This window comes from Oryx dammah, unplaced genomic scaffold (assembly GCF_014754425.2).
Source record: "Oryx dammah isolate SB20612 unplaced genomic scaffold, SCBI_Odam_1.1 HiC_scaffold_29, whole genome shotgun sequence".
Taxonomy (NCBI): domain Eukaryota; kingdom Metazoa; phylum Chordata; class Mammalia; order Artiodactyla; family Bovidae; genus Oryx; species Oryx dammah.
In genome coordinates, this window is record NW_024070213.1 from 115,672,673 (window position 1) to 115,816,851 (window position 144,179).

At 41.4% G+C, this 144,179-nt stretch overlaps 1 protein-coding gene and 1 non-coding gene across 2 annotated transcripts; both read right to left on the reverse strand.

Moving 5' to 3' along the window:
• Positions 1–8,252: 8,252 nt before the first annotated feature.
• On the reverse strand, positions 8,253–108,138 carry LGR5 (leucine rich repeat containing G protein-coupled receptor 5). The gene is made up of 20 exons (XM_040233984.1): positions 107,971–108,138; positions 97,781–97,885; positions 83,029–83,146; positions 80,569–80,698; positions 63,952–64,023; positions 54,091–54,162; positions 37,873–38,088; positions 36,056–36,127; positions 31,975–32,043; positions 30,548–30,619; positions 27,302–27,373; positions 27,085–27,153; positions 26,872–26,943; positions 23,315–23,380; positions 22,065–22,136; positions 16,109–16,180; positions 15,049–15,174; positions 13,863–14,008; positions 12,064–12,147; positions 8,253–10,849 (listed from the first exon to the last, which is right to left on the reverse strand). The coding sequence occupies exons 1-20, from the start codon at positions 108,136–108,138 to the stop codon at positions 9,762–9,764; spliced, it is 2,961 nt and encodes a 986-aa protein (XP_040089918.1). The 3' UTR covers positions 8,253–9,761.
• LOC120858942 lies at positions 54,376–54,481 on the reverse strand. The gene has a single exon (XR_005719972.1). It is a non-coding gene; the product is annotated as a U6 spliceosomal RNA (small nuclear RNA).
• Positions 108,139–144,179: the final 36,041 nt, after the last annotated feature.

Below are 144,179 nucleotides of genomic sequence, written 5' to 3' on the forward strand. Positions count from 1 at the left end.
GTCCAGTGGTTAAGAGTCAGAGGTTTCACTATAGGGAGCATGGGTTCATCCAGGGATCTAAGATCCTACATGCCATGCAGTGTGGCTGAAAAAAAATTTTTTAATTTCTTCCTCATTACAAACATATTCAGAGGAAAACCTCTGAATATTCCAGAGATTGTAGCTGGCAAAATCAACTACACAATCTTTTTCTAATTACTGCAACAAAGCAGCATATCAAGAACTCATTTTTCCATTTGAAAATAAAGTTATGTTAATCAGAAACAATGACATTTAGTATACTTTTGATCAAAGACTCCTCTATATCCCAGAGGGCCAAATCTGCAGTTGTTAAGACAAAAGACTTGGGTAGAAAGTATAAGCGGTTTTTTTTTTTTTTTTTTCCTTTTACTTCTTGTAGACCAGTTTTCTGTCATTGTTTCCAATAAACCTCTCGGTGGTCAGCAAGTTTTGAACAAAATGTCAAGTAAGATGTTTTTTTTTCTACTGTGGAATGAAGATTTAGAATTTGAGGAGAGAGTCAGATAAGTATCAGTTATACATGAACTGCAAATCCCTCCAACAAAAATAAAACCTTTCCTATAGCTTGTATACCTCCATGCCCCTTTACTCTTAATTTTTACATTTAATTGGAAAATGAAATTTGTTGGCAGTACACTGTGGGTGTTTTATTAGCCCTATTTTATAGATGAGCACTCTGAGGAAGTAAGGAAATCTGCTCAAGCCCAGATGACTAGTAAGTGTTAGGGCGGGGATTTGAACACAGACCACCTGGCTTCAGAATCTCAGTGCTTAATCACTGTGCTATATTCGTCTTCAAAGTAACCACTCAGTGCATGTTTACTGAATGATTGAATTAATCTAAATGTGTGCTACACAAATTCTATGTAGATAAATGTAAACAAAGGATGGAGATGTTTAGAGAGTTTAATAGATATTTCTCCTTGTCAATATGTTAGCCAACATTTTCACTCATTTTTCTTTAATTTGAAATAAATTTTTTCCTCCACAACTCCCCTTTTCTTTGCACTCAGGATAGCTACTTTATCTATTGTTTCCTGGTGTCCTTTGCTCTAGGAGTGACAGCTCAATTCCCCCTTAAGACCTAGGTCCCATGGACAGTAAAGTGCAGTCATTCTAAGCTTAAGCCTGCATTAGAGTCACCTGCAAGGTCAGTTAAAACACATTGCTGGGCTAACCCCAGTTTCTGATTCAGTAGATCTGAAAGGAGGTTAACTCAGTAGGTAAAGAATCCGCCTGCAACGTAGGAACACCAGAGACGCGGGTTTGATCCCTGGGATGGGAAGATCCCCTGGAGAAGGAAATGGTAACCTAGTCCAGTATACTTGTTTGAAAATTCCCATGGACAGAAGAGCCTGGCAGGCTACAGTCCAAAGGGTTGCAAAGAGTCGGACATGACTGAGCACACACAAGTTCCTGGGGACCACACTTTGAAAATTACAAAGAAATGTCCCTGAGACCCAGCTTCACTATTCATCAGGCAAGTGGTCAAACCTTTGTTTAATCAAACCTTGTGCTACAGCTTCCTCATCTACAAAACAGAGATGATAACAGGATTGACCTCATAAACTTGTCTCCTAATTAAATCAAGTATTGTACAGAAAAGCATCTAACACTGCCAGGCATGATCAAGCCTCCAGTAAAGATTATTATTATGAGCTGGCTTTTCCAGACACGCAACCACTTAAAGTATCTAACAGCAAAGTAATAGCTATTAGCAGTACAAACATATTCAGTCTTCATACTTTCTTCTCAGCAGTGAGAGCTCCATTACTGTTGCTATTTTGGCTTCTCTGCCCACTCACTCACTTCCCCCAGGGGAGTAAGAGTGATAGACTATGGATGAGTTCGGGAGGGACCTCTGGTCTGCCTGAGTAACCCCTCTTCATCATCTTTTTAAAATTTGGACCTAGGCTATCCACAGAAACTAACAGTTCTACTACTTCACAGGGTAACTGTAGAAAGCCTGGCCTTCATGTAGAAAGACTGTGGTCATCCAGTGTAGCCCTTGTCTGGGAAAGAAAATATAGCTAACTTTGGAAAACTCATTTGCCAAGATATTTAAGCTACATTCTGCCCTATTGAGTTTATTATTAGAAAATGTGACAGATTGATCCTATCTATGTTATTTTTTTCTTGTCACTTCTTTAGAACTCAGGCCAAGAGAAAGGATGTTATTTATTGGAACATTTGAAATCCAATATGAGGTAGAGCCTTCAGCTATGTAGTATTTTGACTTTGGCAGATTACTAAGGTTGACAGAGATTTGTATCCACAGATGAGTGTATGTCTTTACTCACTCTGCACTGGTCTTAATCAAGTCTGGGGCATTTGAAAGCTGAGAAAAGACTGGGTCTTTGGAGAACATGGCATCAGAGATCCTTTTGGAGATCAAATCTCTTTCCCCAAGTGAATCCAGAAAGATACCTCTAGGAGCTGTTGATGCTTCAGGGGAGTAACTTTGTGAAGGTGGGACTAAAATTGCCCAAATACACAGCTGAGAGCCACCTCTAAAGGGACAGCAACCCTTCCAAGTGACCACAGCCCTACTGGTTAAGCCTAGCAGACTAAGTTAAAAGAATACAGCACAGTGAGGTTGCTGCTGCTGCTGCTGCTGAGTCGCTTCAGTCATGTCCAACTCTGTGTGACCCCATAGACTGCAGCCCACTGGGCTTCGCCATCCTTGGGATTCTCCAGGTAAGAACACTGGAGTGGGTTGCCATTTCCTTCTCCAATGCATGAAGGTGAAAAGTGAAAGGGAAGTCACTCAGTCGTCTCCGATTCTTAGCGACCCCATGGATTGCAGCCCACCAGGCTCCTCTGTCCATGGGATTTTCCAGGCAAGAGTACTGGAGTGGGGTGCCATTGCCTTTTCCACACAGTGAGGTTGAGGGGTGTTATATTCCCTTTCTGATTTATCCTTCCATGTGGAAGGAGCTCTTTAGAGTAACAGTCCTGGCAGTGTTGCACTCTATCACTGACTTGTCCTGTAGGGAGGAACATAGTTTATTAGAATGTAGGGGAAGAACTCAGTCTTTTTCTTCCCTCTTTTAGTGCCCTTAAGACATTTACATCTAGTTCTGTTCTTCTGTGCTGTATTTCACAAAAACACACTCCTATGTGTGTGGTGGTCCATGGTGGTTCAATGTTCTCTGTGACTCAGTGGATGAGTTTGCTTAATTCTCTGGTTAAATACTAGGAATCTTACTTGCCTGAGGACGAACGTTCTGTTGTCTTTTATCAGCTTTTCAGTAATAAGGGGATGTTTGACTTCCAGCTGCCTTACTGTTCATCCTGGTTTTTCAACAAATTCGGAATGAAGGCTAGGAAAGGAGATTCTATTTATTGGGCTTTCCCAAACAATAGTTAAACACTTATTGAGCACTTATGAAGTATTAAGCACTTTGCACATTAAAACTCAACTACGTGCTAATAATTTCTCAAAGTAAGTTATGAGATGGATGCCATTATTTTATTCATTTTATAGATGAGCAAATGTCTGTTTAGAGGAACTCAGTGATATGCTTGTGCTGCATTAAAAATACACCCACCCAGAATTAAGTAATATGCCAACCCAGCTGATAAATGGTGGCGGCTGGCACTCAAGCATAGGACAGTGTGACCTAGAATCCGGCCATTCTCTTTGTCCAAATTTCCTATTTGAGAGCAAAAAGGGAGTTAAAAATGTAGTCTCAGATTGTAGGTAAAACAATTATATTGTATATCTCACTCAGCAGTGAAAACCTGAAAGCTTTCCTCTAAGATTAGGAACAAAGACATCTGCATTCCCCACTGTATCATGGCAGTAGAAGTCCTAGCCTGAGCAATTAGACAACAGACAGAAAGAGAAGACATCCAGATTGGAAGGGAAGGAGTCATTACTTGTGGAGGACATGGTTTCATATATAGAAAATTCTAAAGACTTTGCCAAAAAAATCAACCAACCAAACAAAAAAACCTGTTAGAGCTAATAATTGATTTCGGTAAAGTTGCAGAGTACAAAATCAATATTCAAAATCTGTTGCATTTTTATACACTTTACAATGAACTATCACAAAGAAAAACTAATAACAAGCCTACTTACAGTGACATCAAAGATAATAAAATACCTAGAAATAAATTTAACCAGGGAGATGAAAGGCCTGTATACTGAAAACTATGAGACACTGATGAAAGAAATTGAAGAACACACAAATAATGGAAAGATATTCCATGCTTACAAATAGGAAAAATTAATATTGTTAAAATGTACATATTACCATACCATATCAGAGTTTCAATAGCATTTTTCACTGAAATAGAACATAATCCTAAACTTTATAGAAAACCACAAAAGACCCCAAAATAACCAAAGCCATCTTGAGAAAGAAGAACAAAGCTGGAAGTATCACACTCCCTGGTTTCAAACTGTATTACATAGCTATTGTAATCAAAACAGTGTGATGCTAGCATAGAAATAGACACATAGATAAAATGAACAGAGAGCCCAGAAATAAAACCATGCATATATAAACAGCTAAGTTATGATAAAGGAGCCAAGAGTAAACAGAGGGGAAAGAGCCATCTCTTCAGTAAGTTGCGTTGGGACATCCACGTGCAAACGTTGGGCAGAAACCAACACAATACTGTAAAGCAATTATCCTTCGATTAGAAATAAATTTAGAAAAAAGAAACTAATCTTACACTATTATGCAAAAATTAACTCAAAGTGGATTAAACACTTGGATATACGACCTGAAACCGTAAAATTCCTAGAGGAAAACACAGGTGCTGAACTCCTTGACATCAATCTTGGCGATGAGCTTTTGGGCCTGACTCCAAAAGCAAAGGCAATAAAAACAAAAATAAACAGTTGGGATGATAGCTAAGATGCTTCTGGACAGCAAAGGAAATTACCAACAAAATGAAAAGGCAACCTACTGAATGGGAGAAAATATTTGCAAATTACATATCCGCTAAGGTGTTACTATTCAAAATATACTACTAATAGCAAAACAACAACAAACCCCAAGAAATCTGATTTTTTTAAATGGGCAGAGGATCTGAATAGACAGTTTACACAGAAGGCATACAGATGGCCAATAGGCACATAAAAAGTTGCTCAACATCATCAATCATCAGGGAGATACAAAGTAAAACTACAATAAGAAATGACCTCACAACTTAAAAAAAATTATTTATTTATTTGGCTGTGCCAGTTCTTAGTTGTGGCATGTGAGAGCTTTCGTTGTGGCAGGTAAGATCTAGTTACCTGACCAGGGATCAGACTGGGCCCTGCTTTGGGAACTCAGAGTCTAAGCCACTGGACCACCAAGTAAGTCCCTCACCTCATATCTTTACAACAAGCAAGAAATAAGTGTTGGTGAGGATGTGGACAAAAGGGAACCCTTCACCCCACTCCAGTACTCTTGCCTGGAAAATCCCATGGACGGAGGAGCCTGGAAGGCTGCAGTCCATGGGGTCGCTGAGGGTCGGACACGACTGAGCGACTTCACTTTCACTTTTCACTTTCATGCATTGGAGAAGGAAATGGCAACTCACTCCAGTGTTCTTGCCTGGAGAATCCCAGGGACCGAGCCTGGTGGGCTGCTGTCTATGGGGTTGCACAGGGTCGGAGACGACTGAAGTGACTTAGCAGCAGCAGCAGGTGCTGATAATGTATCTACATAGATAAACTGTAAAATAAGATTTCCAAACGCTGAAGAGCAAGAATCGGGCTTGTGTCATCACAAGGAGCCCCCTTTATTTATCTAGGACTTACTCTCTTGTTGGTCAGTGGGCCTCTGAGCTAAATGTGATGAAACAACAACAACAACAATAAGACATTGTATTTTTTCAGATGTTAGAGATTTTCTGGTTCTAAGTGAACAAGGTGTAACTAATTTTATTACCTTTTACTACCTGGCCTTTTCTCCTTTGGCCAAAACAAAAAGATGTTTCCTATTTTTTGTAAGAATGATTTTCTCCAGTAACAGCTGTGAGAAAAAATTATGTGCAATAACAGCCACCTAATATATTTTTATATTAAAATGTCATTCAAAACAGTTTGTAAGAAGTAATATAAGAACAGAGGAATTGAATAAGCTTTATTGACATAAGTGGTTGAACACTAAAGCAAAAGTAACTTCTCTCTAAGATCTTAGCTTAATTCTATTTTTTTAACTGCACTCCACTGCATGTGGTCCCAGACCAGCTATTGACCCCTTATCCCCTGCAGTGGGAAGCGTACAGTCTTAACTGCTGGGTCCCCAGGGAAGCCCCAAGATCTTAGTTAAAATGTGCCTTTCCGAAGAGATTTTCCTTGAGCTCTGCATCTAGAGTAACTTGCCACTCTAGTCATGCTATTTAGCTTCATTCCTTTCATTCATATTCCTATATTTCCTTGTTTATATTTGCTTATTTTCTATCTTTCCTCCACTGAAATACAAACTCTAGACCATGTTTTATTACCTCTGTGCCTAGAACACTGCACATAGTAAGCACATGATACCTGTTGACTGAATAAATCCTTTTTGAAAACATAAAAATGTTAACCATTTACTCTAGGCTAGCCCACCAGTTTGTGTTCTTTTGCTTTTATGGTTATTCAGCCTGTCAACAGTTTATTATATCTTTTCTCCTCACTGTAGTGTTAGTTGATCAGTCATGTCCAACTCTTTTGCAACCCCATGGACTGTAGCCTGCCAGACTCCTCTGTCCATGGAATTCTCCAGGCAACAATCCTGGAGTGGGTTGCCATTTCCTTCTCCAGGGGATCTAACTGACCAAGGGTCCAAACCTGTGTCTCCTGTATTGTATGCAGCTTCTTTACCGTCTGAACCATCAGGGAAGTAGACTTATTTATTTGTGGATGTGATTCCAGTCATTCTGATTTACTGGATTATAGTGGAGAGCATTTTTCAGACACTTAACAGAGCAGTGTTTGGTGTGAGGTGTGTTATAACTAGGTTTTCCTAATAAAGTATTAGAGCTCATGGATATTTGAAGAACTAAATCAGAGTAGGGTTTTTTCCCCTTTTAAAAAACCATACCACTGACTTGTGTTTTCTGAGTGAAAGAGAAAGGGGTGGACTGCCAGGGTGCTTCTAACCCTGGGCCCCCAAAGGCAAGTATGTTGAGAAGATAGACTGTGATCCACTGCTTTAGACTTTTGTATCTGCTGCCTGGACTAGGAGGAGTGAGATTATGTTAAGGCCCTTGTGTCAGTTGCGCTTCCCTGGTGGCTCAGATGGTAAAGAATTTGCATGCAAGACAGGAGACGCTGGTTCTATCCCTGGGTTGGGAAGATCCCCTGGAGAAAGGAATGGCAACCGACCCCAGTCTTCTTGCCTGGAGAATTCCATGGACAGAGGAGCCTGGCAGGCTACAGTCCATAGAGGTGCAAAGAGTTGAACATGACTGAGTGACTAACACTACTACCCTACTTGTCTCAGTTGAAGAGAAATTAAGTGTAGAGTGCAAGGTTGGGTTGAAGCATCCATCACCCATGTCTGACAGATGGGTGGGAAACTCAGTGCCAGGGACGCTGGAGGGGCTCAGCTGATACGGGCTCATTTTCTTTTTTAAAACACTTTCACACATAATTTATTGATATGGACTCATCTTAGCAATACCGCTGAAGCTCCAGCTACTACTTGATGGTTTCATTTTGCAACTTGTACAAGCAGAGCAGGACTTATCATTGCAGCTGGGAGTGTCTGGCACAAGGTGTTTAGAAAAATAATTTCATTTCTTATATTTTGGGGGATAGGAACAAAAGGGGAATAGTGTATTTCTTTGTGCCCTGAGAATCATGTTTTCTTTTGGCTTTGACATGGTCATAAAATGTTTTCTTCAAAGGAAGAATTTATATAAAAGCCATGTTCATGTTGAATGATTTTAGGATTGATTTGTTTTTTATACATTTCTTTCTAATTGTGTTTTTGTTTTTACATTGCAAAAGAAGTAGATTTTGGCTACAAAGTCCAAACTGTCACTGGGGACAATGAAATTCACCAAGTCATTTGTTGTGACAAAATAGCTTATCAGTCATAGTTAAAGCAATCCAGGAGTTTGTAAAGATATTTTGACTTGTTCTTGTGAAAGATTTACTTCTTAAAACAAATCCAGAATACTTAAGATATTCAGATAGCAAATGTACTCTTACATATCAAAAGTCAAAAACATTTAGGAGATCATGTATTTAGAAGTCCATGTATGGACTCAATAAAACACTTGAAAATATTTTGTCTTATAGTCACACATTTTATTACAAATTTATTTTGTATAGAAAAGCAAGTTTGAAATCTATTTACAAGAACTATATACATTTACATATATTATATACAGCTAATGAATGGGCAGAGAAACATAATATATATGAAGAATATGCCACTGTACATGGTTTATTATCTGGTTCTTAGTGTTACTGAATCTTTATTGTAGTAATAAATACAGTTCTATATTTACACATATTATAAAACATCTCATAAATGTATTTTTTTCAATTCCAAGTTAAAACATCTGATCAAAATAAACACGCTTATATAAAAATAAATCTACCTAATAGTCTTTTGGTTTGGATTTATTGAAGCTAATGTAGTATAACAGAAATAATGAATTAATCATTTGACCTTTAGTATTTAATAATTTTGCCTCTCATAATACCTAACACATATTAAACATGGAATAAGCAGAGAAGTCATGTTTTTGACATCAAGTGGGTTGACCCAAAGACAACATAGCTAAAATCAAGCCAAATAAACAGGAGAATATGCTACCAAGTTTCTGGTGAGCCAAAACTGGTTTCAGACACTGTTGCAAAAGCTACTAGAGATACATGTGAGAAGCTATGTCAGTGGATTTAATGTTGTGTCTGCATTTGATTATTACCTTATGATACACATCAGTGTGAATCAAGTGATAAAACCTCCTGTGAAAAATGTGCACTCAACCAAGGTAAAAAAAAAAATCCCAGATTGCTTTCCATCTTTTCTAAATATATCCATTGCCGGCAACGGACCTTTCTTCTCATCTCTGGGCACCAAGGAGTTAAAATGAATTAGAGAAATCAAACCTTGTCTGTACCTGATTGCTTTCATGGTAATTTAAGAATTTAAGTTCATTTTCCTTTCAAAATATTTTTAAGCAATTTTATTCCACTGAGGGTAGAATCATCTAGTGCTGATTCATAAAATCCAGCATCTCTAAAAATGATGTGACCATGAATGAATGAGTAGTACCTCATGTTATCCATTCACGGGGGGACTGGTGACCTGGGAGTATCCTTTCTGGGAAAAGTGAAGCAGTACAAACATCTCCACATGGTCATTAAGATGAAATCCTATTGGTCACAACCATTACTTAGTAACGTAGGTTATTTAAAATTCTTATTCTCCTGATATCTCCAAGCATATTTTAAGGGATTTTCTGGTTTAAAACCTCTTTTGTAAACAAGTGAGTTGAAAAAGAATTCAATTGAAATTATGGAGAATTTTTTGGATATTTCAATCTGCTTTTTAAATATGTATGTATTTTAGGCTTACCAGAAAAGTAGGACTATCTACCATAGCCGAACAAATTATATAAGCAGCATTTATACTCATTTTTCACTCTCTAGTATCAACAATTATCAGCTTTTTGACACAGAGACTTCTTTAAAAAATCGAATTTCAACTCAGTTCTTTTTGGTTCCTGCTCTGATGTACTCAACCTCATATTTTTGGGTTTTCAATTTTTGACAACTTTTTCTCTCATATTAATTAGAGACACGGGACAAATGCCACAGATGAAAGATGACAGCTTTCGGTCATCGGATAAGCTGGTGCTGACCCGGAACCGGAAGGCAGATCGTAGGCTATGCTGGCACTGGTGAAGGTCACCAAGGCTTGGGTTGAGTCACAGGACTGTTTCTCCACATCGTCAGAGTTAATAGACATCAGGCTTGCGTGTTTCGATCTTGTCCAAAAGTGGGTTTGCTTCCCCAGGCTCCCCAGATCCTCCTTAAAATGGGGATTGAAGAGGATGTAGAGAAGGGGATTGAGGCAGGCAGGAAGGGGGACGATCACCAGGAGGATAAACTTAATGACTTCCGGGCTGATGAAGGTGAGGTTCAGTAAAGAGGAGAAGGACAAGAAAGCCACGGGACAGTGCAGGATACAGTTGGTGAAGAGCAGCAGGGCCACGTGTTTCACCATGGAGCAGTCCCGCACGCTCTCCAGGTCTCCCTTTTCCAAGCGACAGTAGAGCCTGGTGTAGGCGACGGTCATCACGAGGAAGCAAAGCGAATTCAGCAAGACGAGGGCCACCATGTAGCCCGTAGCACGCGGCTCCCCGAAGGGCAGCGGCAGGCAGAGCGGGGAGGCGCTGTACTCGCTGCCCCCCAGCAGGGGCACGGCGGCCACGGTCCCCGCCAGCAGCGCGCAGAGCGCTAGGGTCGCTCTCAGGCTGGGGAAGGGAGTTTGCGTTTCGAATTTTGCTGAGCATTTCACCGACCACCCACGCTCCAGGGCTGCCAGGGTGAGCAGGAAAACTGAAGATTCCGAAGCAAAAATGGACAAAAAGCCGACGACCCGGCAGCCGACCGCCTGCTCCCACCAGGCACCGTGTTGCGCAAAGCTGCCGAAAGTGAAGGCGTCCACGCCCGCCAGCACTGCACTGGACACCCCCATGAGCATGTTGACCGCGGCTATTAACCCGATTAACAGTTTTATGGAGGATATGTACACTGCGGCTCTGAACACCGTGGAGGTCACCAAGGCGTTACACGTCAGTGCCAAAACCGCTATGGTCCACACTCCAATTCGGATCAGCCAGCTACCGAACAGGTATTCACAAAGTTTGAAAGGGCCTAGAAGGCCAAAGAAGAGAAAAATGGGTGTCAAATGAGGGTTCACGACTTTTGCCACACTCCCCTTTTGGTTTCTCTTATCGGGACACCAAGAGATACAGGCCAGTAACAGCCCTGGGAATACACTGTTCTCTTGTGACACACTCCACTTTATTAAGTGGAAAAAAAAAAAAAGTGAAAGTGTTAGCGGCTGAGTTGAGTCTGACCCCATGGACTATAGCCGACCAGGCTCCTCTGTCTGGGGAATTCTTCAGGCAAGAATACTGGAGTGGGCCGCCATTCCCTTCCAGGGATCGAAATAGGGTCTCCTGCATTGCAGGCAGATTCTTTGCCTTCTGAGCCACCAGGGAATCCCCTTCATTAAATCACTATTTACTGTAAAGATGAGTATACCAGGTGCCCAGGTTTTCAACCTATACCCAGAGAAATGGAGCCAGAGAGTTTTTACATTACTGGATTCGGGCTCCCCAGATATAGCGGTGTGGGGGCCAGGTAAGAAACCAGATCTCCTGGACTTTTTATTATTAATATATCTTTCCAGAATGTTTGAAAAATGTTCTGTAAATAGGGAAGCAGAATCCTAGGGATACACTCTGTGATTTTAGAAGAGGAAGTGTGAGTCATATGCATTTGATGAGAATGTCATCTTTGGTTTAGACTGACATTTGCTGTTTAGGAGCAAGGAACCATCAAACTGTGGAAAGTAAAATATCACCTCTCCTCTGCTGTCTTCCTCCTCCCCACCACTGGATTATCCTATTTCAGAGAAAGAGACTAACAATGAAGTAATTAACATACATGGATATTTTTACTTATCTCTAAAACTATTATTTGCTTTAACCAGATAGGTTCTCTTTAGAGAGAACCTAAGAAATCACTGTCAAAAATCAGTGATTACATGAAGCAAGACTGTTGCATACCAGTTCAGGCTAAAGAGCTAATATTATCTTAAAAATTACATATACCTCTAACTACATGATTTGTTCTTTAATTTCCATTAATCTGAATCAAAAGTCTCCTATAAAAATCCTATTTATGACTAGAGACCAACTCCAGGGAATGAATATTTGTATTTTAAATGTCTGCATGAGATGGGATATTGATGAGCTGCTAAGATGGCACAGATTTTCCCTTGAGGTGTAGCTGAATGTCACTGACAGCTTCAGTGTTAAGGGTGGGTACTGCTCCTGAGGCTGTTGGGACACCTTTCTCACCTGGGGAAGGTGAGCACCGCACTGGATGAAGGGCTCTCAGGTCTTCCTCAAAGTCCAGTAGGAAATCTTCAAGATCACGCTCATCTGCAGGAATGAGAAATTCTGCAATGATTAGTCTCTCTTTAGAGGGACCAACTCCCAGGGAGGAGAGGCCTGGATTGCCCTGGAGACATGAAGTGTCACAGAGGAAACTGAAGGGCAAACATCCCACTTCTCCTTGGGCTTTCTCTCAAGTCTATGATGTAGTTGCTTTGGGATATTCCACTCAAGCTGCTGTTTGACAACTATCCCAGCGGAATTGGGGATGAGAGATGGTAACCAACCCAGGTTCCTTGTCATAATGTTGGAGCTGTCTCATTCTGTTCTTGTTCCCTGAAGCTCACTACGGCCCCAAATCGCTCTGACCTAAATTAGAGAGAGAGTGTGGGTCTCTCCATTCAGTGGAAGAACCACTTTATCCAGTGTTCTAACGCTTAGATGGCTACAGTGCAGATGTTCTGGACTGTGTTCTCTGAACACAAGAGGGAGAATTAGTAAGTTTCCATCTTTGAGGGGTATTCTGCTAAACAGAGGACAAATCACATAACTGCTCGGTGCTTGGGTTAGCTACCCATGAAACAGGAGGTTTTTTTAATCTAACACGCTTTCCCCAAGACACTGATTTAACTGGTCTGGTGTGGGGTTCGGGCAGGAGTGTTTTTAAAAAACTTTTGTGTGATTCCAACAGACAGCCCAGGATTGGGAATCACAGTCTCTGAAAATAAACTCCATGAAGAACCTCTTCTCTCTTGTTCATTGTGTGCCTCTAGGACCTAGAACAGTGCTTGGCACATTTTAGACATTCTAATTGTTTTGTTTTGTTTTGTTTTTTGAGGGGGAGGAGGGGTTGGTGAATAAATATACTAGAAATTAGGGTGAATGAGGCAGGAAAAGCAAAAATGAAAGCAACAAAGAACAAGAGCAAGACACACGCTAGAAAGCAACAAAGAACAAGAGCAAAAAAGCCAAGGGCTAGAATACCTGCTCCTTAATCGGATACGTGTGCTGGAAGCCAAGTCAACGAAATGTGCAGACAGAACAAAGCATACTTGCTTGGGAATCAACAAATCATTAACACCCAGAGGAAGAAAAGCCAGTCTGTTTGGACTCTGTGCAAACTTGCAAGGTTGGCAAGAAAAGGAAAGCACCCGCTTGTTACCACAGGTGTGGTTTGAGGTGCATTGTTGTCTATTTAAGTCAGGTCTTACTTCAAGGAAAGCCAAGTGCTTTACAGACATTATCTCATTTCACTTTCCTGACAGATAGCCTTGTGGGGGGCAGGAGATGAAAATGTTTTAGGATTAATTGGGTAAGAAGTTGGATTCCTAAGCTCTTCTGCTGAAATATGGAGGCACCTAAAATGGCTATATCCTCCACTCTACTCGGGTTTAAGAATAAAAATACTTATCTTCTGGAGTAAAAAGCTCAGAAGCATGTTTGAAAAAGGTATCCACAGGGGTGAGACCCTCTTAAAAGTTTATGAAAGTACTGAGAATCAGTGTTAATATTTATCCCAGAGGATACTGCATGCTAAAAGGGATCTAAGGATAAGCATGAAGAATTCACTGACACAAAAGATGACATTTCAGACTGAGTCCTAAAGGAGTTTTCTCTTTCTCTGAGACTCTTTAAAAAGTAGGATTGCTTCTCAGCTTGTTGGGGTGATTATATGGAGGTTTGTCTGGAGTTCAGATGATCTGTTTGATGACTTTTCAGGCCCCTTTCTGACACAGTTTTGTCAGTGACATAGCTGATCTTACCTTGAACTTGAAATATTCCAGCATCTTTTTTATGAAGGTCTTCTGCACTGCCGTTGTCACCTTTATTCCACTGATTAGAAATTTTATAGACATTCTCACACACTCCAAATGCACAGCACTGATATGCATAAGGCATTTCTATAACCCTTTGAATGAACAAAACCAAACAAAAACACAAAGAAACAGATTGCTAAATATAGTGCTCTTCTTTCACTTAATACTTCTGCCTGTGGGTTTTAGCCTTAATAAATAATCTAAATTATTAACTATGTGCATAAAGATGTTGGTTACAGTGCTATTCATAATAACAATGGAGTTAGAAATTATTGTCATGAAATGTTGATAGTTACTGAGTTTCAATGGATATATTATTTTTTCTACTTTTGTGCTTGAAACTTTCCATAATAAAAACAAACAAAAAAAAAGGATTGCTGGGGAAATTGTAGCACTGTTAAGTAGTATTTATAGTATCATATAGTGTTAAGTGACCAAAATGTGATATAAGTTTGTATACGTACTGTGGTCTAACAATTAAAAATACATTGGAAACCAAATCTGGAAGGAAATAGCAAAATGTTTTTAGAGGTATTTATAGACTTTTTTCCTTTCTTTTATTTCTAAACTCTGTTTTGGGGTTTTAAAATTATATGAAAAGTACTGTGGTTTAGTATATATATAGAATATACATGTATATTCTATATATATATTATATATATTCCCTCGGTGGCTCAGTGGTAAAGAATATAAAATTTTTCAAGGGACTTCTTTATTGATAATAAGTGTGACAGGTTTTAAAGAGCATTACTTCTTCAAACAAATATTAATTTAATATATTTTATGAGAACATATACATAAGCAAGATGAATTTTAAAATGTCAACAGGAGTACAATTATGTTATAATGTTATTTAATTACATGTTCTAGTTTCTATCTCATGGATCAATGGTTTTCAAACTCTTTCTATGAACTCTATGTTCCAGGAGGCATCTTTGAGAAACAAAGGAAATGTGGTCAGAAGACACATTCTCCTACTCCAAGGTTTGTCCTAACAATGCCCCAGGGGTGGGGGACATGAAGGCCTGAAATGCAATTCAAAAGAGTCCCATAAATTTTGAAAACCACTATAACATGTCTATTATTTCACATGACCACAAATGTATCTTATTAGCTTTAATGACAAACTCACTTGAGTTCTGGAAAGTTTTCAGATGATATCAAGCTCTGTAAAGCATGATTTCCTGTTAATTTTAAGTGAGTTAAACCATGTAACCCAGTTACAGGAATAGATGACAGGCGATTGGACGAGAGGTCCCTGCAAAACATCAAACAACAATTGGCTTTTAGTCTGTGTTAGCATATAACGGTTACATTAAAAAAGTAACCTCAAGATTATTAAACTGCTCCATTAAACTGCTCCAAACTGCTTAACCTCTAAGCAGAGTCCTTACTCTTAATGGTAAAGGAACCATTTTGGTTTTAGCTCCTGACAACTTTTCTATCTGCAATCAGAATTGCAGAAAGAAAAATGTTTTAATCATATCCAAATTGTAATTTCTACATTCAGCTTGATTGTGCCAGATGTGACGTGCTGCATGTCTGACACTTTTGCGATGCTATGGACTGTAGCTCGCCAGCCTCCCCAGACTATGGGATTCTCCAGGCAAGGATACTATACTGGAGTGGCTTGCCATGCCTCAATTTTGCTGGCGGTTGCGGGCGAGGGGGTGCATCTAAAATCCAGTGGAAGGTGCTACATCTAATTTGAAAACGTTGTTTGGGTTTTATTTTCTTCCTCCTCTCTTTAACTTCTGTCTGACCCAATTCCTTCTTTCTCTCTGAGACAGGGGAGTAGAGGAGAGGAAGAAGCAAGGAGTGGAAAGGGAGGATAAAAATGGACAGGAAGATTTTCTGTTAGTCAGTATGGCAAACTGTAAAATGAAAGTCCTTTAGAAATGAACTGATGTCTTATTCCATTCCACCTGATAGCTTGCAAAAATGGAAAATTTCACTTCAATAACCAGAACCAGCTGTCACCCAGATCTTCAATTATAAGGATCAACATGGCTTTGGAGGGGCAGGGAGCAGGATTGCTCCTTTCTGGTTTGATCCAACTCTAGTGTGGAGGACACTGAGGACTCAGCATTCTGTGCCCAGGCTTTTCCAGCAAAACCAACATTCATTTTTAATTAATCAGATAGTGCCCAATTATCAAAAGACATGCCATAAACAAGTCATGAAATACTCACAGCTTTCTTAGAGATGGCAAGGTGGAAAATGCATTAGGGTGAATAATGGCAATCTTGTTCCAAGCTAAATTCCTATTAAAAAAAAAAAAGGCAAGTGAGAAGATTATATAAAAGAAGACCTTGTGAAGTTTTACCATATATATTCATTCTTCTAACAAAATTTAACTTCCATTCAGGACACGGTCAATTAACTTTATCAAATCATCCTTCAGATGCAGGTATGGATAGTATAAAATGATTACAGAGAGAATTTTAAAGCAACCTTGTTTATTAAATCAATCCAGGAAAATCACTCAGGTGGATATTTTAGTTTTTATTCTTTTCTTGATAAAAAGTTGACTTTAACATGGTTGTAAAATTTTATTAAGGCATTTCTAAGATGAGTGGGGGTTGGGGAGTTGGGAGAGACAGGAACTTCTGAAGCTCTTCTGATGGGCAAGTAAATTTTAAGTTATAAAATGTCCCCTGATATGTAATGAAACCCCAAAAGAATCTGTGTATATTGTCCATGCGTGTCAGACCTTAAGAGAAACAGAGATACTTTCAAAAACATTCCCAGTAAAGAGAATAGACATTTAAATTCTTAACTGGGAAATGAAGAAAAAAAAGGGCTAGTATATGTTAGAAGTAAAATTCTTTGATAACAAAGTCTATAATTTATTGAGAAATTCACTGGCCCCTCTTCTCCATACCTATGTGTAACAACATGTAGTTAATTTACAAGAATAAGAACTTCCACATTTTTAAAAAAGAGCAAGGGACTTAAAATTTGTATTTTTAAAATTCATGACTCAAAAGGGGAGCTAAAGTGTAGACATTTGAGGAAACTGAAAATGACCACTGTCAACTTTTCTCTAATGCAAAGTAATTTATTCATGGTGCTGCGCCTCTAAATTACCTAGGATAAATGGTATTCACAGAACATTTACATTCTTGTTTGAAAGTACTCCCAAGCTGGGGGAAACTGGAAAGCTTTTTTTTTTTAATTGGAGGATAATTGGTTTGCAATATTGCATTAGCTTCTGCCATACATCATCATGAATCAACCACAGGTAAGCATATGTTCCTTCCTCTTGAACCCGCCTCCCACCTCCCACCCTACCCCACACCTCTAGGGTGTCACAGAGCCCTGCTTTACACTCCCTACATCATACAGTAAATTCCCACTGGCTACCTATTTTACCTATGGTAATGTATATGTTTCATAATGTATATGTATAATACATAATGTATATGTATATGTTTCAATGTTACTCTTTCAAATTGTCCCCCATCTCCTTCCCCAACTGTGTCCATAAGTCTGTTCTCTATGTCTGCATCTCCACTGCTGCCTTGCAGATAGGTATATCAGACCTGTCTTTTTAGATTCCATATATGTGAATCAATATACAATATTTGCTTTTCTTTCTGACTTACATCATTCTGTATAATAGGCTCAGGTTCATCCACCTCATTCAGTTCAGTCCAGTCACTCAGTTGTGTCTGACTCTTTGCAACCCCATGGACTGCAGCACGCCAGGCCTCCCTGTCCATCACCAACTCTTGGAGCTTGCTCAAACTGATGCCCATTGAGTCGGTGATGCCATCCAACCATCTCATCCTCTGTCATCCCCTTCTCCTCCTGGTTCAACCTCTCCCAGCATCAGGGTCTTTTCCAGTGAGTCGGCTCTTCACATCAGGTGGCCAAAGTAACAGAGCTTCAGCCTCAGCATCAGTCTTTCCAATGAATATTCAGGACTGATCTCCTTTAGGATGGACTGGTTGGATCTCCTTGCAGTCCAAGGGACTCGCAAGAGTCTTCTCCAACACCACAGTTCAAAAGCATCAGTTCTTTGGTGCTCAGCTTTCTTTACAATCCAACTCTCACATCCATACATGACTACTGGAAAAACTATAGCCTTGACTAGATGGACCATTGCTGGCAAAGTAATGTCTCTGCTTTTTAATATGCTGTCTAGGTTGGTCATAGCTTTTCTTCCAAGGAGCGAACATCTTTTAATCTCATGGCTGCAGTCACAATCTGCAGTGATTTTAGAGCCCCCCAAAATAAAGTCTCTTACTGTTTCCATTGTTTCTCTGTCTATTTGCCATGAAGTGATGGGACCAGATGCCATGATCTTAGTTTTTGAATGTTGAGTTTTAAGCCAACTTTTTTACTCTCCTCTTTCATTTTCATCAAGAGGCTCTTTAGTTCTTCTTCGCTTTCTACCATAAGGGTGGTGTCATCTGCATATCTGAGGTTACTGATATTTCTTCTGGCAATCTTGATTCCAGCTTGTGCTTCATCCAGCCCAGCGTTTCTCATGATGTACTCTGCATATAAGTTAAACGAGCAAGGTGACAATATACAGCCTTGACGTACTCCTTTTCCTATTTGGAACCAGTCTGTTCTAACTGTTCTAACCATGTCCAGTTCTAACTGTTGCTTCTTGACCTGCATACAGATTTCTCAGGAGGCAGGTCAGGTGGTCTGGTATTCCCATCTCTTTAAGAATTTTCCACAGTTTGCTGTGATTCACAGTCAATGAAGCAGATGTTTTTTCTGGAACTCTCTTGCTTTTTCGATGATCCAACAGATGTTGGCGATTTGATCTCTGGTTCCTCTGCCTTTTCTAAATCCAGCCTGAACATCTGAAAGTTCATGGTTTATACACTGAAGCCTGCCTTGGAGAATTTTGAGCATTACTTTGCTAGTGTGTGAGATGAGTTCTGTGCTGTAGTTTGAGCACTCTTTGGCATTGCCTTTCTTTGGGATTGGAATGAAAACTGACCTTTTCCAGTCCTGTGGCCAGTGCTGAGCTTTCCAAACTCACTGGCATATTGAGTGCCGCACTTATATGCTCAGAGGACAGTAATTCCATTCCTAGTCATGAACCTGTGCACCCAACAGGTTGCACAGGAGGTTTCCTGTTGGGGACCCTCCCAACAAGCCCAGGGGAGCCAGTTCTCCTCTCTTGCCCTGGTCTCTCAGGGCGCACCTTCAAGGCTCCCCGAAGTTCTCTCTTGGATTCCCAGTGGAAGTCCCTGGAGGAGAGCAGTCGGGGGCTTGCGGTCTGCTCCTCGGCTTTGGAATCTTGGCACCGCTGTGCACTTTCTCAACCACAGCACCCCCTGTCTGTGCCTCAGGGCTTCCTGGGTTTTGCAAACACCCTTCATTCCTCCCTGTCTCTTCAGCCCCTGTCTCCGTCACGCTGCCGGTTTCTACATGCCCGTCCCTTGCCTGCCAATACCTGTGTAGGTGTCCCTCCGTTTGGGCCATCAGGGTGTTTGATTCTGTGAGAACTGACTCTGACTCCTGTGAGAACTCTCACTTATATAACCCTAAAAGCGTATGTGCTGGTTCTAATCATGATGAAGCGACACCAACGTGTGTCTACTGTGTGCCAGGTATGGTCACCAGCTCTTTACACGTAAAATCTCACAACCCTCAACACAACTTGATGAAGTAAGTATTATCATTAGCCCCATTTTACTGGTGCGAAATAAAACACAGAGTATTAAGTGACTTGCTCCAAGTCACAGAGTACTCAGCAGCTGAGATTCAAATCTAAGCAAACTGGCTCCAGAGTCCCCAGTATTTGGCACAGAACCTGTTTGGAATACTTAAACTATTGGGTTGGCCAAAATGTTTGTTCGGGTTTTTCTGTCCGTTCAGTCGCTCAGTCGTGTCTGACTCTGCGAGCCCATGAATCGCAGCACGCCAGGCCTCCTTGTCCATCACCATCTCCCAGAGTTCACTCAGACTCACGTCCATCGAGTCCGTGATGCCATCCAGCCATCTCATCTTCGGTCGTCCCCTTCTCCTCCTGCCCCCAATCCCTCCCAGCATCAGAGTCTTTTCCAATGAGTCAACTCTTCGCATGAGGTGGCCAGAGTACTGGAGTTTCAGCTTTAGTATCATTCCTTCCAAAGAAATCCCAGGGCTGATCTCCTTCAGAATGGACTGGTTGGATCTCCTTACAGTCCAAGGGACTCTCAAGAGTCTTCTCCAGCACCACAGTTCAAACGCATCAATTCTTCAGTGCTCAGCTTTATAGTCCAGCTCTCTCATTCATACATGACTACTGGAAAAACTATAGGTTTGTCTAGACAGACTTTGGTGGCAAAGTAATATTTCTGCTTTTTAACATGCTGTCTAGGTTGGTCATAGCTTTTCTTCCAAGGAGCAAATATCTTTTAATCTCATGGCTGCAGTCACTATCTGCAGTGATTTTGGAGCCACCCAAAAATAAATCTCACTGTTTTCCATTGTTTCCCCACCTATTTGCCATGAAGTGATGGGACTGGATGCCATGATCTTAGTTTTTGAATGTTGAGTTTTAAGCCAACTTTTTCACTGTCCTCTTTCATCAAGAGGCTCTTTAGTTCTTCTTTGCTTTCTGCCATAGGGTGGTTGCAGATGACTCTGCATATCTGAGATTATTGATATTTCTTCTGGCAATCTCGATTTCATCTTGTGCTTCATCCAGCCCAGCATTTCTCATGATGTACTCTGCATATAAATAAGCATGGTGACAGTACACACCCTTGATATACTCTTTTCCCTATTTGGAACCAGTCTGTTGTTCCATGTCCAGTTCTAACTGTTGCTTCTTGACCTACATACAGATTTCTCAGGAGGCATGTATAAGGGTCTGGTAATCCCATCTCTTTAAGAATTTTCCACAGTTTGTTGTGATGCACATAGTCAAAGCCTAGTCAATAAAGCAGAATTTTTTCTAGAACTCTCTCGCTTTTTTGATGATCCAACAGACGTTGGCAATTTGATCTCTGGTTCCTCTGCCTTTTCTAAATCCAGCTTGAACTGGAAGTTCACAGTTCATGTACTGTTGAAGCCTGACTTGCAGAATTTTGAGCATAACTTTGCTAATATGTGAGATGAGTGCAATTGCGCTGTAGCTTGAACATTCTTTGGCATTGCCTTTCTTTGGGATTGGAATGAAAACTGACCTTTTTCAGTCCTGTGGCCACTGCTGAGTTTTCCAAATTTGCTGGCATATTGAGTGCAGCACTTTCACAGCATCACCTTTTAGGATTTGAAAATAGCTGAACTGAAATTCAATCACCTCCACTAGCTTTGTCCATAGTGATGCTTCCTAAGGCCCATTTGACTTCACATTCCAGGATGTCTGGCTCTAGGTAAGTGATCACCTAGATGGTCTCTTAAATGTTAAGGAAAACTTTAGGAAAGAAAAGGTTTATGTCCTGCAGTTTAAACATTACATACTGCCATGATTCATCAAAATGACATTGAAATCCAGTTTCAGGATGGAAAAGTTTAATCTTTTTTTAATTGTCTCACACACATAAAAAATCTATTACTAAGTTTTTTTTTTAAAAAAACTTATAATTAATATGTGGTCTTTTCAATCATAGAATGGAATCTAATATTTACAAATCTTAGTCATCTGAGCAACAGAAGCATTTTCCAGGACAGTTGTGCTCAAAGCCTTGTGTACTTGTTAAAATGCAGATTCCCAGGCCCCACTCCAGAGGGTCTAACTCATGAGGCAGGTGAGAGCCTGGACTCTGAACGTTTTCACAGGTACCGCCAGGTGATTCTTAGGCACTCAGAGAGACTTGCACTGAAAAACTGACCAGGAAAGAAAAACAGGCAGGAAGAACTGTGCGGTCACCCCGTTTTTTCATGCCAAACGATCTTTGCCAGTTCCTGGATGAGAACAGAATCACATTTTGCAGGCTATTTAATATCTTGGCCTCCTTCCTCTTTATCTAAGTCTCATGTCTGCTGACCGGCAAAGAGCGGACTGCAAATTTACTACTTTTGAACTTGTTCCTGGAAATGATCATGAGCAAAATGTTTGCCTTCTTATGGCAGATACACATACAAAGGGCCAACAGTACATGCATACATTGAAAAGGAACTGTTAGAGGAAGGCCCAAAAGAGATAAAAACTGCTCTCTGATGGGGAAAGTACTGGGAGGCGGTACTCACAGAGATCGGAGGCTGAACAACTGCTGGAAAGTGTCAGCTTGAATTGCATAGATTTCATTATGCTGCAGGTCTCTGAAATGACAGGTTCCAAAGATTGACTTCAGAGTCATTGGTTTCAAAGATAAGTCTTCAGAGAAATTTTACAAGTGATTACCTTCCCTCAATCAAGGAACACGCGAACTACGACTGCCAAGTGACCACTGAAAAAAATTTCTTTTTGTTTTAAAAAGAACAGGACAATTTATACACTTAAATAAGTATTGCCTCTCTTTCAAACAAATACTTATTATTCCTTTGGGTGAGCATGCTCAGTTGCTTCAGTCGTGTCTGACTCTGTGAGACTCTATGGACTGCAGCCCACCAGGCTCCTCTGTCTATGGAATTCTCCAGGCAAGAATACTGGAGTGGCTTGCCATGTCCTCATCCAGGGGATCTTGCAGACCCAGGGATCAAACCCGAGTGTCCTGTATTGCAGGTGGATTCTTTACTGCTGAGCCTAGAGCTACATTCCCAGTGGAGCATTGTTCAAACACTTTGAGATGCCTCTCCAGGTTCTGCCTTCTGAGCCTTATATTCTTTGAGGGTCTTCAGGAGTGTCAAATGTTTATCTTCCAAAGATGGCTTTTTCCCCTCCCTTAATTGCCCAAAGGCATTCAGAGAAAAATTAAGTGGCAAAGGATAGGTGGTTAATATTTTTTGATCAAAAACAAAGCATGACTCAAAAAGGCTGATGTCTAATGCAGGAGGCAATTTTAAGAGAGGAATTCTAAAATATTTTGTGCAGAAGTAGCATCAGTAGCTCCTGAAATAAGACAAATATGGAATCTCCTCTGAAGGTGATTATTGTGAAGCAAACATACCAATAAACTCAAGTTCCCCAGTTTTCAAAATTAATGCCGTACATAGGAGTTTCACTTGTGTTCAGGAAAAAAAAAAAAAGGTATTAATGCCACTCATTGAAGGTATAAGTTTAGAAAAAATCCAGGGCTTAAACAAACCCAGTTCATTACTATACCAGGTTAGGGAGAAAAAACTATAATAAGTGCTTTACTTATAGTGTAATGTATGGTAAAATAATATTATCTATGTTTCCCAACTTTACAGCCATCCTATGCAGTCAAGTGTGTAAGAAGGGCAAGCTTCACATGTCTCCCCAGTGAACCACAGGGTAAGCAAACCAATGACCCCTGGAAATGTGAGTTTTGGCTCTTGGTTTTCACTTGGTGACTTAGAAACTCTTACAGACATACATTTTCTGAAGCTTTTTGCAGACTGAAAAACTGGGTAAATCTTCTAGCAGGTTGTAAGAAAGGTCTCTGAAAAATAGAAGGTACAAAAGGGAAAAATCTGTTACATGTTAGTCATCAGGAAATATGCTTTCCTCTCCCTTTCCCTTCACGATGATCCAGCTCCCAAAGGCAGACTCTGAACGTTTCCCCAGCCCTGACATGGAGCAGGTAGTCACAGGCATTATTGGATTAAGCGGTAGATTCAGATGTCAACTAAAATGTAACTGTTATACTTCTTTAATTGATTTAAATAATTTGCTTAATGAATTTATTTATATTTTGTTAGTGATGATCTACAATGTTCTAGCTATTATCTTACAGAAATGAGTACAAATTAAGTTAAATAATTGTGCCTCTGTTTCTAAGAGCTGCTGTATCTCTACAGCTAAGAGAACCACTGTTGGTTCTTTTCTAATCAACAGAAAAAAAAAAAATCCCTTCAACAATTCAAAACCCAGCACTAACTTTGAAATCAATCATTACAAGGGCGGTGGGGGGTGGGGTGGGGAATCTAAGAAAGTCTTCAGCCAAAACTCAACAAATTACAGAATAACAAAAACATCTGGACATATTTATAGTATAATATAGCTAATCTAAAACAAGCCATGGTAATTTGCAGAAAGCTTAAAAAAACAGAAAGCTAGTAGATAAAGTAACAGATAGATATTAAAAAAATCTTGTCTCATGTTTTAAAAGTTATCTGCTAATCAGCTAACTTATTTTCATGCCTGATTCTAAGTCTTAAAACCAGATCACCACTTATCCAACTTAAAAAATCCATACTGTTTTCTGAGAGTATTTTAAATTATTTTATTCTTGTAATTGATTACTTTATCTTATATTTATTGAATACATGGAATTTAAATAGAAGTACAGTTCAACTTACTACACATGAATAATTCAGATAAAGCTGTGTGGAAACACAAATTTGTAGTTTACACTAGAGATTTAAAAGACCAAACCAAACCAGTGAAAAAAATACTCTGCATCTATACACAAATAACACTTGATTAACAATGTCGTGTGTATTTTTGAAAAGTAGTGAATGTGATAAAGTGGACACACATAAAAGCTGATAATAATTTGGTTTGCTCACCTCCACAGACCACAAGGGGACCAAGCCTTCCTGTGTAACTCTCAGTAGAGGTATATGAAACCTTCTTCTACATAAAGACACAGTGTCACCTCCTACCTACCTTCTACCTAATGATTTTCATGGCTAACATTGATCAAGCACTTCTTATATATAGACACCATGTTTACAGCTTGACCTGAATTATTTTGTTTAATCCTAGTGAGGGAAATATTGCGTTGATTCCCATACAAAGCAAAATGACTTGACTGAGAGCACCAGCTAGTCAATGGGGAAAGCCATGCAGAGCCAAGTCATTCCCATGGAAGGGAAGTAACTTGGAGGCAAAATCACTCATGTACAGGGACACTGCCTCATTCAGCAGGTACTCAGTGGATGATCCAGCCATAGGAAGGGAGCACTCAGACCTATACTTCCAGAATATAAAGCAGACTGGAGTAAAGGTCAAGACCTGTGGTTGTGCTCTCAACTTTAATTCTACTTGGTTGATGTGCTGAATGAAGCATTAATGTCTTTTTCAATTCTCTCCTTAAATGAAAAGATATGGGTTGCTATAAAGAACAAATTAATACTATAGACTGACATATTTTGAAAATAGTAAGATAGGGACTTCCTTGGTTGTTCAGTGGTTAAGACTCCACACTAATAAAGGGGGCTTGAGTTCTATCCTTGGCCAGGAAATCCCACATGCCACATGGCCAAAAAAAGAAAAAATGAAAAGAGCAAACAAACAAACGAAAACCAAAATAACCCAAAAAACAAAAAAGAAAATAGCAAGATACTGCCATTCATACAATTGCATTCTTTCAGGCCTTTCATGGTTTCCACTTAAGGAAAGAATAATGTTGTAAAGAAGTGAGAAAGATGACAGTAAGTGCTAACACTTGGGCAGGTTGGGGAATTGCTAACACTTGGGCAGGTTGACTGCACTCCAGGTGCTGGTATAGGTGTTTGACTTGTAGTAACTTACTGAATCCTCACGATGATCCCCTGAAGGAAGCAGACTTTATAGATCTTTGATAGATTGGGAAATGGAGCCCATCTTTTATAGATTGGGAAATGGAGCCCTGGAAGGAATAAATAACTCGCTCAAGATACTATGATCGCAGACAGAGAGGCCACATTTGAACCAGAAAAATAGACCCCAGAGCCTTTGTTCTTAACCAGCTTGCCAGTCAGCCTCAGTGTAAGCAGCTCTAGACCCAGGTGCTTTACCATTCTGTGTGACCTTGTGGAGACAGATGCAATTTAAATACTGCCTCCCTACTTATCAGTTATAATGGGTGAAATCCTGGTCCTGTTAGTCAGCCAGCTTCCTCAAAACTGAGCACGTGTCCGGGCTGTCTTAGGTGTGGCGGGCAGAATTCCAAGATGGCTGCTGAGATTTCCACCTACTGGTGTCTAGACGCTTTCTCCCAGTTATTCAGTCCCTGAAGAATGTTCTCATTCTTCCACTTAACATTGTAGAGCTGCTTGTCATTTGCTACTGGACAAAGCTTGTGCTAGACTCACAGCTGCCACAGAAGTCTCCTTTCCGAGAACAGAGCCCTGCGAGGGACCCGGGGTGCTTTCGTGACATCCCCGCAATGCTGGAGGAGGTGATAACAGAGCATAGAAGGAGGAGGCTGAAAAACGGAAGGTCAAAACCAGGCTCTCCCAATTCCTATAAACTACGTTTTGTAAAATGTGGAAAGGGCAGAGAACAAAAGTCCCAAGGCAACAGAAATAACACACGCAAGTTGTTTACCTGTTAGATGAAACATTAGAACATGGCACCCACAACTATACTGGAAGAATGTTTGGTTGCCTTTATCAAGGTTTGTGTGGGCCTGATGATTTTATTTTGGCATCCATATTGGGTTTCTGATCCATGATTTTTTTTTTTTCCTGCTTTGCAGAGGATTTAGAGGGAGGTGGGAATGAAGTGATATTGCCTTGTTCATATCCATTTTCTGAAAGGAAATGTGTGCCAGTTGAAACACTAATGGGAGACTGTTTGGGACTTGGAAACCAGGGGTCCACTGCTATTATTGTTGTTGTTGTTGTTTAGTTGCTAAGTTGTATCTGACACTTTGTGATCCCATGGACTGTAGCCCGCCAGACTCCTCTGTCCATGGGATTTCCCAGGCAAGAATACTGGAGAGGGTTGCCATTTCCTTCTCCAGGGGATCTTCCTGACACGGGGATCAAAGCTGTGTCTCCTGCATTGGCTTTTTTTTTAAACCACTGAGCCACCTGGAACATTCCACTGCCATTCTTACTAGGATCATATCCAAGAGCCACTTCCCTGGACCAAGGCAGGCAAAGGAGGCCTGACCTCCTGCAGACCTTCAAGGAAAGAACTTTCTCCTCTTAAAGGATTACTGAAATAATGCCTGTCATTTCAGTCCTGTTTACATAATATTATTGCCTTACTGATACGCACAGCACTTGGAGATTAGGTAACTGATCACAGACAGTTTGAGGAAGAGATGAGATCTGTGCTCCAGTTAAAGTCCTGTTGAAACACAAACCAGACATCACTCTTGTATTCAGACATCATACAGGGACATATTTTGATTCACTGATGTTAAGACTGGTCAGGCTTGAAGGGCAGAGGAGATTCAGGGCAAAGTCAAGAGCCTACTCAAGTACTTACAGACTCTCCAGGCTCGCAGTTCCAGTTAAATCAGGAAATTCAGTTATTTGTGAGGCGCCATTCAAAGTCCTAGAAGGAGGATTACCTGAGTATTACTGGCAGAAAATTCTAGAAAGGGGTCATTTTTATGGCCATTTCAAAACACTTGAAATGTTCATTTGGTCTTCACAGCAACCTTGCAAAGGGAAAATAATCGGTAAGAGAAATAAACACTTACAGTGTTCTTAGTTCAGGTAAATGTTGAAAAGCAGCTCTCCCAACAAGCTGGATGGGGTTGTCATAGAAATGTCTGAAAAAATCCAAACACCAATGTCTTATTATAAAACTTGAATGACAAATGAACATTCCTTCCAAATTTCAACAAATAAAATTACATTATTTATGTAATTTTGATTATTTGACTTCAGGTAAACTTCAAAACTATTTCACTCACATTATGAGACTTTTGGTAGGAAATCCATACTACTGAAAATTTCTGATAAGGCAGATATGAATGTTAGCTACTATGGAGAAAGGCAAGTGAACTGGCTGTTTTTAAGTCACTAAGTCATGTCTGACTCTTTTGCCACCCCATGGACTACAGCCCACCAGTCAGCACTGTCATGGGGTTCTCTAGGCAAGAATATGGAGTGGGTTGCCATTCCTTCCTCCAAGGGGATCTTCCTGACCCAGGGAATGAACCCAGGTCTCCTGCATTACAGGTGAAATCTTACCAAGAGCCACTTGGGAAGCCTGAACTGACTGTGTAACACTTAAGACTCTTCCTCTACCTCCAATATCTAGAATATCCATCGAGTGGCAAACTGTTATTCAAGGTGCTGGCAGTTATATCATTAGCTAAAGGAAGATGAAATTCTCTATATTTACATGAGGGTCAATATCCTCTGGTCAAATCTTACAGCATACACAAAGGATTCTTCAAATATATTTGAGAGGAAATTTGCTACTCTCGGTTTTGTAACATTAGATTTTTAAAATTTAATTATTGCTCTAAAAGTTAACATATTATTAGAACTGAAAAAATATTTTGTTTTATGGATATTTTCAATGTAATGATATTTGAACTGCTCGGTAGTTGGGAATTGAAGAGAACTTGGGGGGATGGTCAGGAGGGTTGGCTTGAGCCATGTGGAAAGCTGAGAATATCGGCGAAACGAGGAGGTGTCTAAGTTAAATAGACAACCCTGACTGTGTTTTAGAGCAAGAGGATGACAACACGGACGCTGTGCTTCCAGGGGGACCACTCTGCTAGTGGTAGAGGCAGGGAGGTGAGTCTTAGACTGGTCAAAATCTAGAGGATTTAGAGGGGGGAAATGAAGTGGCAGAGGGGATGGAAAGAAGTTAACTCACCTCCCTGCCTCACGTGTATACCTGTGGCGGATACATGTTGATGTATGGCAAAACCAACACAATACTGTAAAGTAATTAACCTCCAATTAAAATAAAAAAAATTATATATATATAAAAGAAGTTATGGATAGGATGGGGTCTACAGAGGGAGAAATTAGCCTGGGTAGCCAATGCAACAAGAAAAACAAAGAAATTGAGCCAGGGTGGGGAGTGTGGGCGGCAGTCGCAGTGGCAAGGGCTAGAAATAGAGGCAGAAGCGAGGAGAATAGTGTTTCCTGGAGAAAACATTCGCGGCCATCATGTAGTGGATAGGAGTGCTAATCAATAATGGGGACTGTTGGTCCTCTTCATGGGTCGTTACCATATCAAAAGAGTGATTAAGAAAACCAGTCCTGTGGCTTCAAGAAACAAAAGGGGCAAAGAAAGGCAATACAATCTGCCAACTTTCAGTATGTAAATACTCTCTAATGAGAACTAATGTTTGTTGGCAATAAACTTTAACCCCCTTAGTTTGCCAACAGACTGTCAGAACATTTCAGAAATGATGAATGGTATGTTTTTTCCTCAGTTGTCAGGGCTAATTGGGATTCCAGCTCATTTGTGACAAGTGCTACCCGGTTCCAGAAAGCCTCTCCGTCAAGTTGGCACAGGACGAAGGCTATCTGCCGAGAAGTGCCCCTAAAGTCCTCTTCAGAAGTTATCCTTACTCCCCCTCCTCCATACTTCAGACCTCTCCCCCATGACCTCAGGCCAATACTATGCCCCAAACCTGCCAGTTGTCTTTTAATTAAGAGCCAGACTAATACTTACATATTTTCACCTTCCTATATATACCTACACGATTACTTTTCTGTTTGTGCTAAATATGAAACACGAAATTAATCCTATTTTGAAGCTGTAACTCTATCTTACACCATTATGGCATATAAATCCTCACATACACATTTCTAGGACACAGGCACCTTTCTAGAATTACACCCTAGTTTGTATAAAAGTAACTCAGTGTTTGGACTTAGACGTGAATGTGTATAGAGACTTAGTATAAAACAGTAGTTCCCTCATCTCCTCCTCCTTCTTGCAGTAAGGGACCTCCACTGTACGTAATAATATATATATCTATTTATATTTTAGCTTATTGAGGTGTAATTGACACACGCATGTATTATTGTGCATGCTCAGTTGTGTCTGACTCTTTGTGGCCCCATGGACTGTAGCCCACCAGGCTCCTCTGTCCATGGGATTTTTCGGGCAAGAATGCTGGAGTGGGGTGCCATTTCCTTTTCCAGGGGACGTTCCCGACCCGGAGATCGAACCCAAGTCTCCTGCATCTCCTGATCAGCAGGTGGATTTCTTTTTCTTCCCACTGAGCCACCTGAGAAGCCCTAACTGAAACATAATATTGTATATTTAAATTTTACATGGGGGCAACTGGTTGTATGTATATGTTGTGAGAGCTCCCCAGTTGGCACAGTGGTAAAGAGTCTGCCTGCCGATGCAGGAGATGCGGGTCCCGTCGCTGGGTGAGGAGGGTCCCCTGGAGGAGGAAATGGCAGCCCACTCCAGTGTTCTTGCCTGGAAAATTCCATGGGTAGAGGAGCCTGGCGGGCTACAGTCCAAGGGTCCCAAAGAGCCAGACACGACTGAGTATGCATACACACATACATTGTGAACGAATTCCCCCCATGTAGTTATTTATCATACACTTATCTTTTTTGGTGAGAACATTTAATATAATGATCTGTTTTTCTAGCATACTTGGGTTCGAGTTCTGAATGACTAGGCGACTTTGACACTGACATTTTAAAAATCAGTTTTTTTTTAGAGATAAGCAAAAAAGCATTTCATAAGATGACTGTGAAGTGAGACGAAGCAGTTGAAGATACCAAACATAAGGCAATGAATATTTTAGGTCCTAGAAAGAGAATCTTTAATATAACTTCAGCATTCAGCTAAAATCTAGCAAAACATCTCCACATATACTTCTCTGTATGGATTTTTACAGTGACTGAGACAAAACTTGGGCAAATATAGAACATTTATTGTATTATGCTTAAAAGTACAGTGCATGCTATATTGCAGGAAAGAAAAATTGAAAAGAACTACGACCACTTACATTGTAATAAGAGAAGGGTTGCCTACAAAGGCCTTCTCCGGTATCGACTTGATATTGTTGCTATGAAATCCTCTAGAAAGAGAGGAAAAGACAGTTGATAGAAAATAACCTGTGGGGTAAAATCATTTCATAGTCCCTTCCCCAAACCTGTGGCAATAATCAGCATTTTTAGTAACCAGAGGATAAGGTTAAATTCCACCATGCATTTTGAAACTTTCCCGCCCTCACTCTCTAGGAGAAAAGGAAATCACAAGCTGTCATCTTGAATGAGGAATAAGGAATCGGAAAATAATAACTGTGCTTTATGGACACTTGTAACCTAGTGTTATAGAAAGAAACCATCTATCCATTACTATCCAACAGAGCGTCACGGTCCAACGACTTGAGACAGAGGAAACCATCTTTGGAGAAACGATTATGATCACTCCTCCTGACCCCATTTGCAGCCAGGAGAAGAGAAAATTGACTTAAGCTGCAGTTAAGTGGAGATTTAGGTAATCTCCTTATGAGGACAAAATTTCCTGAGCTGAAGAAAGGTGCCCCAGCTCAGCGAGTCTGGAATAACAAATTGATTCTCATCTATCTGTGTGATGTCATCTGACTGGCAGTGGGGCAGAGTCAGTGGTCTTGGTCTATGTGGGTCTGTGGCTGAAGGAGGGGAGTGGCAGTTTTGGGGCTGCCTGAGCCAGACAGTGATGACTTCGTGGGTAAGCACCACATGGGCGTCCTGCAGCAGAACCCCACAGAGGCTTTTTCTTATAAACAAGCCCTGCTGTCTACTTCCTTTAGCAGTGTGTCTTATTTCTCTCTGCTAAGAGAAGAGGCTCTGTGTTTATTTTTCTTTCCAAGTGATAGAACATTACAAAGGTTATTTATGTATTTAGGTATTAAGAAAAGTAATTAAATTATAAATATAAAAAGATGATATATGCAACCTAATAGCTGAAAGTTAGCTTTATCATAGTAAAATGGGGGGGTTCTTTAAAAATCAAATAATATTTATGAAGCATTAAAGGAATATGGAATAATGTATAGGAAGGCATCTAACATTATCCTAAGCCTGTACACTGTATTCATCTAGTCCTAGACTCATGCAACCTAGAGAAGTTTGTTGCTGGATATGCTCAGCAAATTAGTGAATTCCAAAATAGTTCTCTACATACCTATAGAGCATACAGAAATGTTGGAAAAATATGACTTAGGAAAAGATAATGGCTTAGAGAAATACATATTTTTTTCCTAATAAACACAGAGAAATCCATCATAAATTTTAAAAGATTATCTGCTATTTTTGGTGATAGAATCAAATTAAAATACATTTTAGATGACCTTGCAAATTCTTCTTAGTCATATTATATACAGCAGTCAAACACATTTTAAAATACATTCACAAAGAATAGTTCTCCCACTAAATTTGTCCTACTTACAGCTCCTTAAGGCTGGAGAGTGTCCTGACTGCAGTGGGAAATTCATCAAGATTATTATAATTTAAGTCTCTGAAAATAAGTAAATAGCATGTTCAGGTTTTCATTTCAAAATTCATGTACATGACATTTACAAGGAACGTTAACATGATCTTCCAATGGACCAGTATCACTGATAGCAATTCCTTCTCTTTAAGGAGAGAGACTTTGTTGGCTTGCTGAGCACCATCATTCCCCAAGTATCTGCACTGAAATGATCATTAGACTGATTGTGAGAAATTTCAAAGAGTCAAGGCTCAGTGGCACTGGGCATTAAAAAAAGGGAAGGAGTTTAGGACGGGCATGTACACACTGCTATATTTTAAAAGGATGACCAACAAGGACCTACTGTGGATAGCACGTGGAACTCTGCTGAAGGTCGTGTGGCAGCCTGGATGGGAGGGGAGAGCTTGGGGGAGGATGGATACCTGTACGTGTGTGGCTGAGTCCCTTCTCTGTTCGCCCGAAACTGTCACAACACTGTTTGTTAATTGGCTATACCCTAATACAAAATGAGCACTTTTTTTTTAAAGGACATGGACAGCATCGTGAATGTCCAAGTGTCTAGAACACGTGGCCAGGTGTGTGTGGCTGGCCGATGCCGTTCTTCACCGGAACCTGGCTCACCAAGCTGCCAACAAGTGTGTGCCCTCCTCGACCGCCTCTGCTTTCCTGGCCCTGCCTTCACCCTCTGACTTTGGCCCGTCACTTTTCAGAGGCTCTCCTGAGAGGACCTCTAGGAAGGAGGCTTCATTCCTGACTCAGGCGCAGTACCGGCCTTTCTCCCAGCCTGAAGTCCAGGGTGACGGTCTGCTTCTGCAGGCGCTGATATGGTACAGGGTGCTCTGAAGAAGGACATCAGGTCTAGAATATCCACATGGTCACAAAGGAGGATTCGTTTTCCTGGTCTGTGAGGCAAAGCTCTATCATCCTTCATGCACGGACAGGGAATGACCAGACAATCAATCTCAAGTCATTCATCTCTCTGTTATGACACAAATGGCTTTTCAATCCCATTACTCACAAGTGCTTTATAGACTTACTCCACGTCTGAGCTACACCTCCATATGAAAAAGTAATTGCCTCCCGATCTCTGGGAAAGGCAGATTTCCCAGATGATCCAGAAAAACCTTTTGCTCAGGCAATCAGATGTGGTTAGGTCTTCCTCTGTGGGGAAGAATTGCTATTTAATTTTCAGAGAGAGATAATTTGACCGAGTTAAACATGAATCAAGATTCCTACTTGTCTGGCACAAACCGTCCTTAAGCTATACAGCAGGCAGGAAACTTGTGTCTTTTGTGGACATAAATTTTCTTCCTGTTTGTAAGTCTCTCCAGATGCTCTGTTTTGATTAAATGAGGATTGGATCCTTATAAATTAACCAGATTTCTAGTGGAAAGGAAGATGTTGGGAATAAATTGGTTATTTTACCTCTCCTCTGGAGCCCTGGGCAAAGTGAGGGAAGAGGGGACATTGAGACTTATATGAATTTGCCCTGAATGCATGAATTGCCTAAATTTGCAATCCTGGGTCCTCATGTCAAACATGGGGGAAAAAAAAAGAAAAACTATTTATGGAAATAACCTATCAAAGCCCATCTTGTTTTCTGTTCCTATTGAGTTGAAAAGGACTGGAAGGTGCTTTCCATTGCTAAGATCCCCAGTCCAGCCCTTCTGTAATTAAGGGAGAATTTCTAATTTTTCCAAGCAGTTGATGGGAACAGCTGGCCTGTGCCATTAAACTGACTTCAAAGTCCTGCCTAGACACATTCACCTTTGGCATCTCCACATGAGGATGGTTCCTCCCTTCTCAGAGGAAATGCAGTGACTTAGCAACCCTGGAAGGACAGCCGTTAGGCCCTTCAGGAAATGAGTGAACCCAGGTCCGGTTACATGCGGTGCTGATCAGGTACAAATCGCTAAGTTCCCTATGCAAATGAACAGCGGGCTCCAAGGCCACAGGAGAGGCGTTCTTTGGTTACAGCCTTCTGCTGTCCAGGTCAGAGCTGGTGTTGTAGCTTCAGTGATTCCGTGCAGCTTATTTTGTGTACATGCTAAATCACTTCAATCATGACTGACTCTTTGTGACCCTACAGACTGTAGCCCACCAATCTCCTCTGCCCATAGGATTTCCCAGGCAAGAATACTGGAGTGGGTTGCCATTTCCTTCTCCAGGGGATCTTCCTGACCCGGGAATTGAACTCTCATCTCCTGCATCGGCTGGCAGTTTCTTTATCATGGAACCCCCTTTGGAAGCCCCAAACATGGGTTTTGGAGTCAAATTAGAGAAGGAAGCAAGCCTCAGTTTTGCTGCTAACTGACTATGTCATGTTGATATATAACTTTCAGTTCAGTTCAGTTCAGTCGCTCAGTCGTGTCCGACTCTTTGCGACCCCATGAATTGCAGCACGCCAGGCCTCCCTGTCCATCACCAACTCCCGGAGTTCACTCAGACTCACGTCCATCAAGTCAGTGATGCCATCCAGCCATCTCATCCTCTGTCGGCCCCTTCTCCTCCTGCCCTCAATCCCTCCCAGCATCAGAGTCTTTTCCGATGAGTCAACTCTTTGCATGAGGTGGCCAGAGTACTGGAGTTTCAGCTTTAGCATCATTCCTTCCAAAGAAATCCGAGGGCTGATCTCCTTCAGAATGGACTGGTTGGATCTCCTTGCAGTCCAAGGGACTCGCAAGAGTCTTCTCCAACACCACAGTTCAAAAGCATCAATTCTTTGGCACTCAGGCTTCCTCACAGTCCAACTCTCACATCCATACATGACCACAGGAAAAACCATAGCCTTGACTAGACGGACCTTAGTCGGCAAAGTAATGTCTCTGCTTTTGAATATGCTATCTAGGTTGGTCATAACTTTTCTTCCAAGGAGTAAGCGTCTTTTAATTTCATGGCTGCGGTCACCATCTGCAGTGATTTTGGAGCCCCCCAAAATAAAGTCTGTCACTGTTTCCACTGTTTCCCCATCTATTTCCCATGAAGTGATGGGACCGGATGCCATGATCTTCGTTTTCTGAATGTTGAGCTTTAAGCCAACTTTTTCACTCTCCACTTTCACTTTCATCAAGAGGCTTTTTAGTTCCTCTTCACTTTCTGCCATAAGGGTGGTGTCATCTGCATATCTGAGGTAATTGATATTTCTCTCAGCAATCTTGATTCCAGCTTGTGTTTCTTCCAGTCCAGCATTTCTCATGATGTACTCTGCATATAAGTTAAATAAGCAGGGTGACAATATACAGCCTTGACACACTCCTTTTCCTATTTGGAACCAGTCTGTTGGACCCTAAAAATGGTTATCTTTTTTTTTCTCTCTCTCTTTCTCGCTCTCTTTTTTGGCTGTACCACTCAGAATGAGGAACTTCCCTGACCAGGGATTGAACCTGAGCCCTCCACAATGGAAGTGTGGAGTCTTAACCACTGGTCCCTTAGGGAAGTCCTGGAGCCTAAAAAGGGGTCATAGTACCTGTTCTCATAAGATGGTTGTAGGACTGATTTGAAACCATGTGGGCTGAGTGCTCAGTACAATATTTGGTTAGAGATCCACTCAATAAAGGGTAGCTGTTATTACGTTTTAGACTTTTGAATTGCTCCTGCAGGAACCTCCACCGTTTGCTGCTGAGATGCTTGTTCCTCTCTGATTGGACAGAGTCTGGCACTTGCTCGTCTGCATCCTCTCATTCAGTGGGGAGAGCCTAACTCCTGAGTGGTGAGCCTGAGTGACAATACTGAACTGATCCCTGACAGAGAGTACACATTCCTGAGCAAACAGTCCCTGCTCAGTAGAGGACATCTCATTTAGCTTCTAATGATTCCAACTAATTTATCACTCTTGTTAGATTAAAATAAAATCTCAGTTTTATTGTTTGGCTCTATAGAGTGTGTATAGGGGCGTAAGATAAAGCCACTGTAAATATCTGTTTAAAGCTCAGGCAATTAACCAAACCAAATAGCAATTTTGACTTTAAGGCTATTTTGATTCCTTCCAAATAGTCATGAAAACACTGAGAAAAGGGCAACAAATAAAAGGTCAACTCACAAAGTCTCTAGGCTGTGGAGCCCATCAAAGCATTTCTTTCCCAGGGAGTGGATTCTATTGTTATGGAGATGTCTGCAGGAGAACATTACAGACAGTCAGGAAGGCGCATTGCACATGGAAACTGAGGCAAAACGTTTTGATTGCTGAAATCCAAAAACACTTCCTCTAGAGAATGCACTAATTATATGTAAGGGATGCTTTGTTTAACATTTCTGTTTGCTTGCTTTAAAGGCTTTATGCCCCATTCACTCTTACCAGAGATGACTCTACACCACAGAATTTAACAGTCACAGTTTTACCTTTTGGGTTTGAGATATCATGGAGTGAATAATAATTGTGGGATTAGCAACAAGGCTGGTAAAAGTAAATTCAGGTTGCTCAGTGTGGCTTTGGAATACAGAATGTTAAATAGAGATGCTGACCAACATCGACAAATGGAGGGTGGAGAGGAGGCGGTCTGAGGTGTGGGCAGTTTCCACCAAAGCTGATGGCTTATCGTGGCTGCTTTGCCAGGGTGGGGCCACAGGTTAATAGAAAACAACAATTTCAGCCACAGAGAATGGGGATCAGATTTTTTGACTGCCCAAGGAGATTAGTTATCTTGTTGTAGTATAAATGTGTCTGATTATCATCTTTGGCTCAATGATAAGTTGGTTACGTCAGGGCCAGTGAGAACAGCTGGGTGCAAAACTGAAAACTGGACCAAGTCCCAGAGGGATTTCTGGGAAATGGGCTTAAGGAGGTCGAGGGCTGGGGGGAGAGAAGAGCTGAACCTCTGTAAATTCATTCCCTCTAGTGGAGGGAAACATTAAAGCACCTACCCAGCTTCTGGTGGAACAGAAGCATCATCTTTGTATATGAACTACTTCAGGATAGAAATTTGTTAACATCACCCCACATGTCCGATCCTTTCAGACAAAGGTTGCTATTCTAATAAATATATGCTGGTATCATGTGAGATCTATGTGGCACTTATTGAGGATCTTTTGCAGGCAACACATGACGGGAACCTCAAAAGATGGATGAGATGCTGGCCAGCCCTCAAAGGAGTACACACCGCAGGGCAAGAGACGGCCCTATCATCAAGCAAAGTGCAATGACTGAAGCCCGCGGTGGGCTGGGGGCAGGAATGCAGCAAAGGCAGAAACAGGGCAGCAGGCGCTTTCCTCGAAGCAAGCTAATTCTCGAGCCTTTCCAGCAGCTCCTGTTGTCCTCTGTCAGCACTGACTGACTACTGTATTATACACGTGGGGCATATTGCTGCCCTCTTGAACCGTTTATTTTTCCTACTATTACTTGAGATCGTTTTAGTTTACTTAAAATAATGAAATCTAGACCTCAAAGGGAAAAAGCCTGACAGATGCATAACTTGTTATTAAGGGTTTGTCCCTTGCTTCTCTTACCTTGGAAGGGGTTCAAGAGGTACTTATTAAATAATAAGAAGGGCATATTTCAATTTGACCTGCATTACAAATTAGTATCAGAAATAAGGGATTTTTATTACCTTTGGTCGTGGGACTAACTCTACAGTGTGGTGATTACCCGTATAATATACAATAGTCTCCCTGAGAGGTCATATTTTGTTATTTCTGAATGCCTAGCAGTGCTTAGCAGTTACCAGGTGCTCAATAAATGTTTAATTCTTTTACACGATTAGAACATTTCTGAGTTATTTTAGGGGGTTTTCCTCCCTTAAAATGTCCCTCTTCAAAGTCTGAAGGGCTATCATTCTAAGGTCAAGGTCCCACAGAGAATTATAAGATCTTAGTGAATTTAGAAACTGTTAGAGAGGGGGCGGGGAAATCAATAAAACTTACAGAACCACCAAGCTGGAGAGGTTTCCAAAGGCATAGTCTGGTATGTGGTGTATTTTGTTCAGGGCCAGGGTCATGGCCTGCAGCGCTGATAAGCTTCTGAAAGCCTGGACCGGGATCTCCGTCAGCGCGTTGTCATCCAGCCACAGATGCCTCAGGGAATGCAGGCCGCTGAAGCAGCTGGGGGGCACGGAGCTGATGCGGTTGGCATCCAGACGCCTGGGGAAGAAAGCGAGAAAGAGTGGAAAGCAGAGAGCAGAGCGCAGGCAGAAGACAGGCTCTGCAGGAGAACCTCCACACGCCCGATCAACACGAGTGGGGCGGGGCTGGGGCCGCAGGAGCCCGACATCTGGGGCGTCTGCCTCCTGGTAGCCTCCGCTCCGGGTGCGAGCAGGACCGCTGCTGTGAGAGCCCACAGGGCTGCGAGTCTCTTCCAGGTTTGGGAGGACTATGCTTTCTGGCAAGGAGGTGGCCTCCCCTGGGCTGTGGTGTTTCAGCTGATGATCCTTTTGCTTTCCTCTTTGACACCAGGAGAAAAGAAAACCCCTCTGCTCCTTCCCACATCAACCAAGTCAGACAAATGCTGTTGCCTTCCTGGACTGTTTTGAACACACAAAACATACTTATTTTGGTTCACTGAGCTGTGGGAAAAGATTATTTCAGCATTTGAAAAGGACTGAGTAATTTTTGCAAGGCTAGGTCAGGGAGATTCCCTGGAGGAGGGCATGGCAACCCATTGCAGTATTCTTGCTTGGAGAATCCCATGGACAGAGGAATCTGGCGGGATGCAGTCCATGGGGTCGCAGAGTCGCGTACGACTCAAGTGACTTAGCACGCATGCATGAGTAACTTTTACAAGGCTGTTAGAGATATGCTTCAGGGAGGGGGAGGCGCCCCTCGCCCCTTAGTACTCTGCTGCAAAGCCTAAAGCAAGCAGGCTTTCTTGTTCATCCTAACCAATGGCATTGAGCAGATGTTTGCTTTCCTTGACATTTTAAATGAATAGTAAAATTAATAGCGTTCCCAGTTTTTGCTTGCTTTTTCTACACATCACTTTTTTTTTTTTTAAATGGGGAAATATGTCTAAAAATAGGTCTAGTTAATAAGCTGCTGAAGCTTCAGAGCCAGTAGAGGGAGTGCAATACATTTATTTTACCCTAATCCAGCCTAGAAGTGGCTGTAACAGCAATGCCTTAACTTTTCTTATTGAAGTGACCAGACACAGACTGAAGTTTTCTGTAAAGTGCATTAAACATAGGAACCTCGATATTCAGTTATGCATCCACCAGCCCTCACTTTTTTTTTTCAATTTGTTCTTAAGACTTACATATTTATTTGCATTTTCAAAGCTAGGATTTAAAAAAGAAGAGTTGCATTTTAAGCAGTGCATGTATTAGGAAGGATTAGAACATCACGAGTGGATTTTGAAAAATGTTTTAGGAAGCATTTAAGACTAAACAGATGCAGGAAGCACTCAAGGATCACGAAATAATCCCCTGTAGACCAAATTTAAACAGCTTAGAAGCAGCATTCTCTGTGGTAGGGAGCGCCTCTCCACGAAAAGTGGCTTCCCCACTTTCGGTCACACACGTCATTCCACTCCTGTTCTGGCCCCTGCTTCTCCCGACTGAAGGAAGAAGGCATGCCCTCCAGGCCCCAAGCCAAGCTTTTAAATTTATTTAATTTTTTAATTGGAGGAAAATTGCTTTCCAGTGTTGTGTTGGTTTCTGCCATACCACAGTGCGAATCAGCTGTAATTATACCTATAGTACCTTCTTCTTGAGCCTCCCCCCGCCCCCACCCGTCTAGGTCAAGTTTCGATGCTGGGATAAGGTCACTTGGAACAAACAAGTCTGATGCCACAGTCCACTCACAATCAAATTTCCAGGAGAATAGCTATCACTGTAGGCAGCAGACTCGCACTTCCAGATATCTCGAGGTTCTGTCTACAAACAGAACGGGAAACATTCAGGCAAACCCAACACGGTCCCTTTCCCTCAGTCCAGCAACAACATGCTCGGCCCATGTTTAAATAAGGTTCACTATCATCAGGGCATGAGGAGGTGCTTGTTTTTGTTTGACTAGGAGTAAAGCACATATGTAAACTCTCCTTAATGACTGCACTGATTAAAGCATGAAGACGTTATTTAAATACTATGAATTTCCGAGTTTTTGTTGACATATTGTCTGATGATTGCCAGTGGCTTATGCGGTGAAACTACAAGTGGCTTCTAAGTCCTGAAAAGGACTGACCTTCGAGTTCATTGCAAAGGGGGAGCATGTACAGAAAAGGCTCTCTCTGCATTGAGTCACGGGCTTGTCTTTTTCGATATTTAAGTTACTACTAAAGTTTCTGCAGGATCTCAAGTGATTCTGGCATCAGTTCCTAAAGTTAAAAAGCCCATTTCTCTGGATAAATGTCTTTTACGAATCACTTCTCCCCCCAGTAAAAAGGATGTAATCTGGTTTTCACACCATAATCTTAGAGCAATGTACTATTTGAAACGAAATGAGTAGGAGCAGGCAATTGTTCACATTCCAAATTCTAACACACCCAGATCTGTTACTTGGCATCCTGAGTGTGGCACTGAATGTTTCTCTGTCTCAGCAGTTTCTTCATCTAAGAAGCTCCCCATAAATATACTCCTTCTCATTGTAGTGTTTTGAAGCCCATGTCCATCTGGCTGCAGTGGTCCAAATCTATTTCAGAGAGTGGTATATTATTCATGCTCAGAAGTAGTATCCGATTTAATCTTAACAGAAGATCTCAAGACAAATCTGAGTGTGGAATTCATTATTCAGCCACTTGTACAGGTGGTTCTTACAGAACAAGGTTAAGGCCGTGGACAAAGCAGGGCAGGGCACAAGTTGTGCCTATTCAGTGAGTAAACAAAGAGCTCATATTATGTCAACCTGGTCTTTAGAGGCAGCTGGACATTGTCCATTCACATACTTGAAAAATGCAATATTGAAGTGCTAGAGTTTAAGGAAAACACCACAACGTGGTACATGAAAACACATGTAGAAATGTCAGGAGCAGCAAGAATAGCTATGTATGTAACTCCACTTTTTAAGGCTTTGTCATCATTCCTATTTCCTGCAAGTCACAAGGAATGTGTGTGTGTGTTCAGTCATCCCAGAATCTGTGAAAAAGTGAAGAGATTTGGGATGAGAAATTTTGAGTCCAAAACAAATAACAGCTATATGACCATGACCAAGGCGACAGACCTCAGCTTTCACATCCATAAATTGGGGGTAACCGCTCTGTCTAACGGATGGCTTTATGATCAAAGAAAATAATACAATGAGACTTTGTAAACCATAAAGCCCCTTAATGACTTTACATTATTATTGCTTGAAGTGGGTTAACAGTTGGTGTTTTTGTGCTTTGACATAGAAACCAGTCAGAAAAAAAAGAAGAAACTCACATTTTCCTTTAGTCAAACATTGGTTACCTGAGTGCCACCTGTCAGTAAATTTCAGTTCTGAGACATGCAGACAACTCTTTCATCCCTTGTAACAGAAGCAATGAACTGGTGTCTGCAAACAGACTTAACAGAAGTCACCCTTGCTTTCCAGCCTCCAGTATTATCACTTCGTGTGTGTGGGTGTGTCTGTATCACAAGGGGCAAATAGTTTTGTTCCTGTTACACTACTGAATAGTACGTCTTCACTCTGAAGGCAAAGGAGAAATGATGACATATGGTAGATGGCACATTGTCAGAGAAAGTTTCTAGCAATGATCTTGGCATTGAAATATCCATTGATAATGTGGCAGAAGCAGCATAAAGCCGGCAAGCAGGTGCAGCAAAATAAAACACTTTAACATGGCCCCATCTTCTTTCCGACAAACCTCTTAATTATGATCTTGAAATGCAGTATGAGATGTATGGAGAGAGTAACATGGAAACTTACATCACCATATGTAAAATAGATAGCCACTGGGAATTTGCTGAGGGGTGGGTTGGGGCGGGAGATGGGAGGGAGGTTCAAAAGGGAGAGGAATATGTATACCTATGGCTGATTCACGTTGATGTTTGACAGAAAAGAGCAAAATTCTGTAAAGCAATTATCCTTCAGTTAAAAAATAAATAAACAAAAAAGAAAAGTAATGACTATATGGGAAGTGACACACATTGCATGCACCATTTGTTCCTTATAACTTACAGAAAATGATAGATAAAATAACATTTCACTCTACTTCTTAAAGTCACATGGAACCACCTACATAAGGAATGTATGGGAAACTGGAAAGTACACTGAATTAGGAGAAATAAGACACAGATTTAACTCAAGATTGTCACTTATTAATTCTGAGATCAGGGAGCATCCTGATTCATTTCTCTGAGGGTCAATTTCCATATCTGTAAAGCAGTATCACAATAGGTCACAAAGTTATTATGGGAATTAAATGAGGAAAACATACGTGGAAGGATTTTGTAAGTGGTAAATCACTTTACAAATGATAGGCTTTTTATGTGAGAAAAAGTTTCACATTTAGGAAATGGCATCATTCCCCACTTTCCCAAAGTTTCTTTTATTATTTTTTTCTGAAGGCCTTAATCATTTGTAATGTCAAATATCTCTATAGTAGATTGCCTCTTTTTTTTTTTTTTGTCATGTGAACCAGCAGGACAACTGATTTTCCACTCACTGTACACCCTTAAAGTGCATGTTTTGATTGGTGTTATAGGAAGGCTTCCCTCACAGAGAAAAGGAGATGCGCAAATCTTTTGTGTTACTCTAGCAAAGGTCCAAAAAAGGCCTCAAAGGCTAAAGTGGCTGAGGAAAAAGAAGATATCATCTGATGCCAGAACACAATTTGTATTAAGTATGAGCTTTTGCAATGTCACTTAGAGGACCACAACCGATGAGAAATGGGTCTGTTCTGACTTTGGGTGTATGTTGAAACAACTTCTTCTCGGGGCGGGGGGGGGACTGGAGGGCGGAGGCTCCACAGATGCCAGGGGTTTTATTGGACTAACTGCTGGGCCGAGGGGGCTGTTTCTCAGGGCCCTGGGTCATGTCTTCTCATCACTGGCACCTGCTCAGGACCATCCACTTCAGCCTGATGGGCTTCAATAACTTTGAATATCCAAGGTAAGCATTGGAGTCGGGATAACTTCAGTCCCAGGAAGTTTCTGGGTTACTTCCCTGTGAGAAATGTCTTGCCAACACCTCCACCCCCCTCAAGCATTCTTTAAGATCTGTGTAAAAATATTCCTCTGGGGTGGGTGTGTCGTGCTGCCTGCAGAAGACTAGACACACTAATAATGGGTGTGCTGTGCGAAGGTCACGCTGGTAGCTGAGTGCAGGAGGAGCTGGGGGACAGGAAGTGACCAAGGTGGTTGTAGTCATCGGGGTGAGAAAGGGTGCGTGCTAGAAAGAAGGGTGTGAAGGTGGAGGAAGGCCTGGGATGAAGCACATTAATTAAATAAGTAACCTGGCCAAACAGGGTGACTTGGTAGATGTGACCAGAAAGGAAGGTAAGGAAGCTATGGTGGCTCAGGGTTCCGGGCAGCTGGGCAGACGGAACTGTGCAGGGGTGAGTGTTAGCCAGTGTTATATAAATGAAGGATAAAACAGATCTGCATGTTCACTGTGAATACAGTTCTGTAATATCAATGTATCCTGTGTGAGGTAATGGGCAAAAAAAAAAAAAATCAATTTTTAATGTCAGGAAAGAGCAAAAAAAAAGTTATTTTCTTACCTTCTCTCTGAAGTTCTTCCCTATTGTTTCCATGCAAAAAAGCTTAATTTTGCATTTTTTCTCTTTTAACAGGAACATTATGTTAATCTGTTCCACACTCTTGAAAGGAATTTCTGCTTTATAGATGGCATTATGGTGGACATTAGTGAGTTGATGAGGTCACTCCAGCTACTGTTTCTCTAGAAAATAGACCTTTAATGTATCTTGTATATGCTACCTTGTCCGGTGTATAACACAAACTTATATCTTTGTTTGAGAATATCTTTGATAAGCCATTAACTACAAGGAAGAAAGCGTTAGTCAAAAGATAAGCCATTGATCTTGGCTAATTCTCATCTGAGATGACTGTAATATTGTCAATTATTAACATGGATGACTCGAGGGGAAAAAGGGCAAAGGTGTGAAGAATGTTGCAGCTGCAGGTTTAATACAGCTTATGGGGACTCTTCCAATAAACAGACCTATGAGGCACAGCATTTGACATAGCTGTTTTATAGTTGGACGAGCATTTCTCTTCTTTTAAATAAATGATCAACTCTCTTGTACATTTTGTGAGGAGACCACTTTGAACAATTCCTGGGAGTCAAACTAGCACAGTGATTTAGTTCATTTATAACATTTTAAGAAATGGGAGCAGTTTCAATGATTATCTTACTTTTGCTACTAAATGAAAAGCGTGTAGTTCTAAGCTTGTATATGACACAATTTGACTAAATCCCTCAAGTCTTTGTTATGGTGAAATTTTACTGCTTAGAAATTTTATTGCATTGGAACCAGTCGGTCACTGGAATTGAATTTGCCAGGTCATTTTGATAATAATACTATCAAGAGAGAATTTTATCCACATGAACTCTTATAGATTGTATTGATTTATACGAATCTTCGTAATCAAATGAGTCACTCTTTGTTATTGTTTTTTAATATTTATGAAGTGATGATAATGTGGAATTCAACTTTCTAGTGAAATTTACCATCTATAACCTAGGAAGATACTAAGCATATGAATTCATATGAACACCATGATTGCTTACATGGGAATTTCTGCTTCTATCTTTCTATTCTCCATCTTATTTACTGATAAACTTAATGTAAACCAGGAAGAAAAATTATTGCTTTAGACTTACCTCTGAAAAGGTAAAAAGGTTTTTTCCATCTCTGCAACTTGGGGAGAGAGAAGGTGTACAGGTTTATGGAGGTATAATAATTTAGAGACTAGTCAGCTGACTTGTCTCTAAAGTGAATGAGACAAGTGATCTCACATCGGATGAAGTGTCTAACAGAATCAAGCTTCTGTCTCTCTGGTATCATTGGGAAGTACAAGATTCCAATGAGAAACATATTTCAAAGTCAATTTACATGAAGCTGCTCAGTTTCTCTGGGGAAGGCGATGGCACCCCACTCCAGTACTCTTGCAGCAGCAGCTCAGTTTCTCAGAGGTTACCACTGCTGTGAATTTTTTAACAGGAAGATGACCCCAAATGAAAGCACCATGAATATTCACTTCTTTCGTTTCATTTTTCTCCATAGAAAACAAAGACCTCCTTTTTGTCAGGGGCATCATTAGTCTCCCAGCTATCAGCAGAGTCTGAAATCTGGGGGTCATCTTCATGTCTCCCATTGCTTTCCAGACAATCATTCTCCAAGGTTTCTCCATTTATCTTCATCTCCAAGACTGTCCACTTCCACTGCCTAGTAAAGTGTCTTATCTCTTCACACCTGCATTATGCAATAGCCTCTAGCGGGTCCTTTTGCCTTTGATCTCTTATCTCTTTGATTAATCCTGAAGGCTGCTGCCAGATGAGTCTCCCTAAAATGGGGCTCTTCCCTGTGTTAGGAACCCACAGCTCTTCCACATTGCCATTCCTTTCAAATTCCAATTTTCTGTTCTGATATTCAGAGCGTATCCACTTTATCTAGCCCAAGATTTTTCTTATTTCTGTGTCCCATTCAAGTCCCTTCCTCAGCTCCGTCCTTATTTATTTTTGGCTGTGCTGGCTCTCATTGCTGTGCGGGCTTCTCTTTGGTTGAGGAGAACGGTGCCTTCTCCCGTTGTGGAGCATGGGCTCCAGGGCATGTGGGCTGCGGTCGTTTCAGCACGTGAGCTCAATGGTTGCGGTTCTGGGCTCAAGAGCGCAGGCTTGGCAGTTGTGGAGCACGGGTTAGTTGCTCTGCAGTATGTGGGATCCTCCTGGACCAGGGATTGAACTCACGTCTCCTGCGTTGGCAGGTGGATTCTTCACCACTGAGCCACCAGGGAAGCTCCCCCACAGTGCTTCTGAGCCTTGTCTTCAGAAACAACTTCTTACTCCTGCCTATCCAAATCTCTCCAACCTGAGAATTTTATTACTCTTCTCTGAACCCTTCTCTTGAAGTAGGGAGTTCTTGCAGTGGGGTTAAAACAATGGAAAAGCTAAATCTTGTAGATCAACTTCTAAACCCTTCAAGGAAACAGTGGGATGTACAGCTCAGGAAGGGCAGTAGGAAAACCAGGGTACAGAGATATGAGTTGAGAGCCAGGGAGACCAGTGAGTGTAGGCCACAGTCAAAGTGGGGGAATCAGCTGAGCCTGAGCAGCTGTTTAGAACATCACTTAGAGTTTGAGGTGTTGGCTCAGTTCAACAAATATTTCATGAGGACTTCCTTTGCAGGTACAGTATGTGGTGCTGGAGGTCTAGCAATAAACCAGGCAGACATGTTGCAGTCTTTATGGAGCATATTTTCTAAAGACTAGTCAATAAAATCACTACAATAAAGTATTAGGTAACAGGAAATGCATGGTAGAAGGACCTAACTTAAATTTCACTTTTCTTTGAGATCCAGGTCTGAATTTCAAACTGCCTATGTGACATCTCTACTGAGTTGTTCCTCTTCAGATAAGACATCTGGTCTTGAAAATGTTCGAGACCAAACTCATCTCCTCAAATATAGTCCTCTACTGCTGCTGCTGCTGCTGCTGCTAAGTCGCCTCAGTCGTGTCCGACTCTGTGCGACACCATAGTCGGCAGCCCACCAGGCTCCCCCGTCCCTGGGATTCTCCAGGCAAGAACACTGGAGTGGGTTGCCATTTCCTTCTCCAAAGCATGAAAGTGAAAAGTGAAAGTGAAGTCGCTCAGTCGTGTCCGACTCCTAGCGACCCCATGGACTACAGCCCACCAGGCTCCTCCATCCATGGGATTTGCCAGGCAAGAGCACTGGAGTGGGGTGCCATTGCCTTCTCCTAGCATTTCTTATCTCAGTGATAAGCTTCATTAGGCACGTGATTACAGAAATCAGAAAGTTAGGGAACATCTTCAACATCTCTTTCTCCTTCATTCCTCATAGTCAATTCATTAGCAAATACTGGTAATGTTATCTAAAATTTTCTCAAATCCATTTCCCTTTACTGCCCCCATCCTGACAAACTTCTCCTTTCTCTCTTAGACTATTTCATTAACACAGATCCAATCATGCCCTTTCTGGCTCAGAATCTTCCAGTGGATTCTCATTGCTTTTATAATAAAGTTTAAAATACATGACATGTCCCAATGTGCTTTCGAGGGGTCTGGGCCCCACCTGCCTCACCAGGCTCTTGTTGCACTTCTCTTTCAGCTTCAGCCATGCTAATCTTGTCTCTGATTCTCAATGGACCAGTTCCCCTCTCCCACACCCTCACTACAAAGTTTTGCACATGTTGTTCCCTTTGCTGGAAAGTTCTTCCCTCTTGTCTTTGTCTAATCAACTTTTCCCTTTGCAGTAAGGACAAGTTTCCCTTTTTGCACCTATGGTTTCCTTCATCAGGAAAGTGGAGACAAGTTCCACCTCCCAGGTAATGAGGGAACGGACAACCAAATGCTCAGGAAAATACTGAAAAAGCTCTGACTGGCCCACACATGAATCAATATTGTCCTCTTCCCGTCATCAATTTATGGATTTCTTTCCTGAACCTCCACAGCCACATGCCTAAGCGACTGTGTGTTCCCATCAGGCTCCTTTCCCTCTTGTTAGCACATTTTGTGGTGTGCTCATTCTCTGCAGTGGATTCTGTTAGGAAGGCAGGACAGAATAGTGATAAAATAGTAAGACTTTCGAGATAGAAAGGCCAGAGGTCTTACCCCAGACTCCCCTGTAGCCTGACTCCGTTAAAAGACAAATGACCTTTGGGAGGCTCAGTAACACCTCTGAGCTTTCTCCTCCCTCATCACTAAGGAAGGGGTGACCTCAGATCCCGTCTCATGAGGTTGATTTTAAGGTGAAGTGAGATGATGCAGGTAAGAATTTGAATAAATATGAACGGCTTTTGAGCATTTCTGAGTCTATCCTTGTCTTGTTCCTAAACTTTACTGCTTCTTTATGTGCCTTTTCACAATTCATCCAGCCCCTATTATTCCAGAAAAGGGGACACTCCGCCCCATTCACAGTGTGCCTTCCCAGAGTCGGCGTCCTTTTAGCTTCTCGCTAGTCCAACCTACTTTTCAAAGCTAAACTTTATGTGACACCACGAGATGAAAGAGCTGATTTTACCTCTCATTCCATAACATCTATGTTCTCTTTTAGTTGTTTACCTATCTGATATGATTGTCAAATCTGTGCCTTATAGAATTGGTAGATAACCTGTAATAGCAGTTATCATAATATTTCACACCTCGGGACTTGCTTAAAGTGTTCACATTTTGCTTTTGTTTTTCATCTGATTCTGAGGCTCCAATTTGAGCTCTCTCTTTCTGTGGAAAAAGGGCTTTGCATTTGAAAATAATTTTCTCCTAACGTTTGTTATTCTTGACTTCGTGGCATGTGGGATCCTAGTTCCCTCAATCAGGGCTTGAACCTGCACCCTTGCCTTGAAAGCGTGAGGTCTTAATCACTGTACCACCAGGGCAGTCCCCTCTCCCAGTGTTTAAATGGGAGGAGGGGGACAAGGCAAAACCCTTTCTCCTCAGAACAATTCACTGGGTGCTGGTTTGCATGTGGTGTGTGAAATGAACTCCAGATAGCTCAACAGTCAAAAGTCTTAGTCTCTAGAGCTTCCCAGTGCTCCTCCGTCCCAAGACAGACCTAATGTATTGGCCTTGTTGTGAAAAACGAAACCAAGACCATGGTGGATTTTAATTATGTAAGCTTAAAATTTCTTTCTGTACACTATTTTAGTGGAAGGAATAATGTCACTAATATAAAACCATTGCTTTTTTTTTTTTTTTTTAACCCTTTTGATCTTTTAATCTTATCCCCTTGGTTACCTCCCTTTGCTTTCTTTTCATCTGTTTACACCCTGCTGTCTTCTGTTACTTCCTTTATCCTCAGGCTGAAACCCAAGAGGCTCCTGGCTGTTGACAGGGAGGATATGCTGCTGCTTCTAGGCTTGCCTTCCTTTCTGCTCAGCACTGTGAGCCCTGCCTCTTCTTCCTCACCTCTTCCTCTTGCTGCTGACTCTCTTTTTTGGATTATTAGTAGCAAAAACCTACTCTGAAGAGTCAAGGGGAAGTTAGTGATGTTTCACAGGGCTCAAGGAGGAGGGTGTCTATAGCCCTTAAGGCGCTGTCACAGTGAGATGCTCAGGCAGCTCATATTCCAGCAAGAGTTAGATACTCTTCTCAGGTCTTAAAATGATGTCTGTACTCTAAAGATGATTATCAGCTAATTAGAGAGTAGAGACAATACTAAAGACATGTTTAATTCTCCTTTCATTTTCTATTTCCCAGCTCATGATTTTTATAATTGTGCATTTTCCACAATTAGTTTCGCTATTGCAGAGTTGGCATGAAAATCAACATATATTAAATAGTATAGTACTTAATCCTATTTAATATTAGCCGGACAGACATGAATATGTCATTGTCTCTGATCACCCTGAACTTCCACTAATGACAGGGAAATGCTTAAATATCATTAATGACTGTCAGCCAATGAAGCAATGATTTTATTTTTTTTCAGTGATCTATTTCTTAACAATACATGTGAGGATGTGGGAGGGTTAAGTTTTGAGATTCTATCAAATCACTGTAATCTGATCCTAGTCCTCCAGTAACTATAATGCCAAACGTTTCTTGGTGAAATCCAGTTCACTGTGAATTCTGATTACATTTCCTATTCCTTTCCAAAAACCAGAAAGGAAATTAAGTTATATTTGATTACATTACAAAAAAGTCCAACTGGTGTCTGGGCAGTCACTGCCATGTCAGAAACCTAGTGTACAAGGTACGTATTATACAGAGGCAGGCTCCGGGCTGCTGGGCTCAGGTACACGGACTTGCCCTCTTACTCTTTAGCTGAACAGTCTGTAGGCATCAGGAGAGCTCAAAGAACACAAACGTACCTATGTGTTCTCATTGTGAACAAGGCAAACTGTTTGTTGTTTACATGGACCCAGTGAAAATCACATCCCTTGAAACATGAGTACAATTTGTTTCTTCCTCGCAGTAGGTTACCAGTTTCCACGTATATCAAGTTTCTTAAGTTCGTTCAGTGAAGCCAAGTCTGCATGGGAGGTGCTGACGCTGCTGTTCTATGGGCACATTTGATAGCAGGGTAAGACGCATGTGGCCTCCTCACTTCTACCCCAGACTGTCAGTAGGACTAAATAGGGAGATGTGAGCTATCTCAAATAAGCACAAACAAGCCAACTTTGTGCATAAAAGGCTCTTGACTCTCATTTCACATTAGTTCATGCGGGCGTGCATGCTAAGTCGTTTCCGTGGTGTCTGACTCCTTGTGACCCCATGGACTGTAGCCCTCCAGGCTCCTCTGTCCATGGGCTTCTCCAGGCAAGAGTACTGGAGTGGGTTGCCATGCCCTCCTCCAGGGGAATCTTCGTGACCTGAAGACTGAAGTCTCTTATGTCTCCTGCACTGGCCAGTGGGTTCTTTACCACTAGCGCCACCTGGAAAGCCCCATATTAGTTCCTGCGTGCTGCGTGTGTAACTGCGTGTGTGCGAGTGCTAGGTTGCTTTAATCACATCCGACTCTGTGCAAACCTATGGACTGCAGCTCTCCAGACTCCTCTGTCCATGGGATTCTCCAGGCAAGAATACTGGAGTGGGCTGCCATACCCTTCTCCATGGGATCTTTCTGACCCAGGGACCAAACCCATGTCTCTTATGTCTACCTGAATTGGCAGGTGGGTTCTTTACTGGAATGCAAAATATGGGCTTTGTTATTATTTCAGATTTGAAAAGAGTGCAGGAGGATATTTGCAAATCATCTCAGAACACTCATTTTCCCCAATACTCACTTAAGAACCACTTGACTATATCATTAAACCGGTTAGAAATCACTAATGTTTGGGTCTCCTATGGAGGTTCTGATTTGAATTGGTCTGGGGTGAGCCCTAGGCTCTCAGACTCTCCAGATAATTCTTCACTGCAACTAAAATCAACAATTCACTTCAGAAGTTTCAAAGCCAGGAATGCACAGGGGTGATGCATTCCCAGCCCCTGGGAAGTGCAGAGTGCTTCTTCGAGAGTGAATGAATAACAAGGAAAATAATAAAATGGAGAAAAATAGAGTGAATTCAAGAGAGAGAAAAAAGGAACTATTAGAAAAAGGGTGAGTAGGACTTCCCTGGTGGTCCCGTGGCCAAGACTCCATGCTCCAGTGCAGAGGCGCTGGGTTCAATCTCTGGCCAGGGAACCAGATCCCACATGCTACAGCAAAGAGTTTGACTGCCACAACGAAGATCAGGGCCAAATAAATAAATAGTTTTTAAAACGTGTAAGTGGAGGTCTAAGGGTGGACGGTAGTCCAAGAAAAGCTAGACAGGTAGCTGAATGGAAGCCCGCCAGGTGTCATGGACGAGCCAGGCGTCACCTCCTTCATTACTTGTTTTGCTGAGAATGTAGCATGGAGGCCGAAATATGCACAGTAGACGAATGGCCAATGGACAAGGAACGCATGTTTGTAATGACCATTTGATGTGAACCGTTTCTATTTTCTCCTGCTTGAAAGAAGCAGGAGAAATATTACTAAAACACCAACAAAATTCTGTAAAGCAATTATCCTTCAATTAAAAAATAAATAAATTAAAAAAACAACAACAACAGAAGAACATCTTGCATCTGGGATAATAGTAAAACTTTAAAACAGCTCATAGTAGCCCAAATCTCCAAACTGGGTAAGGGACGCCTTTGGTTGGTTCAGTATTGTGTCTGTGTGGCTGGTGGTTAAAGTTTATAATGCTCTTCTGTCCAATCTTAATGCTTGTATCAAAGTATTACAAAAACTGTGAGACAAGCGTCATAGCGGCACACACTGCCAACATCCAACACCTCCATGGTCTGTTGTGTGCTCGGCAAGGGGACCCGGGACAAACAGCACATAACTGGTGGTACAATCCAGCGTGCACCGGGGACCAACCATCCATCTCCATGCCTCAGTTTGGATGTGCCAGCATCCCACTAGAAAGTTAGCCCTTGGCTTTTTCGCAGGGAACACAAACTTACAAGGTTTCAAATGCCATTGTTTTTGTGAACTGGACACCAAGTGCAAGAGACACCTGGTGAACAGTAAATGGCTAGATGGTAAGAAACTGAATCTGAACACCTTGATCAGAGAGGCACCGCGCAGTTCGAGTGAACAAAAGATTCATGGTTCTCAGTTTCTCAAAGAGTTCACTTCGGTGTGTATTCCGTTTGTGGTCTTCTTTCAGCTGATGGTGGCTTTTGGTTACAAACCCTTATCCTCCCATCTTCTGCCTGCCTCACAGCTGTTTAAAGTTCCTGTTGGCCTTTGCTATGATCTCGCTTTTCAATTCACCACTAGACCCTGTGCCCTGACACAGACAACCAGCTCCAGCGCTCTGCTGCTCTGGCTGCTTCTTTCCTTCAGGAAGAGGCTTGTGCAACAAAAGAGGGTGAAACAGTGATGTCAACACAGAGCTCCTGAAAACGCCACAAAGGGGCTCTTGTGGGCTTGTTTATCTCTAGGCTGGTGAAAACCTAGGAAGTCACTTTGTTCGACTAGAAATCAAAAGCTTAAAATGGTCTCCAGCACAGATTTACTTTCATTAAAAAAAAGAGATCAAAGGAACAGAGTGTCATCTTATGTTCCTCCTTCTCTTGAGTCACCTTGGTAAAAGGCATTAAGCAACCTATGTGTAATTATTAACCAATAGATTCTTTACCATGATGTTCAACTCAAGTCTGCAATATTTATTTGTCTTTTTTTTATACATTTATTTCTCTCATCCTTCTAGACCAGAAATCAGTATTCTGTTTGACAGATGAGGACCTTCAGTGTAAGTAAGATGAAAGCATATATTACACATGTGGATATTGGAAATCATGCAATATGTTGTAAACACATACATTCTGATGAGGTGGACATTGACTGATCAAGTACTCATGGTACAGTGTTGTCAAACAGTCACTGTAAACAATTGCTTATAACTCAAGCTCCAAAATATCTAGCTGGTAAGAAAGTTCTATCTGTGAGGAATAACCAATTTTTGTTCATTCAGAGGCTTTAAATCAGAGGAGGGTGGAAACTCCTGATGGAAAACTTGTGGATTCAGAGTAAAGACCACCAGCACCACTGGTGTAGTGGTGTGGGTTAGTGTGCCTGAGTGTGGTGTGTGAATCTGGGGTGTGTGTGGTTTTCTGTGGGGCTCTCTGAATTAGTCTGTCTCCCTGTGTGGGGTGGTGAGTACGCTCTGGTTTGTAGACCTGCCCGGTATGATCTTAAGACATACCATTAGATCTTAGCTTCCTGAATTGAGGCCCCCTGATGCACATATAGAACTTAAAAAATTAAAGATGGAGATTCAAGAGTGAGGGACAAAAGTACACCTGTGGTTAGATGTGTGACAGAAATCAAACCAATGTTGTAAAGCAATCCATCAATTAAAAATAAACTTAAAAAAAATTAAGCCTTTATTTGACTCAGCAAAATTGCATTACAGGGCAGCTCTGATAATCTAAACACAGCATAAACTGACGATGCCAAGAGGTCTAGATTTTGACTCTCATTTTTCTAAATAAAAGGAGAAAGTATCATTCCTGATTTGAATTCAGAAACTAAAATATTGTATGGAGGGGGGGATACCAACATATGTGAGTGTGTTCAGTCACTCAGTCGTGTCTGACTCTTTGCCATCCAACGGACTGAGCCCGCCAGGCTCCTTTGTCCGTGGGGTTTTCCAGGCAAGAATACTGGAGTGGGTTGGCATTTCCTCCTGCAGGAGATCTTCCTGACCCAGGGATCAAACCTGCGTCTCTTGTGTCTCCTGCATTGGCAAGCGGATTTTTTACCACTGAGCAACCTGGGAAGCCCTGATACCAACATACACAAGAGGCTTTTCATTTCAGGTCTTCTGATTAAGTCTCTGCCCTGAAACCCCAAACTCCAACATGGGTGTTTTCCATATATATTGTTTAATGAGGGTGCAAAGAACAATTTCATTGTTGTTCTAATGGAAACCCTCACTTGCAGCTTATTTAAGCACAGCCCCTAGCCAAGGAATTTACTAAAATGGTCAATTGGACATTTCAGTGCTCCTTCCCAAACTGACCCAGAGAACATGCTGGAATTTCAACTATACTTACAGGGACTGAAGGCTTCGCAGGTTCTGTAGCGCCTCTGTGGGCACCTGTCTTAGGTGATTGTTCTGTAGCATACTGCACATCAAAACAAATGGAGAAAAACATTAATGACAGTTAGCAATAATTAACAATATCTGGCATAACAATGTCAGGTACTGTTCTATGTGTCAGGGAAACAGCAGAGCATCAGACAACCTTGGCCTGTGGGGAGCTTAAAGTCCTATGTGGAGAGACAGGTAATTAAAAATTAACAAATGAGTATATAACTTGAGGCAAGTGACAGGTACCACACACAGAGAACAAAACATGGATTTGGGTATCATCCTTGTGCACAGGCCATGCTAATCTTCTCTGTATTGGGCCAATCTTAGTATACGTGCTGCAAAGTGAGCAACATGGATTTGGTATAGATGGTAACAGGGGGTGAGGGTTTAATTTGAAAGGTGGCAAGAGAAGATCTCTCTGAGGAGGTGATTTTTCAGGAGATACCAGAATGGTGTCAGGGAGCAAAACATTTGAACATCTGGGAAGTTACTGAGGAAGAGAGAAGAGCAAGTGCAAAGGCCCTGAGGCTGGAGCTTGCTTGACTTGTTAAAGGAGTAGCAAGGACCAGTGTGACCAGGAGGGATAAGTGAGCACGAGAGACTGGGGCCAAGCTAAGGCTGTCTCGGGAAGGAGTCGCAGGGCTTATTTTAAGGCAGTGAGAAACTCTCCTTGAAGGGTTTATGTGAGTGGAAATGATGTGATCTTATTCATGTTTCTAATGGATCACCATGGTGACAAATAGATTAGACAAGATAGAAGTAAGGATAATAGTGTGCTTTGTTGCTCAGTCGTGTCTGACTGTTTGTGACCCCCTGGTCTGTAGCCTGCCAGGCTCCTCTGTCCATGGGGATTCTCCAGCCAGGAGTACTGGAGTGGGTTGCCATGCCCTCCTCCAGGGGATCTTCCCAACCCAGGGACTGAACTTAGGTCTCCCTCATTGCTGGCAGATTCTTTACCATCTGAGTCATCAGGGAAGGCTAAGAATATTGGAGTGAGTAGCCTATCCCTTCTTCAGGGGAACGTCCCAACCCAGGAATCAAACTGGTTCTCCTGCACTGCAGGCGGATTCTTTACCAGCTGAGCTACCAGGGAAGGATAACAGTAGGAGATCATTAAGGATATTCCTCCTTCTTACATGTCATATTTTGATATAAATTAAATGCTTTTGTGAACTATTGCAATAGTTCTTTCCAGAACACGGGGACTACAGAATGGAAACACCTGGCAACAAGGACGTGAAATGTATCATTGCTAGTGGGAGACAGCATGGAAAGAATTTTCATTAGATGTCATACCCTGCTAGCTTATTCATAAATGTTTATAATACTAATTTTGCAGGCACTCTGACTCCAAAGCCTGATATACTTTCCACTGGCTCTTGCAGCATTCTCTTGAGGAGTAAATGTATACATTCTCGGCTTGTACGCCTTATACAGTATGATTAAGAGCCTGGGTTCTTGGATCTGACTACCTCTTCCCTGCCAGTAGCCCCATGGCCTCAGGGAAATCATTCAAGCTCTCCACATCTCAGTGATCAGTAATAACATCCACCCCCCAGGGCTTATTGTGATGATCTAATAAGTGAAATTACATAGAACAATACCTGTTGCCTGGTAAATATTCAATAAAGTTGGTCCTTTTTGTGTGAATTGTTAAACCTCTTCTCTAAACTAATGATACAGTGAGGCTGTACTGGATGTAATGTTTTAATTAATGAGAAAATTGACCAATAAAAAAACTTCTATGCCTGTGGTTCTCAAATTTAGGGGTCATCAGAATTCATTGAAGCCTTGTTAGAACAGTTTGCTGGGCCCCCACCCTCAAAGTTCCTAGTTCAGTAGGTTTGGGTACGGGTCAGGGAATTTTCATTTCCAACAAACTCCCAGATGATGTTCGTGCTGTGAGGCAAGGCATCGCACACAAAGAACCACCCTATACTCTGCTAAGTATTTCTAAGAATATGTTCACCTGAACTCGAGGCTGTCTTGAGCTTGGAGATGAGGTCTAGTTCTGAGTCTTGGCAAACAAACCATTTAACTTTCTTGATTCTTGGTGTTTTTTTTTTTTTTATTTAATCTGTACAATGAGAATAGAATGATATCATCTGATTGATAAGGTGTTTGAAGGTTAAAATATGAGGGCATTTATTATACTTTCATATATGTTACGGCTTCCCTAGTAGCTTGCACGGTAAAGAATCTGCCTGCAGTCCAGGAGACCCAGGTTCATTCCCTGGGTCAGGAAGACCCCCTGGAGAAGGGAATGGCAACCCACTCCAGTAAACTTACCTGGAAAATTCCATGGACAGAGGAACTTGGTGGGCTACAGTCCATGAGATCGCAGAGTCAGACACAACTGAGCAACTAACACTCACTTTTTCATATATGCAAATGTAAGCTCATATAGAATAAGAGGTGAAAAACATTTGCTGTGCTTAGTCACTCAGTCGTGTCACACTCTTTGAGACCCTGTCGACTGTAGCCTGCCAGGCTCCTCTGTCCATGGGAATTCTCCAGGCAAGAATACTAGAGTGGGTTGTCATGCCCTCCTCCAGGGGATCTTCCCAACCCAGGGATTGAACCCAGGTCTCCTGCATTGCAGGCAGATTCTTTACCATCTGAGCCATTTGGAGATCATAAAATTTATGCTTTTCTCACTGGGACTGAGATTCAGTTTTCTAAGAAATATAATTCTGTCACTTGTAATCTAGTAGTTTTAAACAAGTAATTTCATTATTTTAATCTTGTATTCAATTAACATTTCATAAATCAAAAATCTCAAAATATATTGGTTCTTTAAGAACAAGGTCAAGATTTAGAGAGACCTCACACTATTGATTAGAGAATTGGGAAAATTGTAGCTCAAATGCTATACTTTGCATAATTTACCTAAATATTAAAAGCTTACCTTTCTATGTTATTTTATACCTTTCCAAGCAGTTTTAATATATGATATAATTTTAACTTGACAAAAATGTTTTCTAAATGCCTCATTAATTGTGTGCTAAATTTAAATGATAAGATACAGATAATGGAATTAAATGATGTGTAAGCTTTGTAGGTAAAATGTTACTGGCTCAAAGTATGTATTGAATCGTCCTCCTATGCTTTGCTAACCAAATACTGAAACTTTTATAATGTTGTCTTTCTAAAATATTGGAAAATTGGAGTAGAGGGTAAGAGATATTTAAATAGCTTTTCTTCACTGAATAGTTGCAAACTTTCTTGGTAGTTTTATATATTTGACTTCAGAAAATGGAACTTAAACAAACTTTACTAATGATGACTTTTAAAGCTACCCTGAGCTACCTCCCTGCAATTTAATTTTCTACCATATCTATCAGTAAAACACCAAAAATACAATTTAAAAAAATCACTTAAGTTCTGATCTCTCCCTAAATAAATAACTTTTGTTTAATTACTTTCAAATGACAAAACAAAAATAAATTATCTTCATTATAGACTTACAAGTCTCCAGTGAGCTAATTAGAAAATTCTGTTTTTGTTTAAGATATTCCAGTGGGAGACAAAACAAAGGGTTTATAGCACTATGGAGTACAATTAAAACAGAGTGCATTCACAACACAGCTGCTGATTTCTTTTATAAATAATCCTTTATTCAGTGTAGTCAATATAAGCAGAATTTACCATGAACTGAGTATGGGCTTAGGTACTTACAACTTCATTTTTATCATTCACATGTGGGTAAGAAAAGAAAATGAAATACTTTCTCTAGAGACAAAGGATGACCTCATATTTTCTTAATTTCTTTCCCCTAGGAGTTTTAAAATATTCACAATTACATTATAGTGTCCCCAAACTACTTTAACAATAAATTATCCTTTTTTTGGCCAACAGCACTAAATAAGATCAGGTTCAGGTACAGGTACAGAAATGTAAGAGAGATGAAACTATACGTTGAAAGGGTACTCTGTAATAATACTGGCTTGATCCTTAGGTATTCTCTCTGCCTACTTGCCCCGTGTTTAGATATCAAGTAGTTTCCAGGCTCTTTTTTTGGAATGAGAGAACTCTGGGTAGTCGTGACACTCCTTTGGCTAGTTTTATCCATTCTGTCCATGTGGCTTTGGCTCTGGTGCTGGTGGCCAAGGAGGACAAGCCATTGCTTGACTGAACGGCTTACACAAGAGAACGAGCCTTTGTTGAGGGGAGCCTGGTTCAGAATTCCACGTGGCTGGGTATTTTGCAATACCAAACCAATAATTAATTTTTATGAAGACCTATATTTACAGGAATAGTCATCTTAAATTTTAATGATCTTCCAGAGCTCACAATAACAAGATTTCTGATATAAAACAGCTCTCACCAAGAAGGGTTGTTGGGGTCTTCATTTCCCATCTTCTAGGACTGAATCACTACTATCTTTCTCCTCCTTTTACCAGCTGCCCTTCTTTTTACCTTCCTTGTATTGGTCAGGGCCCGAGGTGAATATTACTTGTATCTTACCTTTCTCACCATGCCTCAGTATAATCAATTATTTCTTTCTTCCAATGACTTTTGGACTTTATAACTGCTTTGCTCAGCATTTTACCTCTAGCGCTGTGGTTTGCAACCTTACTGGACCCAATTTTCCCTTTAAAACCAAATATTTTGTAATGCTTCATCTGTTATGTTAAGATAAAGTTCATAAAAATAGAGCTATCTACACACATCATTTTAAAGGAAAAGAATCAACATAATATACTGCTTTAACTGCATTATAAAGGAGAAATAAAAGTAATTTATAATAAAGGGATATATGTATCATTATATATGTGATGCTCAGATATGACTATCTTAGAATGTCTTTCTATGAAAGAGTCAGATGCTTGCCTCTGTTTTTAATGAAGATGGTTGGATATGAGAAAAATACATGATCAGAAGTTATTCTGTCCAAGAACAGGGAAATGAGAGTAAAGCTCTAAATGGATACTAGACTAAAATCTACAGTTAAGACATAACAGAATATGCTTACTGTATATTTTATGGGAAAGAAGGAAATAACTTTTATTAAAATAAAGATAACATGCCAAGACATATTACATTCTCACAAGTGAGCATGGAGATTCTCACAAATGAATGCTTCTTATTGACAAGAGTGATATCAAAATAATCCTCTCTCTTTTACAAGATAGGACTGAAATACCACAGAGAAGACCCAGCCTATCTCAAAGTTCCATCACATGCTGAGGTGAGCATCTGTTTTTTAGTACTTCAAGAGGCCCTAGAGGGCAAATCCCACCATAGACAACAGGGAATTGAGGCTAATTTGGAAAAAAGAAACAGTCATGATACTGCCTTCATAGAAGCTGGGTGGTAGACCCTCCTGGATAGTGGAAGAGTGAGATTAAATACGCAACAGGCCACCCTAAAATAAACCATTATATAGTCATCAAGCATACATTTTGTATGCTTGTGCTCCCACCATTTTAAAAGGCCGTAATGTGAAATATTTATAAAGCAAACTTTGTTAATGAAATTCAATGAGAACACTGTGTTTCACATTTCTCTGCAAATGTAATGATATTTTTAAGAAGATGTTTTACAACTTCACAGTTATATATCTTTAATTTGTTTTGTGATTTCTGAGGTAATTCTATTGCACTAATATCATTTTCAAACACATATGTGGGTAGAAATCACAGGATGTACAAACTGTGTTAATTACTCAATGATTTTTGAGAGACTATATTTCATTTAATTTTTCAAGTACAGATTATTATACGTTTGCAGAACTTTTGGTAAAACCTCTCAGTATTGTTACATATGACAGCTTTTTCTGTCGCTGTTATTTATTTGATTTATTTCTGCCTCGAGGGCCTGTCTCCAGCTGTGGAGTGGGGGCTGCTCTTCAGTCACAGCATGTGGGCTCAGTAGGGCACAGACTCAGAAGTTCTGGCACACAGGCTTAGCTGCCCCGTGCACGGGGGATCCTCCCAGACCAGGGATTGAACCCGTGTCTCCTCCGCCGGCAGGCAGATTCTTTACCACTGAGCCACCAGGAAGCCCGTGGGAGTGTTACCGATTGATGTCTGGTGTGGAGGGACAGTCAGAAGTCAAAAGCAATGCAGAGGGATTCTTTATGCTGGGCTGAGCGGCACATCGCAGGACGACTGACTACAAACGAGTCATCTGGAAAACTGAAGATGCCTCCCCAGATTTCCAAAACATTCTGTGGCAGGTGTGATGACCGTGGTAGAGAACCACTACTCTAACACTAAATGTTGGGTTGGCCAAAACGTTTGTTTGGGTTTCTTCATTACATCGTATGGGAAAATCCAAATGAATTTTTTGGCCAATCCAATCCTTTCCAAATATTTAACAGCTGAATTTGCTTGTTGTCTTTAAGTTAGTAAAATAAAAGGAGGAGTGAATAGAATTCCTGGTACGGGTCTTGCTCCTTTTGAATCACCCTCACGTTGACAGTGGTCCAGCTGTAGTGCAAAGCTGGAAGCGTCAGTCCTTTGCTTACATCTCTTTTTTGACTTCTCATCTTGCTCAGAACATAATACTGTCCAAACTTTTCTGACATGACATACAGGATCCCTGTGACCAGGACACTTTCTCTCCTTCATTTCCTTTCCACTTTGTCCGGAATGCTCAAGCACCACTTGCTTAGGGCTGGCTGTCCTCGGTTCCTCCTGCCTGTGTCTCTGTGCATATTACCCCTCAATCAGTCACCTAATGCGCGTGGTTAGTCCCTAGTTGTGCTTCAAGGTCTGGGTCCCAGGTCTTTTCTTTGGAGAAACATCTCTTTGAGGAAATAGAATGTGAACCATCAAACTAGATAGAGTCCTTTCCTCGCAGTTCCACAGAACCAGAGCAGTCTGTTTGTCTGTCTTGGTCACACTATCTCGACCCCACAATCTACCTCGAGATTGTAAGCTCTTTGAGGGCATGGCCATACTTACTGATCTTTGTATTTCCAGCAATAATTTGTTCAATGACACTTTGAGTGATACGTGTGTGAGCATGTACACACACCCACACACACACACACTTTAGTTGAGTGTATCCAATATGTATTCTGTTAAGTGATTAAAATAATTGATTCCAATATAATTTAACAAGTCATCAAAATACTTAGTGGTACCTAGCTCAATATAGGAAAAACATCTTAGTTGTTTTATCTAAACTTGATGTATCTAATGCATTTTGAATGGTTCCAAATATATTGGTGGATTCATGGAAATATAGGCACATTAGAATCAGTGCTACAGCCCTAAATTTTACCTTATGATGAATTAACATAAGGATTTGGCTGTGTGACAACTTAAAAATCTTCCTACATAATAGTAAAAGTAATTCAAGGGTAGGGAGACCAAACCCAATCACCTAAGTAGATCAAGACTAAATAACAGTTCTGCTTTTAAATTTAACTTTTAACAAAATATTAAATGTAAATAAAATTGCTTTTTAAAATAGCCTGTGTATCCCTCAGGTCAGTGAAATGCAGTTTCCATTAAGCAGAAATATAGCAAATGCTTCTTTAGCATTCATAACATTTATCTAAAAGAAAGGAAATAGATGCTTGGGGCTGGTGCACTGGGACGACCCAGAGGGATGGTACGGGGAGGGAGGAGGGCGGATTCAGGATGAGGAACACGTGTATACCTGTGGCAGATACATGTTGATGTATGGCAAAACCAATACAATATTGTAAAGTAATTAACCTCCAACTAAAATAAATAAATTAAAAAAAAATAAAAAATAAAAGAAAGGAAATAAAATCAGCTTATTTTCTCTGAAATAAAACTTTCTTGGTAGACCTTTCAACTTGTGTTATCTATTTCCTCTAAAACGTTCCCTTTTTTCCTACACAGAATAAACTGAAAAATTAAACAATGGGTACTAGAAGAAGAAGGTACCAATAATAAAGAGTTTTCTGATAGAAAATTAGGAAGTTGGACATTAGACAGTAAGAAAGCCCATTTCTTACAAGTCTTAATGAATTAACATTTTTCAATTAAAAAGCTACGCATTTTTTACTATGCATTTACTATATGTTACTACTATGCACTAGATTCTTTTACATCTATTCACAGGTGGAACATAAACTTGACTTTTTAGCTGATCTTTATTCAGTGATTATAAGTAAACAAATTCTGCAAATGGTTTGAGGCTGTAATCTCATTATGTCAGCATCAGTTCAGTTCAGTTCAGTCGCTCAGTCTGTCCGACTCTTTGCGACCCCATGAATTGCAGCACGCCAGGCCTCCCTGTCCATCACCAACTCCCGGAGCTCACTCAAACTCACATCCATCGAGTCAGTGATGCCATCCAGCCATCTCATCCTCTGTCGGCCCCTTCTCCTCCTGCCCCCAATCCCTCCCAGCATCAGAGTCTTTTCCAATGAGTCAACTTTCGCATGAGGTGGCCAAAGTACTGGAGTTTCAGCTTCAGCATCATTCCTTCTAAAGAAATCCCAGGGCTGATCTCCTTCAGAAGGGACTGGTTGGATCTCCTTGCAGTCCAAGGGACTCTCAAGAGTCTTCTCCAACACCACAGTTCAAAAGCATAATTTCTTCAGCACTCAGCTTTCTTCACAGTCCAGCTCTCACATCCATACATGACTACTGGAAAAACCATAGCCTTGACTAGATATACCTTTGTTGGCAAAATAATGTCTCTGCTTTGGAATATGCTATCTAGGTTGGTCATAACTTTCCTTCCAAGAAGTAAGCCTCTTTTAATTTCATGGCTGCAGTCACCATCTGCAGTGATTTTGGAGGCCCCCAAAAATAAAGTCTGACACTGTTTCCACTGTTTCCCCATCTATTTCCCATGAAGTGATGGGACCAGATGCCATGATCTTCGTTTTCTGAATGCTGAGCTTTAAGCCAACTTTTTCACTGTCCTCTTTCACTTTCATCAAGAGGCTTTTTAGCTCCTCTTCACTTTCTGCCATAAGGGTGGTGTCATCTGCATATCTGAGGTTATTGATATTTCTCCCGGCAATCTTGATTCCAGCTTGTGCTTCTTCCAACCCAGCGTTTCTCTGATGTACTCTGCATATAAGTTAAATAAGCAGGGTGACAATATACAGCCTTGACGTACTTCTTTTCCTATTTGGAACCAGTCTGTTGTTTCATGTCCAGTTCTAACTGTTGCTTCCTGACCTGCATACAGATTTCTCAAGAGGCAGGTCAGGTAGTCTGGTATTCCCATCTCTTTCAGAATTTTCCACAGTTTATTGTGATCCACAGTTAAAGGCTTTGGCATAGTAAAGCAGAAATAGATGTTTTCTGGAACTCTCTTGCTTTTTTGATGATCCAGCAGATGCTGGCAATTTGATCCCTGGTTCCTCTGCCTTTTCTAAAACCAGCTTGAACATCTGGAAGTTCACAGTTCATGTATTGCTGAAGCCTGGCTTGGAGAATTTTGAGCATTACTTTACTAGCGTGTGAGATGAGTGCAATTGTGCGGTAGTTTGAGCATTCTTTGGCATTGCCTTTCTTCAGGATTAGAAGCATAATAGTAATTTATTCAGTTGAATCAGAATGACTCAAGAAAGTTGCCCCAACTTCATAGCACAAAAAAGAAAGGGAAATACTCTTTCACAAGTTGGAGTTGAAAAGCTGGTTATTTAGGGGCAAATACATTTTTGATATTAAGGTAAGAAAAGGAGAGATGAGGTTTTTTCACACATGAACCCAGCCAGATACATGGTTCTATGATACCAATGAAGACAGACTAGAATTTAGATAAATTATCCCATGGCTCTAAATGGTTTATTAGACGAACTCAGTCTTTACAAATTAATTAGCATCCACTTGACACTAAAGTCAGAATTATAACAAACAACACTCGGTTTACTTACAGAACTTTAAGACTGTAAAGGCCAGCAAATGCTCCCTTGGGAATGTACGTCAGAGCGTTTCCAGCAAGACGTCTGTGGGTTTCAAGCAGAGAGGATAGAGAATAAGTATGGTTCTCTTCTTATGGAATTCATTTAGCTGTTAAAAATGCAATACGATTATGTTTAGACCATAAATGCCAAAAGCAACTCTAGAGAACCTTGTTTTGTCATGTTTTGCAAAAAATTTCTGTAAATCTCTCATCAAAAAGCAGGCAAAAGAAGAAATATAATAAATTACCTATTTTACAATAAATCATCTAATAGCTTATACTATGTATATGCTATGCTATACTATGTATAAGCTATGTATAAACCTCTCTGTCCATTCATCTGTCAGTGGACAGTCAGGTTGCTTCTATGTCTTGGCTATTGTAAATACGGCTGCTGTGAACGTAGGGATGCATGTACCTTTTTGAATCATGTTTTTCCTGGGATATACGCCCAGAAGTAGAATTGCAGGATCTTATGGTAGCTCTATTTTTAGTTTTTTAAGGAACTTCCATACTATTCAAAACAGAAACAGACTCACAGACATAGAAAAGAAACATGGCTACCAAAAGGTAAAGGTAGGGGGGAGGGATAAATTAGCACTACTACATAGAAAATAAATAATCCACAAGAATCTACTGTATGCCACAGGGAACTCTATCACTATTCTGTAATAACCTATATGGGAAAAGAATCTGAAGAATAGATATACGTATATGCATAACTGGCCCACTGTGCTGTAACCTGAAACTTACACAATGTTGTAAATCAACTATACCCCAAAATAAAATAAAAATTGAAAAAAATTCACCTTAAAATTTTTTTAATACAAAAGCTAGACAAGGGAGTAGAGAGGGAATCACGGGCAGTGGTTGTCAGGGAGATGGGCCATCATTATAGGTCAGACAGTCAATGGCTGGGCAGACCTCTCTGCTGAGAGGGCATTTCAGCAGAGGGCTGAGCCATGCAGGGACCTATGTGAAGGGAACAGGAGTACAGAACACCGAGGAGGGAGTGTGCCTGGCGAGGTCCAGAACCTGCCCGAGGCCGGAGTGACCAGAGTGGAACGACCAAGGGAAGGGAGACAGCAGGTGAGGCTGGAGGGCAGTCCAGGGGCCCACCATGTAGGGTTCTGGAGGCCACAGTAGGGACTCTGAGCAGGGAACAGATGTGATCAGCTTTGTGTTTTAAAAGGGTCCTTCTGATGGGACCCTCTCGAAGGGGGAATAGACTCTGGGGACAAAGGACATGATTTGTGTAAGACTGAGCCTCCCCAGGTGGTGCTTGTGGTAAAGAACCCACCAGTCAATACAAGAGACTTGAGACTTGGGTTTGATTCCTGGGTCAGGAAGATCCCTAGGAGGAGGGGAATCCCACAAGAAACGCACTCCAGTATTCTTGCCTGGAGAATCCCGTGGACTGAGGAGCCTGGTGAGCTACAGTCCATAGCGTTGTAAAGAGCTGGACATGACTGAAGCTATTTAGCACGCATGCATGTGCTATAAAAGAGTGCTTACTGAATTAACTGACTCAGATTGGTTGACGCTCACAGGTGGCTTAACTGATCAGACTAAAATTAGCCAGGAACTGTTATTTCAGCCAAAATGTCCTTAACTATCCTGTCCATGGTCATGACTTGAATAGTACATTTTTTGAGTTCTAGAACAGAGCCTGAAACTGGGGGCTTATCAACTCTTACTGCTGCTCTGTGATCAAGTTCTTAGCTTGATGGTTTCTGCGTCATTTGATTTTGGAAATGAAAAGGAGAAAATAAAATTGTTCTATTTATTTATTTCATTAGTTTAAATTATTGTTAGGGTAAATACCTTTCTGTTACATTTCCTGAAATATAGCTCAGTTCACAAGAATTGTTTTTCTTTTCTGGGCAACGACTTTCAGAACCTCAGACCGTATTCTGAACTAATCTGTGGAACCAATGACCTCTGTTATCAGGGGAGTCTGTCTTAAAACAAATGAATTTATGATAGGCTATTAGCTATTTGCTATGCTGGTAGGAGACATATCTCATTGTCAAAAACCACAACTTAAGAAATCATTGCATTCTTCCTCTCCTTTCTTTACCATGTAGGATGGTTTTAGCAATTTAAAAATGAAATACATATAAACTATAGGAGATCTTTTTTATATAAATGAATACAAAAATAGTGAGACCTGTACCAAATCTTTCCTGTGAAGATTTGAACTGACATGTTTTTGGGCAACTATGTTCCAGTCATAGAGACCCACATACCATTTGGTTGGAAGGTTTAATTTTTCCCTCTGTTTCTAAAATTATTTCATAGAAATGTCTCTTTCATCTCTGTTTCTGTAATAGGATACAACCTAACAGGAGAAAAACTTTATATCATTTTATATGATACAAAAATGGTTTTGTCCTTAAAGATACTTCTCCATAAAGAAGTACATTATCCTATCACTGTTAGTTTCACTGACTTAACTGCCACAAAAAGGGAAAAAAATCAATACATTATAGTAGACACATTCATCTTCAAATGTGTATTTAAAGCAGATGTTTGGGTGCTGTAACAACCAACTAAACTAGTTTTGAGAATATATGTTTCTTTGACCCTATATAGTAATTTGAGTCTCTGAAGGAATCTAAGTTTGTTTTTGGTAGCTTCATTTTGTAAAATGGTGGGACGAGAGCAATGCAGTCAGACGTGGGCTGTGATTTCTCCCCTCCGGACGTTGGTCTGGAGGGAAGAGGTGTGTGTACAAACTTGGGGGAGCCCCGAGAGGGGAGGGGCGCCCGAGCCCCCTCTCTGGCTGGGGCTTTCACGACAACGTCTGTGCCGGGAACACGCTTCAACATAGGGCCCCTCGGCTGGGTAGTATCTTCCGAGCTAAGTGACTACGCTGATCCTTATGATTTAAAAGAAGACATTTCAGACTACTTAGCAATTTCATTTTGGCTTTTAAGAATTCCTGCTTCATTTTCCAACTTTTACAAAGTACATGAGATCTAGAAGGCATACATTCTATACATGCTGAATTAATTTGTTTCAGAAATTTGGTGAGGGCTAACATCAGGCTTGATGGTAATAGTTCCCCGCCCACCCCCTTCCCCACTTCCCCATTCTTAAGATCTGCCTATTTCCAGTTTTCTGGTACCATTTTCCTTCTTTGTGATTTCCAGTATAGTTTCAGTGGCTCTGTTCTTATTTCTGAATTTCTTTTCACTCTTCTGAGTTATAATTTACCTGAATAATTATAGTTCAGCTATCATTTACACATAAAATTTCTGAGGTGTCAAAATATTCCCACTTGAAGAAAGATATCCTAAAACAAAGTTAATGACTTTGGGTTCCTGTATATAGGAGCCAAGAGTCTGGGTCATTGAAGAGTTAGACACAAATAGGATGAAGCCCAGTCCAATGTAATCTCACAGCCTTGCCTCTGCTGGCAGAAATGCACCATCTCTGTAACTAAGTCCACCACAGTAAGTTTTCTTTTATAAGATGCCTGTGCTAGTTCGAAAGGCCTAGATACATGTTTCAATGCCATTCTCCCCACCCCCCCCAAAAAAAGAAAAGAAAGGCCCAGATACTTAGAATTTAACCCTCTGGCATTCATCTGCGGTAACATTTGCTGAAGCTACTCAGAAAACTTGAATACAAGGATTATGACAATCTACCAACTGCTTCTCTTCCCATTGGAGAAAAAAGTATCTTAATATGCCTCAAGAAATTGCCACTTAAAAAACCTTCTCTCCCCCAATAAATTAAGCATATCTAATTGGTCAAATACAGGCACAAATCATCCCTTCGTTAACTATGCTTTTATGAACTGTCCATTTTGTTTTCATTATTGTGTGTGTGCTCAGTTGTGTCTGACTGTTTGTGACCCTGTGGACTGTAGCCCACCAGGCTCCTCTGTGCTTGGGATTTTCCAGGCAAGAATGCTGGAGTGGGTTTCCAGTTTTCCCTCCAAGGGATCTTCCAGACCCAGGGATCGATCCTGTGTCTTCTGTGTCTTGTTCGTGACAGGCAGATTCTTTACCGCTGTACCAGCTGGGAAGCTCCAGTTTTCATTATTAGAGATTAAAAAAATCAGATTTCAAGGTTTAAGGGCTGAGGCCACTGGCCTGATACATGGACTCTTCAGCTCAACAGGGATATCCATTTGTAGTTATGTGGCCCTATAGTTTCTTTAGCCAGAGCATGGTGTGTGTTCAGTTATGTCCAACTCTTTGTGACCCCAGGCCCACCAGGCTTCTCTGTCCTTGGAATTCCCCAGGCAAAAATACTGGAGTGGATTGCCGTTTCCTTCTCCAGGGGATCTTCCCAATCCAGGGACTGAAACTGCATCTTTTGTGTCTCCAGATTGTGTCTCCAGATACTTTACCACTAGCACCATCTGGCAAGCCCCCAAACAGAGTATGTGTGTGTGTGCTCTGACTCTTTGCAACCCCATGGACTGTAGCCTGCCAGGCTCCTCTGTCCACTGAAGCTCAGTTTTCAACTCTGTGAAGTATTCCTTAATTATCTCAGCCAACTTTCCTGTAGGTTATATTCTGTACAACACTATCTATAAAGATTCATTTATGTAGTCTACCTGACTTGACTCTTAAGGTCAAGAATCTTATCGCCTGTCCAGAGCAAGGAGCTGAATCAATAATTTACTGATGGATTGATCATTTGATCTTGTTTCCAAAGACAGTTGGCTACAGTGCTAGAGTTGCTTCAGGTCTGGCATAACTATTGCAAGATGGCTGGCTAGCCATTACATTACCAGATCAAAAATAGCTGAAGAATATTCCTTCTTCCTCATGCATCAGATTTGAACTCAGCAGTGTATTTGAGCACTTTCATATGGCACATACAGTCCTTTAGGGCACACAAACAGTACAGACCTTTTGTAAAACTATTTATGAGTTCTAGGCACAGTGTAAAGTGTGTTATATACATTGGGCTAATTATTAAAAATCACATTAAACAGGTGATAAGATTACTCCCATTTTACAAGGTAACTGAGGCTGTAAGAGCTTATTTGCTCACTGTTACATAGAAAAGTTCACACAACTTGGCTCAACCATTGCATTTTGGCTCTGACATTTGAGGTTTTAAACATGACTTTGGTTCAAAGTAGGTTGGTCTGGAGCTTGGGTTGACCAGGAGCAACCAGTCTAAAACAAGAGAAGCACAAGGACACCAATGGGTGCATCACTTGAGGCGCTGGCCGTAGAAAACGGATGTTCACCATTTCTCATTCAAAGGTCTCCCGCTGCCTTCTGGACCCGTCTTCACTCTTTCTGCTCTCACGACTGTGACTGGTTGTTTCCCTCTCTTCTTGCAAACCCTTCTTTCTTTTAACTTGAAGTATAGTTGATTTACAGTGTTGTGTTAATTTCAGGTGTCCAGCAAAGTGATTCAGTTATACATATGTGTGTGTGTATATATATATATTTGTGGTGGTTTAGTCGCTAAGTCGTGTCCTACTCTTGCAACCCCATGGACTATAGCCTGCCAGGCTCCTCTGTCAATGGGATTCTCCAGGCAAGAATAGTGGAGTGGGTTGCCATTTCCTTCTCCTATATATATATGTATATATATCAGTTCAGTTCAGGTCAGTCGCTCAGTCATGTCTGACTCTTTGAGACCCCATGAATCGCAGCACGCCAGGCCTCCCTGTCCATCACCAACTCCCAGAGTTTACCCAAACTCATGTGCATTGAGTCGGTGATGCCATCCAGCCATCTCATCCTCTGTCGTCCCCTTCTCCTCCTGCCCCCAATTCCTTACAGCATCAGGGTCTTTTCCAATGAGTCAACTCTTCGCATGAGGTGGCCAAAGTATTGGAGTTTCAGCTTCAGCATCAGTCCTTCCAATAAACACCCAGGACTGGTCTCCTTTAGGATGGATTGGTTGGATCTCCTTGCAGTCCAAGGAACTCTCAAGAGTCTTCTCCAACAGCACAGTTCAAAAGCATCAATTCTTCGGCACTCAGCTTTCTTCACAGTCCAACTCTCACATTCATACATTACAACTGAAAAAACCATAGCCTTGACTAGATAGACCTTTGTTGGCAAAGTAATGTCTCTGCTTTTGAATATGCTATCTAGGTTGGTCATAATATCCCTTCCAAGGAGTAAGTGTCTTTTAATTTCATGGCGGCAATCACCATCTGCAGTGATTTTGGAGCCCCCCAAAATAAAGTCTGACACTGTTTCCACTGTTTCCCCATCTATTTTCCATGAAGTGATGGGACCAGATGCCATGATCATCATTTTCTGAATGTTGAGCTTTAAGCCAACTTTTTCACTCTCTACTTTCACTTTCATCAAGAGGCTTTTTAGTTCCTCTTCACTTTCTGCCATAAGGGTGGTGTCATCGGCACATCTGAGGTTATTGATATTTCTCCCGGCAATCTTGATTCCAGCTTGTGTTTCTTCCAGTCCAGCGTTTTTCATGATGTACTCTGCATATAAGTTAAATAAGCAGGGTGACAATATATAGCCTTGACATACTCCTTTTCCTCTTTGGAACCAGTCTGTTGTTCCATGTCCAGTTCTAACTGTTGCTTCCTGACCTGCATACAGATTTCTCAAGAGGCCAGTCAGGTGGTCTGGTATTCCCATCTCTTTCAGAATTTTCCACAGTTTATTGTGATCCACACAGTCAAAGGCTTTGGCATAGTCAATAAAACAGAAATAGATATTTTTCTGGAATTCTTATATATATATATATACACACACACACACACACGCGTATATTTAGGCTTCCCAGATGGCACTAGGGGTAAAGAACCTGCCTGCCAATGCAGGAGGTATGAGAGACCGGGGTTCGGTCCCTGAGTCTAGAAGATCCCCTGGAGAAGGACATGGCAACCCCCTCTAGTGTTCTTGCCTGGAGAATCCTATGGACAGAAGACCCTGGCGGGCTATGGTCCATAGGGTCACAAAGAGTCAGACACGACTGAAGCAACTTAGCATGCATGATATGTGTATATATGTAGTCTTTTCAGGTTTTTTCCCTTCGAGATTATTACAAAATATGAACTACAGTTCTGTGTGCTATTCAGTGAGACCTTGTTGTCTATCTCGTTATATGTGGTAGTATGTATCTGATATAATCCCAGACTCCTAATTTGTAGCCCTTTCTCCCCTTCTTCCCTATGGCGACCATGTTTGCCTTCTGTGTCTCTGAGTCTGTTTTGCATATAAGTCCATTTGCATCACTTTTTTAAGATTACACATATAAATGATGCAATATTATATTTGTCTTTCTCTGTGTTAGCCACTCTTTTAGTGCTCATCCTCCGAACATAGAAGTTCTTCAAGTTTCTGTGCTTGCACCTTGTCTTTGTTCCTGCTACATTACATGGAATTGCGAAGAGTGAGACCCCACTTAGTGACTCAACGACAGCAACAACAGTAGCACTCTCAGTTTGCCATTGCCTTCAGTTCAGTTCAGTTCAGTTCAGTCGCTCAGTCATGTCCGACTCTTTGGGACCCCATGAATCGCAGCACGCCAGGCCTCCCTGTCCATCACCAACTCCCGGAGTTCACTCAGACTCACGTCCATCGAGTCCGTGATGCCATCCAGCCATCTCACCCTCTGTTGTCCCCTTCTCCTCCTGCCCCCAATCCCTCCCAGCATCAGAGTCCTTTCCACTGAGTCAACTCTTTGCATGAGGTGGCCACAGTACTGGAGTTTCAGCTTTAGCATCATTCCTTCCAAAGAAATCCCAGGGCTGACCTCTTTCAGAATAGACTGGTTGGATCTCCTTGCAGTCCAAGGGACTCTTAAGAGTCTTCTCCAACACCACAGTTCAAAAGCATCAATTCTTCAGCGCTCAGTCTTCTTCACAGTCCAACTCTCACTGCCTTAGGAGTCATCAAATATTCAGATCCCCAGGATCTAACTCAGGTTTAGTGAATCAGCATTTCTGGAGGAAAATGCCTCAGAAATCTGCATTTTAAGAAGCAGCCCAGGTTATTTTAATATGGGTGGAGACCCACACTGGGAAGCAAAGCCTCTACCCTCTCTCTCAAGGTCCTCATCTGCCCCAGCACCTTCCATGATCACTTCTTTATAAACAACTCTCCAGTCGTCTTTGGAACAGACTCAGCATGCTCCAGACTCACACTCCAGCTTCGTTAGTGACATTTCCATGTGGATGCTCTGCTAGTACCTTGCACTTATGTACCCAGACCAGGCAACCTCTCGCCTCCAAAATATCAGCTTTTCCCTTTGAATTCCCTGTTCCATTGACAGTGCCTCACCAGTCTCCTAGCACCTACTGTTATAACCTTACTCAGAGTTATTTCTCACCTTAAGACCTCGTTTCAGTCCCTACATCCACTCAGTGATGAATGCCTGACTCTTCCTTTGTTGTAAAGCTTCAGCATATCCCAGTGGGTCTTAGCTCCCAAGACAGCTTTAAAAAACTCATGTCAGTGTCTCCATTGAGACCCATTAATCTGTGGGACTATGCCCTGGTAATCAGTAGTTTTAAAAAGGCTCTGGGTGTTTCTAATGTCTATGCAAGGTGAGAAACTCTGAAATAGTCCTCACAGTTTTAGAGTGATAAGATCACCTAGAGACTTTCATGGTCTCCATCCTGGGAGACATGATTCACTTGTTAATTACTGGGAGAGCCAAGGAGGGGTGATTAGTTAACAAATCTGAACAGTAATCCAGGGGAGACAGTAAGAACCTAAAGTAGGTGGCGACAAAACAGAGTGAACAAATGAGAAAGACAACGTGGATTTAAGAGCTTTAGGACTTGGAAATTGACTGATAGAGGAGGTAAGAAAGAATGACAGGTGCAAGAGCAGTGATAGACACACTGATCACAACTTTGGACGATAAGAATGCTGATGGCGAGAAGGAAAGGCAGAAAGGGTGGTGTGTGTCTGTCCATGAATGAACCTGGTTCTACACTTGCCGAGTTTTAAGGGATTGGTGGGGTAGGTGGAGGTGTCACTTGGGAAGTGGAGGATTCTCAAAGTGTGGTCCCTAGATTCGCAGTATCGGTATCGCCTGGGAATTTGGTATAAATGCAAATTCTTGACATCTTCCCCTTCGCTGAAGGCACTGTGGTGGGGCCCAGTGATGTGAGTTCTCACCAGCACTGTAGGCAATTCCCATGTCACCACTGGCCTAGGATAGCAGTCCTTAAACTTCATCATGCTTCAGAATCACCTCGTGAGCCTGTTCAAGGCAAGGTCCTGAGCTCAGAGTTTCCGGTTCTGTAGGTTGGGGTGGGCACAAGGTCCTGAGCTCAGAGTTTCCGGTTCTGTAGGTTGGGGTGGGGCACACAGGTTGGGGGTTGCATTTCTCACAAGCTCACACGTGGTGCCAGTGCTGCTGGTATGGGGACCACACTTTGAGAACCACTCAAAGACAAAAGAGATCTGAACTAGAAACATGGATTTGGGCATCATCTACATAAGGGAGGTAGTCCAAATCTTGGGTTTCTTTCTCAGACAGCTGCAGCTGTCTCCAAATGAGTTTTCAGCCTTCTAACAGGTTTCTCTGTTTCTGTAATTCCTCAATGTATTTTGCTTACAGAAATCAGAGAAATTGTTATTAATCTCAAACCCTATCTGCATACAATCCTTCACAGGCTTCCCATTGCTCTTATTTGAATTCTATACACAGCCTGATTGGTCCTGCATGATCTGGCCTCTGTCTTCCTCCTCAACCTCAGCCCCCATCACCTCCCCTCCATCTCCTTCTGTTCTGGCCACACTGATCTTTCAGATCCACGAACACGTCACAGTCTTTCCTACCTCAGGGCCTCTGTTCACACTATTCTCCTTCTAGAAGCATTCTATCGTAGGTCCCCAGACCACTGACTCACCTGAACCCTCCTGATCTCAGTTCAGACGTCACTTTCTTTGAGACACTTTCCTTCTTCATCATCCCTTGTTATTTACTTCTACTTAATTGACCGTGTTTGTGTTCTTTATCTCTCCTGTCCCAATCAGCAAGGGTCCTATGTGCTTGTTTCCTTGCTTATCATCTATCTCCCCCTCTAGATTGTAAGCTCCCCTGGGTGAGGACTTGCTGACCACATGAAATGTAGCAAATTAAATGCATTCTTAGGTTCCCATTGGCTCAAAGAATACATGATGAATGAATGAAGAAAACAGACAATGGAGGCAACACAAATAAGTGCAGAAATCTAGGCAATGTCTACATTTCACAGGCATTGTGGGTGGAGGAGAAAAGAAGGCTAAGGAAAAAAAGAAAAGGAAGCAGAGAGGTAGGGCACTTTAAGAACAGTGCCCTAGAACTAAAGAACACACAATGGTGAACAATACAATAACTGAAGTTAAAAATACACTAGAAGGAATCAATAATAGCAGAATAACTGAGGCAGAAGATCAAATGAGTGAGCTGGAAGATAGAATGGTGGAAATAACTGCCAAGAAGTAGAATAAAAACAAAAGAATGAAAAGAACTGAGGACAGTCTCAGAGGCCTCTGGGACATTAGATGCACTAATCTTCAAATTATAGGGGTCCCAGAAGAACAGAAAGAGCCCCCCCAAAATATTTTAAGACATTAGAGGTGAAAACTTCCCTAATATGGGAAGGGAACAGTGTCCTAATTGCCATAACAATGGTCTACATACACACACACACATATATATTTACACATGGACAGATATCTAAATGTCTATACCCATCTATATGAATAGACATTTGGAAGAGAATAAAATAATGCTAGACAAAAAAAGAGATTCAAAGAAGCAGCACTTGCTTTTTTTTCATTAGTTATATTTTAAATCTCAGAAATATTTAATTTAATTGTTAAAGATAAAGGTAAAAAGGCAGCATTTGTAATCAATTTCTATGAAGAGGAGAGATGGAACACTCTGATAAGGCTAAGGGTCAGGAAGATTATTTATGGGCAAGGCAGTGTTTTCACTTTACTAACACAATTCAATAGGTGAATTAGAGTTTACCCAAATTCTCTCATCAACCATTCATTTGATCCTCAGACAAATATCTCAAAAGGCAGGCAGGATAGCTCTCACTATTTTCAGCAATGTGATGGATAACAAGTAGAAATAACAAGCATAGATTGTGCTTTCTGGAAGTTTGGTGGTATTTCTCATTTCTAATTTCATCTGAAATAATGGATACCTACTATTTATATGGAGATTCTTCAAGGGCAACCATAATATGATCAAACAGTTCCAGGGAACAATAGTAATTTAAAAACAAAAATCCCTAGAGTATCTCAGGTTTCTTTCCTAACCTGAGTATTTGATTCCAATAGCATTCAAATCTGGGAAGATTTTAAGTAGCCCTTGGAAACAAAGGCCTTTAACTTAGACTGTTTAAAATAGTAACAATTCATTTTTCCTTCTGGTTTAATCAAGCTACCGATCTAAGTTTAAAGGAACGTGTACCTGTCAGCATTAGGCACAATCTGTTAGTTTCTAAAATCTGAACCATACTCTCATGGACCAAATGCAGGATTTATTATTTGTCCAAAGAGCAAACATTAACATGAAGTCCTTAGTAGAACTGAAGAAACAGAACTGGGAGAGAGACATTGGAGAGAAATGCAATTATTGCTCAGGATGTTCAAATTTGGCAAAAAACTATCTGTTTTGATTGCCGACATCCATTAAATCTCATAGTTAGAAAGTGTTTCCTTCACAAATCCTGAATCCCTGGGTTTGATCCCTGGGTTGGGAAGATCCTGGAGAAGGAAATAGCAATCTACTCCAGTATTCTTGCCTGAAAATCCCATAGACAGTGGAGCCTGGTGGGTGACAGTCCATGGAGTCACCAAGAATCGGATACAACCGAATGACTAACACTTTCATTATATTATTAATATAATATTCTCAATTATTAATTTAGAAAAACAAGCTCATGAAATAGGAAAGAAGGAAGGGAGAATTTTCTTAAAAGTGTTTTCATTCAGGAACATAACTCAATATGTAAGTTATAGTTTACCAAAGTTCCTTCATCATCATTTCGTTTGGTCCTCAGAATCTCAAAATACAGGCAAAGGCTGTTCTCACTGTCCTCTCCTGAGGCCCAGGAGGTCAGGTGGGTTGTCAGTTAGTAAGGGGCAAAGTCAGGGCAGGAGTACGGGGCTTGCTTCTGCCTCTCGGTGCTGTCTTCTCTTCTCAACACACCATCGGCTGGCCACACACAGATTTTTTTTCTTTTAAGAAAAAGGCTCTCTCTTCCTTGTGCTATCATGTTGCAATAGCAAGGCGTTTGGCCTTGAATGTCTAGTGAACCTTGCAGATTCATAAAACATAAATAATGATGAATAAACAAGACTTGAATGTACCAACACATGAGCCTGTGATACAGGTAGTAAGTATTCCAGAATGTCAGGAGGAAGAGAAGGAGACTACTAGCCGTGATGACTTTATAATAACTCCTCTTAAATGTTTGCTCCACATAGTCACTTTCCCCAGAATTACAATACTTCAAAAATATGTTAGTGATACCTCTGGGGTTTTATTGATTCTTAGAGGATTTAAAAATATGGCACCAGTGGTAGAGGAGAGATAAATCATGACTGTCTACACAGTTTATAACATAGTTAGATGGATTATATCAGGGAGATAATAATTAGGTGGTTAGAGCTGAGGGCAAGGATGGTAACTTGGCTATCAATAGTGATTTTTAAAAACAATTTGAGTTTTGTGGTGGGAATTTTATTCCTATATTATTATTTTATTTATTTATTATATTATTGGGGCTTCCCTGATAGCTCAAATGGTACAGAATCTACCTGCAATGCAGGAGACCTGGGTTTGATCCCTGGGTTGGGAAGATCCTGGAGAAGGAAATAGCAATCCACTCTGGTATTCTTGCCTGAAAATCCCATAGACAGTGGAGCCTGGTGTGTGACAGTCCATGGAGTCACAAAGAATCGGATACAACCGAGTGACTAACACTTTCATTATATTATTAATATAATATTCTCAATTATTACTTTAGAATATCAGTAGCAGTTTTTGAATGAATGGGTAAAGAATAAAGCATAGAGATGAGCTGAGTAAACAGAATGAAAGAATACTTTCAGAACAGTTTAACATTTCAACAGTTTGTCACAACAAAAGACACACACACACACACACAACCACAATGACAGATACCTAAATGTCTATGTCTAGCTGTGTGGATGGTAATTTATTAGTTCAAGCAGAATACAATATAAAACATGCTGCTGGGCTTCCCTGGTGGCTCAGAGGTTAAAGCTTCTGCCCGCAATGCGGGAGATCCGGGTTCAGTCCCTGGGTTGGGAAGATCCCCTGGAGAAGGAAATGGCAACCCACTCCAGTATTCTTGCCTGGAGAATCCCATGGACAGAGGAATCTGGTAAGCTACAGTCCACGAGGTCGCAAAGAGTCGGACACGACTGAGCGACTTCACTTCACTTTCTACGTAAAAACAATCACTAAGGTTTTGTTCCTGTTGAGTAATGTGAAATTGGTGAAATTCTGCTCCTGAAATACTTTTTTCAAAGCCAGTATTTGAGGATATTGAATGAATAACCTGAATATCCAATCTCTCCCTGCTGGAGAGACAGATCTTACTTGCTTTCTGTCTCATTCTTTCTTTTTCATTCCCTCACATTTACCCATACACAAACAGATGAACACACCTATCATTATGAAACTCAGTTTAACAACAGTTTGAAGTGTTCAGGTGTTTAAACCACTGTACTAAGTACAATCAGGGAAGAGAAGTGCACAGATGAATCACCCACAACTCCGAAGTCTCCTGCTTTCCTAGTGCGCCTTTGAAAGCGAGTTTGCATTTTAGTTCTGACACTTACATACTCCGTTATCTAGGGTAAGTTCCTGTTTTCTCTGTACTTTTAAAAAAAATCTTGAACTGAAAACAATAATGACATCTACTTTCACAGGGTTGTTAAGAGGGCTCAGTGGAATGACATGTGTAAAACATTTTGATCAGTGCCTGTCACAGAGCAAGCTATTATTGTTGTCGTTATGCTATCATATAAAAGATTTTGCACTCCACAAGAGAATATAGACTTAACCACAGCTAAGCCTAATAGAAATGTAATCAGCACATAACAAAGCATAATCAAAATGCTCTGCTCCATGGGGGTGTGTGTGTGTGTGTGCGTGTGTGTGTGTAAACCCACAGCACCCTCAATTTAGCCTTGGGAAGAAAGGAATAAACCAAGCAGAGTTAATCATTTTTCCAGGTTCTGTAAATATTATCCCTTTTTGCTACTAAATCAATAATGATACCTTTAAAACATCATTTAACTGGAGCATGGAATTATATATGGGAAACTGATTTTGCTTTTAAATTCAGCAAGTTGGCCAGCTCAGCAAAGGGAATTTCAGAACAGGAGAAAATGGAATGAACAGTCTTTGAAGGAGTTCCTCGACTTCTGAAATTCTATGGTTCCATAATGAAGATACTTGATGGTTTCCAGAGATATAAAAAAAGACAATTCAGAAAAACAGCCCTTTCCTACTGTAGTTCCCTCTCCCTTTTACCATACCCCCCCTTTTTTTCTCGACTATCTTTTGAAGAACTGGTCTTAGATGAGAAATAACATTTACTACATTAAGAAAGGGGGCTTCCCTGGTGGCTCAGCAGTAAAGAATCTGCCTGCAATGCAGGAGACGTGGGTTCAATCCCTGAGTTGGGAAGATCCCCTGGAGGAGGGCATGGCAACCCTCTCCAGTATCTTGCCTGGAGAATCCCATGGACAGAGGAGCCTGGTGGGCGACAGTCCATAGGGTCACAGAGTTGGACACAACAGAAGCAACGGAGTATGTAGCATGTGTGAAGAAAGAGGGGTTATTCTGAAGAAGTTGGGTCATCAAGGGAAGAACTCTATTAAATCCTCGAAGAAGTGGATTATTTACTGATTTGGCTTGTGGTCTAAAGTTGAGGTGTGTGTTAGGGGAGAATGGAAGCCTTTCGCCATTGCATATTATAAAGAAATTAAAGAGAAAAGCACTGGGAATGCATATTTTAGAAATATGGGGATAAATAAGACTAAGTACTGCATGTAAATTATGGTGATGGAGAGCGGATGAAAGTATGCCAAAACCAATACAGTATTGTAAAGTAAAATAAAATAAAAATAAAAATTTAAATAAAAAAATAAAATAAAATGCTTTCCATTAATAAAAAAAGAATGTAAATAAGAAAAAAATGCTGATGTTTGAAATTTACTAAAAAAATCTAAAAATATTGGCTAATGTCAACTAAATCTGTTACTTTTTTCTAAGGTGGTGAACAAACAGCTCCTTTTACACGTTTTGCTTTCTCATGAGTTCATTCATTCATCAAAAATGTATTGATTATTTGTTACATACCAGTAGGACAGATATGGTCCCCGTCCTGATGAGGGTTAATTTTTTAGTAATAGAACTGGCCAGAGAGAAAATAGAGGGAAAAGAAGAGCCTGGACAAGCTGAAGTGAAAATCCATTTTCTGAATAATAAAAACTTGCTGTATAATCTAATAATTGATGCGTCCCCACCATACCCCTCGATAACAATCAGGGCACATTCAGCTGATTCCAGTAGTAAAACAATAGCATTTGTGAAAAAGGTAATGCCATCAAAAATAAATATAGATCCAGCTCTCAAGGGGAGAAATCTGAGAATACTATCCTCTTGGAAAAATATGATCGATGTACTGTAATCTAGTTGTGATGGATGGTTCTTCAACCTCCCTAGGTGGATGGTGTGGTGCATCAACAATTTAAATTACTCCTCAAATTGGACCTTGACTAGGAATTATAAAGGAAGTATTTTCAAAAGAGGTCACAGCCTAAACAATTCCTTTAATCAACAGTCAGAGGATTTATTTAGCTGATGGTGCCAAACTTTTTTCACGAAGACTACAATGGTACATCCCCCCTAGTTCCCACCCCTCAAAAGGGCAAGAGGATCAAAAGAATTTTTGAATGCAGATTTTGGTTTACAGAGTTCTTTTTCATCTTCTGGAAAGTGATTACCAGACTTAATCAAGATTCCTCTGTGTATCATTAGCTAATTTTAACTCTTTTTTTTTTTTTACAATGAGTTTGGGAAAGACCACTTTTAAGTCCTCTGTGAATTTCATGTTTTTCTGTTCAAGCCTTCAGGGAAGCTAAATTTAAAAGTAGAAAAATAGTAATTAAAAGTGATTAGAACAAGAAGTTTTGGTGCTATGAGTTGAGGATTTAATTCTCCCTGTCATAAGCTGAACCAAGAGGCAGTTTTTGGTTTTGATTATAGCTTCACTTGCTATTTTAATAAACATGAACCAGTATTCAAACTTCTAATATCCTGCTGCTTAACCATTTCCAAAGAGCCATCCAGCTCTTTTAAACAGCCTTTGTTTTACAATTTTAATTTGTTTGGCTCAGTCTCACCTTAGAAAGTTGTAGCCTTATGGTAAACTCTTATATAAGTTGATTTCCAGAATCCTAAGTGATTCTCTCTTTTCCCCTCCCAACTAAGTGTTTCCTCATGGGCCAAAACCGTTGGTGCTGACAGCTTTCTTGCTTTGTTTTATCTGGTTCCCAGAGTAAATATGAGAGACAAATGTGAGAACGTGTCCAGCACTGACTGGACGCACCACGGTTCTGGCGATACTTACAGCTCCTCCAGGAAGCGCAGACTGTGGAGAGGACTCGGGGCCAGCTGACTGATGTTGTTCATACTGAGGTCCCTGAGGGAAAAAGAGGCAGCATGTGAGGAGCCGCGTTTGCCACCACAAGGAAATCCAGCTGTTCAATTCACACATTTTCAAGCAAGACAGCCACAGGAACTCATTCTTCTGCTTGACAAATGAATTGTTCTTTTGCACCTTAAATATATTCCTTTCCTCCCACATCCCCTCAACATCATGGGCCCTCAAATCAGAGATCCTAGGAGGAGCTTATATGGAATTCAACACGATTTAGACCATTCGTGGGCATGGTTGTAATTCTTCACATTTAAAATGACCTGAGGGGGACTTTCCTGCTGGTCCAGTGGTTAAGACTCTCAGCTCCCAATGCAGGGGGCCCAAGTTCGATCCCTGGTCAGGGAACTAGATCCCACATGCAGCAACTAAGACCTGGTGCAGCCAATAAATGAATAAATATTTAAAAATAAAATAAAATAAAATAAAATAAAATGACCTGAGGAGCACAGAAGAGGGAACAGACATAACGCAGCCCTAGATGTAACTCAGTGTCGTGTACTGCTTTAAATTTTGTGCCAAAGAAAAATGTCTTCACCATGCAATGGTGAAAGTCCTGTTTCTCTGGGACTATAAGCACCTTTTACAAACAAATGTTTTGAATCAAAGAAACTTAAAACAAAACAAGACAGAAAGCCTATTCCCTCCTTCGAATGTGTTCCTTTTGCAGGTTCTCAGATTGCATTAAATAAGTGAAATGAACCATAAAACAAGGGTGTAATGCGATCCTGCTCTGTAGCACACTTCCTGCTGGGTCTGCACAGTAGTTCCTGGCACAGGAAACAAGAAGCCACTTTGGGCGGAACTCAATCAATTTTTGTTTTAAGTGAAACTCCGTGTAATTAGATTGTATTCCATTTTTACTTTTCTATTTCTTTACTGTCTTTCACACCATCCTACAGCGTCACTGGCATATGCATCTGCATCTCAGAGGCCAAAAGATCAGCTGCTAGACAGTCTACTCAAGACAAGCTAAGACCACAAAACAGTCAGCTGAAGGTGGACTTAAGCAATGACTTGCTCTAAGGAACAGATTTTGGACTTAGTGGGAGAAGGTGAGGGTGGGACAATTTGACAGTCTCACTGAAACATATACATTACCATATATAAAATCGATAGGCAGTGGCAGTTTGATGTGGGATGCAGGGCATCCAAAGCTGGTGCTCTGTGACAGCCTGGGGATAGGGTAGGGAGAGAGGTGGTGGGCGTTCAGGATGGAGGGGACACCTGTATACCTATGGCCGATTCATACTGATGAGAGGCAAAAACCATCACAATATGGTAGAGTGATTATCCTCCAATTAAAAATAAATGAACAAATTAAAAAAAATGACTCATGCAAACCTGAAGATTGAGAACTAACGCCATTATTGTCTCAGAGCAAGTATACAGACATAAAGTTTATCTTGAGATAAAATAAAGAGCTTCTTTTTATTATTTAAAAATTTGTATAATTGATATATAACATTGTATTCATTTTCGTATACAACATCATGATATATTCACATATTGTGAAATGATTACCACAATGTTAGTGGACATTCATCACCACAGTTACAAAATTTTTTTTCTTGTGGTGAGAATTCCTCTTAGCAACTTTCAAATATACAAGTATATTTGTTATACAAGTATTATAACCGCAGCCACTATGCTGTACATTATATCCCCGGGACTTATTTCTCTCATAACTGGAAATTTGTATCTTTTGACCACCTATGCCAATTTCACCCAGGAGCTTTTAAAAGAATCTGAATTATTTTTGTTATTGAAGAGATCACATCCATTGCCCCTAACCAGCAGGTTTTAGTATTGATAGCTTGATGCCTTTATCAAATATTAACTTTTAATCAGGGATGCCAAGAATTAAAGGATCTGACTCTGTGCCTTTAAAAAAATCATGAGCATGTATGGGGAATGTAAAATATTTTGCTAAATGTTTCAGAATATGGCAAAACCTCAGAATTATTAATTTTAATATGTTAATAACAACGCAGTAGCCGAGTAAGATGCTATATTCTCAAGCAAAACTGAACAATGCTAAAAATATAGACTAAAAATTTATGTTGCCCCTATATTCAGTATCTGGATATTTTTCCTGACATTGTTTAGATAAGAGAGGCAAATAACTGATTAGCAATTTTAGTTCAAGTGCAGCTATTTCTCTGAAGTAGGAAGGTGGTTGAGTTCACTGAACAGGCATGTATTAACCTAACCAATACAGTTTCTGAATTCCTTACAATGACTCTATAATCTCTGCAAAGACTTGCTGGTTCTCAGGGATATTCACTTACTTTTAACTGACATCCCACTTATTTCCTAAAAGGATTGGGTGATTTGCTTTCCGAGCATGTTTATTCGTAACTTAGATCCAACCAGTCTCCAGAAGCTGGTGTGGACGGCAGTGACATTCCTCTCCTTTCGTAATTCCTTGTGTGATGTGCAGATCGGTTAGGGACAAACGTCGAGCTTGTCTATGTGCAGAAAGCTCTAACTAGAACAAGGGAATTTACACATTAAGGAGACTCATAAGCACTCCATATGATTTTACTGTTTATTACCCTATTTCAGGCGCCTGAAAGGGAAGCTTGTATCGGTGTTCATTCTCAGGGTTCCTCCGGGAGCGCTTTTTATGGCGGAGCGGCAGAGTGCAGGCGTAGCCGGAGTACAGTACAGGTTTGCATCCTGCCTTCCCTGTGCACTAGCTGCCCGGTCTTGAGGAAATGAACCTGCCTGAGGAGGCTTCCTCGTGTTTAAACCAGGGTGCCCCTACATTGCTTCCCAGCTGTTTCAGTGGTAAAGAATACCCCTGCCAACGCCGGAGACGCGGTTTCGATCCCTCAGTCGGGAAGATCCCCTGGAAGAGGAAATGGAAACCCACTCCAGTTTTCTTGCCTGGAAAATTCCACAGACAAGAGGAGCCCGGCGGGCTGCGGTCCATGAAGTCGTAAGAGACAGACACGAGTGAGTACGCACTCACGTCCCTACATCAATGGTTTCATACCCAAGGACAGCTGTTTCCAGTCAGGAGGGAGAGTGACTTAATTTGCTTCTTGGAAAGGCGAGTACCCCTCCCTCCCAACAGGAGCTAATTACTTCTCCCTGTTACCTGACATTGTGGTTCAGAAAAGGAGCTCATAATAGTCGGCCCTCCGTATCTGTGGGTTTCGCAGCGGCAAGTTCAGAGGGCCGACGGTTTTCATTGGACCAAACCCTTTAAGAGACGTGAGCATCCTCAGATTTTGGTATCTGCAGGCGCTGCTAAAACTAATCCTCTGAGCATACTGAGCAACCACTGTATTGCTAAAACAACTCTTTACCACGTGCTTTCTAATACAGGCTGTTTTCCTCTAAAGAGCCGCTAACAATGCAGATAAACCTATAGTAGAAAAAATAAAAATGACGATTCAGAGTAAAATGAAATAGGTCTTTAAAATATACATTCAAAGCAGGTAGAGTAAAAATGAACTTGCCAGCATTCACCTTTTCTGTGTGCACCTTTTGCCTTGATGTTCAAATGTAATACTGGTCTAACTGAGTGCTTCCCAAGCTATCCATGGTAAAAGACCAACTTAAAAAAGTTCTTGTTTACTGTGGACTTATATCTTTAGAAAATATTATAAAATTAATTACCAGAGAAGTCAAAAACACAAAGATAAACAAAATATAAGCCTCAATATTTTGTTATGTGACTTGACAGAGATTATTCAATTACTGTGAACATTTCTAAACTTTTACTCTCAAATCCTTATCTGTTGCAGATTGGTAAAAAATAATCCTGTTCTGGGTTAGGGTCTTAGGCCTCTCGTTTTGGTGAGCAATGTCTGTGCTTTCCTTCAGGTCAAGAAGGGCAAGGCTTAAATGACTTTTAGCCTGTTCAAGTTAGAGTAAAACATAATAGAATGAGAATATTTGGCTACTAGAGAGGGCTGGCACTCACCAGGGTGTGGACACCTGTTTGTAAGGGAAGAAAATGAAGTTCACAGAGGAGACAGGTCTCCAAGTCACAGTGCAGAACTCAGTGGGAAAGCCCCTGGGTTGAAGATTAGGTCGATACTTGCCCTAGGATTTTTGCTTTTCCTTTCTTCCTACAAACTTCCCACTCTATACAGAAATATCCTCTCTCAGTCTTAAATTATTTTCAAACCCTTCCTTTTATTTTTTTATAGTATCTAGTTTTTCTGACTCACACGAAACACATACAACCATAGCAGAATGAAGAGTTCTTAAAAAAGCTTATATCTATGCCCTCTGTCTGTGTTTATATGTCTCATTTTTAAACTATCATTAAAAAGCCCCTATTTTATAGCACATTTGGCCCACAGTTTAGTTTCCTAAAATCAGTGAAGCAATGTAATGCATTTCTTTACTTTTTTTCATCTTTTGCCAAGATGTTGGAATGAATTTTGAAGAACTGATCACTAGGTAAAAAGATTTCATCAGAAATGGAGGATTCATTGCCACAAGACAATCAAATATGTTAAACTATTCTGCCCTGTCTCTGACCCAGGTCTTGTCTATGCTGTGTTAATGACCATATCTAGAAATCTAGAACAGGATTTGCAGAGTTCCATGAAAGTAGCTGACTTTATATTGGAATCATCAAAGGAGCTTTAAAAAATATGGAAGGATGGATCCCATCCCCTGAGTTTCTGAGTCAGCTGGTCCAGTATGGGCATTGGAATTTTAAAAAGCTTCTCATGTTATTTGAATATTCAGTCAAGGCTGTGAACATTGCTTAAATAGATGGGGAAACAGTGGAAACAGTGTCAGACTTTATTTTGGGGGGCTCCAAAATCACTGCAGATGGTGACTGCAGCCGTGAAATTAAAAGACGCTTACTACTTGGAAGAAAAGTTATGACCAACCTAGATAGCATATTTAAAAGCAGAGACATTACTTTGCCGACTAAGGTCCGTCTAGTCAAGGCTATGGTTTTTCCTGTGGTCATGTATGGATGTGAGAGTTGAACTGTGAAGGAGGCTGAGCACCGAAGAATTGATGCCTTTGAACTGTGGTGTTGGAGAAGAGTGTTGAGAGTCCCTTGGACTGCAAAGAGATCCAACCAATCCATTCTGAAGGAGATCAGCCCTGGGATTTCTTTGGAAGGAATGATGTTAAAGCTGAAGCTCCGGTACTCTGGCCACCTCATGCGAAGAGTTGACTCATTGGAAAAGACTCTGATGCTGGGAGGGATTGGGGGCAGGAGGAGAAGGGGACGATAGAGGATGAGATGGCTGGATGGCATCACTGACCCGACGGACGTGAGTCTGAGTGAACTCCGGGAGATGGTGATGGACAGGGAGGCCTTGGCGTGCTGCGATTCATGGGGTCGCAAAGAGTCGGACACGACTGAGCGACTGAACTGAACTGAACTGAACTGAACTGTTTCTAAATTTCTAGATAGGTGTTCTCAGTTCTACAACTTACTCAAAATTTAATAGGCTTACTGAAGGTGCTGTTTCCTCTGGGTATAGAGTTCCACCTAAGCAGATAGTATCTTTCTCTTGAAAATGTGCTTGTTGCTTGCAACTTTATTATTTTTTCATTTGACAAAATACTAATTGAGCATTGGGGCTTCCCAGGTAGCACAGTGGCAAAGAATTTGCCTGCTGATGTAGGGGATGCAAGAGACAGATTTGATCCCTGGGTCAAGAAGACCCCCTGGAGTAGGAAATGGCAACCCACTCCAGTCTTCTTGCCTTGAAAATGCCATGGACAGAGGAACCTGGTGGGCTACAGTCCATGGGGTTGCAAAGAGTCGGACACGACTGAGTGACTAAGCACGCACACACAATTGAGCATTCGCTGTGGTCAGGTCTGGGAACGCAGTGGAGAATAAATGCAAGTCTTTCTCCTTTTCTGCTGTCTCTAAGTTTGTTGTTGTTCAGTAGCCAGGTAGTGTCCAACTCTCTGCGACCCCACGAACTGCAGCATGCCAGGCTTCCCTGTCCTTCACTCTCTCCCTGAGTCTGCTCAAACTCATTTCCACTGAGTCAGTAATGCCATCCAGCCATGGTATCCTCTGTCTTCCCCTTCACTTTCCCTCACCCAGCATCAGGATCTTTTCCACTGAGTTGCATCAGGTGAAGCTCCAATACTTTGGAGCTTCAGCTCCAGTCCTTCCAATGAATATTCAGGGTTGATTTCCTTTAGGATTGACTGGTTTGATCTCCTCACAGTCTAAGGGACTCTCAAGAGTCCTCGCCAACACCACAGTTCAAAAGCATCAATTCTTCAGCGCTCAGCCTTCTTTATGGTCCAACTCTCACATCCGTACATGACTACTGGAAAAGCCATAGCTTTGACTATATGGACCTTTCTTGGTAAAATGATGTCTCTGCTTTTTAATACGCTGTCTAGGTTTATCACATTTTTTCTTCCAAGGAGCAAATGTCTTTTAATTTCATGGCTGCAGTTACCGTCTGCAGTGATTTTGGAGCCCAAGAAAAGAAAATCTTTCACTGTTTCCACTTTTTCCCAATCTATTTGCCATGAAGTGTTGGGACCGGATGCCATGATCTTGGTTTTCTGAATGTAGCTTTAAGCCAGTATTTTCACTTTCCTCTGTCACCTTCATCAAGGGGCTCTTTAGTTCTTCTTCACTCTCTGCCATTAAAATGGTATCATCTGCATATCTGAGGTAAGATATTGAAGGTACTCAATGTTAATTCTGCTACAAAGCTTGCTTCTGGATCTAGCCTCTCAGCTCTATCTTTGTTAGTTCCCTATTCTGGAGATAACTGTTCTGTTCTCCTAGGTACTGGGTCTCCTTATTCTAGGTCATCTACACCAGGGCCAGAGAGGTCACCCTGAAAAGTCTATCCGATCATGTCACTCTATTCAGCCACTGCTAGCCAATGAGAAAGGTACCCCCTGGGATGATTTGGAGAAGTGTTTCCCCTCCAGGAGGGGAGGGTGGTAAATGAAAGAAAAGATCATTTTCCTCCTGCTGAAGCAGCCACAGAGCGGGCTGAGTAGTTTGGCAAAGAGAGCTTGGCTTGGAGTTCAGCCCACCTTGGACAGTCCCTGTGCTGGGCATGACCTGCACAACCATAGCAGCTTAGACAGCCCTGTCTGAGAATTTGGACTGACTCCAGGCTTCTTAGAGGAGCCAGTGTCCCAGCTTTCTTAGGCCTAAAGCACCTTTCTACCTTGATCTCATGCTACTTTATGTAACATGTGTTCCACTCACACTAAAATTCTCTCTGTTCCTCTTTGCCTCTGTCTTTACACATGGGATTCTCTTTCTTTCAAATGCATTATCCTATTTCCAAATAACTACTCTTGTCTTAACAGACGCCTGTGTTTCAGACATAACCTCTTCTTTTTCCATCTTAGTTGTTCTCTATTTCAACCTCTAGTCCTTTGATACTTCCAAGATCAAAGCCTTGTCTTAGCCTAAGATCACACTTCGATCTCCTGGATCACTATCTCACCATCACTCTCAACTGTCTTTTGTTTCACACTCCTGGCAAAGCCCCAGCTCTGGGAGAACACCATAATTCCCCCTCTCTGCTACTATCTCAGTGCGCTGAGTGCTACTAAAAAAGGAAGACTCACAAACGTGCAGATGAGTTACTATAAATTCATGGGTTTTGTGGGCTCTCAACACTGCTGCACAGTCCTGATATTTGCTATGGCTCAATTTACTCCTGTCGGGACTGCTGCCAGCCTTCCCCACTGGCCTCAAACCTCTTAATCAACAGCCACTCCCATCATGGGCACTGTCCCTCTGACTTTGTGGAAATTACTGGGATTCTTTGGACCCAACATGAAATCAGCCAATTTTTGGTTCTCTTCGCCCCCTGCTTATGGTACCCACCCCTTTCTCTTGCTCATGGATGAGCACCCCCCACCCTCCACCCTCAGGATGCTACAGCACATTATTTCGTGAACAGTTCCTTCTATTTCCTGCATTTTCAGCTTCTTTCTCTTCCCTTCCAATGTATAAACACAGTCAAGTCTTTTCTATGACTAAAACAAACAAGCAAATCCAGATCTTTGGCTCTCCTGTCTTCCTCTACCTGCTACCCAATATTGCTCATTCCTTTAGGGCTGTTTCTTGTCTCTAATTGTAGCCCCTGCCTTCTATTCCCTTTCTAGCTCACCACACTCAGGCTTCCATCCTTGCACTCCAGTGAAACTGCTCCCACCATAGAAACAACGCCCTCCAGGTTGTCAAATCTAACGAGCATGTGACCGCCTGGACCTCTCCCCTGCACCAGACTCTCTTTCTGGAAGCTCTGTACTCTACAGCTTCCAAGGCATCGTTCTCTCAGGATTCTGTCCATACTTTCCCAGCTTCCTGCTTCATAGACTCTTTGTGGCACTGTCTTCTATTTACCCCTTCAGTGGCAGGGTTCCCTGAAGCTCTACCCTGGGCCTAGTGCTCTGCAGTCCCTACCCTTTCTTCTTGCTGACTGGTATTTACTCTCATTAGTCCTGAATGTTCATTGGAAGGACTGATGCTGAAGCTGAAACTCCAATACTTTGGCCACCTGATGCTAAGAGCTGACTCATTTGAAAAGACCCTGATGCTGGGAAAGATTGAGGGCAGGAGGAGAAGGGGACGACAGAGGATGAGATGGTTGGATGGCATCACCGACTCAGTGGACATGGGTTTGGGTGAACTCCAGGAGTTGGTGATGGACAGGGAGGCCTGGTGCACTGCAGTTCATGGGGTTGCAAAGAGTTGGACACCTTGAGTGACTGAACTGAACTGAACTTACTCTCATGCGTTTAAGTATTAATTTGATGCCCACAACCGTTCAAAGCCATATTCTTCCTCTTCATCTCTCTCCTTCAGAATCATATATCTAATTTCCTTCTGGATATTCCATTTAGCAATGGAATGCACCATGTCTAAAATGGAAATAACTATTTTCTATTCCGAACTCATTTTCCCCCTGTGGGGCCAGTTTCTAGTTAATACCACCACCATATTCCTGTCAAAAAGTCCAAATATTAGATACTATTCAAGCATTGCCATTTTCTTAATCCTCTCTGCCTATTCCTTTTTCTCTTTTCCAACTCTGCCCTTAGTACCTCAGACCCAGTCATCTGAAATTGTCTCCTAACTCCATAGGAGCCTGCTTCTAGAAGATTCCTATTTCTTATTCCTTGAGACCTACCCTCCAAATGATAACTAGAGTGAGCTTTCCAACAATGCAGAATTAGCCACCCTTCTTAAAACTTCTCAATTTCCCTCTCACCTTCCAAATGATATCCACTTTTGTAGCACACCCACCCTTTGTCACTTGGGCATATTGATTAGAATTTATCCTTCAAGACTCCAGTTGAATAGATGTCATCTCCTCCAGGAGATCTACCTCAGCTCTGAGATCAGGGTAAGTGATCTGCTCTCTGTCGTCCTATATCACCCTCACACATTTAACGACATCGTAGTGAAATGCTGTGATGTGTTGATCTTTTGCAGTTAGGCTGTATTCCTCATGATCAGTGGCCATTATTTTTATCACAGTACTTCTAATGTCTAGCCCAGTCTTTCTATGTAGAAAGCACTCAGTGAATGTTGAATTGAACCCTCTTCTATTGCATCTGTCCTATGAGTGAGCAGATGGTCTTCCCCATCTTTTAAAATCAAGTGTCTCATCAAAGGACTACAGATCTCCTAAGTGTGAGCTATGTAATCCTTCCGGTATAAAACACTTTTGGAAACAAAACCTACTTTGTGTTGTTGCCCATCTTCCATGATGATTTTTGCTCATAATTAGGGCTGTGGTTTCCCTTTTCAGTTGGTCCTCTCTGTCTTCTGTCCTAGGGATTCCTCAGAGACGCTCACCCACTGAAGGCCCCCTTCTACTCTCACAGTCCAGCACCTTTATGCTGATGTCTCTCTTCCCCTCCTCTTTCTCTCCTTCTGTCCTTCTGCCCACCCCCTCCCCATATTTTTCCTCCTCCTTCCTCTTCCCCTCTTCTTCTTCCTTCAACTTTTCCTTTTCTCCTGAAAAATATCTTTCTTATCATTTCCATGGATTCGTTGTGGGATGCATGACTACAGCAGGTACCTAGTCCATCATCTTAAAATCCAGCCATACTGTCTCTATTTGAGACCTGATACATGAACCAGTGAACAGAGAGGTCATTCCTTGTAGTGTGACTATTAAACAAAGAAGAAAAATACAACACATGATTCTTTAATCTCTGCCACACCTGAAGACAAATATTTTCTTCTTTAGCAGAACCACACAATTCCTATTTCTTCTAATGACAATCATACGAAATTTGTTTTGGGAGATCCAATAACATTTATCCTTTTGCCAGACGCCTTTGTGAACTAAGAATCCAGGCTGGAACCATTTTGGCATTTTTAAATTGATCACTTTTTAAATAGGTTTCTAGAGATAAGCCCTCCTATGAACTTCAAAGAGAAAGGTGCAGGCTTGAGTAGCATTTTATGATGGCATGAATAATGTTATGTCCAGGTACTTTTCCATATTATCGTCTTTAACTTTAGAACAATGCATCTTTGAAAAATACTTTTTACTGAATTATAACATATATGAGGAAAGGAATAAATCCTAATTGTCCAGCCCACTGAATTTTCACAATGGGAACACACCCTTGTAAACTAGCACAAATCAAGAACTAATACACTGCCACCACCTCAGAGGCTAACGTTTCCTTCCACCCACTACTCCCCCCAAAAGTAACCAATCTGCTAACTTCTAGTACTTTATATTAGTTTTCTTGATTTTATGTTTCTACAAATGGAATTACAGAGTGCATAGTATTTTTTTAAAGACTTTATGTTTTACAGCATTTTTAGGCTCACAGCAAAAGTGAAAGTATAGAGATTCCTTATATCTGTCCCTTCTGCTGACACACGCATAGCCTCCCCCATCATCAACATCCCCCACCAAAGTGGTACATTTGTTACAACTGACGGACCTATGCTAGGCCATAGTCACCCGAAGTCTGCAGCTGACATTAGGGCTCAGTCTATGGGTTTGACATGCAGCCACCATTATAATATCATGCAGAGTGTTTTCACTGCCCTAAAAATCCTGTGTGCTCTGTCTAGTCATCCCCCCATCCCCCAACAACTACAGATGTTCTTACTGTCTTCATAAGGTTTGCATTTTCCAGAATGCCAGAGTTAGAATCACGGGTATGTAGCCTTTTCAGACTGGCTTCTTTTCACTAAGTATTACAGAACATAGCTTTTTGTGTTATTTTTTTCCTAGCGTCTTTTACTCACTTATGAAATTTATTCACGTGTTGCACGTAGCAATAGTAAATTTCTTCTCAGTGCAACATAGTGTCTCATTTTATGGGTATACTACAGTTTATCTACTGAACTGATGACAAACACTTGGTTTTTCCAGTGGTCATGTATGGATGTGAGAGTTGCACTGTGAAGAAAGCTGAGCACCGAAGAATTGATGCTTTTGAACTGTGGTGTTGGAGAAGACTCTTGCGAGTCCCTTGGACTGCAAGGAGATCCAACCAGTCCATCCTAAAGGAGACCAGTCCTGAGTGTTCATTGGAAGGACTGGTGCTGAAGCTGAAACTCCAGTACTTTGGCCACCTCATGCGAAGAGCTGACTCATTGGAAAAGACTCTGATGCTGGGAGGGATTGGGGGCAGGAGGAGAAGGGGACGACAGAGGATGAGATGGCTGGATGGCATCACCGACTCTATGCACATGAGTTTGAGTGAACTCCAGGAATTGGTGATGGACAGGGAGGCCTGGCGTGCTGTGATTCATGGGGTTGCAAAGAGTCAGACATGACTGAGTGACTGAACTGAACTGGGCTCTTTTTAGCCTGTGGCTATTATGAATGATGTTGCTATAAAAATTCTTAAATATGCCTTTAGTTGAATAGATATGCAAGTGCATATCTGTTCAGTATATGTCTAGGAGTGGAATATCTGGGTCTTGGTGTATATGTATGTTCAGCTTTAATAAATCCTGCCAAATTGTTTCCTAAATTGGCTATCTTGATTCATACTCCTCCAGTAGTATATGAGAATTCCAGTTGTTTCATATCCAATTGTTTCCATTTGTTATTGCCAAAATTGGTATTATTTTGCTTTAAATCTTAGTCATTTTGGCTAAATGTATATATGATGGTATTTAATCATAGTTTTAATTATCATTTCATTCATGTTTAAGAGAGTTGAGTATCTTTTCCTGTGACTCCCGACTATCAAGATACTCTTTTTTTGTGTGAGGTACCAGAAAAATATCTTTTTTTGATGACATTCAAACTAAAAACTCACTTATTGTAACAAGTGAGACTATGCATTGATGTGTAAGAAAAAAGCGAATCATCTCCTTACTCCTCTTCTAACAGTAACATTCTTCTGAGGCCTCAAAGTCATTCTCGGAGATAGTTGATGGTGTAATACTTAGGAGCATCTATTTCGGAGCTATTCTGCCTTAGTCCTGGCTTTGCTGTTTTTGAACTTAGTAACCCTGAGCAAGTTATCTAATATCTCTGTGCCTCAGTTACCTAATCTGTGAAATAATCTGGACCTAATAAAAGTATCTGCTTTATGGAATTTCTGTGAGAAATCATTGAGCTAATATGTGTGAAGTACTTAGAACAATATCTGACATGTTACAAGCACTATATATTTGCTATCATTATTATTATAACATAGAATCCCTTTTATGTTTTTACAAATGAAAACTCTTACCTGTCCAGATGTATTGAGTTGAGAAATGCTAGCTAATTGGTATTTATGATTATCTTGAAAAAAATCTCTTTAAAGTTACTGTTTAGAGACAGTAAGCTTACGTTCTACTGGTCCCTTTGCTTTATTAGCATTAATTCTTAATAGAAGCTTTGAAAAGATGGAGCCTCAGAGCTCTGTCAATAATAAGAGAAGAGATACAGTTTTTTGGGTGGATCACTTACTTAAAAACCTCATGAACTCAGAACATGCCTCCAAATAGAGAACTAAATAAACGCGGAACAAAATAAAAACAAATGAACAAGGAAAAAATTACCAACAGCAAATAAAACCTTTTTAACAGTCAGAATCAGAAGCCCACAAAGCCAGTGAATGTTTATATACTTTTTTCAAAGGAAAAGGTACCAATGAGAAAGAAAATACTCTTTATTTGGACAATCTTGGTTTTTGTTTGTTGGTTTGATTTGGTTTTGAAATCCATAGTAGCAAACTACCTGGGGGAAGAAGACTCTATGAGGCTGGCAATGATATGGAAAAGCAGATTTAAGAGCTAAAATTATGTCATCATCATCAATCGCATTGATCTTTGTTCATTTAATGTAATAGTTCTAGATATTCCAAAAGCTTTCAACCAATTTGGAACCAAATTTTCCCCTTAAGTTAGTGAAGAGCTTTATATGTTCTAAAGGAGGGTACAAAATCAACAGAAAAGTTTAAGAATCGAGGAATACACTAAAGTTCTATCTCTCTACTTCTCTCTATTCTCTGTGAACAATTCTAGCCTTGAACTTGCACCTGGGCCACAGATGTTTGTTTCTAACAGGTTTATATTTGAACTTCTCCATGTGGTTAATTGGTCAGTCACCTAAAACTCAACGTATTGGCTCCTTGTTTGCTCTCTTTTTCCCAAACTAGCTTTTCCCATTGTATTTTCTTACCTTTAGCTTTCCTAAGCTAACACTGGCAGTAAGCGGCAGAGCTGGGGTCTGAACCTGGTCCACCTCACTTCAAAGCGTGTGGGATCAGCCCTGTGCAGCTACACCGGGCACTAGAATCCAAGTTCCAGCTTCTGTTCTTGGCTGTCCCAGCTTGAGTCTCTGTGGTTCAGTCCTGACCCCCTGGATTGGGTTTGTGTGCGGTGTAGGGGCTTCCCAGGTCGCAGAGGGGTAAAGGGTCTGCCTGCCCATGCAAGACATGCACGAGACTCGGGTTCAATCCTGAGCCAGGAAGGTCCCTTGGAGGAGGAAATGGCAACCCACTGCAGTATTTTTGCCGGGAAAATTCCATGGACAGAGCAGGCTCGCAGGCTACAGTCCTTGGGTTGCAGAGTCCCTCTAAACCCTTCACACTGTCTATATTCCAGTCACACCAGGTTGCCTTTTATTCTCCCAAGATGTCCTGAAGTTTTGCTCTCTAGATTGACACAAGATATATCTCCAGTGAACTTTCTGGTCAAGGGAAAGGGTTTGGAGGAAACCTGTCCCGTGATTTCCTATGCCCAGGCTTTGCAGTAGTCATGAAGACCAAAGAAAGTGTAAGTCAAGTGCTGGGCACAAGGCCCTGTGCACAGGAACCTGCCATCACCCCCTCCTAGCCACGCCAGCCCAGCGGTATCCTCCCCATCTTTCGTTCCTAAGAGCTCCTCCTCTCCCTGCTTCTACTCCCAGCCCCGCTGTAGACACTCCACACGGTGGCAAAATGGAACTTTTCAAACCAGAAGTAGAGAATTCCCTGGGACAGCCTGAAGTTCCCCAGCGCACTCCAGTTTGCTTGTAGGTTAAATCCAAACCCCTTGGCCTGGCTGAAAGGCCCCTGCTGGCCTGGCCCCTGCCTCCCCTTCCTGACTCACCTCATTCATGCACTTAGCTTATGCCTGTCATGGGGCGGCTCCTCCTAGACCCCAAGTACCTCCCCCTACACAGGTCTTTTCCGTGTGTTCAGGCCCATGACACTCATCTGCACCTCACCCTCCCTTCCAAAGGCTGCTCCTCTTCATTTTGAAGCATCACTTCAGATAAACCTTCTTGACCTTCCAATCTAGAATAGGTCCTTTCCTGTTTCTGCTTGTTCTTTTCCTACCTCCTTCTTCTCCCCTCCCTCCAGAACCACTGGCGCCGCTGGCCACCTCCCACCACAATTCTTTTCACTGAAGAATAGTTGGTGGTCAGGCCTTCATTTATTTTCCTGCCCTCCTTTCCTGAATGCCATGGGGGCAGGGGGCTGCTAAATCTCCAGCTTTTTGCATTTGTTTTTCTGGGGGATGGTCTTGATCCCTGTCTCCTGTACAATGTCACGAACCTCCATCCATAGTTCATCAGGCATTCTGTCTATCAGATCTAGTGCCTTAAATCTATTTCCCACTTCCACTGGATAATCGTAAGGGATTTGATTTAGGCATACCTAATGGTCTAATTGTTTCCCCTACTTTCTTCAGTTGACTGAATTTGGCATACATTCTACTAGTTTGCTACTGAATAGTATGTGAGCCTGCATAGACACACCCTTCTCTCTAAATTGAAGGCTTTCTCCCATTAAATGAAACAGTCTTTACTGTTCTTACCTCAGCTATATGAAGAATGAGAATGCAATGTTTATAAAATGTATTCTGAGATCCTTTGAAGTGCCTACCATATACTTAATCAACTCCTGTCATTTTTGCAATGCTTTAAAGCATTTAAAACTCATGACAAAGTAGTAAAGACAGAAATGTAATTCTCCAAAAAGCCAGAATGCTGCAAGGTTTGAACTGAATTAAATTACCCAAGACTTTGATTTAAACATTCCTTTTCTTTAAATCAAAATAATCCTATACACTGGCTTGCATTTGAAAGATGAGAGACAAAAATTTCTCCATGTGATAGTGGCACTTTTCAGTTATGCTTTGGGAATAATTTCTTAGTCTTCATTTCAATCAGAGGCTGATACACCAACTCTAAAGAGAAACTATTCAATTTCAGATAAACTTTTTCCATTCAGTTTAAGCAAGATTCCAGTAGAGGGAGCAAAGTCAACAATTAGAGAAGAGAGACTTAAAACTCAGATATTCATTCAACAGGGAAAAGACCAAGGACTGAATTAACCTGAGAAATACATAAGACCTAATTTTACCTACCAATAACTTGGCTTATCCATTTACTTTCTAATGTATTGCTGTCATAAAAGCAATTGTCTGCCTTTCCTTAACAACTGCTATGGAACATTCGTTGATATGCTTCCAAGCTTCTCAAGAGCCAATAAGTCACTGATGAACTTTTAAAAACAACCAAAGTTGTAATCATTCATTGTTATTGGTTAATAAGTTGCAAAGCTTGAGAAAATGTAAAAATAAGTGTAACAGAGTCTTTTAGATCAAGTCTGACTACATATACAATCAGAAATTCCAAATGTCAGTGTAAGCCCTATCAAATGTACAATTATGAACTGAAAAAATGGAAGAGAAAAGAATGGGGAAATCCTGCAAAGGTAAAATCCATGCTTGTATCTTTTCATCTTGTGAAGGGAACTGAGTCAGATACGGGAACACAATGAGCGCATACTGGTGATGAAGCTGGAAGAGCAACGCAGGTAAGAAAGCGCACCAACGGCGAGGGAACCCATTCGCAAACCTGACTCCAATCGAGATGGAAGTAGAGCGCTGATGCTCGCGGAGGCTTGCTGTCAGCTGTCACACTGCCAGCGTCGGCTGCCCTGGAGTGGGGGCATCCACAGCCTACGTGCCTGTGCATGGCAGGCTTACTTACAGGTCCCTGGCAGTTCATTGTCATGACGGGAGGCCGTTATTAAAAAGCAAAATCCTCAGCACCACTTGTGGAATCAATGATCAGTAACACAAGAAGGATTTTATGAATTAATACAATCGTGTGTAGTTTTAAATGTGTGCTCACGAATATGAAACTTTTTATTCTTATTTTTACATTAAATTTAAATTACATTTAAATATTATTTTAAATCAAAATGATTACACACACATATATGTTTATGCCTGTATACATACACACACACACACACACACATATAAAACAACTACAAGCCTTATAAAGAAAAAAACAAATACAAACACAAAACCTAAGCCCGCAGGCCCCTATTGCCCTTTCTGTTCCCGAGTCTCACTTCTCAGAAGCAACCATCTGCACCTCAGAGTCTCGAGTCTCTCAAGATCACTCTCTTCAAAGTCCAATTTTCCAGTCTTCTACCAGAGTTACTCCTTGAGGCAGGAGTTTGCATGGTGATGTTGTGGTTGTCTGACTGTCTGAGCTAAGACGCTGAACAGCTTATTATTAAAAATTTCAGTGAATCTCCCTATTTTCAATAAATTTTGACATTAAAAGGAACCCTCTTCCAGGGACTTGCCTGCTGGTCCAGTGGTTAAAAACCCACCTGCCCATACAGGGGACACAGGTTCACTCCCTCGCCCAGGAAGATGGCCCCTGCTGTGGAGCGAATAAGGGCGAGCTGCACCTACCGAGTCCACACGCTGCAACTGCGGAAGCTGTGCGCCTGAGTCTGTGCTCTGCAACCAGAGAAGCGGCGCTTTGAAGAGCCCCTGCACCACAAGCCGGGAACAGCTCTGGCTCACAGCAGTAAAGAGCCAGCGCAGCCAAAAACACAAAAAAACCAAAAAACTTTTCTAGGAGTTTACACAAGAATTGACTTGCTTCTTGACTTAGTCCATGCCATTTCTCTGCTAACTCACTTCACACATTTGTTAACACATCCTTCCCATTATGATTTTCTCTCCTGTTCTCTTTATTTTTGTAGGTTTATGCTTTTAAAATTACTTTTCTGCCACTTGAAATAAACATGGATTTAATCTGCTTTGTGTTTTTGATTTTTTTTTCCCCTTAAGCTGAAGCCACATACCAATTATTCAAATATCACTTTTTTCAGGTATAATATTTCACTCTTATAATCCATTAACAGCCTGATTTTAAAAATAGTCATGATATATTATTTTCATGACTTTTCTCCTAGTCATACGGAGGAACTTTGGTCCCCTAATTTTCTTAACGGATATTCTTCCCAAATCATTCTAGAAGTTCCAGCCTTGGCTGGGATGACTCATCTGCATGCCAGGAACTAGTTCTTTTGACCATAGTGTGGTATCTACTGCTTGCCCCTTCTTCTGCCCTGGCTTGCCATGGTGATATGTGAAAATGCTATCAGTGATCACTCAACTGTGCCCCAGATGCTCAACCCAAGTATTTTCCACTTGAGACTAAGAAGTATCTCGGGCTCTGTTGGTATCACCGGCCCATACCACCACCACTGGCAGTGCCACTGCTCTTGACCCAAACTTTTGCAGGTGGGCACAGTTCCTTTTACATTCATCCTTCAAGGGTCTTGGGTCCTCCCTGTAATAAGCGCTTCCTCAATTATGCCTGAATCCCAGAGTAGAGACAGCTTGGGTGCAAGTTAAGTAACTTACCCAGAGTGATCTTACTTACAAGTCTGTATGCCTCCAAAACACAAGTCTTTTATTTGTACATGTCCATAAAGCTGTCAACACATTTTCAGTTAGTCGGGAGGGCTTCTTGAGGAAGATGAGATTTCAGTAGCTTTTTTTTAGTGTCAAAAGAAAGATAGTAAGGTAAGGTGGGCATTCAGAGGGGATGGCTGGAGTGCCAACAGGCAGGTTTGTGTATCTCCATTGTATAGGATCTGATTTGGGTGGCTGAACAGTGTTCTGTTCTTCTCTGATTAATAAGTGAGCCCCATCTGACCATCTACTCAAAGAGAACAACCTTCCTACACAGAGCAATCTTATGTTTTAATCGTTGACACATTGGTGATTTTTCTATCCTATTAGCTCTTCCAAGCTAACTCTCAAGGTCCCAATGTAGGAGTAAAATGATCAAGGAGGATGTGAGATGTACAGAATAAAAGCTTTTGTTTTAAAGTAAAATTAAAATGTTAAAAGCTTCATAGGCCTATGAATCTAACATAAACCTCCCCATAAAATCTCTCCCAGACCTTAGCTGGTTGGGAATTAATCTCTTCTTTCACCAAACTCTCTAAGAACTTTCTTGTTACTTACATTAAACAGTTGCTGCTGCTGCTGCTGCTAAGTCGCTTCAGTTGTGTCCGACTCTGTGTGACCCCATGGCCTGTAGCCCACCAGGCTCCTCCATCCATGGGATTTTCCAGGCCAATGACATTAAACAATTAATCATGGTTTTATTATCACAGGTCTCAGAGGCATCCAATGTTTAAGCTGAGTCTTAGGGAGATGTGTTGGCTGAGATGAAGGGAGGGGTGAAGAACTTTCTAGGCGAGGACAGCATGCACAAAAGCATGGGCATAAGAGAACAGGCTGCTCTCCAGAAACTACAAATAGGCTGGCATAGTTGAGTGGAGTGCTTGCGTTGCAACATGACCCAACACAAGACCTATAAAGCTTCAAGGGCCAGGACCAGACCAAGCTGGCCTCATATGTCTTGTTGAGAGGCTCAGAGTATCCTGGAGGCTCTGAGAGCCACTGCAGGATTTTAAGCAGAGAAATGACATCATCTTTGGATTTAGTAATTCTCTTGGGTGGTATTTCTTTTTCCTTTATTTAAAGACTTTTAAAGGGAGTGATGTTTTGTTTTTGGAGATCGTGTAGTATATTTTAGTTTATTTTCACTATTTCTTGATAGTGCACATTATTGTGTTATTTTTTGGTGCATATTCCATATTAATTTCAAATTAGACACACTGACAAGCTTCATTAGAACAATTCTTCACACGTTCTTGCTTTTGTGGCCAAGCAATCTTCCTAGATGTATTTTTAAAAAGCCTTACATGTCTCCTAGCTTTAGACAGGCTGTAAGAATCTTCCTGAACTTACGTGCAATTCCAATTAGTCATAGATTAAAACATTAATGTGGACAGATTAAAGCAGAAGCCCTCATGCTTTATTTCCTAATATCACTTGTCTTTGCTTTGAAAATCACACCAATGGAATCTTCTGCATCTGTACACCCCAAATGCAATTTAATCTCCCTTGGCCAACATTAAAGCTTTAAAGTAACTCTATGCGATGATGTATTTTCCTCCTTTTCCAAAGTCAAGCCTTATATAATTCACTTTTTATCAGCCTCATTCTTTAGATGCTCAGTTGCCACTTTGTTTCTAGTTTTAACATCATCTAAAAGGAAACCTGAAAGTTTAAAGTTAAGTAAATTGATTTTTCCACAGACTGTCATGTGGAACTCAACATAGGCAAGGACAGAATCTAGAGTGCATTAACCTATGTTGCTTTGTAGTATTTTTATTAATCCACTGTTGCAAAAGATCTTGGAAGTAAACCACTCATTTACAATTCTTAAATGAAAAATGAGCAATTTCTCCCCAGTTCGGATCCATTTTAGAATACATATTCTATTTAGATATGGGTTTCCCACATAAACTGAATCTCATCCTTTAAATTGCCTAACTTCTACAATGTTGAAATTTCAGATATAAATCTTAAATTTAAAGAAATTCTATAAAGCATTCTTAAGAAGAATTAAATTTTCTCTTGATATTCTTGGTTGCCATCATACTGTCAGTCGTTGTGCTGGAATATCTTTCGACTACTGAGTGATGTCTGTAGGATTCCTTGTCTGGACACCAAATGATAGAAGATAGATTTGCTTTATTTGCTGGATCTAATAGTTTTTTTAAAGTTTGTGTGTGGGGGTGGGGGTTGCATTTTAAAGTCTTCCTTGAATTTGTTACGATATTGCTTCTGTTTTATGTTTTCGCTTTTTGGCCCTGAGGCATGTGGGAATTTAGCTTACCAACCAGGGTTTAACCTGCATTGGAAGGAAAAGTCTTATGCAGTGGACTGCCAGGGAAGTCCCTGGGGGTCTAATTTGGGAGTCTACTTGCTGATATTGATTGGACTATCAGTTGATAAATCTTGCAGTTACCAGTGAAAAACAAAAGACGTCTTGGTGCTTAACTTTTATGTAATTGCCATTTATATTTAACATGCATTCAGAAGCTAAATAATCGAGCTTATCAAGTTTATATGTAAAAACAACAAAAGATATGAAAGAGAGTCAAAGGCTCCTTTTTAAAAGAGGCTTTAGTGCATGGGATATGTACAGTAATATCTGACACTCAAGAGTCACATTACATTTCTTAGCTCTGTTAAAAGTGGCTGAAGCTGGGCCTTATTCATCAGGTTGGTATGACGCTGACTCTTGGAGATGAACACAAAGTGCATCACTTCAAGGTCTGAAGTTACATGACTATTTTATAATTACTTTGTTTCACACAATAACACCAGTAATTTTAAAAACTGAGTAACTATACTTTGAAAGTCAAGTGTGACTTCCATTATCATCCCCGATTTACTCTTCTTTTAAAATCAAATCTTAAAAACAGTTTAAAATGAATTTTAAATGTTTCTTAAAATAAAAAACAGTGTAAATTAGAGGAAAACTTATTGACTTTTCAGTCTCTTTCTAAAAACTCAGCTTGTCGCATTAATTCATTCAAAGTTCATTCATATATCAATCAACAAATTGATAATGAACATTTTAAAAAGCATTGAATAAATGTTAATTTATAAATACTTTAGTATAATTTCTCCCTAAGTCATAATTCATTCACTCATACATTCATTTATTGACTCAACCAACATTTATTGAAAACCTTTTATATACCAGGACCATGAAAAGTGTGGGAATGCATTAAGACATCAGTTCAGTTCAGTTCAGTAGCTCAGTTGTGTCCGACTCTGTGACCCCATGAATCGCAGCACGCCAGGCCTTCCTGTCCATCACCAACTCCCAGAGTTCACTCAGACTCACATCCATCGAGTCAGTGATGCCATCCAGCCATCTCATCCTCAGTCGTCCCCCAATCCCTCCCAGCATCACCATCTTTTCCAATGAGTCAACCCTTTGCATGAGGTGGCCAAAGTACTGGAGCTTCAGCTTTAGCATCATTCTTTCCAAAGAAATACCAGGGCTGATCTCCTTCAGAATGGACTGGCTGGATCTCCTTGCAGTCCAAGGGACTCTCAAGAGTCTTCTCCAACACCACAGTTCAAAAGCATCAATTCTTCAGCGCTCAGGTTTCTTCAAAGTCCAACTCTCACATCCATACATGACCATTGGAAAAACCATAGCCTTGACTAGACAGACCTTAGTCGGCAAAGTAATGTCTCTGCTTTTGAATATGCTATCTAGGTTGGTCATAACTTTCCTTCCAAGGAGTAAGCGTCTTTCATGGCTGCAGTCACCATCTGCAGTGATTTTGGAGCCCCAAAAAATAAAGTCTGACACTGTTTCCACTGTTTCCCCATCTATTTCCCATGAAGTGATGGGACCAGATGCCATGATCTTCGTTTTCTGAATGTTGAGCTTTAAGCCGACTTTTTCACTCTCTACTTTCACTTTCATCAAGAGGCTTTTTAGTTCCTCTTCACTTTCTGCCGTAAGGGTGGTGTCATCTGCATATCTGAGGTTATTGATATTTCTCCCAGCAATCTTGATTCCAGCTTGTGCTTCTTCCAGCCCAGCGTTTCTCTGATGTACTCTGCATAGAAGTTAAATAAGCAGGGTGACAATATACAGCCTTGACGTACCCCTTTTCCTATTTGGAACCAGTCTGTTGTTCCATGTCCAGTTCTAACTGTTGCTTGCTGACCTGCATACAGGTTTCTCAAGAGGCAGGTCAGGTGATCTGGTATTCCCATCTCTTTCAGAATTTTCCACAGTTTATTGTGATCCACACAGTCAAAGGCTATGGCATAGTCAAAACACTGACAGAGACACTGTTAAAATCTTTCTGCCTAGATTGTTAATCTCTTTGAAAGCAGAGATTTAGTGAGAAAACGAAAATGTGATTATGTTCAGGTATGAATTATTTATTATATAGTATATTTCATCTGAAGTCTCGACCAATGGATTCACTGAATACTGAACAAGAGAGGGAATTTGACCTGAAGTCATAAAGTTTGCACCCAGACGTTCCAACTGAATTCTGCTATCCACTTAGGGTTAGTTTTGCATCATCCTTTTTGATCATAGGATGAGCTTCATACACATCCATGCTGCGGTATGCATATGCCATGAGTAACACATTTTTTGCTACTGACTACGATGATTGAAATCAGATGTTATAAGCACTGGTTTAGCCAGTATTCTTAATAGTGTCATAATGCTGGTGTTGAGAGACAAGCATCTCGCCTGTGTGGTACAGACCCCCCAGGCCTACCTTTCTCAGGTTATATTTGTTTAGCAGCATTCTTGAGACAAAAGCTCTGCCTATTTCCATTTCAAAAGAATATTTCATATTGTAAAATCTCAGACAAAACAGGAAGGCTTGTTGTGGCAGTTTGATGTGGGAGATGTGTTTAAAAAAGGAAAGCATTGTGGAACCCGTCATATCCATTCAGGCAGTTCTGTCTGTAGACAGTTACCCTACTTGTGATGTATATATATGTGGGCACACTTGTACATGGGAGAGCCTGGTGACCTGGGGGTCAGATGCCTTCCACTCTGCTCCTTACAAGCAAGTTACCCTCAGCCATAAAAAAGAATGAAATAATGTCACTGCAGCAAAATGGAAGGACCTAGAGATGGTCATACTGAGTGAAGTAAGTCAGACAGAGAAAGATAAATATCATATGGTATCACTTATATATGGAATCTAAAAAAAAAGGTGCAAATGAATTTGTCTACAAAACGGAAATAGACTTGTAGCTGTAGAAAACAAAGGCTGTAGCCCACCAGGCTCCTCTGTCTATGGGATTTTCCAGGCAAGAGTACTGGAGTGGGTTGCCATTCCCATCTCCAGGGGACCTTCCCAACCCAGGGATTGAACCCAGGTCTCCCGCAGTGTGCAGGCAGACGCTTTACCATCTGAGCCACCAGGGAAGTAATCCACAGTATAGGGGTTATCAAATGGCAACTTCCTAACCACTCAGAAAAAATCTAAATAAAAAATAATTCAGTGAAATGCCAGCAGCAAAGACATTTCGTTGGTCTTCAACTATGAACTCCTGAAAGGCAGTAATTGCACCTGTTCTGGGCTCCTTCCCATGGCACAATGTCTAGCACACTCTTAGAACTCAATAGGATGAGATAATTTTTTATCCAGCACTACACCTGGGAAGACTGGCAGGCTGCCACCAACTAAATGGCTGGTGTACTCGAGTGATGCCTGTGCCTTTATGTAGAAGTAGGAAGTCATGAATTACAGCACCTAGACAGACTGCTATGAGGATTACCAGTTGAATAGAACCATTTTTTTGTTTGTATTTTTTAATGAAGACAAAATATACTGGTATAATCCTTTATGAATCAAGGGGACAGAACTGAAGGAGCAAAGAGGATTAGAAATTTATGTTACTTCTGTATCATCAACTCTGAAAGGGCTTAACATTCCTTCATTTCATTCTAGCAATGTTTTTCTTTTATTAAATGGAGTTTTAAAAATTGCAGGTGTTCTTACTAAGCTTGCAGTAATTCTTCTTGCTTGGTGAAATCTTAGGTGGTGTGGAATTGAGGGTATCATGCAGCGAAAAATCATTTTGTGTTGACACGTTTAAACGGAAAGACAATGAAGAAATGGAAAGTAAGTGTAGCAGATTAAGCTTTTAAATCATTTGTTTGGTTTGGGGGATAAAAATGAAGTAATACAAAGGATGTTGTGCATCTATGATTCTTCATGATGATACTATTTTTGCATTTGGGTTACCTGCCAAAAAAAAAAAGAAGTAGATTCTACATGTGATTAACAGTTTCCTCTGTCTGCCCTGGCCTTTTATGGGTTGTAGCTAAGGAAGATCTGGGAAATTATAAGGAATTGAAAAGTTAAAAGGCTTTCTTGGTTATCTAAGGTCTGGTTGTCATTTTCAGATTTTCCAAATTTAAGCTGTAACTAAGGTTCTTTGGGGAGCTATTATTTAGTGAAGCTGGCAATATTTCCTCCTTGGAAATACAACTAATTTTAACATTGCAGTGAATCTTGAGTGATAATGAGAGTTACCAAAATAGTTATTTGAGGCAGGGTCTGAATACTTGGAGGATGAGGAAAGCATAAAGAAAAATAATGTAGACCAGATTTTTTTTTTTTTTAGCAAAAATAGTCACCATTTATGATGTGCCAGACTGCCCCAATGTTATCTTATTTACTCCTGATATTAAACCAGGGAGCTTTGCTGTTTCTGTTCCAAAAGTAAATGAATAAAAATAGTTAAAGAATTTTCTGAAGTCACAAGCCTAATAAATAGTGGAGAGAGAAATTGAAAATAGGTCTGTCTGATTCCAAAGCCTATGCTTTCCCCAGGACTTCAAGAAGAATTTTCAGATATGAATTTTGTCTTAATGATATCAGCTGTGATGACAATCTTCAGTTGCTTTCAGAAGGCTGAAGTTTTAGTTAACAAAAAAAGTACTGTAAAAGGTGGTAAAGGTAACTATATGTGAGAGAGGATATTTCAAGATTTAACTGGTGTGGCAGTGCCTTTGGAGTGAATTTGCCTGAAGAAGTGGTGGCACAATAAATACCAGGGGCCTCAGTACAAAAGATACTGTACATTTCCCATTTGCCATCAGTTTCAACATCTGCATCAGGAATGGTTGGTTGTCATCTCAACTGTGGCTCTGATTATCATGATATTTCCTGGGTTGTGGAACAACCAGTGGTTGTGTTTGTTTGACAGTTAATGGTGCTGTTTCTTAAGTAGAGTGTTATCTACAAGTGAGGTCAGTATAATAAGTAACATCAAAAAATATTTGGAATGATGATAGAAATCAAAGCTGATATTTTCCACTGGACCTGAAAAAATAGAATAATTGACACCAGTTTGGCAGGTTACATGAAAATGATGGGCGCATAAATTTTAGTTGCCATACTTCTGAATACTTGTGCCTATAAACTATTCTGTTCACATCATTTTCATTACAATTCTGTAAGTTCTAGAGATGAACTTCAAGTGAAATCCCTAATTAGGTGTACTTTGCATGCTAAGTTGCTGCAGTTGTATCTGACTCTTTGCAACCTTATGGACTCTATCTAGCCTGCCACGCTCCTCTGTCCATGAGATTTCCTGGGCAAGAATACAGGAGTGCGTTGCCACCATGCCTCTCGGGGATCTTCCCGACCCAGGGATCGAACCTGCATCTCTTTCATCTTCTGCATTGGCAGAAGGGTTCTTTAACACTTGCACCACCTGGGGAGCCCCAGGTGTACTTTAACCTCATAAAAATCCAATGAAGTATTTTGTTCAAACGTGTATATCACCACTGCATCCAACGATCTCACAGAGCCTTATCTGAATTCTTATTAATTCTCACTGTATTTCCTTAAAATTGAGATACTTTTTAAAATATTATATAAACCAAGGAACATTATGTAATAGTAATGTGTGATAAGCAGATTATTTTTCACTAGGTGTTATTCATTTTTAAAAATGATAATCAAATATTGTTTATGCTTTAGCCTTCATTTATTTTGTTTCTATGTTTGCTCGCCAGAAGCTGTGCTGTAAATGATGAACTGATCAGTGAGGCAGTACCCAAGACAGGTACACACAATGTGAGCAAGATCACCGGTGCACATGGAGAAAGAGTTGTCTGTTTTAAATAGTAACAGTTGTAAAGTTGTCAATCTAAGGCTTTTATTTGAACTGATTGCACTAGATAAAAAATAACAAGCTGTGACAAATAGAAAGGCATGATTTCAGTATTCACTAAAGAATGTCTCTACTCAAAGCTTTGTGGCAAAAAGTGTCTTATTTGGGGCACAATTGCAGAGTTGAAATAACAGCACATGAATACCCTGGAGAAATGACTATGTACCCAAGGTGAATGCTGAAGCCTCCTGTCTTGAATGAGCCTTTTAATCAAGGCATTATGTAGGCTCTGAAAAAGTTTTCAGTGCTCCTACTTAAAGATTAATGGGAAAAACCGAAACTGAGTTGGCCTATTTGCAGAAACAATTTTAAAGATTTACTGATGGTTGACAAATGCCATTTAAGCCTTCAAAGTCAGCCATATGCTTTTGGAAAGGATTTAAAGGAAATCCTCCCGGTATAGGAGGATCTCTTTGGTAGGCTCTGGTTTTTAGGTGTGTGGATGTGTTGAGTTTTCTCTTTCCTGCCTTTTTCCCCCTACATCTTTGCTGAATTGCTACAACATATGGCCCAGAAAAAGAAGACAGTAAGCCTTCTGCTAACATATTCCTGTGTCAGTAAGTACCTATATTTCTTGTGTCAGTGAGAATTAGACAAACTCTTACTAGGGAACTGTGCACATAGCGTATCTTTCTCAGTTACCTTTTTATTAATATAGGGCTGTGCATAGCACCCTAGTAGTGACAGTTTAATGCAACATTGTCCGTGTACACAATTAAAGGTTTCGAAAGATGTTTAGATTTTTTTTTTGTATTTATGTTAATACATAGATTGTCTTAGACTTCTGAAATGTCACAGACACATACATGTTATCAATCAGACTTCCATGAAGAGGCTTATCATTGTTTTTCGATATTCATTCTTCTATGCATCTTGCCATTGTATTCAGCCTAAAGAGTTACACATTTCCAAAAAGATTATATTCAAAATGTTTCCCTAACAAGGTAAAAATTTGCATACAGTTTAAAATACTGCCCAGTCACAGTGTGGATGAGCAGTGGCCCTGTGGTGCCCTTGGTTGCCCTTCTTGAGCTCACCGCACTGAGATCTGCGGGCGGCCGCACAGTCCTCCGATCTTGCTCAGGGATCCCCCGCGATCCGGGTGAGCTGCTCTGTGCTGGCCGCCGCCAGGCGGGCTCCGTGGCCCAGTCCGGCCCTGGGCACCCAAGGGTTAGAGGCAGCATTCTCTGGCCTTGTCTGCCCATGTCCCCGGGTCGCTGACAGTGATCTGACAGAAAGCAACACTGACACAAAGAAATCGAAAGGGAAGGAGATGGGATGAGATCAAAGCAGAGAAACTGAGAAAACCCAGTGAAGTGGAAGCTGGAAGGCTAAACATACGAAGGCTCCCCTCAGTGGGCACGCCCGCCTCCCCAGCCCAGTAAGAAATGCTCCCAGCTAACTGCCTCGGTAACAGTTAGAGGCCCAGGGCCCTGAAGAACACTACCGCACAATTGCACTCATCTCACATGCTAGTAAAGTAATGCTCAAAGTTCTCCAAGCCAGGCTTCAGCAATACATGAACCAGGAACTTTCAGATGTTCAAGCTGGTTTTAGAAAAGGCAGGGGAACCAGAGGTCAAATTGCCAACATCTGCTGGATCATCAAAAAAGCAAGAGAGTTCCAGAAAAACATCTATTTCTGCTTTACTGACTATGCCAAAGCCTTTGACTGTGTGGATCACAATAAACTGTGTTAAATTCTGAAAGAGATGGGAATACCAGACCACCTGACCTGCCTCTTGAGAAACCTGTATGCAGGTCAGCAAGCAACAGTTAGAACTGGACATGGAACAACAGACTAGTTCCAAATAGGAAAAGGAGTACGTCAAGGCTGTGTATTGTCACCCTACTTATTTAACTTCTATGCAGAGTACATCATGAGAAATGCTGGGCTGGAGGAAGCACAAGCTGGAATTAAGATTGCTGGAAGAAATATCAATAACCTCAGATATGCAGATGACAGCACCCTTATGGCAGAAAGTGAAGAGGAGCTAAAAAGCCTCTTGATGAAAGTGAAAGAGGAGAGTGAAAAAGATGGCTTAAAGCTCAACATTCAGAAAACTAAGATCATGGCATCCAGTCCCATCACTTCATGGGAAATAGATGGGGAAACAGTGTTAGACTTTATTTTTGGGGGCTCCAAAATCACTGCAGATGGTGACTGCAGCCATGAAATTAAAAGACACTTACTCCATGAAAGAAAAGTTATGACCAACATAGACAGCATATTAAAAAACAGAGACATTACTTTGTCAACAAAAGTCCGTCTAGTCAAGGCTATGGTTTTTCCAGTGGTCATGTATGGATGTGAGAGCCGGACTATAAAGAAAGCTAAGTACCGAAGAATTGATGCTTTTGAACTGTGGCGTTGGAGAAGACTCTTGAGAGTCCCTTGGACTGCAAGGAGATCCAATCAGTCCATCCTAAAGGATATCAGTCCTGGGTTTTTATTAGAAGGACTGGTGCTGAAGCTGAAACTCCAATACTTTGGCCACCTGATGCAAAGAGCTGACTTATTTGAAATAACCCTGATGCTGGGAAAGATTGAGGGCAGAAGGAAAAGGGGATGACAGAGGATGAGATGGTTGGATGGCATTACCAACTCAATGGACATGGCTTTGGGTGGGCTCCAGGAATTGGTGATGGACAGGGAGGCCTGGTGTGCTGTGGTTCATGGAGTTGCAAAGAGTCGGACACGACTGAGTGACTTCACTTTCACTTTATACTGTGGATTACAGAGATTGCTTGTTTTCTCATTTTCAGTTAATGAGTTTATATTACCTGAAAAGGGGGTTCTGGGGTAAGTTTCTAATCGAGGAATTGAGAAACATACTTTTGCTGAGTGTTAACTGGCAGAAGGCTTACCCAATGGACCAGGAGAATATAAATGTAGGAAGAGAGGGAGTTTATGCAGCTAGTTGGGAGTTGAAGCCAGTCTGCTAGTATTTTGAGGCTCTTGTAATTGTCTGAGGAATCCTAGGAGACAGAGTTTTGTTTAAAAGACAGAGAAAAACCAAAGAGTATAAACATTATTTGGGACGTTAGAAATGCATATATATAGGCTTCCCAGCTAACTCAGCTGGTAAACAATCCGCCTGCAATGCAGGAGACTGTGGTTTGATTCCTGGGTCAGGAAGTTCCCTTGGAGAAAGGATAGGTTGGTTACCCACTCCAGTATTCTTGGGTTTCCCTGGTGGCTCAGATGGTAAAAAATCTGCCTGCCAGTGCAGGAGAGGAGGGTGAAATCCCTGGATCAGGAAGATCCCCTGGAGAAGGGAATGGCTATGCACTCTGGTATTCTTGCCTGGAGAATTCCATGGACAGAGGAGCCTGGCGATCTACAGACCATTGGGTTGCAGAGAGTCAGACACGACTGAGTGACTAACATACAACACAAATGTAACTGTCTGAGGAATCCTAGGAGACAGAGTTTTGTTTAAAAGACAGAGAAAAGCCAAAGAGCATAAACATTATTTGGGACAGTAGAAATGTGTGTGTGTGTGTATATGTATACACACACACACACATATATATATGGGCTTTCTGAATAGCTCAGCTGGTAAAGAATTGGAGACCCTGCATATATATAAAGTGAAAGTCGCTCAGTCGTGTCTGACTCTTTGCAACCCCATGGACTTAGTCCACGGAATTCTCCAGGCCAGAGTGCTGGAGTGGGTAGCCTTTCCCTTCTCCAGGAGATCTTCCCAACTCAGGGATTGAACCGGGGTCTCTTGCATTACAGGTGGATTCTTTACCAACTGAGCTATGAGGAAAGCATATAAGTGATACATATATGTGATTGAGACAGGAAAGGAACTGGCTGAAAAGTTAAAGGAGTCTATGCAAGAGAAGAGAAAGAAAATAAAGAAGGAAGAGAAGGAGAATTAAAGTCTAAAATAATTTCCAAGATCCTATTGAGGGCTGGCTGTTCTCAGAGGAGCACTGCCTCATTGTGGTAAGTCAACTCTGATTACTTTGCTAGGAAATGTGGCAGCCTGACCTATTCCCTCCCTCTTCTAGACAAAATCTTTCTTGACCAGTTCTAGGGGATATTAAGGTGTGCAGCTCAGATGCCCCCCTCCGGACTGAGTTGCTCCTCCAGACAGCTAGAGCTCCCGCTGAGTCACCCTGCTGAGCAATTAAAGTGATCCTCCTTGCCCAAGGTCACAGTCTAGGGGTGAGGAAGGGTTGGAAGGAAGAAACCTACATCTAATAACTGATTGGTGTGAGGTATGAAGGCACACTTCTGAAGGGCCTCCTACCCCAGTGTCAGAGCTCCTGGAGGCTTGGCTAAGGGCTTGCTTACAGCCTCATCAGAGTTCAACTTCTTCCTCTGCCCAGTCCTGCCTCCATCACTTCCCTCTTTCCCTACAGGGATGGTCTTGAGGGCATGCCCCAGGAAACTTTCTGTACTCACATCTCCAGCTCTGAGCCTGCTTGCCAGCAAGTCTTGTCTTTTCTGACTTACACTCTTGTTCTGAACATAAAAACTGTATGCCAATTTTTAATGCTCAGAGAATTTCAAATTAAATATCACTACTGGAATAAATAAAAACAATTATGATATTGAATGTATTTAAACAATGGACATATCCTCAAGCTGCCTGGCCTGTTGAAATTCACTTTAATGTGGGCTTAGGGTGGTTTCTTGTTTGTCTACTTGAGGGCTATAATTGCAACTTATGGAATATAATTCTGATCTGTCTTAATTTGGTTGTTCATTTTTTCATCTCTTTCATTCCATCTTCTGCATCAGTCTGGAGCCCTACTTCTCCTCTATTTATGTTAACCCCTATGGATAGTCATCATCTTCCTAACGCATGTATTAACTATACTGGATGGTGCATATTTCTGAATATGTCAGATGCCGCTAGCTAGACTGTAAACTTTGAATACTTCACTTGCAGTTCAAAGTTTACTCTGTATATTGCTTCTGGTTCTGTAATAACCACTCTGTGTGGGAATAGATAGATTCGCTCCTCCATTTCTCCCATCTTCTTTTCTTCCTCTCAGTCAACAAGGCCTATCGACACTCCCTGTGTGGCAGGCACTGTGTTAGGCTCACAGGATATTACACAGTTCCTGACCTTCTAGACATTGAGATGTATTTGTCATGAAACCAGACATTAATCATAATGCAAATAATATTCAATTACAATGGTAGCTGCGAAGCAAAATAAAATATAAAACCATGATAATAGATAATCTTTTTTAAACTAATATTTAAACTCACTATATAATAATATATTCTGGCAGAGGCAACTATATCATTTTAGCCAAAGAGTTACACTTCAAAGAGCCATCAAGTCACCTCCAATACAGTGCTTTGCTTTTACCTATGGCAACAAAGCCATCCAAACACTTTTGGCTTAAAAGCCAGACAAGGTCAAAAACTTTTATATGGTCACATTGTATTGGAGATTACACACACAGACGCACACGCACACACACATACATATGTATTACATACACAAAATATAATCCATATAGGCTAAAATGTGTTGGAATAACCTACAGAGAAATAATGAGAAATGCAACACAGTAATCCTTTCAAGTTGAGTAATCAATTAACTTGTGTTAATGTTTCTTTCAGTACTCTGTCAAAGAGTTTTGAATTAGACGTTTGAAGAGAGAGACTTAAAAATCATCATTGTCATCATCATAATTGACATTTATTGATTGCTCTCCATAAGTTAGGTGCTATCCTGAGTGCTTGGTTGACTCCTCCTAGTTTGTTTTCTTCTAGAGTGATTATTATCATTGTATACAGATGTAGAAACTGAGGTTTTGAGAGATAAAGTAATTTGCTCAAAGTCACATATTTAAGTGACAAAGCTAAGATCCTAACCTTAGTTTTTTTCTCTATTTTTTTAGGTGAAGTATAGTTGATTTACAATGGTATATGTGTGTATATATATATATAATATATTCTTTTCAGATCCTTTTCCATTATAGGTTATCATAAGATATTGAATATGGCTCCCTGTGGTATACAGTAGGTCCTTGTTATTTATCTATTTTATATACAGTAGTGTATATCTGTTAATCCCAAACTACTAATTTATCCCTAACCTAAATGTTTTGGGGCTTCCCTGGTGGGTCAGACAGTAAAGAATCTGCCTGCAATGAGGGAGACCTGGGTTCAATTCCTGGGTCAGGAAGATACCCTGGAGAAGGGAATGGCTACCCACTCTAGTATTCTTGCCTGGAAAATCCCATGGACAGAGGAGCCTGGCAGGCTTCAGTCCATGGGGTCGACTAACACTTTCACTGAAATGTTTTTGATGCTAAAGTCTGGGTAAAGCTCTTGACTAAGGCTAAGAGAATCTGAAGTCAGAACTACGCGAGGTTGTTGCCTAGTGCTCTGTAGCCATGCACTGCACAGGTCCTGGAGGCGTGTGGTCCAGAGATCCTGATAGCATGAGGTACTGTTCAAAACAGATGCCCAGTTCATTTTTCAGATCCACTAAACCACAGTCTCGGGGTGGCACCAGAAATGTGGACTTTAAACGCATTCAAATATTTATGGACTTTTATCTGCTCTATTGTCCAGTGGCTTAATTAAGTGTGCTACTGCCATAACTCTGTGACCAGATTTTTAATAAAATATCGCCATAGCTGCTGCCTTTTTAAGCACAGGTTTGCTTCTTTGCTCATTTTATACTAAGTTGTAAATGCATTAACCTAGTCCATGACATTGAAGATTAAAAATGCAAGCCCCTTACAGCAAACTGGCCTCCACATACAACCTCAGCTACACTGGCTTAAGCTTGCCCTGAAGAGTGGTTGACAGAGGAGAGGTTTAAAGTTGTCTGGGACATTTTAGTGAAGTGTTTTGAAGTCTTGGATAAAGATGTTGGGTTTGAGGCACTGGACAACGTTAAGGCAATGGTGCATAACGAGTGGCATAGAAAAAACTAGCAAGAGGAAGACAGAACTGGCCCAAGCGCAAAGGTGAGACAGCGGGGCAGGGGAAATTGTGAAGAGAAAACTGCTGTGGTCCAAGCAGAACTTAACACAAATGCAGTCACGTGCTGTGCTGTGCTTAGTCGCTTCAGTCACGTCCGACTCTTTGCAACCCCTGGACTGTAGCCCTCCAGGCTCCTCTGTCCATGGAATTCTCCGGGCAAGAATACTAGAGTGGGTTGCCATGCCCTCCTCCAGGGGATCTTCCCAACCCAGGAACTGAACCCAGGTCTCCTGCCTTGCAGATTCTTTACCGTCTGAGGCACCAGGGAAGCCCATGATAGGAGTGGGTAGCCAATCCCTTCTCCAGGGGATCTTTCCGACCCAGGAATTGAACTGAACTGGGTCTCCTGCATTGCAGGCAGATTCTTTACTAGCTGAGCTATGAGGGAAGCCTGAATACATTAAAAATGCATCATAAAAGAGAATGACTGGCACCCGTCATGTGGGACAATTATTCCTGGACATGGAATTGGAGGTGGCGCTTGCGAAGGGCCTGGAAGAAGGGTTTTCACAGTGGAAGAAACAGCCAATCCAACCAGAAAGACTGGTAGGAGCAGAGGTATGAAGGCAGGCAAACAAGGAGCAAGTAGCAAACAATGGGGTCCGGTCCAACCTGCCTGAAGACAAGGAACAATGGAAAAGTATGGAAAAATAAAGCCACACCCATTAAAGGCAAAATCAGAGAATGTAGATCTAAGAGGAGCTTCACATTAATCTAATATTTCAATTTGCTAATGAAGACACTGGAGACAAAAAGATATTAAATGAGGACCAGAAGGAGGCCAGTCTGAGTCCAGGGGACCATCTCTCTGGTTGGTCCTGAAGCGTTCCTGCAGGTTCCTGCTGTTGGAGCCCACGTGGGCCTGACTGAGCTGCCTGTGGAGACGTCCTGTGCAAGGTGATGGAATCGGAGCTTTCCAGTCTCTGGATGTTGCTGGAGCTTTCTGAATAGGGAAGTTTAGGACGACAAATTTGGCAGTAGCTCATGTGTGAGATGAGAGGAAAGTAAGGAGAACAATTAGGAAGCTGTCTGTGTGTGGGCCAGACAGAGATAATAGGCTTTATTAGCCCCATTTTACAGATAAGGAAACTGAGCTTTGGACTGTGGCCAAGCCCAGGCCTGGCAGATTCCATAATGCATGCATTTGGAGGTTGGAACTGTGGAGAACTTACCCTGCTGGGGCATGGCTGACAGACTCCACTCCAGCAGAGCAGATAGGAAGATTGAAGGCTGAGAAAAGATCAGCTGGATTTGGCAGGAGGAGGTCTGTGGTGGTGTCTCAGAAGGTGATTTCAGTTGAAAGGTGGGGGTGACAGGCTGATTTCAAAAGGAATGAAAGAGTGGGTGGATGGTCATGAAATAGTGGCAGTGAATATAGCCTCCTCATTCAAGAATTCTGCCACTGAGAGGAAGCAGAAAGAAGCGAGAACAGTTTGAGGAAATAGAAGGAACGAAGGGAGGAACCCCTCATTCCACCCTTAGAAAAGATATATCATAAAACATGTATAGGTGCCAGGTACTGTGCTAGGCGGTGGAGGATATGATGATAAATAGACAGAATAGGGAGAAATAGAGGATACCCTCATCATAACTATCTTTAAGTGGAAATCCTCTTATCAGGTAATGTGCCCGGTCACCAAATTTAGTATAGTATGGAAGAAAACCAATCTTTTTGATTTCAAACTTCCAGAAGAAAATGAGCTGATATTGTCTCTATCTTTGTGTTCTTCCAAAGCACCTTGCATGGCACACTCTCCAAAATGCCTGCTCGATTAACAACCCATGCATGGGTCCCAGGAGATAAGACAGAAATCCAAGATGGGGGTAGCTTTGGAAGAGAGGCAGGACATGTCCCTTCTGAGACCTCAAGGAGGGGGAGGTGGAGCGGGGGGGACTCATAGGTCACCAGAAGTCTGGATGTCTCGATAAAGCTAAACTGTGGATTGCAGCTGCAGCACTCATGGCCACAAAAGGTGTCTGAGTTGTGATTATGGCCCCCAAGTGAGAACTGATAAGGAGTAGTTCCTGGGGGCAGATCTGTCATCATCCTGCTTTCAGCAGAGCCAACAATGGACTCAGAAGTGGGTGGGGTTAAGTTTCAAGACACAGCAGAGTTGAGAGCATCATTGAGAAACCATACATTCATTTACTCTTATTTTGGAGAGTGGGGAAAAAACGTGGAGAAGGAAGAAAATCATCCCTCTTAAACAACTGGAAATGGAAGCAGAGTCTAAGGTAGATTGGCATGGAAGCCACTGTGTAAGGGAGGAGGAAGATGTGGAGCCGGATGGCTCCTGAGAAAAGAAGCTGATATGGAGAAAGCGCCCCCTCCCCTGCCTCCCCCCATTTGATTCCACTTCTACTTTTCCACAGGTTTGTGGACCTTCAATGCCTGTGAATTGAACATGGTTGGGCATTAATTTGCAAGTCAAGCATTCCGTGCTGTACATGAAGTTAACCCAGGCTGATATTTGCACTAAAATGGACATTGGATGGATTCTTTCTTATTTGTTGTCAGTCACTCAATCATGTCCCACTCTTTGTGACCCCAGGAATACAGCACACCAGGCTTCCCTGTTCTTCACTATCTCCTGGAGTTTGCTCAAACTCATGTCCATTGCATCAATGATGCCATCCAACCATCTCATCCTGTGCTGTCCCCTTCTTCTTCTGCCCTCAAGCTTTCTCAGCATTAGGGAGTTTTTCAGTGAGTTGGCTCTTTGCATCAGGTGGCCAAAGTATTAGAGCATCAGCTTCAGCATCAGTCCTTCCAATGAACATTCAGGGTTGATGTCCTTTAGGACTAACTGGTTTGATCTCCTTGCTGTCCAAGGGACTCTCAACAGTCTTCTCCAACACCACAGTTGGAAAGCATCAATTCTTCAGTGCTCAACCTTTTTTATGGTCCAACTCTCACAATTATACATGACTACTGGAAAAACCATAGCTTTGATTATATGGACCTTTGTCAGCAAAATAATGTCTCTGCTTTTTAATACCCTGTCTAGTTTTATCATAGCTTTCTTTCTAAGGAGCAAGTGTCTTTTAACTTCATGGCTGCAGTCACCATCTGTGGTGATTTTAGGGCCCAGGAAAATAAAGTCTGTTACTGTTTCCATTGTTTCCCATCTATTTGCCATGAAGTGATGGGACCAAATGCCATGATCTTCATTTTCTGAATGTTGAGTTTTAAGCCAGCATTTTTACTTTCCTCTTTCATCTTCATCAAGAGGTTAAGTTTCTTTTCGCTTTCCGTCATTAGGGAGTTATCCTCTGCATATCCAAGATTATTGACATTTCTCCTGGCAATCTTGACTCCAGCGTGTGCTTCACTTCTAGAACATTAGTTCTAGACGGTCTTCATTTCATGCACTTCAACAGAGCACTTTCATAATCTTAATAAGATATACTTAAATAAGCATTTTCCTAATGTCTGTCTCCTCTGTAAAGGCAGAGATTGTGTTCATCTTGGACACTGTGATACTCATTTTAGCACAGAATAAGCAATGGGAAATAGATGGGGAAAGAGTGGAAACAGTGTCAGACTTTATTTTGGGGGGCTCCAAAATCACTGCAGATGATGACTGCAGCCATGAAATTAAAAGACGCTTACTCCTTGGAAGGAAAGTTATGACCAACCTAGATAGCATATTCAAAAGCAGAGACACTACTTTGCCGACTAAGGTCCGTCTAGTCAAGGCTATGGTTTTTCCTGTGGTCATGTATGGCTGTGAGAGTTGGACTGTGAAGAAAGCTGAGCACTGAAGAATTGATGCTTTTGAACTGTGGTGTTGGGGAAGACTCTTGCGAGTCCCTTGGACTGCAAGGAGATCCAACCAGTCCATTCTGAAGATCAGCCCTGGCATTTCTTTGGAAGGAATGATGCTAAAGCTGAAGCTCCAGTACTTTGGCCACCTCATGCGAAGAGTTCACTCATTGGAAAAAACTGATGCTGGGAGGGATTGGGGGCAGGTGGAGAAGGGGACGATAGAGGATGAGATGGCTGGATGGCATCACTGACTCGATGGACGTGAGTCTGAGTGAACTCCGGGAGTTGGTGATGGACAGGGAGGCCTGGCGTGCTGTGATTCATGGGGTCGCAAAGAGTCGGACATGACTGAGTAACTGAACTGAACTGAACTGAAACATTATTTTGTGAGTGAATGAATGAATATGGAGGAACATGTGTGTGTGCTAAATTGCTTAAGTTGAGTCCAGCTCTTTGCAACCCGATGGACCATAGCCCGCCAGGCTCCTCTGTCCGTGGGATTCTCCAGGCGGAACACCGGAGTGCGTTGCCGTGCCCTCCTCTGGGGAATCTTCCTGATCTGGGGGGCTGGTTCTTAACCATTAGTGCCACCTGAGATGCCCCGTGGAGGAAACATGAGACAGACGCTATTAAGATCTCTTCCATACCGCAGATTGACTTCTTAGTCCTAACAGTTACCCTCTTTTCTAGATCTTGTGATATTTAGCCACAAAGTAAAAACAGACTTGTTTTCATTTTTAAGCAATGCTATTAAGAACTTTTATGACAGTGATAGAGAGTTAACATGTTTGCTGACTGTAGCTGTCCAAACTAAGGGGAAGACATGGGAAAGTAAATAAAATGATTTTGAGTAATTTAAAATAGTGCTCTTGTTTTTCAGTTTTCTTTGGAATTGTTCTATAACAATTGTTTCTATATAACTTTGAAACTTGGTGAGCTCCAACCTCACCTAGAGATCCTTTGAAAAAGATCTACTTATTTTATAAGACACAAGGAGCCTGACATGAAACGCATACTGTGGTATCTAAGAACCCTAGCGAAGGAGATTAGTAACCAAAAAAGCAATTAAGTTTACAGTAAGGTTACAGATACCGTATCTAGTACAACAGCTTGGAAAAGGAAGTAATGCAAAGGTCACATCAACAAGAGAAAAAGTAACACTAAGTAGTGGATTTTTTTAAAGAAACTAAATCCTATATTCCAAAATCTTTCCTTCTCATCTAATAACTACACGTGTTTGGGTGTTTAGGAACAAACAGGAGAGGAGGACGCGGCGTTACTGAAGCTGGTAACTGGCACAAAAACCAGGGAACCAGCCTGTGAAATTTAAGCCTCTGGGGAGTCAGGTTCCCGAGTAGCTTTTTCAGTTTGATCTCAGATCTCACTCTAGTACATCCAGGATTGTAGGATCCCAAGTAGGTTGTATCTGCATGCTTTAGAGAAGCAGAGCTTTACAGTTCAAATAAACACGTCCAACTACTCCAACCACTTAAACAACTTAAATACAGAGCTTTTGGAAAAAATCAACAGTGTTTTCAGGACGAGGCAATAATCCTACCTTTTCACATGAAGGTAAAGGTCTCTTCACAAAAGGACAGGGCTATATGACAGATACCAATTATAAAACACCCTTTGTAATTCTGTTTAGTTACATAGCACTGTAGGCCTCAGGATTTACAATGGTTGTGCAGTCCATGAAACTATCTTTAGCCAGAGTTCCTCTTCTGTGTCAGTATTCTATTTTGAACTAACAATGCTCTCAGATGAACCGAAAAGATGTATTTAGCTCCCACCATTACAATTTCTGATCCTCTTTACTTTAGCTCTTTTGAAATAACATGAAAGCTTTGGCTTGCTAATTACTTTTATCCAGCCCATAGAAAAATTAGTTTATCTTCCTGATCAAAGCAAATTAGGCAGATCATGGCTGATTAGAATGCAACAGTAAAATCGCCATACTTTCTCCTCCATCCCCTTTCTCTCAGAAATAGGGCCTGTGTCAAATATGTAGGTATTTCCCACGGCCAGCCCGGGCTCTGTTACCAACAGGGACAGCAGCTTGGACAATGGTCCTTACACAGACACTAAAGTTCTTTAGTTCAGTCATTGTGTTTGAAAAGAACTAGTCACCCCTTAGCTAGCATTTGATGAAACATCTAGATTTACATATTTCCTTAATTGCATTTTTGAATGTGAGTGAGATTTATCTGACCAGAGTTAAATGCCTCCTTTATTCCCCTTCCTACTCAAGCCAAAATTCAACTCCACGCTCTTAAAGAAAAGTGAGGTGGGGGTGTGTGCAGAGGGAATCTTACTCAATCCTGATCTGAATGAATTTTGGGGTTTCCATGAAGTAGGACGAAGGAGTTACATGACCAAATACAGGAAAGGGAAACTTTTACCTCTCAAAGTGGAGATGTCAATTTCTACAAGTTTGGCTCTTTTCATAAACCTATTTTGATTTTTCATAAGGAATGTGATCCCTTGTTGCCAAATTCCTCCAGTCAGTAGCTAAAAAGCGGCAAAATTATTGTTTGTAATTTCTCACTAAAATTCCTATATGATCATAAAAACTTGAAAGGTGGATTTTATTTTCTTTGTTTATTTACTATAAATTAACAGTAAATCTTGTATTTAGCTCCATTTAAACCTCCCTCTGCAGCTGCCCATTTGAAAATTAAAATGGTTGCCTTCTTTCACTTCAGTGGGCACAATACAAAACATCCATTGAGCTTTCTCTTTATTGCAGCTGCCAATGCCCAGCCGACTTTTAGCAAACCAACCAAGCGGAATCACGATGCAGCTGCAACACTTGATGGTATTTCTGCTGGTTCTCCTTTGAGACTGAAGGTGTTAATTAGGAATCAAAGAACACAACCCTGCCAGCTTTCTTTCACAAACCATACCCTGGTCACTGCAGTTTTCAGAAGAAAATAAATCTAATAAAGGGATAAAAATGTTGTTTGTCACACCAGTAAAGTGTACTTAAGACCCTTTGATCAAAAGCTTTTTATGTAGTCTTGTCAGATGGGCTGGAAATATTGTATTTTTCCCTTTTCTCTCTTTTCTTCATGCAGACCTCTCTGAATTTTGAATTTAAGACTGTCTGGAATGAAAAAAAAGGATAAGTGTGGTTGTATGGAGGATTCTTTATAGGTGATAACTGGTCTCAGAGAGTAGAATCATTTTGCTTCTTAGAAAATTATTCATAGTCAACAGTCCATCATGTTACAGCTTCTTACAACACTGGGCCTTCTATTAGTGTATTTACGATATTCTAATTATAGGTTCTCATGCTCACACTTTACATATGCATCTATCAATACCCTGTTTAGTGTAATGATTATTAGGTGAATCTCAGTGTTTTAGAAGGTCTTTTTTCACATCACAGAATTGAGTATTTTCATAAGCATATAAACCATATAGCTATACACACACATATGCATGCAAACACATATAATGTTAGTTCATCAAGTAGTCTGTCATTTTGTACAGTTTTTCTATGCGTCCTGAATATCATGCATTCACATGTAACAGCGTGAAGTCATTACCTTTAATCTTCAGTCAAAGTTAAAAGCTTAAAGTAAGTTTATGAAGTTAGCACTGCTGGGAATTAGTCAAGCCTGCTAGCTCTCTCAGCACGAGGTTTTGCTGCTAGATGCACAAATCATGCCAAAATCCATTAATCCTGCTTGAGAGAGGCAGAAAGAAGGTCTGCTTGTTGATTTAATGTTAATGAAATGAATAGGCTCCCGAGGCTACCTAAAGAGGCCCTCTAAACTGTAAAACAAATAAAGTCATTTTAAGTAACACTCACTGCGGGAGAGTAAACAATGTTCCCAGATTTGTTGCACAAAATGGGCTTGACTGTGTGTGTGTAGAAATCTCCCGTTTTCTACAAGACTGGTACACCTGCCCTAGGACAATACCCTCACATGTCAAGCTGATGGATTCATAGAATGATAGAACGAGGAGCAAGCTCTGAGCATGTGTACATTTCTCTTGCTTTACAGATGTGCAAACTGAGGCAGGGAGCTTCTGCCTCTTATGGAGACTCGATGGCTCATGAGTGGGCTAGCTAGACCTAGACCACGGGTGCTCAAAATTGACTGCCCGTTGCATTTGCCTTGAGTGAGTAAAAGTGACTCAGTCATGTCCAACTCTTGCGACCAACCTCATGGACTGTACTGTACAGGCGCCCCTGTCCATGGGATTCTCCAGTCAAGAATACTGGAGTGAGTGGTCACTTCCTTCACGAGGGGACCTTCCCGACCTAGGAATCGAACCCTCGTCTCCTGCAATGCAGGCAGATTCTTTATGGACTGAGCCATGAGGGAAGCCCAGATTTGCTGCAAAAAATGGCTTTGACTGTGGGTGTGTAGAAACCTCCCATTTGCCTTGGGGAGTGAAAAATCTTTCCGATGCCTAGCTTCTTCCCTCAGAGATTCTGATTTAGTTTAGCTTGGTGTGTGATCTGGGCCTGGAGATAGTTCCCATGAGGTCTCATATGAAGCTGAGCTGTTGACAAGCTTGACAACCATGGATCTAGACTTCTAATCTAGAGCACTGCTCCTCTGCATGTTTCAGGAGTTTTTTTCCCTTAATTTATTTTTAATTGAAGGATAATTGCAGTATCGTGTTGGTTTCTGCCATACATCATGGATAAGCCATGGATACACGTCCCCTCCCTCCCAAGCCTCCCTCCCAGCCCTCGACCCACCAACCCCTCTGGGTTGTCACAGAGCCTGGTTTGGGTTCCCTGAGTCATACAGCACATTCCCGTTGTCTATTGTGCACGTCAGTGTGTGTGTTTCTGAGCTGCTCTCTCCATGCGTCCTCCCCTCCTGCCCTTCGTGTCCGTACGTCTGTCTCCTGTCCGTGTCTTCACTGCTGCCCTGCAATAGGCTCATCAGTACCATCTTTCGAGATTCCATCTGTACGCATGAATATGTGATATTTGTTCTCCTCTTTCTGACTTACTTCCCTCTGTATAATAGGCTTTAGGTTCATCTACCTCATTAACAGTGACTCAAATGAGTTCCTTTTTTATGGCGGAGTAATATTCCTCTGTATATATGTACCATGGCCTCTTTATCTGTTAGTGTGCTGATGGATATCTAAGTTGCTTCCATGTCCTAGCTATTTTAAATAGTGCTGCAATGAACATTGGGGTACATGTGTTTTTTCCAATTATGGTCGGCTTTCTTTGGTTTTGCTGCTCCTAGCAGTGTGTCAGTTGCCTTCTAGAGAGAGTAGATACATGTATTTTGAGATTTGGAGGTTGTTTTCAAAATGAGTGTCCACTGTATAAATGCATAGATGTGCCCATGTATATGTGTGTGTATAGACCCTTGAAGGACCGAATGCTACCCTTTGGCTGAGTCAACCTCACAGCAGAGACAGTAGCCAGGGTCTCTGCAACACTGGGCAGCTCGTCCTCTGGTCTCACTCTCCTTGTGATCTTGCAATTCACCTTTGAGTCTCTCTTGTATGTGCACGTTCAGGAGTTCAGTTGTGTCCGATTCTTTGTGATCCCATGGACTACAGCCCACCAGGCTGCTTTGTCCATGCGATTTTCCTAGCAATAATACTGGAGTGGGTTGCCATTTCCTTCTCCCGGGGATCTTCCTGACCCAGGGATCAAACCTGTGTCTCTTGTGGCTGCTGCAATGGCAGGCAGATTCTTTACCGCTGAATCATTTGGGAACCTCACCACTTTAAAAACTCTTTTCTGATTTGCCACAGTTTCCTCTGGACTGTCACTTTCTTCTTATTCCCCATCCACCTAAAGAACTTTGCTTTACCTAAGAGAGAGACCCTTCTGACATTTCATTTGAAATTGTTCAAGTTTTGCTGCCTTCTAACCCCACCTTGGTTTAGTGATTATTCGAACTGCTTAATGAAGCTGGGCTGATGGATCCCACTTCTTCAGTCTGTGCTGCTGGATAACACATAAGTTCTGTCTGAAATTCCCTCTCATTTTGGCTTTGGGGCTGCAAAATACATCAGTTGCTCACTTTAGTGATTCAGTAGACACTCGAGAATTCCAGAATCATCTTTTCACATATTGTAAGAGAGAAAAGTATTCCTACAGGGGAGATTTCCCTTTTTCTTTTCAGACCTGCTTTCTTAATTTCACTGGTCAGGGGTAAAGCAGCTTGCTTCTTCTGCAGAGGGGTACCAAGCATCTGGAGAGATGGAGACATGGCTCATCCAGCAGAGTTAAAGACTCTCTGGTCCAGTAACCTCCCACCCATCGCCCATCTCCTCTCCCTGCTGCAGATCACTGGGTCTAATTCCAGAGGCCTCCTGCTTAAATACAAGCTTGGTGGTGCTCTGACCCCTATTTAACCTTGAGTCTCTCCCTCACTCCCAGATTCACATCCCTGGTATCCAAGAGTCCCCAAGAAATAATTTTAGTCTCATTGTCATCACTGACTGCAAAGATCCTTCCTGCAATTAATCGCACTGAACCAATTGCTTCTTCACCAAAGACAACTACTGAAATTTTTTATGAAAGTTCAACTCTTTTGAAGGTAATTTCAGGTAGACAAGCATATTCCTTAAATCAGCTTTTATCTCCTTCAGTTCAGTTCAGTTCAGTCGCTCAGTCGTGTCCGACTCTGTGACCCCATGAATCGCAGCACGCCAGGCCTCCCTGTCCATCACCAACTCCCGGAGTTCACTCAGACTCACGTCCATCGAGTCCGTGATGCCATCCAGCCATCTCATCCTGGGTTGTCCCCTTCTCCTCCTGCCCCCAATCCCTCCCAGCATCAGAGTCTTTTCCAATGAGTCAACTCTTTGCATGAGGTGGCCAAAGTACTGGAGCTTCAGCTTTAGCATCATTCCTTCCAAAGAAATCCCAGGGTTGATCTCCTTCAGAATGGACTTATTTTTTCAGTTGTTAATATTAAAAAACTCCACGTCCATTGTGTTGACAATTTGTTTTCTCCCTGAGTGCGTCTGTGGCTCTGAGGAAAGGCTGGGCTCCCCCTCTCCTCCAAGTCCCCTGCATCCATCATTTCTCCCCTTCTGCCACAGCAAGACCACTGCTGGGATGTGAGCTTCTGAATGTCCAAGAAGTTATCAAACTCAATTTCCCCCACATACTCAGGGAAAATTGTGAGGATGGGTGACAAGAAGGAAGAGGATAAAAGCAACTCAAACCCAGGACCATGAATCGTGGGCCATCCATGACATCGTGTTGGAGGACTGCACCCCTCACACTGGGCCACGTGCTCACAGTCTGTGACGAAGCCTGCACTCAATGGCCCACCTGGAGCCTCCTGCAGGGTCTACAACACTCACACACCCGTGAAAATAGGAACTCCATGCAATACATGGAATCTTTTATCTATTTGATACAAAAAATCGGAGCTGAAAGTTAGTATCTTTTTACCTGGGGACTTTCCTGGTGGTCCAGTGGCTAAGACTGAAAGCTCCCAGTGCGGGGACCGGATTCAATCCATGGTCGGGGAACTAGATCTCACACGCTGCCAAATGAAGATCGCGAATACTGCTTAAGACTCGGCATAGCCAAATACATAAATACATACATACATAGAAGTCTTTTTACCTGAACAGGTAGTGGGTGATGGCTTACTCATTTCAAGTTTCCCCTACTCTTGTACCTAGTAGGCACCTTGTTCTTCTCTTTGTTTTTAACATTAAAAAATATTGTTTAATGAAAACTGCAGTTACACTTGTAACATTTTAGGCCCATGGACAGCTATTTTTTGGGGTGGATAATAATAAGAGGCAACACTGCATATTTGAAAAACATGGGTTTAGTGTTATACCAACTGTACCACTATGACCAACGAAACCAACAGCACCACTGTTTTATGCATGCGCCACGTGGGAGGTACTACGGAAAATTTTTACATATGTTAGTTTACCAGCTGTCACAACAATTCAGTGAGGTAAATGCCATTATCGTTGCCATTTTACAGATGAGAAAACTGAGATCCGGAGTAAGTTGCTAAGGTTATTCAAGATGAGGCTGTGAGCTTTGTCAACAGATGTTCTCATTTCTAAAATAGGGGTATTCATAACTTTTATGAGACTCATATGAAAACACTGGCAGTAAGAGTGTTAAAAAGCACTGCAAAAAACATTTTATTCATTCAGCTGCGCCAGGTCTTAGCTGCAGCAGTTGGGACCCTCCATCTTCGCTGTAGCAGGCGGAATCTTTAGCTGCGACACGTGGGGTCCTGACCGGGGACTGATCCCAGGCTCTCTGCACTCGGGGCTTGGAGTCCCAGTCACTGGGTCACCAGGGAAGTCTCCCCTAAAGAGCACGTTCTGATTTTTTTTTTTTTTCTGTCTTGGGAGTTTACAAACAATGCAGTCTGCCAAGTTTAGAGGGAAGGATTTTCTGGTCACCACATAATAAGATTATACCAGAGATTCTATCAGCTCATCTCCCTGTTACACATTTGGCAGCACCTTAGGCATGGATGACAGACAAGCCTTATGCAGTGTTTAAGGGACTAGGGCCGGTCCCCTAGAGAGAGAAAACTGGGCCGACTCTCCCTCAAGTGCACCGCAGCCACAGCTGCTTCTGAAGCTGACTAGGCACAGGCGTGCAGGGGACAAAGGGGTTTGGAGATGTAGGTTTCTGTGTTTTCAGGTACGCCATCACCCTTAGAATTCAAGATGACTGCTAGCAAAAGACAGCTTGTCATTCACGGTTGCCAGGCTTCCCCCCGTGGCTCAGGGGCAAAGAATCCGCCTGCAGTGTAGGAGACACAGGAGATGTGTGTTCGATCCCTGGGTCAGGAAGATCCCCTGGAGGCGGACATGGCAAGCCACTCCAATTCTTGCCTGGTGAATCCCATGGACAGAGGAGCCTAGCGGACTGCAGTCCATAGCATCGCAAAGAGTCAGACACGATGGAAGAAACTTAGCATGTACGTTGCCAAGAGCAGGCGGACATATTGGGTGAGGACCACATGGGTGACAGAAGGAGAGGGAAGAAAGCAGGGGCTAGAGCCTCTATTGTGGTTCCCATGGGAAGAGTGAGCAGGATAAGCAGACTTGAAATCGGCTATGTGAATAATATCAGTCAGGCTCAAGGTGTAGCTGTGGCCCCGAGTTATCTGGTACCTGGCCCGGGGGGGTTAGTGCAGGAAATACTGACCTAGAGGGTAAAATCCCTGCAAGAGCCTGATAAACAAGGTGGTGGGGTGTGGGCTTGTGTTGCTTGGTTTGCACACGAAAGGCACACTTAGAGGGGAGTTGCTGCTGCTATCACCAGGATTAGAGAGCCCTTCTGTCCCTCCTGGGTATGCAGGGGCCCAAGATAACAAGCCATCATAAAATACAGAAAATGAAAGCCATGGTCGGTACATAGAGATTCTGTATTCTAATCCAGGGAGACTCCTTTCTTCTTTGTTCTAAGAGAATCAAGGGGTATATGGAGTCCAGTAGTGAGAACAGATGGAGCACAGTAATCACGAGAGATGTGTGCTGGGACAGGGCTGGGCTCGGCACGACGCGGAAGCACCAGAGACTGGCGGGTCACGGAGAACTGGAGGAGGTGATGTTTGAACTGAATACGGGAAGACTCACAGAAGCTGTGACGATGAAGAAGAAGAAGAAAGGCATTCCAAGCAGAGACAGATACATCTGAGGAGCTGGAGGCCTGAAACAGGGAAACGACAGGATGTAGTTGGATGTGGCTGGAGACCGGAGGACACGGGGCTGAGGAGGGCAGGGCTGGCAACGGTCTGTCAGTGGAGGATGAGGGGCGACATGGTGATTCTGTAGGTTAAACTAAGGAGTTAAACTTTACTGTGAAAGCCACAGGAAACCGCTAAAGGACTGAATAGAAGGGGGACATGAACAGATTTGCCTCCTGGACAAACTCATGGGTGGCAGGGAGTGCGTGTGTGTGTGGGGCTCTATGCAAACCAGCACAGGAGACTGCAACAAGCATCCACACACAAAATCAGGAGAACCTGAATTTCAGGGCTAGAGGAGAAAGGGAACAGGCGGGACAGATACAAAGGCAACCTGAGTTTGGTCAAATTAAAATCCCAAGTGAAATTTAAATGACAATAAAGACATGTTTACTGACCATGAACTGAAATTTGGGACATGGTTTATTCCTCAAATTAAACCTGATTGTTTCTCTCTGCCATACAGATTTTTAGGTGAGAAAGAACATTATCTGTGTCTGCAATGCAACAAAATCTTATTGGGTTAAGATTCAAGCACACACCTAGAAATGAACATATATCATGCATAAACAACAGGATACTTAGCAACATCTAGAGAACTAATGGAGTATTTAGAATTCACCTGGGTATCTGGCGTTGGCGCAAAAACGTGAAAAAAATAATCATTCAACTGAAGTTTCTGGGAGACTTGGGTTCCAATCCCATCTTCACCAGCTATGTGATTTGGGACATGTCGTTTACCTCTTATGAACATGAATTTCATCATCTGTGAAAACGAAGGTGTTGGATTAGGGCAACTCTAAGGTCCTGTGGTTTTTCCAGTAGTCATGTATGGATGTGAGAGTTGGACTGTGAAGAAAGCTGAGCGCCGTAGAACTGATGCTTCTGAACTGTGGTGTTGGAGAAGACTCTTGAGAGTCCCTTGGACTGCAAGGAGATCCAACCAGTCCATTCTGAAGGAGATCACTCCTGGGATTTCTTTGGAAGGACTGATGCTAAAGCTGAAACTCCAGTACTTTGGCCACTTCATGCAAACAGTTGACTCATTGGAAAAGACTCTGATGCTGGGAGGGATTAGGGGCAGGAGGAGAAGGGGACGACAGAGGATAAGATGGCTGGATGGCATCACCGACTCGATAGACGTGAGTTTGAGTGAACTCCGGGAGTTGGTGATAGACAGGGAGGCCTGGCGTGCTGCGATTCATGGCATCGCAAAGAGTCGGACACGACTGAGCGACTGAACTGAACTGAACTGAAGGTCTTTTCTATTCTAAAGCCTATGGTTAGATATAGCTTTTGACTCCTCAGAAACAGAGGAGAAGGAAATGGCAACCCACTCCAGTATTCTTGCCTGGAGAATCCTGTAGACAGAGGAGCCTGGCAGGCTACAGTCCATGGGGTCACAAGAGTTGGACACAACTTAGTGCACTGTCTTACCCCAGAGATCCTGCCACATATACCACAAAAACCAAACATCCCCTAATGACCTTGGCCCCACTGTTCCAATCACTCCCGGGTGGGAATTCAGGCACATGTCCCCAGAGGTCACAGACAACATACATACGGTTCTGGTATGTCCCATATATTACCCTTTCACGTCCCAAGGAAGACATTTTCTCTTAGAGATTTTCATTTAGTGTATCTTTAAAAAATCTTGTGTTAAGCTTGCCTCCATCTTTTTCTTGGGTAAGGACAACCCAAAAATGGCCCTTTTGTGTCTGTGATGTTGCCATTCACAGCTTTTCCTGATAGGCCTAGTACAATCTTGAGAACAGGGCTGCTGTATGCTGAATGTCAGCGGCAGCTCTTAGCTTTGCCTATCTTAGGTAGTTATGCTGTGCATTTTTTATTGGTGTACCATGTTTGATTTGTCCCCAATACCTTTGAAGTTTTTCTGAGAAATGAAATAATGCAACATGAACTTATTAAAATACATTTTAAGCCTTTTAGAAAAAAAAAAAAAAAGAAACCTCTGCAATCCATCCAAGTGATTTTAATTCTATTTGGGCAATTAGGGTAATGCTCTAGCAATCATGATTAAATTTCAATTTTGCCCTATGTAATGTGACCTTAGGTATACAGCTTAGTAATTCTGGTAATTTGTGGATATAAGATTAATCCTTTTAATTCTTTACAGTAGAACTTACTCTAAATGTAGTTAGCTATTTGCTCAACCTCTGAATTAATTTTACCATACTTAATATAAATCTCCCCAAATCAGCTTTTCTTTTCCCTTTATACAATTAACTGTGTTCTGAGGAGTTCCTACTGATAAGGCAAAGGGGGCTTCAAATTACTAGGTAATAGTTATTTGGGACCAGACTGTATCCATCTGTCACTTCTCACTGTTACAAGACGGGGCAGTGGACAAGCTGCTCAAGGTCAGCAGCTTCAGGGTGGAAGGTGGATCCTGTCAGTTAATCATGTTGCTAAAACTTCTGAGATCTTCAAATGAGATTGGCTTACACCCTGGGAGAATCTGGTTCAACTGGGATTTCCTTTTGTTACTCGAGCCTGAAGACTCAATGAAAAAAAGATCTTGAACTTCCTCCAGGACTCCACTGCACAGAGCCCCAGAGAACAACAGCTGCTGCGGTGTGGGGGCTTCAGTGAGTTCAAGTCTCCCACCAAAGCAACAGTAATGTGGCTTCCTCAATTTAAAATCAAAGACCCCAATTTTGGTGCGCTTAGGGTTGATAACTTTAATCCCCGAGATTCTTCTTTCTAAACTTTCCTTCAAAAAAATAAATAAATAAATAAACTTCCCTTCATTTGTAGATTGCAGTCCTGGCGGGGGAGAGTGTCTGCATTAAGGGAGATGTGTCCTTCAGTCCTCCTCTGATACTGTCTGACAGAGAGGGATGGAGAAGCATCAAGAGAAACTCGAGGGAAGGGTACCATCCGAGGCTGAATGTCTGTTTAGGGCTTGCTGTCTCTCTCTCTTCTGTCTGGGTTGTCTCTTTGAGTGGCCGATTTCCCCACTTATTCTTTCCATCTCTCTTGCTATTTTTTTCTAGGTTTTACTCTATTGGGCAGTAACGCCACTAATTATAGAGTACATCCATGGCCAAATGTAGGCAGGTCTAAGGGTCCCTTCAGGACAGGAAATAAGAAGAGAAAATAGAGGGAGATTTCTTCTTTCAGTCTTTACTAGAAGACTCCAAACTCATCCTGTAGAGTCATTCAACACTCACAGAGAAATAAATGCTTATTGTGAAAACCTTAATTTATACTGGCAACCCTCTCCAGTGTTCTTGCCTGGAGAGTCCCAGGGACGGGGGAGCCTGGTGGGCTGCCGTCTATGGGGTCGCACAGAGTCAGACATGACTGAAGTGACTTAGCAGCAGCATACACATAACAGAAGATTAAGGAATGTAGCTCCTTCCATGGAAATGTTTATTTGGTTTTTATAGCTAAATAATCTTTTATGTATGTAAAAAGTAAAAGGTTATTTTTATGCTGATAGATTTAAAAACCAATGGATTATGTAACAGTTCCTTCAAGTAAGTGCCTCACAAGAAAATTTATAACCTGAAACCTTTAAGCGCCATGTGGTGTTTTGTGTGTCGAACTAATAAACTCATTAAAATAACATTGGGTAAACCCAAACACAACACAATGAAAGTTCTAACACAGCCCACATTAACCAACCAACTTTAAAATAATATCTTTGTTATGTGCTAAGGTTAAAAATTCAGCAAATTCTTTATATTTTTTCCACTTGAGATCATGTGTGGTTTTGTACTTTCCTGAGAAGTACACTTTTGTGGCTTTTTTGATCAAAGGAAGGTTATTTTTGCAGAGCCATCTTTTGTAGAGGTCCCTGTTCTACTTAATCAAGGTTTCAAAAAAAAAAAAAAAAAAGAGCACAAGAATATTTACTAGTTTTTTTTTTTTTTAGAGAAACAAAAATTCTTAGATTCTCTTCTTAATGCGGACTCTGGAAAGGAAGGCATGCATGTAAGGTTAGTCATCATTTGGTGTGTATGTGTGTGAGAGAGAGAGACAGAGAGAGGGCAGAAGAGGAGGTGGAGGAGAAAATAAAGGAATTTGGCTGCAAAATTGAGTAACAGTTTGAAACACTTGGCTTCCAGTAGTGAAAGATGAGCAACACTGGGGAAAAGGCTGGACTAACAAGGGACCACTTGAGGAAAGCTTAATCTCAGCTGGCAGGCTGATGAGCAAGGTCAGCTCGGTGCACGCGTTCTCAGCTGGAGCTGGGCTCCCATTGCCAGGACAATTGTCTTCTGCATTTCAGCTTCTGAAGTGAACTGAAGGTGCCTTCACAGGCAGCTCCTCTTCTCTCCCCTGAAAAGGGCTGGCCCTCCACTGCCATGCCATGTCAATGTGTATCATTTCCACCCATTCCACCGAGCAAGTGGCACAAAGGAAACTGTTTCTTATTGGAGTGTTGCTGTGTGTGTGTGTGTGTGTGTGTGTGTAACATGCATGTGAGATGGCTTTCTTTCTCCTTGACCATCACAGTCTCTGTTAGAAGGTGAGGTCAAACTCCTGTAGCAAAGAAGGGCAAAATGAACGTGGAAAAATGTGTGTATGTTAAAAACGAGACACTTGACAATTAGAGATTGCTGAATAAATTTTTACATATACATGCTCTTTCATATTCTTTTCCATTCTGGTTTATTACAAGATACTGAATATAGCTCCCATGCTACTCAGTAGGATCTTGTTGCTCACCTATCTTATAGGTAGTATATAAGTAGTTTGTATCTGCTATAATTTTAAAATTATTATTGTTCATAGAACACTGAAGTCAAGCATACTGTTGTAAGAGTTTTTAGAGATTATATCTCAAAGTAACCTAAATTTTCTAAACATCAGTTCTTACTTGAGGAGGTGTTCTTTATGCTGACTATGCTTTATAATTAATTGGTCAACTATTGGTTTTTCATGTCGACTTTGTAATATAATAAATGATTAACACATAGGTTTATAGCAGCAAATGAATTGAAGGACTGAAGAAACTAAATGAAGAGTTCAGTTCTTCTTTGTTTGAAGGAAGGGACTTTTCTCTGTCTTATCCAGATTTCTAATTTACACAGAAGTCTTGTCTCACTGGCTTAATTGTTAAACCATGCAGAGCTTACATAGTGATCGGTAAGTAGATAAAACCTTGAAATAATTCTCTATTCTGAATCAAATAAATGATGTCTCAATTCATCTTATCTTACCAGTTTTGAAGGTAAACACAAACTTAAATAAAATTGGCCTATTAAGAAAGTTCATGTCTCTTTTTAAAAAATTAATTTTTATTGGAGTACAGTTGCTTTGCAATATTGTGTTAGCTCCTACTGCACAGCAAAGTGAATCAGCTCTATGGATACACCTCTCTCATATCCCTCAGAATTGAGAAACAGTTTCAAAGAAGTTAGCTACTTTATTTGATGCATAGATCTGGTCACAGAAAAAAAGAGTTTCATTTTCAACTTGGAAGTTATTAGTCAGTTGATCACTCTTTATAATACTTGGGCACCACCACAATTTATCTTTGACTTGGAGACCAGAGAAATCGTTTCTGTGGATATAGGAAAAGGTAGCTACTAAACTTAACATATTGGCTCTAAGCTATATAATATTATTCTCATCTTATTAAAAGCCAAAGACTACATTTCCTAGGATTCCTTGAAGGAATATTTCTCACATGAGGGCTCCATAAGTTATGTCCCTAAGAAGAAAAATGTGCTGAAGTATTTCAACACTAGTTACAATTACTGTGAGGCATAACTAAACATTAGAAGGCTGGTTTCTTTGTTTTCTGATAAACTAGCCCTAAAGATAATTTCGAAGAGGCCCTAAAACATTTTGAGCCTTGGAAATAGTTTTGCAATAAGCTAACAGGCCACTCGAGACAGGTATGAGAATAGTACCTGTGTCAAAAGGTTGTCGAGGGGCATGGGATTGAGTAAAGTAGCCCCATAATGCTGGGCACTCAAAAAGAATAATATGAATGTCAGCTGTTATTTTTACAATAATAAAGTAATTTAGACATGTAAATTCTGGTCTGTCTGTTAAACAACTCATAGCATCATTTAAGATAAGTAGAATTTAACTATATTTCCAAGGGGGCTGAGCTGTAATTGTGGGATACCAGCAGATTTGTGTTGTTCTGTTACTTGCAGACAATTGTCATCTTTCTCTGAGCCCTTTTAGCCATTAGGATTTCAGCGGCTGGTTAAGCCAATTCTATTCAATTCAACATTACAAGTATTTACTGCTGCTAAGTCACTTCAGTGGTGTCCGACTCTGTGCGACCCCATGGACTGCAGCCTACCAGGCTCCTCCGTCCATAGGATTTTCCAGGCAAGAGTACTGGAGTGGGGTACCATTGCCTCCTCCTCAAGTATTTACTGAGCATCCCTTAATCGCCAGGTACTGGTCTGAGCAGTTGGGAAATAAAGTGAAAAATTTCCTAGCCTGGAGGAGCTCACAGTCTAGGGAGGAAGATAAACCCTGAAGGAAAGAGAGCACATCATTACCTCCTTGAGAAGTAATCCATCTGATTTTAAGGCGGATGGTTTCATGGACAATGGATGGTTCTTTTGCATACGTTCAAAGTAAATTCCAGCTTCCCTAACCCATATTAAACATTGAGATTTAAATATTGAATAGATAAAACCTTGAAATAATTCTCCATTTTGAATCAAATAAATAATGTGTCAATTCATCTTATCAAATAAATGATGTGTCAATTCATCTTAAATATTGAGAATGAGGATATGAGAAAGGACTCCTGCTTCCAAAGCACCTTAAAAATATTTAGTTAACCAGTGTGTGGTTAATGGATGCTAGCTAGACTTACTATGGCTATCATATCATGATTTGATACAAATATTGAATCATTATGTTGTACCTGACACTAATGTTATAGATCAATTATATCTCAATTAAAATTAAAGATTTTTTTAATTAAAAAATTTAACCTAATTCGAACACCCTGTTAACCATCTTTTAGTATTACTACTAGGTACATTATTCCATTTGTTTTTGAAATCAAATGATTAACATTCTTCTACCTACTACTTTCAAATAAGACATTTCCACTGGACTCAGTGCAAAAAAAAAAAAAAAATTAACTTGAAGAAGTGGGAAAAAATGCCAGAGATTTCAAAAATGAACGTGCTTCCTACAATGTCATCTATGGAGAAACAAAATAATTCTCCATTCTGAAGACATTTATGAAACATTCCACCTTATAGCGTATGCAGTGTCTCCTTTTCCCACAGCCGAGGAATTCCATGGGTGAAACTGAACATGTAGTTGGTTATCTATGATGACTGAGCATCAAAGAGTCATAGTAGGTTGGAATTCATGGGTAATTTAACAAATGAAATTCTAAGATACATACAAAATAGCAATAGGACTAAATTACCAGCTTGTTATTTTTGATAAGTAATCTATCAGCAGTGACTCTAATGCCAGTCTGATTCATCTTTCTACTAGAAAATGAGACTGTATAAAGTGAAACATTGCAACAGGAGTGAGGACATTGAATCTCATAGGAAGGAATTTGCCTTCTCATGAAGAATTCAATTTATCAGAAATATCCGTTTGTGGGGTGTTCACAAGGAAATGTTCCATTTTAGCATTATTCTAAATTTATATAAATAAGTGAATAAAACCAAAAGAATTACTTGACAAAATTGTTCAATGCAGTGCTCATTACTGTTTTTTGTTTCTAACTTATGGTATATGATTTGGTTTAATGGGAAACATACTTAGATTTATAGCTAAAACAACTTCCATGTATAAATTCAATAGAAGAAATATAAACATGTTTTATTAAAGTAAGTAGATATTAGGTGCCAGTTGTAAAACTGTAAATATTCTGCAATGTCTTTAATTTTATGACAGCTAATTGTTTACTTGGATATTATGTCTATACCTTTGACAGTTACATACTTTGGAAATTAAAAACTATCAAACAGTTCAAACTTGACCCTGAGAAATTACAGACTAGTTTTGTGTTTCTAAGCTTTTTCAAGCACATTCAAGTAGGAACGGTTTCATTATTAAAATATACTTTTGTTTAATTACAAAGGTTAGTTTTTGATTCCAGTCTTCTATTAATAACTCATTTGTGATTGCCACTTCTGTTGCTGATCAGAACTCCACCTTTACTTTGAAGAAAACATGTAAAGAGAGAAAAGATTGAATATCTGATTGAAGATTATGCTAATTATACGTAAAAATTCAGTATTGTCACACAAACTTGGCCATGTATGTGTTGAACATAGTCAGTAAAATATTTTTTTGTAAATCTATACCATTAAGATTGCTTGAATTAGAAACACTATCTCAAAAAAAGAAAAAAATCACTCAGACTAACTCAGTCAACTAGTTTCAATAATTATCCCCCATAACAAAAACACTACTAGGAAAACCCAGACATCCTGGAGAAAAAGAAAGAATATTAAAATGCAGAAAAGTCACTGATATCATTATATTTTAAATGAATTTTGCAAGTATGTTGTAGAGCACACTATAGTTTGCAACTGACCTAAATTTTAAGACTGTTGTAACAACTAAGGCTTTTGCAACCATCTCTAAAGTACAAAAATTTCCTTCATTTACAATAGTTTTCTTTGCTTGAAGGGAAGTAGAAACATATTAAAAATTTTCATGGAAGATTCTGAAAAGGTTCTTTAAATTTGAAAGTGTATCTTAAATGCTTTGAATACATGTATGACACCAGGGCCATCGCTAATTAGTTATAACCGAGGTTTTTGATTGGTTTTTATTAAAACTAGTTTTACCAATTGTGTGTAAAATTAAATTTTGTTAGAAAGTTACATATAGAAAAATAACCAAATTGATAAAACTTAAAAAAAATTCTTTCTCCTGATAACTTTGTTTCATGTGACATGTATTTGCCTGTGGCTGAAATGTTCATGTTTTTAAGCAATTGCAGGAAAAAACTCAGTTTTCATTTAAAAATAAAATGACTGTTCAAGAAAAGTACGTTTACTACATTAGGAAGTTCATTAGGATTTAGTTTTCTATTTGGATACTACACTAACTGGATGAAAGATATATCAAAGTGGTACACGGAGCTTACTTCTAAGACCCTATTAGCAAAAATGTCCAATTTGATGCATTGAAACAACTTATCTATAAGATTAGCTACTAGAACTACTTCATTTCTGACAGATCACTACTGGTAGGTTGAGATGTATTAAACACTGGAAACAGTTATCATCTGTTTTTATGTCTTAATCTTGGTGTGTTCCTTATTTTCTGCTAGGTGAACATAATTAGAGGAAGAGAGAATAAGAGAGAGAGGTTAAGGTTGAAAATTTCCAGTGCTTCTACCACGCATGTTCAGTGGCCCAATTACAGATTCACTGGAGAATGCAGTTCAGTAAGAAAAGAGAGTTAATATTAATGTTTGGACTGGCTTAACGTTTAGCTTTTCTAGGGAAGAAAGATTATAAAACTGTACAAAAATAACTCTAACCGTCTATAAAGAGGTTTAGGAAACTTTCCTTACCTACGAGTTGGACTAGCCAGTTATCAGATTGTGGCAAATCTATTTGCCAAATGTGTACAGCTGCAACTTGCCATCATCAAGCTGTTTGAAGAAAATGGAATGCTTGTTCTCTTCTGGAGAGGGGAGGAAGATTAAGAGATAACATTTTGACTCGAAGAAATGGTGATAACTTAGTACAAACAATAAGAGATAGTAGTATGGCCTCTCACTCACATTAGTCTTTGCATACAGTAACTTTCTCATCAAAGCTTCATTACCACTGGGCCCTCCGTGGAGCTGGGCTATAACTTCATGTTCCTTTTCAAGAGCAAAAAGAAGTCATCTCTTAAAATAATATAACCAGTAAAATACAAGCTTATTTATTCAGATATGAATAAATAAAGATTTCTCTTTCAGGGTGTGAGTGCGCAAGCGAAGGAGAAATGGTCACTTAATGCTAGGGGTAACCAAAAGAGGGCACCGTCTGCCCTGCATGTCAGCAGAGTTCCTGAAGTTGTCAAAACAAACCCCTCAAGCCCCAAACCCCTCAAGCCACTAAGGCAGAGCATCCAGTGGCCTCTGGCATTATGTCTTAAATATGGAGACCAGATTCTAAAATTGCTTATTATGGACAACAGTCTGGTTATTTACTTCAGGGCTGATTTCTACATTTAGCCCTCACATTCCCTGAAAAGTTAGCCATTAGATACAAGTATTTGGCATCACTGTGACACTTTTCACAGACATGTTGGGTTTTAATATTATATAAAACACTAAGAAATTTCACTTTAGGCCAGATATAGGCTGTCATCAACGGCACAAGAGAAAGCTGACAATTAACTTCCTAATGGTATCTTAACTCTTAGGGAGTATCTATAATGATAGCCAGATAGGAAACAGTGGCAGTCAGACCTCCCCAGCACACGGAGGAAGCAGTTAAATGCATTTGAGGTATGAGGGAAATGACTGGAAGCGGTATTTTATGTCAACTTTTAGTAACAGAAGCCTAACAAATGAGAAGAAAAAAAAAAAAGTCCTGACATTTATTTTCTGTATGCTTAAGGAGTTTTCTAACAACTGTATGGTTTAAATAGAGTTTGGGGGGATTGCACACCTCCCTCGTATATAACTAGTTTCTGCAGGGTGACGGGCAAGAGCAGTTCTAGGCTCTTGAATGCAACTGCCAACCACTAGCAGAAATGCACCACGCAGAAGAATACGTGATTCCTGAAATACTAAACTTAGCAGTTAAATCCAGAGACTGGAGGTAAGTAGTATAGACTGCTTTGTAGTAGAGAGAGCTGTTTAGGAGGAGGAAATGTGAGTTCTTAAGAGAATGATCACTTAGGGGTGTGAATTTCCATTGCTGAAAAAAATATCACTGCATCATGCAACAAGTGCCACTGAAGGGAAACCTTGTGGGGAAATAGATTAATTCTATAATCTTTTCAGATAAGGAAAGCAGCCAAAATAGTTTTATGGTAGGTGAGGAGGGGAACTGCCACCTATTAATACTAAAATCTAGCAGGATAATCCCTCCCTTTCAACACAAAATCAAAGCAAGCAAAAAAGAATTTTTTTTTCCCTCACTCTGTCTCTAGAAAAAGAATCACTATCTAGTGTAAAGCGTTGTGCAAGCCTCTTCATGTTTCTTCCCTCCAGAAAACAACTAAACAGAGGAAAGACCGAGTTCACAAACATTCCAGTTTGCTCCTGCCAAGGAACATCAGAGAAGCCGAAACTGGGACTGCCAGGGTTTGGGGTGGGTTCACCGGCGCGCCTGGAGTTAAAACCCAGACGTGTAACCTTGCGGTCACGAGTGCCTCTTTTCCCGAGTGGTCCCGACCCCTAGTCTCTCTGCCCGAAGGAAGCGAGCCTCAGATGGGGAGATGGACAGTTGTCGCCTCGGTTCCCAAGAATCGGGGTCCCCATGGGTCACCTCATCCACCCAGCCACCTGTTATCCTCCAGGCCTGGATTTTCCGGAGACAAAATTAAGAAACGAGCCACTGCCTCGTCTCCGCAACTGGGGCTTTGGAGGCTGTGATGGGGGACGGGGCGGGGGCGGGGGTGGGAGACGGGGTGGTAGGATCCCCGAGGGATGACAGAGAGCTTCAAGTCTCCACCTGGGTGTGGGCGCCGCTGTTTACCCGCTCCGCCGCCTTAAACCCACTTCCCTTTCCTCCCCGGGAGGAGGAGATGGTTAAAGATTACAAAGTGGCCGCGGGTACTTCAAAGGGCGGCTCGGGCAGCCAAAGGTAAAGATAACGTTCTGGCAGCTCTAATCGGGGTTTGTGGTTGCCACATTTTAATCACTTCATTTAAAAAGGGGGGGGGGGAGGGGTAGAAAGAACAGAACGGAACAGAAAAAGGTTACATCACGCGACCGCGCAAGGGATGAAGAGTAAGTTCCTTTTGAGCTGGACAAGTTGCAGTTCTCCTTTGGGGAAACTTTTTCCAGCCCATCTCTTCGCGGAACGTGACAGGACAAGGAGGCGGAGGTTGGGGCAGGGACAAATTGGGCAGCTTGCCCTTGGGTTCCAGGTTCAGGGGCACAGATGTTCACATTGCAGACAAATGCCTGCAGTCGGAGGAATTCGCGCGGCGACCTGCCTAGATCTGGACCGCAAAGCTGCAGCGCACCAGCGCTTTCCCCAGGGTTGCACTTGGAGCCGCCGTTTCTCTGCAGGGCCCAGAAAGTGTCGGCGCGCTACCCCAAGACACGTGCGTTTCCCAGGGGCCCAAACACGCCTGACCAAGCCGCCCTTGGCAACCTCGTCCGCCCCCTCCAGAGCACGCGGGAGCCGAAGAGCCCCCAAGACGGGCGGAGGGCCCGCCTGCCTCCCTCCCTCTGCTCGCTTCCCGAAGCAGAGCCGGGGCGCACTTACAGGTAGGAAGTGAAGACACTGAGGTTGGAGGGCAGCTCCGAAAGCCCCAGGTCGGAGCAGTCCACCCTGAGCAGCATCCTGCCGTCCGGCTCGCACTGACAGTGCGCGGGGCACCCCCGCAGCAGCGTGCCGGGCCTCGGCGAGCCGCCCCCGGCCGCCAGCTGCAGCAGGACCGGCAAGGACAGGAGAACGCCGACCGAGGAGGTGTCCATGGTGCCCGGGCAGCGGGACCTCGGCGGCGAGAGGGGAGGGTCGGCCGGGCTGCAGACCGTGGCGCGCCAGGCGCAGCTCGGCGGGTTTCTGCGGCTCCGCGGGCGCGGGCAGCGCGTGGCCGCCAAGGAGAAGCGCCGCGGGGCCCGGCCGGGTCCCTGCCGCCGCGCGGGGTCCAGGAGCGGCCCTGGCTGCAGCCGCTGCAGGGGCCGTGAGCGCTGCTGCTGCCGGCGGCCTGCTCGGTGCGGAGCAGCATCTCCGCTCGCACGCTCCTGTTTTAAAGCGCTCCAGCCCGAATCGCGCGCCCGGTGACGTCAGCGCAGCCGGGCCGCCTGGCGGCCCCCGCCCGGCCCCGCGGCCCTCCTCCGACCCCCACCCTCCCTCCCCGGCTCCGCGGCGGGAGGCGGCTGGCGGCGCGAGGTGCAGCAGAGTCCTCAGCGCTCCGGCTCTGCCCACCGGCGCGGATCCCGGCGCTCCGCACCTCGTGAGGGACCCGGGACCCTGCTCCCTCCCGACCCCGGCTGCCTCCGTTCTCTCTGGCTTGCGGGCCTCCAGGAGCCGAGAGCCGAAAGGGACCTGCTTCAGACGAGTACAGACGGACACGCAGGGGCCGAAGGATGCTGCACGCTTCCCCAGAGCCCACTTCCGAGAATGGAGGGGCTACATGGGGTACCTAAGGGGGAAAAAGGAAAAAAAAAAAATCCAATCCAGAAAAATAGTCACACTAACGGGGTAAGGAGGCAAGCGACTCCAGGCAAAAGATGGGTGACCTTTTTGATCCTTAACTCAAGCCGCCCGATCTGGCTCGCCTTTTGCCCTAAAATCGAAACGCTGGGCTAATCGCTAAATAAATACAGCTCGTAAGCAAGCACTCCAATGTTGTCTAACCCATGGGGTTAGATGTGCAAGTGACTTTTTAAAAAAGTGATTTGGGATCCTCTGGAAGTCACCTTTAGTGACGCAATGCGGGACAGATGTTTGCTTTTGTTCGGCTGCCTTTTCATCCTAAAATGTCCCAGGGTTTTCTAAATAAGTGCAGTCCCACCCAGATGTGAGAACCATTGTCAGAGCAAATTGCGACCTCTCGTACTCTTCAAAAGCGACCTGCAGTGAACCTGCGGGGGCCAGGAGGACAAGGACGCAGGGCTTTCCTGGGGGAAGGCCTCGGTGCAGAAGCGATCGACGTCTGCAGACCCCAGTGAGTGGCTGAAAAATTTACGGCCCAAGCCTGCCACTTCAACTCACAAAAATGCACAGTTTTCACTCTGGGCACAATGCCTGCTGGTTTCATGAAGAGGGAGAACGCTTATGGCTTTGAAGGCCTCTCAGCCTTCTTCCACTTAGTTCATCCTGCTGAGTTTCCCATATAAACTTCTGAATTTTACAGCTGGAAAGATTTTGTCGTTGTGTGTATTTACTCTCCTTTGTTTAAGAAGTGGTCCGCAAACCTGGCTGACGTCCTGTGGAACTTTAAAAAATATCTAGATTCCTGGACCTAAGTCAGTATTCTGAACATGCTCTTTTCTATCATGAATCCCATCATTAGCGAGTTCTTGAGTCCTTGGATTGGATGGAAGGAGAGAGTGGCTAAGCTTTGTATATACCCCATCCTCTTCATTTTGCAAATAAAGACATTGCAGCCCAGAGATTTGGGAACATTTGACAGTGGCTGCTGAAAACTGTGAGTGAACCCTGGTTTTGGGATATCAGTGCAGGGCCTCCTTCTTTCTTGGTCCTTCACTTGTCTCTTTGCACATCATGACCACTACCGTACCTCTGCTTATTTTTTTTTTTTAATTTTATATTGGAGTATAGCTGATTAACAATGCTGTGATAGATCTTCTTTATCCAGTCCGCCTTTGCTAATTTTTTTATTCTTGCTTCTCCTAGCCATTCCTGCCACATTTATCGAATGCCTACTGATTACTCATTTTCTTTCTCTTTAAAAAAACTTAGCCCCAGATTACTTATTTTGTAAGAAAGCAATTCAAGACTTACTTTTTCTGTAAAACCTTCTGTAACCATAGTCTATATTAGTCATCAAGCAACAAATCTTTGTAGAACAGCTACAGTTGTAATACAACAGTGGCCCAGTTACCTCTCTTCCATGGAGCTTGCAGTCTAAGGAAGATCACAGACTCTGCACAGAAATTCTAGGAATCTCATTGAAAGTGTATCTTCTAAATATCACACAACTGAGCCCTAAAATTTTCTTGAATGCATATGTGTTTTGCTTTCCCAACTTTATTGTGATAGCTTTGGAGACAGGGACTAGGGCACTTGTCTTTATGCGGAGGACCCCTACAATGGACTCACTGTATCAATGGAATCAGTGGAAACTTAACCGATTTTTACTGACTGACTGATTTATCAATGTAGGCATCCAAATATGATCGTGTCCACCATCTTGCTAAGGGTTTTTGTCAATAGTTTCTACGACTTCAGGGTTCCAAAAAGACTATAGCACTTTGGTCACCGAATGAATCAGGTAGAACTAGATTTGAATCTAGATTCTGACAGTATGACCGGAAGCACAGAATGAGCCTGTATCAGTCTCTGTAAAGAAGGATTATTATTCACCTACAGAGTTCTAAACATGGAAATGTCTGAAACTTGGCCTAGAGCAAATTTCCCACCTGTGTCTGTGCCTTTCCTCTTCTGTTCAGGGATTGAAGCTCGTTAACAAATTTATGTAAAGCAGAGGGATTTCTGACTCAGTTACAAAGGGGAAAGACAGGTATTCTGGAAGAAGCCAGGTGTAATGAACATTTTTTTTTCTTTTTTTCCACATGCCCAACATTTCTCCTCTTTCTTTTTGGTTAATGCATGCCACACTTTTCCTTTGGGAAACACTTCCCAAACCTTAGGTGACTCTGGTAGAACTGTCGAACATGTGTCCCAGTTTCCTGCCCCTGGGGTAAGTATATGACCCCAGCAGAGCAGTCTGAATCCATCTGAGGGCTTGTCATGAACCCTGGGATGAGAGGCTCTTTTCTGGCTTCATGAATTCAGGACAAGGAAGCCTGGAGCTCGAGAGCTCACCACAAAGTGAACATCAGCTTTAGTGAGGAGAAAAGCAAAATCCTAAGGTCCTCTTTTGAATGTCTGATTTTAAAGCTGTTACTACACCATCACCTCCCAATTGGATGAACCAGTCAATTTTATTTTGTTTGTTAAGGTAACGAGTAAGGATTTTTCTGTGATCACTTGCAATCAGAGATGCTTAGTAAAGACATAAAAGTCCAGGAAACATGAATACTTGAGTGTGACCTGATGAAATTCAAGGTCTTGCAGACCTTAAAACGTATGAGTTGAAAATAAGAATAGTTCTTTTAATGGTAATTTTGTTGTCTGAATGCACATGTTAATTACTTTACCTTAGGTAATAAAATGAAAATACAGCAAAGCAGATTCCTGTGTACTACAAAGAAAAAAGAAAGTGCTAGTAAGGCCTCTGGGTAGCAGTTTCTAGTAGTGGACAGGAATACTGGAATGCGTGGCCATGCCCTTCTCCAGGGGATCTTCCCTACCCAGGGATCAAACTCAAACTCATATCCTCTACATCTCCTGCAGCGGCAGGTGGATTCTTTCCTACTAGCTCCACCTGGGAAGCCCCTGTACCCTTTCCCAAATCCTCCGGAAATTCTAAACATACAGAGACTTAAGCTGCATAGAATCTTAGACTTGTTTTATTGAGAAAAAAATTCACATATTTTGGTAAAGAAAACAACTAAAGTCTTTTTGGACTGTCACTGGAACCAGTTGGAGCAGAGAATGGTGTGTTTTTATGTGAACAGTAGGGACAAGTATATATTCAACTTTTCCACCTTAATATATATATATATATATATTTCTAGTTTCTCTCAACAACCAGTTACACGCATACATACTGGTGATACATCAGAGGAAAACAACTCCACCCCTTACATGTAATAATGTTAGTAGGGTGAAGTAGGTCCATTTGGTGTTTTGTCTGGGTGAGATGTTTGTATTATTCATGATTTTGGAAGGTATCTGACTGTTAATGAGTTGGTGTGTAATGGGAATATCTCAAGCCAGGACTGTAATCCCTTTGTAGTTCTTAGACTAAGTTCCTAAAGTCAGTTCTGGTAAAGTACAGTCTGGTACGTGTTTCTGGGCTTTCTAAACAGATGATTTCCTAATTCTTTAATCTTTGATAAAAGTCCACAACTAAAAACATTCGTGTACACCACATGAATTACTAATAAGCTTAG

Excerpts from the sequence above, each read along its gene's own strand:
- LGR5 (XM_040233984.1), bottom strand. The coding sequence starts at position 108,138 with ATGGGCAGACAAGGCCAGAGAATGCTGCCTCTAACCCTTGGGTGCCCA. Across the intron at positions 36,128-37,872 it reads CTCTCCAGCTTGGTGGTTCT|ACATCTCCATAACAATAGAA; the intron begins GTAAGTTTTATT and ends GTTCTCCTGCAG. Across the intron at positions 15,175-16,108 it reads TTGCCATCTCTAAGAAAGCT|GGACCTCTCGTCCAATCGCC; the intron begins GTGAGTATTTCA and ends GATGTTTTGCAG.